This window comes from Gymnogyps californianus, chromosome 1 (assembly GCF_018139145.2).
Source record: "Gymnogyps californianus isolate 813 chromosome 1, ASM1813914v2, whole genome shotgun sequence".
NCBI lineage: Eukaryota > Metazoa > Chordata > Aves > Accipitriformes > Cathartidae > Gymnogyps > Gymnogyps californianus.
The window spans coordinates 32,214,183-32,357,871 of record NC_059471.1 but is presented as its reverse complement, the minus strand read 5'-3'; the positions used below and the strand labels follow the sequence as shown (position 1 = coordinate 32,357,871).

At 44.9% G+C, this 143,689-nt stretch overlaps 3 protein-coding genes across 5 annotated transcripts; 2 read left to right on the top strand and 1 right to left on the bottom strand.

The window, feature by feature from the left end:
• Window positions 1-73,555: 73,555 nt before the first annotated feature.
• Window positions 73,556-100,719, bottom strand: NUFIP1 (nuclear FMR1 interacting protein 1). Its single transcript, XM_050915176.1, has 11 exons — window positions 100,577-100,719; window positions 99,726-100,501; window positions 99,374-99,462; window positions 98,111-98,215; window positions 97,403-97,465; window positions 96,982-97,058; window positions 89,658-89,750; window positions 85,442-85,704; window positions 81,216-81,344; window positions 79,205-79,437; window positions 73,556-75,870 (listed from the first exon to the last, which is right to left on the bottom strand). The coding sequence occupies exons 1-11, from the start codon at window positions 100,717-100,719 to the stop codon at window positions 75,532-75,534; spliced, it is 2,310 nt and encodes a 769-aa protein (XP_050771133.1). The 3' UTR covers window positions 73,556-75,531.
• GPALPP1 (GPALPP motifs containing 1) lies at window positions 100,709-119,763 on the top strand. 3 transcript variants are annotated; one of them, XM_050915154.1, is made up of 9 exons: window positions 100,709-100,802; window positions 102,358-102,423; window positions 107,222-107,363; window positions 108,380-108,478; window positions 112,438-112,546; window positions 116,152-116,286; window positions 116,531-116,695; window positions 117,116-117,214; window positions 119,434-119,763. In XM_050915154.1, exons 1-9 carry the CDS (start codon window positions 100,718-100,720, stop codon window positions 119,650-119,652), a joined length of 1,119 nt encoding a protein of 372 aa, XP_050771111.1. In that variant the 5' UTR covers window positions 100,709-100,717; the 3' UTR covers window positions 119,653-119,763. The 3 variants fall into 3 exon arrangements, with proteins under 3 accessions (XP_050771111.1, XP_050771113.1, XP_050771112.1); XM_050915156.1 differs by lacking the exon at window positions 102,358-102,423 and having other exon boundaries at window positions 112,438-112,522; XM_050915155.1 differs by lacking the exon at window positions 102,358-102,423.
• Window positions 119,764-129,216: 9,453 nt separating this feature from the next.
• On the top strand, window positions 129,217-137,399 carry LOC127022322 (uncharacterized). Its single transcript, XM_050905843.1, has 2 exons — window positions 129,217-129,603; window positions 134,659-137,399. The coding sequence occupies exon 2, from the start codon at window positions 134,769-134,771 to the stop codon at window positions 136,659-136,661; it is 1,893 nt and encodes a 630-aa protein (XP_050761800.1). The 5' UTR covers window positions 129,217-129,603; window positions 134,659-134,768; the 3' UTR covers window positions 136,662-137,399.
• Window positions 137,400-143,689: the final 6,290 nt, after the last annotated feature.

Genomic DNA, 143,689 nt, shown 5'->3' with positions numbered 1-143,689 from the left:
ACAGACTGCCTCATCAGTGAGGTCACCATTGGTACTAAGTCAGGGGGAGCAGTCAATAAGCCCTCTCATAGAGCAAGGCCGTCATGCACAGGGACTTAGAGAGGCTGGAGAAGTGGTCCAACAGGAACATTATGAAGTTGAGCGCGGGAAATGCAAAGCCCTGCCCCTGAGGAGGAATAACCCTGTGCACCAGTGGAGGCTGGGGACAGCCAGCTGGAAAGCAGCTCTGCAGAGAAGGACCTGGGGGTCCTGGTGGCCAAGAAGGTGACCATGAGCCAGCAGTACCTCATGGCAGCAGAGGAGATCAGCATCACCCTGGGCTGCATGAGCAGGAGCGCAGCCAGCCCTCTTCCCTTTGTTCCTTGTGCTCCACGTTGGATTACCAGCCCCACTGTCCGTGAGCTGGTCTGCCGTACCCAAGCATATTACCCATTTACACCATCCATCGGGTGCTACTCTGGGTGTAGCAATTCCCTTTCAGTTTCGTCAGGTGCGGTCTCTGCTCAGGCTGGGATACTTCTTAACTCATCCCGGTAGGTAACGAGGAGAGCGAGCTGTGCAGCAGACTGCGCTTGCTCAGCCTGCAGATTCCTTTTGCACGAGCTAAGTTTGGGCACAGAGCTCTTAAATAAGCTCTTGAACTTTCCATTCCCTTTTTGGGCTAGATTATCCCAGAGGCTGAGGCAAATAACTACCTGCCTCCTCTCATCAGTGGGGGATGTTCAGCATCTTGCAGGCTTGGGTCCTTCAGATACACAGCTCTGGTGTGGAGAGCAGGCCTGTTTTCAGCTGTCATGGGAATTTTTGCCTATTGCTCATGTGTAAGACAGGAAAAAACCCTCTATTCATATCTACCGCCAATGGGATGTCACAAAAAATATCAGACTAATGAGGCACTTTATAACAAAACTCAGTCGAGACTTTTGTTATAGTCAAATCGGTCTCCATTTTAACAATTCCCTGTGGCTTGTACATGCTCGTGATTATCGTGGGCATGAGTGCGGTCACTGACTCCAAACACTGCCGTCCGTTTGCATACCCCAACTTGGAGGCATTCAGTCATAAACCCCGGATCTGCTGAGAATCTGCAAATGGGAGTTAGCAACCTCTCATGTGCAAATGCAGGGAAGTGGAAAGCATTCAAAACCACTTGAGTGTGCTTGCATAAACCTTTTATGGCACACACTAACAGTTTGCGATTAAGTGAAAGGAGGAAAAACTAGACTGACCCCATGATTCAATAGCAATGGCATTTTATAGAGTATAGGGGAACTTCAAAACTGACCTCAAGACGTGGGCGAGGAAGTCATTCACTTTTGTATGCACACTGGAGCATACATGATAAGATCCAGTCTGGCCAATTTAAGCACTTAGCTTGTACCTAGGTGTAAGGTGCATGGTTTCATCTGCTCAGATGTGCACTGTGGATGCCTAAGTCTGACTAGTTGTCTGGATTCATAGAGGAGAGCAATGAGCTTGTTCTAAGGTGCAGCTGCCTTTTTACTAAGAGAGATGTGTGAAACAGGTCAGGGGAATGGCTTCCTACAAGTGCCCATCCCTGCCCATTGACTATGAAGGGTGACTAGGTCTGGCTAGATGACCCACCTAGTAATAGATTCTATTAGGAGACGAAGAGAGATGAATCGTACCCTTGTCCCTTGAGGGTCCTCTAGTGTCACCCCTTAAAGGATTCCAGCAGGAGACCCTGTGTCCCAGCACAGAGGTCTACACTTAGGTGAGGTGTCTCTCTGGCTTGCCCTTCCTGGGGGTCTTCTCTCTCTGTTGACTTTGGAAGACACCTTCAGTGGGTGCTTGCAATATCAGCACAAGCTAAGGGCCTGAAGGAGGCAGGCTGCTTCCCAGCCACTGCCAGTCCAAAATGAAGCAGACAGGAGAGCTTCATCAGCCATTCAGAGGCTTAACTTGTATAAGGGATATGACCCAGGAAGAGAAGTTAAGAACCGGAGAAGGTCATAATTATAGCAGGAGTTATTGGAAAAGCACTCTGTCAACAGATGGCCCAGTCCTCTAGAGCATTTGCCGCACATGTAGCCCTTATTCAAGGGGTTAAGTGGTTTCTTCAACTGTGCGCATAGGACAGGGTTTGCTGGATTGGATCCCTTTTCATAGAAAGATTCGCTATGCTCAGCAGTTTATTACGGCATCCTCTTGAGTGCAAATCATACAGTAAAAGTTGCAAAAGTAGTTTCTACTATAAAGCCTGGCTTTCACGGCATGCCAAAAATGTTGCCTTTTCAGATGGGACGTTCCAAGGTTGATTGCAATCCAAAGGTCACTGCTGAAAAGTCAGAGCAAAAGGCTTTCGGTTAGTTGTGAGCTGTGATTGTCCCTGTATGTGCATGGAATTCACTCATTTTCAACTTCCTCTGCTGTCCTCTGAAGTATGTACCACAGACCAGTGTGGTAAAGCCATGATATGGGGTAATGTGAACCACCAGCATGAGTTAATGGATCGATCGTTGTGTTCTCGAAACCCTGTCACGTTTATAAGCATCGCTGTGAACCCACGACCAAACCTGAAACGGCAGGGAAATTAAAGTCTAGACATTTTTCAAATCTTTCCTGATAAGGCTGCGTATGAGACATTGGCTTGTCTGACAGCATGAACTTTAAGGGGACATTGCATACACAGTGTCTTTCAACATTGCATCCTTCCCATGGAAATCAGCAGTCATTCTAAAAAGACTTAAAAATGGCTTAAATGCTTTAAGCACCTAGAAGACTTAATAAGGATTTAAGTTGGCTTTAATGCTTACATTGTACTACCTTAAAGATTTAAGGCAGCTTAAATGCTTATGTGCCTTAAGAAGTTAGGGTAACAATCACTTTGTCTGCACAAAGCCCAAATAATCGGGATTTATTGGGTGAAACACTTCAGGGAGGTCTTCAAATCACCTCTTTTCTGAGATGTCTTCATTAAGGGTGGCCTGGCAGCACCTGCTTATATTTTTGCCTGTCTACCTAAATATCCACCGCTTTTGCCTGGCACCCAGCACCCAACACCTCAGTATTGAAGGTTTATCCCATCCAAGCATGTACACTGCTGTGGGCCTGAGAAAAGCTCTTACCTCCCTCTTGTTCCTGTGGGGAACTGAGGCACCGTCAGGCTGAGGGATTTGCCCAAGATGGCATAGGAAGCCTGATGAGAAGCAGAAACATGAACCCGGGTCTCCCACCCGCCAGGTCCCTGGGTGCTGGGTCTCTCTCCAGCCATGGCAGCTGGGCTGGCTTCCCTACACTGGTTTCTTTCCTTTTAAAGCATGACCCTTAACTCAGCTCCATGGGCACGGATGAAACTGCACCGATGGGAGTTTGGACTATTATTGTTCTACCTTGGGGCAATCCTACTTCTGTGGGACCCATCTATTTCCTTGTGGCCAAAACCCATTTGCACTTTAACCCCAGTCTCCCTCCCCTTTCTGCTTCATTATAGAGAAGCCATGAAGGCATTTTTTGCCATCTGGCTGGAGCATCTTCTGAGAAGCCTTCTCCCCTTCCCTCTGAGAAGCCAGCTCTCCCCAGGAACTATTCCTACTGCTGGAGTTTGGGACTGCAGTCTGGACATGGACCTGGACAACCAGCCCTGTTTGAGCAGGGGGCTTGGACTAGATGACCTCCAGAGTTCCCTTCCAACCACAACCATCCTGCGATACTGTGGTATGTATGTCCCACATGCCTCAACATCTGCTCCTCCGAGGATTTTGAAGTAATGACAGAGGAAGCTCATTTCTAGTGCCTAGTTTTACCAGTTGGCAGGAAAATTCCACAATACCTGTTGGATAATGATTGCAGTCGGCCTGGAGAGAAGAGCAAACAGCACGGGATGGGAATGCGGTGGGTCCAGGAGGCAGAGCTCTGCGAGTAATCACTGGCAATCGTCCCTGATTGCATGCACTTATTTGGAGTTACAAAGTCACTTCTTCCCCTCCTCTGACACGTTCTCTTGCTTGCTCTTCTTGGAAATATCTTTTATATAAAACAATAAGTGCAGCCCCACAGAGCAGGACCAGCTCTAGGCACAGGCAAAGTGGACGGATACCCACGGGGGAGGGCTGTCCTGAAGCAGGGAGGAGGGAAGGGGCTAGCTCAAGGTCTGTGACCCTGCTCTTCACTTTGCCTGTGCCAGAGCCCTGGCAACCAGAGAGACCGCTACTGATGCTGCTGAAGGAGAGGTTGGGGTGTAGCGATGAGCAGGGGCATAGCCTCTCTTGGCAGCAGAAGTTGTTCTGCTCAGCTCTCGTGTCCTATGGGCAGACATAGCAATCTATCTCAGCTCTCCATCCAGATTCATTCTTATTGTTTTTTTTCCCCTTGCCATGGCACAAGCCATTGTGTTCAGCCTTGGCCTGGCCTTTGTCTCTGATCTTTGGGGTAACAACATTCAATTTTGCATGTAGTGCTGCATAGCTTAACCTGGTACTGCCTCAGGTTGAAAATACAGGGCCAAATTCAGCTCTGATGCATGAGCGCTTTGCTCCCTATGTTGTTCCTCTGCAGCGTTTCTCCCTGAGGCCAGTGGAGCTATACCAGTCCAGCCAGGGGCACGTTCAATGCACTGAAGTTCATTCATTGGAAGTTTGCTCTTCATCCTTGCCAGTTCAAAGGCAGAGGGATGGGGACACCCTTGGGTCCACACAACCGATTAGCTATTGCCTGGCTGGCTGCTGAAACAGCACAGGACAGAAAGCTTCCCATGGGATTAGCCATGCATTCAGCGTGCCAGGAGCTCTCGCGGCTTTTAGGATGGGGAAAGCATCCTTACGGGCAGCGGGACTTTCACAAAGCACAGCCAGAGTGCCCCGGCAAGGATGTGACTTGCTCTCCGTAGCCACCCCAAGCAAGGGTTTGTCAATATTGCTAGGGGCAGAGCGAACCAATCCATTGCATTTGCGCTGAATTTGTTTTGCAAATGTTGTTTTGAATATGCTACCAAGAAATGGCCCTTTTCTGGCTTTTCTCCAGCGCCTGGGACACATCCCATTCCCCAGGCAGGCCACGAATGGAGAATTACGTGGAAAGCATCGGCATCGTGAATAGCCACAGCACAAATTCCTCGTGTCAGGTCTCTGTAACTTATGTCACCTTCGTGCCAAATGGCACCGGGAGCCACTTTTCTTCTGAGGGGTGGTTTCGAACGTAAGACAACCACTTTGGTATGTAAATGGGGTATTTACAAACTTTCCACACTTAATGTTATAGTTAATATTTAATAATGGTCATTAACTATAATAATTATTATGAAGATGTCTTCATCTTTTCTATTAGTACTTCGCTTTAAAGTTACCTACCACTCTGACGTGACTAACTTTTCCTGTCTTTTTTTTTAGTAAGCAGGTTTGGAGGAGCAAGAAAGTGGTGAGCGCAGACGTTTATACTAATGGCCTTATATTGTGTGTTTTAACATATGAGATAGACATCCACTGTGTGGGCTGGGTAACAGGTGATATACGTTCAAGCAAATATATACACACTGAAGAGGAATGTGGAAACTCTTCCAGGGTTTATTTAACACGATACAGAACTATGAGGTTACTACCCACCCAGAAAAACTAGAGAAACTAGCTCTGATCCTTTAGAAAAGAGCAGACGAAGGGGGCTTTGAGTGTTTTAGAAAATAATGACAAGAAGTGAGGGCTCTAAATAACCTATCACCTTCAAATGTTGCTGCTAAGCTGCATGAGTTGGGAGCCAGTTTCATTTTGAATAGTGCCTTTCATGCAAATCACATCTTTGTACGCTTCAAGGCTCTAATTAGAGTGTTATGACCAAGAGAAAAAGAAAAATCGGAGATATGAGCAAGTGTGGGTTTAGATAAGCTTTGAGTAAGATGGGAGAGGCAGTGAAGCAGAGAGCTAATGTCATCTCCCAGTAGGGGTCAAGAATTTAAGCTCAGCGTATGCAGGATGGGTGGGCCCAAAAGGAATGCCAGATGATTTAAAATAGCAGAAGGAGCTAATGTACAGGATGAGCTGCCATGGGGGAGAACATAAGCAGCTGGTAGAACGAGATTTTTTTACTGTCTTTTGTTCAAATGAGTTACAAAAGGCAGGGAAAAATACTCGGAGGTGAATGCAGAGGGGACACATTTGTGCGGACTTCTTAACTCGTTAGATGTTAGCCCATCGTTAGATGGGCTGTCTCCTGGAGCATGCTACCGTATGATTAGTTCTTGAATTAATTAGGAAAATAACAAGTGGCCCATCCTCCCTGTGGTCAGTGCTCTGAACCTCATTAGCACCAGCGCACAGCCCATTAGTGGAGGACTTGCAGCATCAAACCCTCCAAAGGCTTGCTGGTAAGCAGGATGAGATCTGGGAGCCTCTAGCAAGTGCAAGAGCTACAAGCATCCCAGGGGATAAATACTTACGCCTGCGAGGATCGGACAGCGTGGCGTACAGGAAGGACTTCATGGACCATCTAGGCCAATTGAGAATACCAACAAATTTTTGCCAGCTTGCTTTTTGTATCACGCTGGAGAGCACTGGCATTGCTTTGAACTATTTGGTGCTCATAGTCTCGGGATGTGTTGTTTCCCAAGGGCCAACAAGAGAGAACTTGCAAACTGCTGATAGCCAGGCAAAAAAAGCATGCAGTAACGTTTGGCTTTGCAGCTTATTTTCTTATGAAGGTGGTTTGGGGTTATATTCTCCCCCTGAATTTTCACACATAACTACATTAGTATAATCTGAGTCATGTCTGCGTATTTACAAAGGAACAGATCCCCAAGGAGTTTATGGATTTGTCATCCCTGTGCTGAATCTCTGAGAATGATCCTTCCAGACCATAATGAGATATTGTGCCTACTCACGGAGACAAAGCCTGTCCTTGGACGCCTGTCCAGCTTTTCCAAAGGAGTGAATAAGAGTCATGTGTACGTAACCCTTCTGCCAGGACTTGACGGGCAGTAGTGAGGGCTGGGTTCAAGTGTAAGGAAGGGCATCACTACAAACACTCTAGCTTGAGCTCAGAACCAGCAACCTGGGAAAAATAGGCTAAACTGTCTGATGGGCAGTCATTCTCAAAACATTCGCCAACAAGAGTCAGGTAGGTAACAAGAAATGCATTTATTAAAGGGAAAAGAGGAAATTTGAACAAGGTAGGTAAACAGCATCATAATAATGAATGCCTAAACTGTAACACTTTCACTTTCTCTTGCTTTGGGATATAACTGCTTGGCAGCTTTCCCGCTCCTGCATAAGCTTCACTGGTGGTTTCAGAGTTAGTCTTGCAGGGTAGCAAGGACTTACACAGCTGTGAGCCCGTGCTCTGCCCCTTGCTGCTGGCTGCTCCTACAAACACGCTACAGTATCTTCCCTTTGCAGCTCAGATGCTGAAAGCTGTGGGGTTATGCTGGGGGAGGCACTCATCCCAGGCTCTCTCTAAAAGATCTAGTTGGCCCGTGCTTGCACACATTATTGCAGTCACCAACTTTTCTGCATGCAATGCTATTTAAGCAGCACATGCAACATGAACACGTTGCAGCTCTGGCCACTGGGCTTCTCGTTTCACCTGGTAGCAACGGAGCCCCCCTGAGTTTGGGCCCTTTGGCCTGTGGGAATTCCTGGGGCTCCAGGGGGATGCACGGGGGGAGTGCTTTCGCTGGAGTCTCATCCATCAGGTTTGCATGTATTTTTCACTGTCTAAAGAGAAGCTTTTTAAAATGGGAATTTATTTGGCTTCCTGTAGCATGTGCACTGCATCTCCACCTGACTGCAGACATTTGCTAAGGACGTATGTCCCAGCCCACTAGTTAAATCAGTTGAGTTATTTGCTTCCAGAAATGTCTAATCCAAGAAGAAAGTGAAAGGATCCTGGAATCAGGTATATTTGGAGTACATCATTCATGGGATTTATTTTTTTTTCCACTAATCTTAGGCAATTACTGATTAGATCATGCCTCAAAGTGGGATGGCTCATAGACCATTTTTTTCTCTTGACATACCTGCTGGGCCTATTAGTCATGTAAATGCCAGCCGTTCCTGGAATCCAGCTGAATTATCACTTCCAGCGCTACCTTATGAAAATCATTCCCTTGCATGAAGCATTTGCTGTTAGTGTCATGAGAGAAACAAGAAGTCACACACCTGTAGACATGGCCCTGCACGCAGGCAGAATGAAAAAAACCACCTGCTCAGTTATGGCAATCGAGGTGCCCGTTGTTCTGAAAAAGCAACAGTTCTTTTGGGGATGTTTATACCCGTTGTCTTTCATTTTCATCTGATGTCACTTTGCTCTTGTGTTAAATAAAAGGAAATAATGTGTTCAGCTGAAATTCTCTGTGTTACTTCAGCTGACATGTTTTATATTATCTCAAGTCATTCTGTCAAGTTCCTTCATACCATCCATACCTTTGCCATCACTCTCACCTGAGACTTTTCATCTTTCAGTCTCTTCCACTCCTCAAATCTTTTTATTGCTCTTTCTATCCTCCTTCAGACTCTTTTGACCTCATCTCTGAAGTGCCTCGCAGGTTTTTCTAGTTTCAATTAACCTGAGCAAATTGATGTCTTCGGCATATTTCCTCTTCTCTTCCCCTCCTCCTGCTCTGCCCACTGGGACACCTCTAGCCACGTGCTGCCTTTGCCGTATTGCAAGCGAACTCTTGCTTTACACTCTTGTCGGCAATTTTTATCCATGACCGAATTTTACCCACGTGCCTGTGCAGTTTTCTGAGGAGCATTTTTAAAATGCTACTGAGAATGTAAGTCTGTTTTTGAGTCGGTTCTGCTGTTTGCTGCAGATGAGCTAAGAGATGATGGGAGAGGCACAGCCTGTCCTTGCAGAAGCCATGCTGGTCTGCTGCTGTCCTGCTATATTCACCAGGTTGTTTTAAAGTAGCGTTTCAGTTATCAGTTCAGCCAGTGCTTCCTGTTCCCGATTCAAGACTTCCTGGTCCACAGCTTTTATTTTCAAGACTGGTACAATCGCTGTGCTTTGGAGGGTCTTAGCAGTCCAGAGAAAAATATCCCAAATTCCTTTAGGATTTAGGGGGGATGTTTTTACTGGCAACTCAATCTTGTATCGGTTCCAGTCCTTGGTTTGATACACGGTGCAGGAAGGAGGAAAGAAAAGAGTAATGAGCCTCCAAAGTGTTCAAGCTTTCAGGTTGGGAAACAATATCTGAGGTCCTGCCTCAAAGGTCATCCCCAGGGAGCTCGGGGTCGTGATGGAGAGCGCTTCTGGAGGGAGAGGCGGCTGCCCAGAGGGCTTCTGCAGAAGCAGCACCTCCTGGTGATCGGAGCGTTCGGCTCCACCTAGGACCAACGAGGACGCTGGCCAACACAGAGGTGACAAGAGGACTGAAAAGGGTCACCAGGCTTTGCTGGAAAGATGGGCCACATATTTGCTTCACCCGATGCATTCCCTCTGCCATGGTCAATGACAAACTCTTACCAATTCCTCTTGTGTTGCTTCTTTCAGCCTACCAGTTTTATCTGCTTCTCCTGATGAATTTGCACATATTGAACTGGGCGGGGGATATACCTGCAACAGCCGGGAGCCCATGGTTGGAAAAACACTGCTTCATGGTTTCTCAGTGGGTGCGCACAAAGTATCTAACTTCAGGGGGGAAGGGACTCTTCAGTGTGGTTTGTGGTTGTGTACATAGGGACAAGGGGCACAAGCAAGAACATCTGTGTGATAGCTGGGATCTACCAACCAGAGACTCTCATGCAGGACGGTTTGTCCTGTGAAACGCTTTAGGACAGGGCACATTCCCACAGAACGCAGCAAAAGCCATCCAAGGACATTCCCGCTCTAACTTTTATCATTTCTATTCATATAAAAGTAGAGTCAAAGCCACAGATTTGCGATTGCCCACGGGTGTGCGCAGATGGTGTGATTGCCCTTGTGCTGGGGTAATGACAGAGGATTTAGCCCTTTTTTGTAAGCTCTCGTTAAAACCTAGCCCCATGTACACCTCCTGGTCACGTGGTTGTTGTAGTATAGGATGGTGTTTTTCTCATTTTCCCCTCTCTTGTGGACAGTCTCTTTCTCTGACATAGATACAGAGGACTGGTACAATGCATGCAAACTCCTCATTGCCGTAGTATTCAAAGGTTTTGGCTTTACTACATCTCAATAAACAACTAAAATGTTCCATCAGTCCAGTAGCATGGGGAGTGAGAACAATGTATGACCAGATAATTAAATGTCTTGTCTTTAAACAAGAAACAAAGTTGTTTTCAATAGAGGCTGCTAAACCAAGCGCCCTTGCTCATCTGACATGCTTTTGGGGCTGTATGTGGTATTCTGTGACAAGTGATTGTATGAGGATTTTGCTGGATGCAAACACTGAAAAAAAAACTTGTTTATTCTGCTGTTCTGGCTTTCTCATCCCAGATATGACTTTTCCAGTGCTGTTGAGAGCCTTAGAGACCATGGGTAACCCCATTCAGCTCTGCCCTGGGTCAGCACAAAGAAGAAACAATACACGGCAGCTCCGCATAGGCAGGGGTATGCCCTTGTCCTGTGTCCCACAGGGGAAGGAGAGGAGCCATTCTCCGTCTCCTCTAGGGAAAAAGGTGCTGTAGGCCACAGAGAAGCATCCCCTGGCCTGGCTTCACCCTATAGATCCTCCACTGGGCAACGCTGAATTGCTCAAGAACAGCCTCCAGGGCCAAATGCGAGATGCTGGAATTTGAGAATGACCTATGCACAAAAATCAAAACTCTTCCTCAGTTGGCCATTTACATTATGACCTACATGGTATCAAGCATTGCATTTTATTTTATTTTATTTTATTTTATTTTATTTTATAAATGTCATACAACAAAATTGGTCAAACCAGTAGCTAAAATAATTAACCTCAAGAAGGTAAACAGGATACAGAAGGAAGGAGAGAAAACGGCCAACTGTAAAGGACAGTTGTGTCTTACTAATCTACCATAATTCTTTGCACATCCCAACAAAAAAAAGCAGATGTACCATTTTGGCTTGGATATTTGTGAATGAACAGCACAAAACAAACCCAACCAAAACATAGAAGGGTTAAATAGTGAGGTAACAAAAATTGCTAATTATGCTTTACTTCCAGATGAGTGAAGGCTGTAGGGAATTATGCAGGGACTTAAGAACTGGCAGTCACCAGAGCAGCACAATGCTACATGAAGTCCCCAGATGCCAAATGCAGCCTGATGCGTGCTGAGAGGAATGCCACGAATACTCAGGCATACCTCACACAGGGTTTGACACACATCAAAACCAGTCTGAAAACAAAAGCAAAGGGACTCTCCTATTTTTCTTTCATGCTGCCTCAAAGCTTCCCATCAGCCACACAGCTGCCTCCTACAAACCGCTCCTGAAAAAAACTTTTGATTAATACAATTTTTTTAAAAGGCAGCAGAGAATAGTCTGCTCATACTGCTCTCCTTTGTGGTCCTGTGTCTGACTTCTTTGCTTGTTTTATACCGTGAGCTTGGTGGGTTTGCTCTATATGTCTGCAAAACCTGACTGCGTGCAGTCCTGCTCCTTTGGCCATGACTCCTGGCCAGCACAGTGATATGAATAAAGTTGCATGAAATTGAAGCACAACAACTTGAAAAGGGATTTGAGGATTTTTTTTTTTAAATATAATGTAGAATTAACTGACCACCTTGGACCACCATGCCGTAAGAAATCATTGAGATATAGATGGCCTTCAATAAGGATAAGGGGTTTAGAAATGAGAATCTGATATCCTTTCTTTCTTAAAAAATAACTTTTTATCTCATTTTTCCAATGTCACAAACCAATTGTGAAGGGAAAGATAAGGGAACGTCACATGAAATATTACTCCCTAATTGTCCGTTTAAATTTTTCTTGCATTTGCCTTTGAAATATTTGTCTCCAGTTACGCTCAGAAGTTGGACAGGAGGGTAGATGGATCCTGGCTCTATGTGAGATGACAATTCCTCTTATTCCCAGCAAAACCTGTTTGGCTGCATTCGCCAGTTACACCAGATACTTTATGATCCTCCTAAATTCCAAATTATTGAGCTGTTTTCCAGCTATTTGGGCCTGTTACACAACGGCGTTCCCAGGGAAATCCCGGGTTCAGAGCAGAGCCGCACCTGGAGCGGTCAAGAGACCGGCAGCTGCGGCTGGGAATTTGCTCCTGAGCTCCCACCTCCTTTCCAACCTCTCTGCAGCCTTATAAGCAGAGGGGGGAAAAAATCTCCGCTGGGATGCTGGATTCGCCGGCCGACTGACAGGCGTAATCTGGTGCACACCGCGGTCCCAGATTGAAGATCGCATGTGACCCCCGGCAGCCTTGGCATCTCCCGCCAGCTGCCTCCATGGGCAGAAGTGAGAATGTTAATAAACACCCAAATGAAAGGAAGTTGTTGGGTTGTAATTAACATATGCCATTAGTATCTGTCGCTTTGGCCAGCCGCAGCAGACAGGCTGAACCCATACATACAAATGAGTGTCTGCCTGAACTGCGGGGAGGGGAGGGAGAGATGATTTCATTGTGAGCGTCTGGTGCTGTCAGCAGCTTTAAATCACACGGGTACTTACTAACAAAAACAGTAACGACCATTGTGTCCTGGAACAATAATACGGCTTTTTAAACCTTGTTTTATTCAATAAACAGTTCTAAATATTTGCTCACCCTCTTCTTTTCACCAGAGACGCTTAATTTAAAAGATACTCCAAGGGGGAAAAATAAAGGTCTGGCCCACCAAAGGTATTTTCGGCGCGGTTCGTCTGCACCTACGGCCCTTTCACAACTCTTCCCAGCGCCGCTGCCAGCAGGACAGGTGACGGCGGCAGTCCCGTGGGAATCACATCAATCCGCTTCCGAAGAACGTCGTCAAGGGTTTCTGGAAGGTCGATAATGAGCCTGGAGCCACCCGCGCTGGCCGGGATCATTTCGCTGAAGCAGTGACGGTACTATTCTGTTTTCATTACCAATAATTACCTTCGTACGGCTGTGCACTGCCTACCTCACCAATTCCTCTCTCATAGGGGGCTGAAAGATTAAAATGCACAGGCAAGTCCCTGCCCATTGGCACTGCCGGGGTCCTCCCCGTTAATTGCTATCGCTCTCTCCTCACTCCAAAGAGATGTGTCAGGAACTGAAGGCTTAGCAGGTTTTATCCTTTCTAAAAATAAAGCCTCTGTGAATTCAAAAAATAATGATAATTTGTAACCCCCAAATATATTGCTGGAAGTTAATTGTAATTCTTTTTTCGCAGCCGTCTTAGTCCTACTCTAGGTTTTTAAATGTTTATTTACATAAGCGATTAGTTCAAGTACCATCGCTACCAAAACCAGTAGATCTAGGACTGCAAACGTGATTCTGCTGAATTGCTAAACTGCAGTGAAAAACAACAAAGTCAGAAACGCCTGGGCTGTGCTCCAAGACACGGGATTTATATGATCACATTCTGCATCTTGGTTCAAACTGACAGAGTATTTTCCTACTTTCTGTATTAAAAGAGCTTCAAAGGTCTCTGCAGGAGTTTCTCTTTGGAGGCATTTGAGATGGCAGATGATAATTAGATATTTCCATAGCGCAGAAATTATTTTCTTTGCATTTCCCAGTTTGCAGGCAGAGCTGTGATCAGCAACCCTGTCTGACTCAGCCTCTCATCTTCCTGCTTTTAAAACCCCACAATTCTCCTATTTATTGACTTTTTTTTTAAGAAGTCTTACTGCCTCTGAAAAAATCCTGTTCTGTTGTCCTGGCTTCCAGCTTTCTGCAGCAAAGCTGCCGCTGTCTCCAGCAGAATTTGTGTCTGAGGAGGCACTGCAGAAAACCCATAGGATTCGTCCTTGGTCAGCAGGTCCAGCTGGATGCAGCCAGTGCTCCCCGAAATGGCCTGGGAAAAGCTGTGGGACCATCTCCTTCAGCTGGCCCTGCTCCAGGGGAAAAGCCGAAGGCCAGATGGATGAGAGAGCTGGCAAAGGAGTTGTTTGGCTTGATGGTTTTCCCAAACTTCATAATAAAATCCGTAGAGGTGTTTGTGGCAATACATCCTCCCCTGCATGCAGAGACGGACCAGCCAGCTTGGATGCGCCCAGCGTCACTGGATGCACAGCAGGGCTGCAAAGCGGGGGGTCTGGTTTTCCAGCCTTTACACCTTCCATCTTAGCCCTGATGTAATTCCCCCATTTTCCTCCTGCTTTACATCACGGCGTGGGCAGGAGGCTAGTGCAGCCACCTTGCATCACTGGGACCATGCTGTGGTTGTCCTCACCACCCTTCACCGTACCTTCATCAGTCAGTGCTCTCTACTGGAAAGAAGACCCAGGCTGCCACCCTGGTTTCTCCAAGGACCCACCACCAGCTCCTGGCCCTGCCTGGGGCTAGAGAGAAGTGGGGGGGCTGCAGCCCACCCCGGGGGGATCAGAGGGCTGCAGCCTGTATGACGAGGCTTGCTTTGGTGCCACTGCACCACCACACTGCAAGATGGCACTGGAAGGATGTCTTCAGATGGGGACTTCAACATGCTGTCAGATTTTTGAGTGGAGAAATATCCCTGTAACGCCACGTCATGAAGCTGCTGCTTCTTGCCAAAAGACTGCAACAGCATTTATTCTACCTTCGAGATAGAGTGGGCTGGGGAAAAAGTACTGGATTGGGCACCTGCAGCTAGAGCCCAGCTCTTCTGAAGTCTTCAGCCAGCCTGGGAATAGATTTCAGAAGCCTTTTCTGACATCAAGAAAAAGAGGATAGTCTTGCACTGTGGGTATTTTCCCCTGAAGTCCCACCACCTGTAACAGGATTCCCAGGGAGAAAATTCAGCTGTTTTGAACCAAATTCCCAGATCAAGACCTAAATCTGAGGGAGCTTTATGGAAGCTGGTTTTATTGGTTTTATACACAAAAACTATTTTCTGGATGTTGCGAATTTTCTTCAATCTTTTGATGATGCTATTCTGACTCGGGAAGCTGTTCCACCCAGAAGCAGTTGTTCAGCTACACAGAGTTCAAAGGCACAAGAAGAAAAGGTTGCCAGTGAAAAGTTCCATTAGGAAGTAGATTTAATCTTAAAATATGTATATTCATCATTGCTTAATGTATTTAGTGCAGTGCCCAGGGCAACCCATTACGTGAGGTGGGGATACAGCTTCCGCCTCGTGCTTTTTGCTCTCCATGGGTGCAACTGCCATCAGTCTGAGCCGGGGCTGCCGCTGTCCTGCTACCCCCTCCATCCCCATGCTCCCATCTCCTCCATGGGCCAGCACCGACGCGTGCCTGGCCCCATGGTGTGCATCTTCAGCCCTTCCACCAGCAAGAAACATCCCTGCAAGTAATGGATAGTTGTTTTCTGCCGGTCTGGCTCAGTGGCTCGTCCCACCCCTGCGCTGCCAACGGAGCGGGGTCCAAAGTGCCATGGAGTCGCACCCTGGGCTTCACGTGGGACTCCTATGTGATGCCCTCGGCCCCTGTGGGCTTTTCTCATGCTCCAAGTTAAGCAATCTTGCGCGTGAGATTTGCAGTATCAGTCCTTACGTTTCCACCTGGTGGTTTCCACATATTCTGATTTCATGTGGTTTTTCGGGTTTTTGGGGAGCAGTTTGACCATGTTGAATGCAGCACCAGGGGGCAAGCAGCTCTGTTTGTTAGCCTCAGAAAGGCTTCAGTGTTTACTTTTATTTTGCATATTTTAAAGTATCATCTCAATGTGTTTCTCCATCCAAATTTTTGCCATAGCTGAAAATATACGTTTATAATCCCAAAGGTAATGAGTGACAAGCCCTAACACACTGGAAACTAAAACAGTCATGCTTTTCCTTAATATCAGCCATCTGCTAGAAACAGATGACAGGCAGGCACATGTCAGTTTTCTTGAGCTGATGCACCTGCACAAGGAAATGCCCACAAAGGCCCATTTGCTAATCTGGAGATAAAAACTTCTATCATCTCCTGTGTTTGGCACCTTTGTGAGAATGAAGCAGGAAGCGTCCCCATGAAAACCTCCCACCCCCTCTGCTCTGGGGCATTGCCCCCCAGGAGCCTCGCTGGACACCCTCCAGGAGCTGATGTCCCCAGCGCCTTCGGGGGGGGCAGCCACTGTTGGCACGAGCAGACTCCGAACACCAGAGAAGTCAGAGTGACAGCACCTTCCCCACGAGATGCCACCTCTACTGCACCACCAAGAGCTGCTGATCCGGTAGGCAGAGCCCAAAACAGGGCCAGACCTCGTGCAACAAGGAAACCAGGTTTTCTTCTGGAACTAATTTTTCTTGTTGTTGGTTTTTTGTTAAGTTTCTTTACATAGAAAAGGGGGACTTCAGGAAAAAGGGGGGTAAAAGTGCCCCTTATGCTTTTTAATTTCATTAGAGGAAACTAGAAGGTTATGGAGGCTGGTATAAGAAGCAGAGCAAGACAAAAATACAGCAGTTTTAGTATTAACATCTTTTCTTTATTAAGTTCTTTGTTGCTGTGAAGAAAAGCTGAGGTTCTTTGTGATTTGTTTGCATTTTTGTAAGACAATCATGTATCCAGTTTCCAGTCTCTAAGACTCACAAATTAAGTGCAAGTATCACAGCATGATGGATCCCATAAGGCATCATCTTCTGGAATCACAGGATTACATAAAAATATTACATTTGATTATTTGTAAAAATTTAAATTTTCCTTCCAAAGCTGTGACTCCCATATATATAGAGAGAAAAATAAAATATATTAACAGGGTTTTTTTAGAAAATGGGTACTTTTTAAAGCTCATTTCCTAATTTCAAAGGGATGTGACTCATGCTTTCTTGCACACTTGGATCTGACAGTACCGCTTGGTAGCACACAGACACGAGTGTGGCAGCTTGAAAACCCCAGTTCATGTAAGAGAAAACCAGTTTTAACAGATGCTTTCTTCCTCTGTGATCTGGTCATCTGCCATGTGAGATATCTGGACACATGAGTGTGTATCTTTAAAGATGACACAAACCTCTTCTCTCAGTGTCCATTAATCAATCTCTTCCCTTAAACGCAGCTTGCACATACATAGCCCTACAGCTCTAGGAGGCCCCATGTTTCTCCCAGCCTAACAGTGCGTTATGAGTAAATTCTTCCAAAGGGAAAGGTGAATTCTGTACCCAGTCTGAACTTTATTTAGGTTATTTGTGTGGAAAACCTTAATTTCTGGCTGCCATGTTGGAGAACCTCCAGACAACTTGGCTTCTTCCATAGCGTGCTTGTTGCTTTCAGAAACTTCACCTCCTTTTAGGATGTCACAGGCCGAGTGGTGGAAATTGCTGGTCACCTTTGAAAACGTGGCCCTTCAGCGTTGTCTGTGTGTGAGGATGACCAGGAGGGCAGCAAGCTGAGGGCCGCGGCCATCGGCAGCCAGAGGAAGGAGATTGCTGGTGGTTGCAGTGCTCCTGTGCTGCTGGAAGTTCTTCATCAGTTGAGCCTTCTGGGGAAAACAAGGGCAATCTAAATTTCTACTGTAGCAAAACAAGCAGGAAAAAAAAAGCCTACTTTTGAAGGTCCTTTTTATGCCTCATTAAAAAACTGAAAGAGAACCCAAGCGAGGTCTCACTGCTCAGTCCCTCTAATCTCCTTAACTTTGTCGTGAGTTTGTTTGGGTTTTTTCCCCTGGTTTGTGATGGTGATAAGTCCTGACAGCCATGAGACAACATTTCTGAGTCCCTGGCTTCACATTCAGCAGTAAGGGCTGAAGAGCAGGAGCTGTGCCTCCATCCAGGTTCACCGGGCTGGAGAATGACTTTCTGCTCCATGCATTTATCCATGTACTTAGCCAAATTCATTATTTTTCCGTGTGATCTCCAGCACGGGCTGCATCTCAAGTGGCTGCAACTCCATATCTGAACTTAGGCAAAAAGAGTAAATTCTTCTGGCATCATGTCGCAGCAGCTGCCGGTGCTCAACAGAAACGTAGAAGCCTCCAGTGGCCAGGCAGGAGAAGAGCTATAAATGTCATAGGTTGGCCACAATAATATTAAAGAACCATGCTCTCCCACAACCTTTTTAAGTATATATCATTCAAAATTTATTTGACCTTTCTGGCTGATTTTTTAATATATAGATCCAGTTTGACAGTTGTTTCTCCCTCACAATTTGGAATGCTTTGGCATCACAAAAGTGCATTTCTACTCAGAGACCAGATGTGTCCTCCAGCAACAATTACGTAGCACAGAGTAATAAACCTATTGTTTAGCCCAGTAAATCAAGCTGTTTAATCAGAGAAGCCAGATTGTTATTTTTTCACTGCACATTTATGATGCTTTGTTTGACTTCTTATATGTTCATGCATATATACATACATACACAAATATATATGTTTCAATGCTTCGAGCACTGTGATCTGCAGCACAAGCAAAGTGGAGCCCCCATGTTGGTGAGGGGCTGCTGATCCATCAGAAAAGTGTCCTTCTGAGCAAGGCCGGGTCCCGGGGCTGAAGTCTCGCTGAGCCGGGATCCCCAGGGGTGCAAGCTGATGCTCCGGCAGCGCTTCACCATCTCCCCGGCAGGAGCAGCGCTTCCCCTGGGACGTGCCACGTCAAGCAGCGGTCGACTCGGGGGACACGTGTGCTGCTGCTCTGAGCCACGGCTGCAAAGCAAATGTAGGCGTTGGGCAGGCAGGAGAGAAATTTAGGGGGTTTCCTGACCCCCAACCAAGACAGCTTGAAGGGCGGATGACCAGCCATCACTGGGCTTAGAAGGAAGTTTAGAGCAGCCAGAAAAGCCGATCCACAAATGTGAAACATTAATTAGCAGCCAGCACTGTTTTCCCGTTAAAGCTGGCAACTAGGCAAGGGGAGTGAAGCTGCTTTTCTGATGATCGTACACGACGACCTGCTCCTCCTTCCCCAAAGCACAGCGATAACCACTGAAAACCCTCCTCTCCCTCATCTGCATCCCGTCCCGCAGTGCTCTCCAGCACGCAAAGTTCCCTCGGGCACTGCCCCATCCCTCTTCCCAGCCCCACACCTTTGCAGTCGGGTCGGGTGAGCAGGGAAACATGGATTCACCCAAGCTTCCTCGTGCCATTGCAGCTTCCTCTGCTTTATGGCTTGCCTGAAGTTTCTTTGCAGAAACACACACCCTCCCCCCAGATATGAGAAGACGTATCATCCCCATTAAATGCATTTCCATAGGATTACGTCTCTCTGGGGCTGTCCTGGATGGGCAGCTCTTCATCTCGTAGGCTTCCAACACCAAGTTTAGCTCAGCTAAGCCTTTCCCTATATAAATAGACTGTTGGAAGATAAAACACATGCAGGGGCTGTATCCTGCCAATAAATCCTGGTTTCTGCTCCGAACATACACCTAGCCCTTTAGCAATTTGTCTTCCAACCATGATTTTGCACAACAGCCTTCATTCTTGCCTTGAAGCTGCCTGTTGCAATTTTATAATATACTGTGGGAATAGGATATATCTAGTTCTTCTTCTGGGACTTGGCACTGCAGAAGGCGTCTGTCCTCTGTTTTCTGGCTCCCTTTAATGCTACCTGACAGTAGGCAAATAGCACTTGATGTGCTACCCCTTGTCTGTGCCTGGCTATTTAAATTCTCATTTTCACCTCCTATAAGCTTTTTTCTGGAGTGAGCTGCACAGGTGAACTCACACTGGGCCCAGACAACCTACACTGGAAATAATGCAGGTTTTGGGTACACAGCTTTTTGGGCAAAAATTTTACAAAAAGCTAGTCCAGGCCATTTCCCCTACCAAAACTGCAGGCCTAGAGTAATTTCAGTTTCCGTGCTGCAGCCAGCTGCATTAAGTCATATCAAAAAAGCCTGATGAGCTCTTCCAAGAGGCAGCCACCAAAGCTTCCTTCTGCGTCAGCCTGGCTGTCCTCTGCCGTGGAGATAGGCAGTCCCAGCTCCGTGAGACCGAAAAAGTGTGTTAGGTTACTGCCAAAAAGGAGAGAGCGCTAAGAGTCAAGAGATTCAGGCTTGTTTCCCAGATTTGAAACAGTTGTCCTTTATGGCCTTGTGCAAAAAGGCCAACTTTTTTCTCCGCTTCCTCTGGGTCCTTATCAGGAAAACTGGAACAACATTTCCTTACTCCTTACGCCTGCTGGAGGAGTAAGTTTTACGGGGAAGGAGATGGGTCTTGCTACAAATGGGTACAGCACAACCAGGTCCTGATCTGGGGGGAGTGGGGGATGGCAGGATGATTTTCTGAATGCAAAGAGGCATAACCCAGCTGGATGTTTCTTTAACCTCCCCGATAGACTGTCAGAGGTTAGAAACAGCTACAGTTCCCTCAAGATCAACAGGGATCATATTCCCCACCGAAAAGCCGCCCTGGGGTCACCAGAAGTTTACAGCCCTCCGACATTAAGATGCTTTGGCTTCTGCGGTGAGGACAGGGTTTTATGGGAATAGAGTGTTTATGGGAGGAGGATGGCTTTCACCTGGCAAGTCAGGGAATCGGCGGCAAAGCTTACACATTTTTGCACCGTCTGTTTTGCCAGTCAGTGCTACAGCTCTCAAACCCTTGAGGAGAACCTCTTTTGGTTCCCAATTCTTTTTGATTTCTGCAATGCCCTTCAAGAAATTATTATAATGTAAATACCACTAGGTGATTTTCTTGCGTGGAGCCTTCCAAGGTCTTAGCACATGAATGAGTTTGGTTTCATGCTGGGAAACATGCGGCTCTTGCACCAGGTTGCATATTGCGCAGAAACATTGCCATGGGAGAAGGTTTTCTTTTTACCTAGGTATTTATGTCAGGGAATCCTTCCTTGGACCAGGTTTTGACTGGAGATTTTTGGAGGAAGCGACTGACCTGCATACCGCCAACCTGTGCTGGCAACGGTGGCATCTTGCTCCAAAAATCAGTCATCTCCATGTGTCTGGTGTCTCCACCACCTGTGAGCTGCAAGGCGCAAACTTCTGCTAGGGCTCAACAGAGCAACAACACAAACTGCTCAGAAAAAGCAGCACTTTAATTTCAAAGAGCCTTTTGGATGTCAGCGTCGTGCATGTCCCCAGTGAGAGACAAAACCATTCACGCTGATGTGCCAGTCAGGGCTGCAGCCAAGTGGACTTGAGAGCAGGAACAGCTGGATTTCAGTGGACTATTAAAGTGCTGCAGGCAAAAGCCATCATTGTGGACCTGCTCACATACCACAGACCTCTGGAGAGGATCATCTGCATAATTACAAGGATCACAGATCTTGCACTCCCCCTATCAATGAACATTTTCCTTTTGGGTACAGTACGTTCCTGCAGATTCCAACGATAAACTGCTCTAATGGTCTTTGCAGTCATCTGATTTAGCTACAGAAAAATGTCCTAGCGCTGAGCTGGAAATGCAGCTCCCCGCCACATGAATCTGCATGGGAACAGGGTGTGTGCAGCACGTTCCATCCATGGATAAGCTAATCCTTTCTGCTGATAAAAACTGCCAGCAAAACGTAGCCTGTAAAAGTAGTTACTGAGGTTGTTTATTTTTTAAAGGATGGATAAAATTTCAGAGCGATAAAATCATTTCCTTGAAATACTTTCATTCAAATAATTTACTTCCTTTTGAAAGGCTTAATCTTTCCTTTGCTGAACAACTTTTTTTTTTTTTTTTTTTTTTACTCCTGAGTGGGGGTGAGCAACAGCAGAGATGGCCCTGATCTGAATGGGGGGATGTGCAGCTACAAGACCATGTTTTGTGATAGGGGAGCACGTGCCATGCCAGCTGGAGCTAACGTGCGTGGAGGGGTGACGACTAACACCCCACGGGCCCCTCCAGTAAATGTCGCATTGTGCTGGTAAATGTCTCATTGTGTTAATTCACAGGAGCCCTGCAGACAACTACAATGAAAATTGTTGTGGAGTACTAGTGCTCAGGCTGTGTCCATGGCTTGGATGGTGTTGGTGGGCTACACCTTGCAGGGACGGAGCCGGTGAGAGGTGCAGCCAGGGCACCGCGTGCGCGTTGCGGCCAGCTCAAAGCTTCAGACTCAGGGATGGAGCTGGGGATTTAGTTTTCAGTGAAGGCTGAGCTTCTTTGATTAATTGCATGTAACTTTAGGCAAAACACCAAATAGCGCAAGATTTTCTGTAAAGCCACAAAAAGCTGGCAGTGCTGGAGAAGTGGTGAAAAATGAATTGTTTTTTCAAAAAGTCGCATAATTACTTTAGTAAGGTTGGGAGCCAAAGCCTGGAAAACTCTACAGAGCAAAAAATCAAAGCCACTGAAAAAAATAAAGGGTACATCTCTGGCTTAAGTGCTGGCCTGGACTTTGTAGGGTATTCTCTACCAATGCTGTGGAGTGCAAGCTGCCTTCTGGAAAGCGGGTTTGCGAACGGGAGAATTTAATCTGATGGCTATGGAAACCAGTGAAGTGCCGTGGGATCGGGCAGGGAGTCCAGTGCTGGTGGGCTTGTGCTTGCCCGCGGGATCTGAGAGCCCGCTGCCCCGAGGCTGTCATGCTGCTGACTTGGTAGAGAACAATAAGGGGAAGCATAAAATGTTACTCACAACACAGGTCAAAAGAAAAAGAAATGGCTGAACCTTCTTCCTGGGCTGGCTGACCCACGCTGCAGCCTGCAGCACGTGAGGATATCACATCCAGATGTCTTTGGCCATCAAACTTTTTACAGCTGGTTTGATGGGCAGTGCCTTTCAGTGGGTGTTTTAACTGACCCCTCTGCAGAGGGGCAAGGCAGAAGAAGAGGAGGGTGTTCAGCTCCTAAACAACAGCAGCGAGGGAACAATGATTCATCACGTTTGCTCTATAAGGGATTTTGTAGGTTTACCTGGCAGAAATGTGTCTGTGAATGTGAGTTTATATCATAGCCTGGCATAGATTTAATGGGGGACAAAAAGAGAAAGAGGGGATTAATGCCTCCTCTGCCCCTCCATATTAGCCACCAGATATTAACAACACCTATCGCTGTTCCTCTCTCAAGTAAAAGTAATGGCCATGTTATATACTCCTTCCCAGCTCCTTCAGATGACTGGAAGCGGCTTACATCTATTTTTGGGTTGTCTGCTAGCTCATTTCCTAGTACTCCCAAAGCACCCAGCAAGCAGAGCACTATACAGATCTAAAAGACAAAAAGATATACGAAAAATAGGTGAGGAAGCTGAATTACAGCAACAGAAAGTTAAAAGGATTTGGTGGAGCTGTCATCTGGCTAGTTTTCCACCAGTGTAATTCCACTGATGTAAACGGCAACTAACTCGCATAGGCAAAAATCCTAATTGGAGTTGGGTCCATTGCCGGAAGATATTGAAAGGATGGCACCTCCAGAAGCTGAGCAAATTGCATGTTTCCTGGAGAAAACTTCAATAGAGAAGGAGAAGCAAACACAACTAGAACTAAAGTAAATAAAAATGCAAACATTTCTGGACAGGGACTGATCTGAGATCAAATGAGAAAATCAAAGTGTACTGCCTGGGGCTCCTGGAGGGCCAGGTGATAGGTACTTACCCTGTATCCCACAGAGAAGACAGCACAGTAATTCCTGAAAAACAGGGGTTGTTCTTGAAATAACTGTGTTGTTGCAGCTTTGATGGTCTAAGGATGTAAATGAGGCAAAGCCTATGGGGAGAAGTAATACCTGTCAGTAGATCAGCTAAATACCATTGAGGGAAAACGGCACATAAGCCTCCTGTGGGTACCTTCTCCACCAGGCACTCATTGTGTAATATAAATTGGCTTAATATAAATTACATTAGGAGAACTAGGTATAAGTGCCTGACAGGATGATGGCAGGCAATTGGCTCTACGCAAAGGCAATAACAGCAGCGATTCAGTTGTAGCACTGACGATCTAAAGACGTGAGCCAGGCAAGGTTACAGGGAGAGGTAATATTGTGCAATCTATATATATAACTGCATTGTGCAGCCAGATACAGGATCTCTGGTCTATCATCTCCTGGGACAGAACCACGTAAAGGTTTGTTGTTTCTATTCCAAGACCTTCTAGAATAAATTACACTAGAAATGCAAAATGAAATCAATAATAATACAAATGGGTGGCTACAGTTTATGTGATTTCTATCTCAATTTTTCATCTTCAATAGCTTTTTAACAAAGCTTAGCATCAACTGTTCCAAGCACACTTAAAATAAGAATGGATCAATTTTCCCAACACTCCAGTAAAACAGATAAGCTGCCTTATGTGTTTTAGCAGATGAAAAACACTAAACCAATAAGTGAAGAGCTTTATCCGAAGGCTCAGGGCAAGCTTGTGGCAGAGCCTGAGACTACACCTGAGGCTTCCTAAGGTCCTACCTGCTATTTGGCCATTTGGCCTCTCTCTTCTCCAAAGACACTAACATAGGAATTTGCATAGGGTTTGAGATCTCCCACAGCACTCACAATTGGCCTAAGTGGTTTCCTATATAAAAACCCAAGTGAAAACTCTCTGTCTGTATTTCTGAAATTAGGAGCTCTGCAACAGAGAGATAATTAAACTAGCCTAGGGCATGGGAAATCCCTCCTCTCTGACTTCTGACGTGACCTGAGTAAGTTTGAGCCTTAGTCTCATTAACCACAGCTTTTGACCACTAAAATACTATAAAACCATGAAACAGGAATGTTATTAGAAGAAACCCAGGCAAAATTCAATGGTATATACTTTTTATACATACATACTGTATATACAATGAATATACTTTATATGGTGTGGTTACCTCAGCACATAATGAGGAGATGCTTAGCACCAAAACCTAACAAAAAGGGAAAATCTCTCCTTCTCAGATTTTGTTTTTGTGCTGGCATCACCTCATTCATTTAAGTTTTTCTCTTCCTCTCATTTCCCTGTACTCACCTTCCACCAGAATAGCTTGTTTGCGTGTGTGTCATTAACTGCAGTGTTTGCACAGTAGTTGCCGCCTTTGGATTTCTTACTTGCTTCAGTAATGTGAAGAAAATGCAACTTTGTGGCCTGTAGTGACAAAAAATTTCCAAAAGCCTCTGGATTTAATAAAAAAACCTACAAAAATCTTTCCCGGAACTCAAACCAATTTCTTCTGAGGGAGGTTTCTTTCCAAAAAAAAAAAAAAAAGCAGCTCCCACACCTACTGCAGACCAGATTCTCTGTTCACAGAGCTAGAAACCAGAAATCATTCCTAGTCAGCACAATTACAGCCGTGTAAAATTGCTGCTGCTGAGCAGGGTCACAGACCTCTCGGTTACAAGCTCACCTACGCAGATGACAGCTTGAGAAGAAGGGTTGGTTGCGGGGGAAGAGCTGGCTGCACTCCGAAACAGCAGCATTAGGGGGTTTTGACATGCAATATTTGCTGCTCTTTGTCACTGGGACTGAATTTTTTCTCTTTTTTCGCTATTCCATGATAAGCCAAAGATGCCAGCATGGTTGAGGGAGCCTGCCTGCATGAGCTGCAGCAGTGTTCAAGCAAAGGGCTAGAGCTTTGCTCACCAAATAGCTTCTAACCTGCTCCCAGCGAGTGAGATCTGTCTCTTTGAGCTCTTACAAAGCTAACGAGCCCTTTTCCCTCACATAAAGCAAAGAAAAGGCAGGAAGAAAATGGTAAAAGCACTGCTGAATTAGATAATCTACCTTTGGCAGTGGGCAGTGTCTGAGAATGGAGGATACCCTCTCTCAGCAAAGGAAAACCAAGAAAACTTCATTTGCAATGAGGGAATTGCATGTCGGCTCCTTGAAGCCATTGAACACAGAGCCTTCTGCCCAGCTTTACCCTTGCTAAAGGCAAAAGAAAGCCTCAGGGAAACCCCTGGAAGCCACCTCAGCCACGGGCAGAAGCTGACAATGCAGCAATGACTCTCAGAGTAATGACTGTGAGGAGAAGTACAGCAAAGCTTTTGCAAGCGAAGAGTAGAGTGGAAAGAGCAGCTGACTAGTAAACAAACAACCAAGAACCAACCAAATCCCTGAAAAAGGAAATGAAAAAACCCAAACAAGTCCTTGCGTTGGGTTTGTGTGGCGGGGTTGTGGTAGTGGGCAGGGGCTACAGGGGTGGTTCCTGTGAGAAGCTGCTAGAAGCTTCCCTGGCTCCAACTCGGACCCACCTCTGGCCAAGGCTGAGCCCATCAGCGACGGTGGTAGCACCTCTGGGATAGCATGTTTAAGAAGGGGAAAAAGACTGCTGAAAAACCTGCAGCGGAGAGAGGAGTGGGATGTGAGAGAAACAGCCATGCAGACACCGAGGTCAGTGCAGAAGGAGAGGGAGGAGGTGCACCGGAGCAGAGATTCCCCTGCAGCCCGTGGTGAGACGGCAGGCTGTCCCCCTGCAGCCCATGGAGGTTCACGGTGGAGCAGAGATTCCCCTGCAGCCCGTGGAGGACCCCACGCCGGAGCAGGTGGCTGGGTCCGGAGAAGGCCATGACTCTGTGGGAAAGCCCACGCTGGAGCAGTTCGTGGAGGACTGCAGCCCATGGAAAGGACTCGCGTTGGAGAAGCTCGTGGAGGACTGACCCCTGTGGGAGGGACCCCACGCTGGAGCAGGGGAAGAGTGTGAGGAGTCCTCCCCTCCCTGAGGAGGAAGGAGCGGCAGAGACAACATGTGATGGACTGACCGCAACCCCCATTCCCATCCCTCTGCGCTGCTGAAGGGGGAGGAGGTAGAGGAATCGGGAGCAAAGCTGAGCCCAGGAAGAAGGGAGGGGTGGGGGGAAGGTATGTTTTTAAGACACGGATCTATTTCTCATTATCCTCCTCTGATTTGGTTGTTAACAAATTAAATTGATTTCTTTCCCCCAAGTTGAGTCTGTTTTGCCTGTGACCATAGTTGGTGAGTGATCCCTCCCTGTCCAGGTCTCAACTCACGAGCTTTTTGTTATATTTTCTCCTCCCCATCCCACCGGGGGGGAGGAGTGAGCGTGCAGCCGCGTGGTGCTTTGTTGCTGGCTGGGCCTAAACCACAACAGTCCTGCTCACCTCCATGGCTAACTCCCACCGTCCTGTCTAGGTGCACCGGTTCGGTGCGCTGGGAAATGGACTCTTCCTTGGGCTTTGAGGACCCAAATGCTAAAAGCTAAGTGAGTACTAATTATCATCAGTAAAAGGTCTGTTCATCATTAAAAGCCAGTTTATTGGAGTCCAAGTAGAAGTGACAAGCAGCATTTCCTTTGCACCATGAAGGCACGAGGGAAAAATTATTGTTGCTTTGTATTTCTTTGTAAGTAGAGCCAAAGGGACTCAGAGGGAACCAGCACCCTGGTGTGCTACATGACAAAGACAGAAGCCAAGGGAGACTTCACCCAGCAATGTTAGGTACATGCATAAGCTCAGGACCCAAGAAGCCAAATAGCTCCTGAACAATGCAAGCAAAAAAGGGGACAGAGACACTAGTTTATGCCATTCTTATGGAAGTTATTCCTTACCTTATTAGGTCTGATTTTAAGTTGTACAGTTATGTACAAATATCCCACCTTTCCCCTCTGCCTTTGGCTCGCCTGTAGTGCAAACCCCAGAGCAGAGCAAAGCCAAGACTCGGAGACCACCAAATCTACTATGATGTGCCTTTTGAAGAATAACTTGGATAGTTCCCAGGAGCTGGAAGCAAGTGTACGAGGCAGATCTTGTCGCCAGTGCAAGACCAAAAACATTTCCCGCTGCACTGGAAGTTCAGGATCCTGAGGGAGAGAAGTTGAGACAACATCATACAATGCATTAGCTGAAAAGTGGGAGACCATGATTTGCAGGACAGTCCTTGCAGGGCAGACTAACCCAACCTTTGTCATGTTTAGAGCTGTTTTGAGACAATGTGCATTTTTTCTATCTGTGTGTACACCATCCTCAGTCAGACCGCACCGAAGAACTTGAATTCACGACTGAGTGGCCAGTGTGGCTTCTGGAGAAGTACACAGGCAGGATGTCAAAGCTGGATACATCTGCAAAAGGGGCAGCTGCAGAGCTTCCCGTGTCATCTTGTGACACCACCCATGTGCTGGATGGTGTTAATGGAGAGGAATGGCAAAGGCCCACTTAATCCCCACCAGTAAATCTGCTCCTGTAATGTTGCCAAGTCAAGGTCTCAGGCCAAGTGTTTGCTGCAGCAGTTCTGCCTTGTGCAGAGAGGCCCTTGGTGGGGTCACAGCCCAGACTGGCCTGCTCTCCTCCCATTTCTCCGCGGCATCTCCAGAGAAGTGGGAAAGAGGTGCTTGCCTTGCAGCGCAGAGGCCATGCCCAGGCTTGACAGAGATGTGAAAAACCCTAGCACTGCAGTCAGGCCAAGGGATTTCCTTCCAGAGGCCTCTCCAGGCACTTTCCCGCCCGCCGTCAGCAGAAGCATGGCAGAGCTTGCAGACACCCACCACCACAGCAAGCCAACACTGCACGCTAAGCACATTTGACATGGTAACTTAAAAAAAAAAACATTTAAACAAGTGATGCTATGAACTTTAATGAGCCTCAGAGCTGCAGTCAGTAGCCTTTTGTCTGTGACAGACAAAAAGGGGGAGGTATTGGTCTGCAAGGCTTGGCAATCAGAAAATAGTTTGTATTATGGGGAGCAAAGAGTGAAGAAACACTGGCTGTGAGAGAAGTAAAATGTGGTGCTCACCAAAAGGATGTAGGAAGTGACAGCCCTAATGGAACATCTGATGCACCTGAAAATCACAAGATGAGAGTACAATTTCAAGGCAAACAATTAATTTTGAGCAGCACCTGCTGCACAGAAGATGCTCACAGCACTTGAAGCAAAATCATGGGCTGAACATGCTTAAAAAATAAAACCCAGTCTGGTCAAAGGTAAGAGCAGTTATAAATAATACCAGTAGCAAGAGAACCGTATCAAACAGGATTTCGATTGTGCAGAGAGCAGCAGCAGTCGGTTGAACAGCTGAAAGGCAAAGAGGGCCAAAGACTGATGCTCAGTGACAGGGACTCGCTGGGGAAGCAAGGAGTTGTGTTATCTTTGGGGATTTAAGCAACCTGCAGTCTATGCCGCGCTGGTTTCGTGTGTGACCTTGAAGAAGTCATCCAGCGTGTTTCAGTGTCCTGACATAAAATAGTCTTTATGAGAGTGTGTCTGTGAAGATTTGTAGAGCACTTTGTGATGCTCGGATAGAAAGAGGCGCTTGCTTGTTGGGATTGAGAATTGGTTGGCGTCTGAGAGCATTTATGATCACCTGTATTTATAACCCCCCACCTGTAAGGAGAGCTGGAGCTTTCAGTGGCTCGGTCGGCAGTGGGACAGGCCCGGGAGCAGTGTGGCTCTTGTTGCTATCCCACCTTAGAAGTCAAACTAAAATCCAGTTTTTAATGAGTACTGTAACCTTGCATACCCATACCTGCAACTAAGCAGCTGCAGCAGTTGCCAACATGCACAGGCAAACAAGAAGTTTATCCTAGAGTCATATCTTTCTCAATGCTCCCTGTCTCTTAAGGGTCTGATGCCGTATCTGAAAAACCTCTGTGGCTCTCTCCGGATCTGGCTTGTTTGCATCCCAAAACCCCTTCGTTCCTTTGCCTCTGGTTCTGCATGGCTTATTGGAGGTGTGGGCTGCCTGTGTGCAGATAACCATAGGTACCCACAGTGCTCCTGACAGACTCTTTCCAACCACCATCAGAAGCCATCATCCTATGTTGTAGGCATGGACAATCCCACCTCCGCTCCACTCCTTGTGACCCAGTGCAGATCCTCCCAGGGAAGAGTTAAATGGGTCCTTTTGATTCCCTGAAACAGCCCATAAATGAGGCACAGACCAGTCCCCCCCATGTTAGCAGCCCTAACATGTTTGTCTAGAGAGGACCAAATGTGAGTCGAAAGTTTGAGCCTGACCCTCCTTCCTTTACCGTGCTGCCTCTGCACAGCTATTGCTCACTACATTAGAGAGATGCCTGCTCTTGGTGTTACCCCATTTCCTAATTGATCTAGATCCCAGCTGCAGATATTCCCATTTTTAGTTAATCCTTTTTGGTTTTAGGCAGCAAAAGGCATGGTGTGGTCGGAATAAAATGCACTGGATTTCCTCCCGCGCGCGATGCTCTCACAGTGGTGGCATTCCCTGCCAGAGGAAGCAGCCTGGCAAACCTCACAGCAGGGCATTACGGTAATCTAATCAGAAGGAGATAAGAGACTGGATGAGCTTTGCAGTGTCTGATATGGATAAACAGCAGACCAAAGCTTGTCAGCATTCGTGAGAGAATAAACCAAAGCGTTTAGATAGCAGCAAAAATGATCATCCAAACGATGAGAACTATTGAAACGAGATATAATTGGCAACTCACATTTTAAAAGCAAAACCAAACTCATTTCATCCATGTCTCTGTACTTACCCGCTTCCTTTGGCAAGAGAAAAGAAGCTTTAGTTCGATTAGCTGACTTGACTGCACACAACACCAAGCTAAGAGAACACTTCTCAGGGACTAATTTATTCCACAAATATAACATATTTTTCTGCTCACAGAATACCCACAAACACATTGCAGTTTCCTTACATATTTTTCTTTGAATTTTTTTTGGCACATTTTCATGAATTGTTTGCGAGTTCACTGTTTGCAGTATTTAATGCCTGGAATCCAAGTGGTTGGTTAGTGGCAGCTGGTCACATACATCACATGCTATTATTTCTGCTGGTCCCTGGCTGAGACTGTCGTTCATCAGGTCTGATTCAACGTCCTTTGATGCCAATGAGAGTCTCTCTCTTTGACTTCAGTGTGCTTGGGTCCAGCCCTTTGTTAGGGAAGGAACTGGAAGAAGCCACTGGGCTTTCAGTCTCTCAAGCTCGCTCAGATTTATCTGGGAACTCAGCAAACATTCATTCCTTCCCACACAGGCCTTTCTCAGTTCCACTCCTAAGAAAAACTGAAGTTTTCAAACATCTATTGGAGCCAACATTTTGTTTCCTTGCAACTTGTGTGGTTATTCAGACCAATGAAAAAAGGGCGTAAAATGGTGCCCTGCTTCACGATCCACACCGGTGCATTCAGCAAATGTCAGAGGAGTGAAGGATGAAGCTCATCACTTGGACGCAGGGTTTGCCTTCAATTTAATTTCAGCACTGTAGGACGGAAGCCCTGCCTGGACCTCGCCCCATGGAAGTCCACAATTTAGAAGTTCAAAACCCTTCTTTCTCACCAGGAGGCACAACCCCTGCCCCAAACACCTACATTTCTTCCAGTCCATCTCCCCAGGCTTATGGGCACCTGCCTCCAGGCACCTCCAAACCCATGTCCTAACAACGTCAGGCCATGACATGCCGCAGGAGGACTGTGGGGAGAAGTTGGCAAGCCTGCGTAAGTTGGGGTGCCTATTCTGATCTCTAGCACTCGTGGTGCCGTGAGGCAGCAGAAGAACCAGAAGGACTGACATGGAGATTTTTCTTTTCCTACTCCTCTAGGGCAGTGCTGTGCTGGCAGCTCATTTAACTTTAAGACTGTCTGCATGTAAAAACACAAATTGTCTTCTCTTCAAAATCTGGTTTAAAAATAGCACTATTTGAGGAGTATATAAATAAGTAATCATTTGGAACACAATATTAGAGCTCCCTTCTTTAATTAAATGGTTGCTTGATGCATTTCAAAGCTTTGTTCTGACTCAGTCTTCCTGCATCTCTGTACTTTTCCTGTTATGAACAAACCTCGGCTAACTGCACCATGAATTTTAAAGCAAACTAGATGGCGCAGAGTAATAGGACTATTAATATCCTAATTGCTGAGCTGTGCTTGGGACTAGCCCATTCTCATGCAGACGCAGGAAGAAATAACGTCTCAGACATGCTGTTAAGCACTAATGGCTTCAATGGCCATCACTGCCTCCATTTGACACCTGGCTTACAGGAGAACGCAGACAAAATATTCTAATGAGAGGGTACATATAATTTTCCTCTCAACCCACATAAAATTTGCTAGACACAACCAGGAATGTAATCCTGACTATTCAGACCAACCCCTCTTCTGGTCCTGAATGCCACTGGAGGATGAGTAGAAAGGCCATGTGTTTCCCTTTGTTGAAGTGCATTCTTCCTGTAATCCCTGGATTGGGTCAGACTTTTTTTTAGTATCACAGAAGCAGGGAATGGAAAAGACACGTGACATGAGGCCAACAGTTCACCCCATCCCCAAGCAGAATTATTGACTCTGTTTCATTTATTGACTCTGTTTCATCTACTCGGGCTTTGTCTTGTCCAGTTTTAAATTTTTGAAGTCACACAGCTTTTGCTCTTCTCCTGGGGTGCTATTAGAAAGCATATCTTAATAAAAGCTTCCTGATTTCAAGGTCTATAGCTTCCCTTTCTTAATTTCACCCAACTACTCATGCTGTAGTTGAGGATATCAAATGCTTTCCTTGGAGTTTTAGGGGACCACTGGCGAATGTTTAGCTCCTCTGCACATATTCAGCAGTTCTTTTTTTGCTTTCAGGTCCTTGTCACACTGGGAGTCAGATTTCCCCAGCACATCACTCCTCACTTCTCATGCAGGCTTGTGAGCAGCTGCCAAACAACAAGAAGCAGAGCACTTTTCTTTTTTTTTCCTGAATGACATGAGGGAAAGGACAGGAGGTCCTAGCTAGAAGGCGGCAAGGAAAATCACAGCCTTTGCCTCTGGCCGGTTTGCTTACACACTTGCTTTTTGGGAGGGAGAAAAGGAGAATAATTTATGTCCAAAGACGGCCGTTTCTCATCTGACATGCATGGACCTAAAACTTCCCTGGAGCCTTTCCCCAAAAGGCAGCTTAAACTGTGTGTGACATGGTCTTGGGTCCACACAATGGTATTAAAGGCAAATTTGGTGTCTAGAGCAGCCCTGGGAGGACATAGATAGTTATGTGGTGGAGCTGGGAAGGAGATGAGGCATGCTTCATGGGAGCTCACTCAGTGCAGTGTCTAACTTGCTATGGTATCGTATACGGAGCGGTACAACCTCCTAAGCCCTTTGGTGGCTCTCGCCCTTCATTGCTCCAGTTTCACTGAGCAGATGGTTTCTCCTTCTCCCCCACCTGAGACCAATGCCCACCAACAAGACAGATGCTGCTACGGCTCTAAACCAACAGCCACCACTTTAGCTTCAAAGGGATGGACTGGTCCTCACCCTGCACATTGACCCCAGAGGCTTGTATGGCAGCCTTTGGTCAAAGCTCGTATGGGACCAGCCCTATTCGGAGTGTGTTGCACACATGATCTCGTCACAATCCCATGAGAGGCTTTGGGGCTCAGCAATTGGTTTGTCTTGGGAGCTCTTGAAAGGCCAAGTTTTAGTAAGGTTTGAGTTAAGATTTGCTCAGATACCCTGCAGAGATGAGCTGCTTTTAAATCCCATGTTTAAATCCCCTTTGAATTTACAGATGACTGTTTTGAGTTGCCAGGCACCTTCTTTTTGTCCTCTAAGACATGACCTCTGCATTAGGATGACGCTCACACATTATACAAGTTTGCTGCTCCCTTTCGCATGTTTTCTTTTGAATTCCTTCTAAATATGCAGCGATATTCAACAGAAGAGCTGATGTTCAGAGTAAATATAGGTGTACATTTCTAAGTACACCTTGTAAAGCTATCTTGAGTTCTTTGTAATCTCACTCAATTTACTTGGCTGTTTTCACTGTTATAAACATAAATCTGCCTGATGCCAAGTTCAAGCGTTGATGAACAAGCGTTGGATGGAAAGCTGCTATGGGAGGGGGATCACACAGAGCTGCTTTTATATTTTCTCCAGCTCTTCTGGGCTTGGGAGGGGAGGAGTGACTGACCAGGCAGGAGCGATGTAGCATCAAAGCACACTGTGGGGCTGTGGCAGGACTGGGAAGGAGCTCAGGCGCAGAAGAGATGCAGCTCAGGAAAGGCAATTTTCAGAGGAAAAACGAGGTGGATTCATCTGAAAGCAATTTTTTCAATTAAAAAGAGGAAGCAGAGATACCGCGTCACTCACTTGGCTCCTTATTTTTAAGAGTGGAGTAACTTCACAGGAACATTTTCAACATCCAGAATCGGTTCTTCTTGATTACACAGGATCTTCTGTTAAGCTGCTTGAGGCTTGTGGGGTAACAGCGTTATTCAAAATAACAGTGGTCAGTCTTTTATCAATTAGGAGAACAATGGCAGAATCATCTTTCACTAATCCCTAATCCTCCCTACAACTGCTTGAGATCCCCATTCACAGAATCTTTGTTTTATTTACATGTTTGTTGGGATGGCAGCTGTGGGATTGGATCAAATGTCTTTCAGATTCTGGGACATTTTGAGCCTCATAATGGGAGGAAATGACAGACTTCAAAAAGAAATGTTTAGGGAACAGTGCAAGAAAAGTTCTGTTTAAAGTTAGAAATTTTATAATTGCAGTAATTATGAGATATAAATGAGGTATCAGCCATGCTCCACATGTGCGTGACTGTAAGGACTTCATGGGATTTATTCCCCTTCACAACAGACCAAAGTCTGGCCAGCTGATTGTTAAGCCTGTGGCCAAAGCTGGCAATGGGAGTTTTGGCATTGCCACCTTTGGTTTCCAGACCAGGTGTAAGGACTTTGTGTGACTGTCCTACGGAAAGCAGGATGATGCAAGCATTGAAATGTACAGGCAGTTCTTAATATGACAGGTGGGGTTTAGATACAAAGCTTGGAGCCACTTGCCAACTATCAGTTTCTCTCCTGTTGCATGTTGCAGTCCCCTGCCATGCAATGTCATGCCAAAGTGGTATTTGGCATTCTGGCTGGGTGCCATCCCGAGGATTGATGATCATCATTGCATACAGACCGAGTAACGAGGAGCAAAGACTTCTCCTGAGTGCATTTTGGAACAGTCTTCTTCCTTTACTGGTCATAACCAATTCTGCAGGTTGGCTGGTTTGGAAACAAAGTCATCAAAGACGACGGTTCTGGCATTGCCCCTTAGCAGCTCTTTCAGCATTTGCTCAGAGAGGCTCTTTTCAGCTATTCTTTTCCACCCTGACTGTTTTTCCAGACAGATCCCTACTGAGCCGATGTAGTCACACAGTAAACACTGCTAGAAGCAGGCCAACATATGGTATCACTTAGGTACAGAGCAGTCCCAGCACCATCGTAATGGTATTTCAGTATCTCTGGTTCCACTTCTAACCCCAATCAGTCAGTTCATTTGTGCACACAATGAGGGGGGAAAAAAGGTGTTAAAGAAACTTTTACAACCCATGGAAAGAGTTTTCATTTGATATCATGCTTCATGCCTTCAAGAGCAAGAGACCTAAGGTCAGGAGGAGAACAATGCCCAACAAGCAGTTGGCTCTGTAGTCATCTGATTGCTTTGCTACAGGCTAGAGCAGTGAGATGTTAAATAAAAATAGCTTTAAAGTCTTTAAAATTAGACTTCTATACGACCTTACCCAGCTTTGCTGACCTAACATAAGAAATGCGAGCCACTGCAGATACAAACAAATCCAGCAAACATGAGCCACCGGGACCTAATGGAAAACCACGAGTCCAACTGCGACTGCTTCTCAGTGTTTCAAGCAGCAGCTGAAGGTAGGACTGCAGGCAATGCAGCAGGAATCAGATGTGTAAAGGGGAAGGCAATTCTGGTGTTCAGCAAGAGTGAACTACTTGGGACCTTGTCAAGCTAGCTTGTCCCTGTTTGCCTGCAGGACTGGAGCAGTGTAAAGTTACTGAAGACCGCACAGGGAATCCAGATGTTTGGCGAAGGAAATTGATGGAAGCCTCCCGGAAAGTAATGCGAGGCTCCTGTCGCGAGGAGCACCTGGGTTTGTAGCAGCACAAGCCAGGTCAGCAGCAGTGGGTCGCAGACTGCCCGCACCAGCGTGGGGTGGCAGGGCAGGAGCAATGGCTGTATGAAGGGGAGGGTGAGAGTGTTATTTTGCCTCGTAAGTGAGGAGCATTACTGTGTTTGGCAACCCTGTACAAACCAGTTCTCTGCCTGCCAAGTTGCTGTTACCTAGCATGCGGTACCTGAAGTCTCAAGCTCTCTGTAAACTTTTAGTGGGCTCCTGGCAAAACATGGCTCTAAGCAATGGGGAAGTTTGAGGAGGCAGGTCTGGTCCTCCGGGTCAGAAATGTGAAGTCCCAGCTCTCAGGCTGAAGCTGCTATGCAGAAAGGGACTCGGGGCCTTGGAGGCAGGGGAAGAGGAGCAGAGGGTTATGGTTGGGTTCGGTTCCAGCTGAAGCCTTAATGCAGGCACAGACTGCAGCAGCTGGATCCCCTCTCAGCGATGGGCTACGAAGCCAAGGTAAGGCAGTTGGCCTCATTTATGACAGCAGTAGATACCGTCCCTCGCCAAAATGAGCATATGGGAATTGTGTAATAACGTACAAGATACACCACACAGAAAGGAGGATGTGCCTAAGCCACGTAGAAAAGAATCGAAAGATTGTTCTTGCAATTTAACGGTCCAAATGAGTACCTGTAGGCAGAAAATCCTTTGGAAAATCTTTTTTTAGAAAATCAGTTTTCTTCAACAGGAAATCTAAAGGTACTCAAGGAGCTCTGAGTCTCTCAACCTCAGCAACATGGTGTTCACATGTGCCCCAGCACACACTCGCAGAGGTATCACACACCAGATTTTCAGCTGTGGGTAACTAAAGATATAGAAGTGCAGCTATATTTGGAGCTATAAATGAGGCACCTCACAACTACTGAGCAGTACAGACTCCTCTTTCCTGCAAATTAAGCCACTTGTCTGCTTTAGGAGCATCAGCTTCCAACACCCACAATTAAACTGTGAAGTTTCTAAGGTTTGTTAGACATCCTTACACAGGGAGGCCAGCACAGCAGAATTCAGCAGGCCACCTCCTCTATAACAAGATCATTACTAATGAGAATGTGTCATCCTGCATTTCTGCAAATCAATTATCGTCTTGCTCTTTTTTGGGTCCTTAGCTTGAAGCAACTTGAAGTAATTGCAGTCTTCCAAAGATAGGTCTTCAATTCCTACTGAAAAAAAATCAAGCTCATTTTAAAAGCACCTTATACTGGACAACCAAAAATGGAGGCATTTTGAAAATGTTGGCTGTCATGAGGGAACGGTCTGGTTCATTTTCTCACTGGAGTGCCCTTGCATTGACTCAGTCCTCAAGCAATGAGAGGTGCTGGGACTGGTGAGCGGTTGCCTAAACACAAATAAGAGAGACATGGTGATCTCAAATAAGATATGAATATTGTAGGTTGACCTGTTACTGAGATGTTTACTGTATAGAATTTTTTGGGTTTTTTAACTTCAGGCCTTAAAGTATAAAATCAGCTCTTGAAGGCTTTTAAGAGACCACATGAAGACTGGAAGCTGCAGCCTGTGTCCTCACCACCTGAAGGGCTACTGGGGACTCTGGTTGAGCCCCAGTTCAGGTAGGAAAACAGCTGCTGTGGACCTGTTGGGGGAAAAACAAATGGACTTCAGCAGCTCATGGAGGTGCCTGAAGTTAGTCCTGCCTGAGCCATCTTCAGGCGGGTGCAACAGACAGTGTGGCCTGGTTTTGCAGACCTTTTTTTCTCTAAAAGCTCTGTTCCTGCCGTAGTAAAAAAAGTGCTGAGGTTGTCACTTTGATCATTAGTACACAGATTCACAAAAGGAAGGAAGGGCTGGCAGCAAAGCCACTTGGGTGCTCGCCGCAAGCCTGGGTGAGGACTGCGGTACTGGAGTCTCCGTGCAGACAAATGCGGTGATAGCCCCCAGAGGCAGTGAAGGCAGAAGGCTTTATACCCGAGTGCAGGTATCAGAGGCTGCAGAAGGGAGATGTAGCCCAGGGCTGCAAAAAAATGAAAATCAGACTCATTTTTAACAAGCAGTGCTATTTCTATATTGCACAAGAGCCGCACAAGTCACGCTGAGCCTTCTGTGATTGGTATGCATATCTTTAAACTAGTGTTTCAGGAGAGGGCAAGAGAGAGTCCCAGGACTGTGGGAGCCCTTCTACTTATAGCTATGAATTAATTCTAATTAGCCCTGGAAATGAGTCTCTGGCTCTTTGTTCTCTGAAATTGTGCTTTTCAGATGCAGGCTTCTCAATTAGCAGCTAATTATGATGGTCTTGCCTCCTTGCGGCTAGAGGGCGTATAAAAAACCACAGCCCCTGGCAGCTGTTGGAGATCTGCCTTCAGCTTGAGCAGCAGAATTATTAATATTGATTTCAAGGGTCTTTGGCTCTTGTCCGTAAATCCCGCACAGACCTGAAACAACGTTATTTGTAACACTACTGAGAATTATTTGATGCTGTGAGCTCTGGAAAATACATCACATTTCCAACCCTCACCAAATGTAGTGAAAGCAAAAATAGGCAAGCTATGTGTCCGATAATCTGTCCCTCCTCTCCTTTCCTGGAGGATGAGGAATCCAGATGCAAACCGCAGCACGTTTTGAGGAATAGCTAGGTGTTCCCACCTGTGTTTTGCTATCACTAACCTTTCTTCACAACTGTCATTGGACAATGGTGCTAGTAGATCTAAGTACCCTTAACCTAGGTCCAGATCTAGTATCCCTTATGCCAATGACCCCAATTAACCAGTTCCCCATAGGCCAGCTCCAGCTTTGTAGGCTATTGCAAGCCCAGCAAAGAACCTTTGTACCCCTGTGATAGGTAGGTTTGGCTCTGGAGTCACGGGCAGGGCAGACGGGATGGGGAGGAGATGCAGTTCATAAGAATATCAGACTTGCGCTACTGGGGCGAGACTGACGGCCCACCTCACCCCATATCCTGCCTCTGTTGATGGTGGTAGGACATGCTGAGTAGGGAGTTTAGTGAGTACAACCCTGCTTATTCCCTTTAGTGTCTCTTTACAGACCTGTTGTCCATTAATTTATCTAACCGCTCCTTGAACTAGCTGGTAGTACCTATACCCTTAGCCTTCTGCAGGAATAAATCCCAGAAGTTCGCTACTCATTGTGTAAGAAATAGGCTTTCTTTCATCTATTTTAAGATGCCCTCTTAGTTCAATCATCATTTTTCCAGTGTCGCTCCTCACTTTCAAGCTACATACAGTTCCTTCTGCATGCAGGGGAAGAAAATGGTTTGTTCTTTAATCTATCTGTCCGTACTAGGGTCTGTCTGTACAAAATGTATCATCTGCTGAAGGACATGACAGAATTGTACTAGCATGACAATTGTCAGCTACTTGTAGATGTACACTTGTTCTCAGATAACTGGAAATACAGTCTGCTCAGCAGTTCTCACGTTCTCCTTGTATGAGTTTCACTTCATATCTCCGTGGAGTAGTTATTGTCTGATATTTCCTTGGTAATACCGGAGGGGGATTAGCAGTACTGGAAGGACCCTGCCAGAGTACTGTTTTAAGATAAAATTTCTTTGCAGTGAAAAAACTAGACATAAGACAAAACCCAGCTCGAATCAGCCACAGACTTTCCCCCACTGCAGATCCACATCTGGATATGAACTTCATGCAGATGCTAATTATTTCCGTGCTGCAGTAGACAGACTCTCCAGACCCGGACTAAATTTCAACTCCAACTAAATCACATATCCTCAGTCTAGAGCGTGTATGTGGGAAAGCAAGGAAGCCTAGGACCAAATAGGTACATAATAGCACCTCCTTCCACATATATGAAACACAGCTATGAAAACTTGTTTCTACGTTGCAGGCACTTGAGAAATGCGGTGTATACATTACTACTGTGTCATTATAGCTCCTGGTATGTTGTAGTTTCTCTCCCAATGCAAAGATCTATGTCCTGAAGGGAAAACAATCGTCTTCAGACTAAATTAGATTACAAAACATTTATGCTATCAAATAATCTCTATGAAGATTTCTAGCATTTCTCTTTCCTACAGAAAACTGAAAGGATCACAGCAGCAAATGAATGTAGTTTGGCTGGTTTAGGCTGAACTGTGTGTAACTTGTCATCAGCTATGTATTTTGGATCAGATGGAGTGGTTGAAGATAGGAAAGTACAGGGAAAGGTTGTCCAGGGGGACTGGAGTTCGCACCACTGCAGGGCTTCAAAAACAGGTTAGACAAACATCAGTCAGAAAGGGTGGCGATGTATTTGATGCTGCCCTGAGCACGGAAAGGAACGAGAGAACTTCCTGAGGTCCTCTCTAGGCTAATTTACATGATTCTATAAAACAGCAACAAACAAATGAAGTAGAAGTCTCCGCTTCCATTTCACGTAGCACTTCTCAAGTATGTCTGCTAAGCAAATTTGCCAAGTCTGCTGCCTCCCTAAATGGCATGCTATAAGCAAAAGAATAAGTTGCTTTAAAAGGGACAACATACAGCATCCAGACAGAAATACTGCTGCAAACAAAAAACTTCCCTAAGATACGCAGAGCATGGAAGGGAGCATGAGGATATGAGTCAAAAAGAATAATGTACTGGAAAACACTAAAAAAACCAGGAGACACTTAAAGCAAGTGTGTGTACAGTTGCGAGAGAAATGTGTACAGTGCTCTGTAGCGTTCTTAATGCTACATTTTTTTAATTACCATATTACAAGCCTTCCCAGACAAAAAACACTGAGATCTTTCATAAAACTCAGTGTTACTACATTTCCAATACACTTGTGTGGAGCCACTTTCCTATTGACATAAGCCTGTGAATTAACATACTTTATATATTTATGTCTGTTTTCTGCTCCTCCTCCCTTGTCAAATCCCTTTTATTATTCCCAGATATAACAGTGCCAGCGTTACCGTTGAGCACTAAGTGCAAGTTTCCATCCCTTAGAAGTCACCCTCCATCAGCTGAGCTGTAATCATTGATATTACGCAAGCTTTCAGCCTGCCTCATCTGCAAAGTAAAACACAAGTATTTAAGTGAGCCCATTTCATCTGGCAATTGAGGCAGGCTAAGAGCACACACATGGTTAATTAGTATGGTTCAGCCAACAGGCAATAACTCATTAAGCTGCAGTAACTCGACTATGTTTGATCATGTGCTTTATGCCCCAAGGCACTTCATAAGTAAAGCAGTAAAGTCAACTTATCTACCATCTCAATTTCTCTCTCCCTCTCTCTTTTTTTCTAACCACAGAAAATCGTGGTTAAACCACAGAGGATAATTTCTGGACACAAAATAGTTCACCACCTTCCTCTTTTTGGCAGACTAACTGCGCTTGAAGATTGTTATTGTGTCTCCTTTCAGCCTTGCCTTCCCCAGGCTAAATACAGATGCTTTCTCTCTCCTCATAGGCTCTGTTTTATAGGCTCTCTGCAGCCTTGCTCTCCTCGGGACTGCAGCCACGTCTTTCCTGATGTGTAATGCCAGAAACCGGTCCCAATGATCCAGCTGAAGGGCTTATCCCTCTGTGCCTAACATGCGACATCCTTGTCTGTCTAACGCAGCCTGATGCTTCTTCCTTCCACAGCTGAGTCATTGCTCCATCATAACCTCCAGCTCCCTCATGGCAGAGCTGCTACCTGGCTGCTCTCTCCCACCGTGTGCCTGTGGAGCTGATTATTTCAACGTAGGTGCAGATTTGCGCTTGTCTTCACTAAATTGCATCCTGTTTATTTCCAGACCATTCCTCTAATTACTGAGATCTCCTGAGCGCTAATCCTCTCCTCCCTAGTGTCTCTTGCTCTTAGCTGAAACTCTAACAAAGGGGCTCTCTACTCCTTCATCCAAATTATTAATGAAAATACTGGATAGTCCTGAACCCAGGCCATATCTCTAGGGATCCAGCTCAATAAATCTTTCCAGTTTGACAGTGTTCACCTGGTAACTGCTCTCTGAGTACTCTCAGTAATTTCATCTGAACCGTTTCCCCTTGATTTTCTAAGAACACTGCTTCTCTAAAGGTGAGATATTGTAGCTACAGCTTCTCCCTATTATATGGGCAGCAAGAAAACCTATATTTTTAATAGTTAATGCTAAGACGACATGTAGAAGGGAAACTAACATCCATGTGTCAGACCTGACTTCAGCCGGCTTCTGTCTGTGGAGGATTAGGATGTGACCAAATGTCGCAGCCTGCCTATTTCAAACCCATTTCAGCATTCACCAAAAGCATCTGCTGATGGTCCTCGCTGCAAATAGGATGACGGTCAAAATGGATTTGGGAATAATTTAGTGTAACAGTTCCTAAATCATGGGCTTCCCAACTTCCATGAGATCTGAATCAGGCCCATATGAGTCCAAATTCAGTTTCCAACTCCAAATATAAGGGATGGGTTTCCACCCAGAAACCACGCAGAGCGATCTCCACTCCTGCATAGGTAAAAATTGCTGAGCTTCAAACTCAACATCAGAGTGGGCTGTTTGTTTTTATACAGGGGGAAGGAAGTCACCTATTTCATTCCCTTGTGCTCTAGTAATTTTGTGATTTGCATAATGAAATATAGGAAGATGGTGGGTAACAAATCCAGATATACAGAGAACTTCTTGTGCTTTTCACATCATCCTGGAGAACAAGAGCATGCAAGAAGGTAAAATAAAATATAACGCTAAACACCTGTTATATGGCACAGCATGGTAATAAAATATTGCTTACTTAAGCAAGAGCCTTTGAACTGCTCACTAGAGGGGCCCTTCCCTCTCCATTGGTTTTTATAGGCAGCCTAGGGAGATTATGTGCTTAAGTTAGTAATTTAAGTTTAAATACCTAGAACAAACATCGCAGACTCCCCTCCTCCCTCCCAGAATAAATACTTCATGATGACATAAGATCATTCTCTTTTTAAAAAAGAACTGGTACCGCAAGAAAAAATTGATGAGAAAAGATGAAGTATTTCACTCTTCAATGTGGTGGTTGTTTTTTTGTTCTTCTAATGTCAATTGTGCCTAATAACCGAACGGGAACCGATGCAAATTAAGTGAGGGCATTTCTGATCACTGGCCGAGCGCTCGCATTGTGCTAACGAGAAACTGAACTGTAAAATCAAGTCAAAATATTTTTTCCGCGGTTCCCAGTGGAAGTCAAAGCAAACGCACATTTGTACTTCCTCTTGCTCCGCAGGCGGCTTGGCGCCCCTTTCACTGACATCGAGTCCTGCCAGAAAAGCCTACCAGGTCTTTCAGGTTCCCACTGGCAGGAAAAGTACCACTCTCGTTGCACCAACATTTGGAAAACAGAGAATGTGCTGAGTCTCAATGTCCTTCAAGTCTCCATAAATCACTCATAGAAAAGAGCGGGGATTAGTTGGGCAGCACATTGTATGCCCAAAATCGGAGCTGAAGAAGGACCTCCAGAGTCGCTATAGAGGGATTTCATCACGAGGAAGGGAGGCTGAGCAAACAGCAAGGATGCCCTGTTACAACAACATCCTGTCCTTGCAAAGAGGAGAATGGCTTTTGAGGGAATGACAGAGCTTTGGATCTCAGCTCCCTGAGGCAAGTTCAGGCAAGTTCAGACTCATTGCTTTTGTGCGATGGAAGGTTTGGGTTTATTATTAGATCGAACTCAAAAGAGCCTTGCCAAGTTTGAAAGTTCATGATGTTTCAGGCAAAGAAAAGAAGTGTCTTACCTCTTAGAGAGGCTAGTCTCTCCATTATGAAACAGGCTAGGAGTTATTTAGCTCTTGTTCCCAACGATGAATGGAAGATGGCTGAAGAATAGTCTGCTGAAACCCGGAGGCAGATCTGCCCTTCACAGCTCGTGAGCGAGGGCACCGCGGCGTTTCTCCTTGGGGTGAAATTCCCATTTCCTGGGTTTGCTTTTTCTGCTGCGAATGAGATAAACATTGATACAGCGCAGAGCAAACAGAGTCCGCTGCAAGGCTCATCAAGGGATTACTGGCTACTCAAACAGAAGAAGATAAGGTGGGAATTAAATTCATATAACCTCAAGTTTTACCCCCTTGCTTACAGCTCTTTCTCACCCTCCTCAAACTCTGTCTTCATGCCAGCTGGGCATTTGCCTCTGTCTGAAGGCTGTCCCAGAGCCTTGCTGCTCTCAAGCCAGAGACATCCTCTAGTTTTCAGCCTTAGCTAATAGCAGACAGTTCAGACCCATTTGCTTTTGTGTCGACCATCTCCCCAGCTTAAAAAGGTTGTATCCCTCCTTTATGGTTACCTGCATTATTTCGATAAACAGCAGCCATAGCTCCTCTCAGCCTCAGTTTTGCTAAGGAAAGCAAGCTAAAGCTTTTTATTCACCCTTTATCAGTTAGGTAATTTTTTTCCTCTTAGCCCAGTTACATATCCTTATATACTGATTTCTGTAAAATTTCTCTCTCTTGAAAGTGAGTAATTGGAGTTGTATAAGTCAGGGCTTGCCAGCACCTTCGTTAGGGCTCAGTTTATCCTTCCTCCGTACTAGCTTTTGCACCTATTGGGGCTGCTTTGCGTTTTTCATAGCTGCCTCACATTTGTTCTCCATAGTCACCCATAGTCGAGTCCAGTGCTCCGGTCTCTCCAGGCCAGATGACTTTCAATGGACAAATTTCCCACAGCATAGCACAAAATTTCCTTTGTGCATCACTTTGCAGTTCTGTGTTACCCCATCTCATCTTGCACATATTACCCCACTCCTCATACTCAACCAGTTCTTCCCAAAAACTGCCCCGATCCTACTCTGTAGTGACAGTGCATTAAAGCTGGGTTCATCAGTATGCTCCCATTTGTCTGTGCCAAAAACAGTCATATAAGTATTTAAGAAAAGCAAACCCAAGACCCATCTGTAAGGCATGCCACTGGCAGGTTCCCTCTGGCTTGATGCTCCCCTAAAGTACAAAAGACGTTTCTCACTCTGAGCCAAACCTTTACCCATCTCATCATTCTTACACTAATGCCCATCCTCATTATCTTCCGTGATAATTTTCCAAGTATCTCTGCCTCAAAATCATCTGTTGAAATTCAGCTGTATTAGATCTACTTAATCTCTCGTGCCTAGAAAATCAATTATCTATCAGTTATCTACCCATCTCTTGGTTGTCTATCAGACTAGGCTGGCTTGAGCTACTCCTGCTTAACCTAGTCTGAATTTCACAGGTGGTGTTTTTCCCCTAAACACCCTTTTAATGTTTATTTGTCCTTCAAATTTTGTTCTAGGTCTTTGCTAACATCAAGACCACAGTTGTCAAGTGGCTAGGAATAATTTCCCATTTTCTGAATCTGGGTGAGCGCCTCTGACTGAGTAGGTTTACAGAAAAAGTAGTTACTGTTGGGTTAATGATTTCATGCAATCATCTGATGAATGAATCTTTAGGGGTCCTGGGATGGAGATGATCTTGTCTATGTGGTGAGGTGCATTGACCACACTGCTTTGTTTTAACCCACGGTGTGGCCCCTTGAATTTTCATGCCCTGATTCCCAACAGCTTCCCTGGTTTTACCCCAGGTATTTAACATGTGTTTATAGAAAACTGTATTATGGTGTTTTTTCAGCTTAATGCACTATCTGAACATCTCTTGTACTTGCCTCTTCCCTTACTGCCTCCTTACTCACTTCTTGTCTGCTTTCTGTTTATGCCACAGAAAGGACTTAGCTGCTTGCTGTCCTTGCAGGGTCTAACTCAGCTTGATTTACAGCAACTTCCTCTTTATATCAAACTACGGAGACCCCTTTGCTTTTCCCAGTTTGTTGTTGGTCCCTCTTCCTCCCCAGTGTCTCTCTGTCACTTATCCAAGTAGGTCTGGAGCCTTCCCTTGCAAAGTCCATCCAGTTCATTAAAGTGACACCCTGCCTTTGGTGTGTTTTGCTTTAGGAAAAGCAGTGTCAAACCCAGACCGGGGGCAGAGGAGAGTGTCCCAGCAGCTGAGCACATGGCAATTCCCCGGGTGGGGAGGTGCCACCTCTTCCTGAACAGCTCTGTGACACCCGTCCCAGCACGGGAGCCACCTGCACCTCCATGCTGCTCTGCTCCCCCAAATGTGCTCTTCTGGCTCTCCAGCGTCTCTGGCTCATCTTAATCACAGAGCGGCCCATGAGCAGGCATTAAAACAAAGTGTGGAACGTATCTCCCTGTTCAACACTTCCAGGTCTGGGGTTTGCTTGCCCAACAAGGTGCCTCATTCATTAAAATGGCTCTTCGTCCCCACAGCTCCCAGCTTTGGGTGAAGGAAGGGGGGCAGGTGTGTGTGACCAAAGCACAGAGAAGTGAAAGTCGCTTTTCCTCATTGCTTTGACAGAACTTACTGGTGATAGCGTAACTCCAAGAGAGGTGGCCGGAAACAAGGGTCAAGCTAAAGAAGACTGAAGAAGTTCATTCCTCCTCTTGCAAATTGGGATGTTCAGACCATCCAACAGAGCCTGACTCAAGGCTGTGCAATACCGTTTTGGAAAGATTTTTCTCATCTTGTGTGTATGGGAAGGTCAAACTTAAAATGCCTACCTCTAAATGGAGGTTAGATTGAATGAGGTCCGACGCAAATAATGCAAGATTTTACATAGGAAAGGTTGTGCCATTGCCATCAGCCCCCATTTATCTCAGCTGCAGCTACCCCTCCCTTTTTCAGTGGCTGCTCCTCCAAATTGCAAAACATAAATATTTTTTTTTCTGAGGACCCCTCTCCATCTACTGCCCTGGATTCGGGGAGTGCTCCTGCTTGGGTACTTGCTGCTTGGAGCATCCTTCCCGGTGGTGCTGTATCTGCGGCACCGTCGCACAATGGTGTCCTGCTCTGTGGGGCTGAGCAGCAACTGGGTCTCTGCTGGTGTCTCCTTTCCGGCACGCTAACTCGGAATGATGATGTGGCAGCAGCACTGATATTACATGCCAGACTAAATGAATAGGAAAGAAATATTTTCATTATTTTGAAATGCCAGATTGATTTCACATCCAGCTGGCACTACTTATATATCCTCCTTCCCCCCCCTCCTCTTTTTTTTTTTAAATACTGCCCTGATTTCACAGGCTGTGATTGTTTCTGCAGCCCCTTCTCAGGCCAGAGCTTTTGAGAGAAAAAAAAAACAAACACTGTTTGGGTTTTTTCCTGCACTGACATCATTAGCTGCCCATCACTTTCACAATGAATGTGCTAGTGCTGTCATAAGGCATATGCTGTCAGTGGGGTTTTCTTCCCACCCCTGCTCTTTAAACATAGCAGAAGTTCCCTTTTCTCTGTAATGAGAAGCTGAAAAAAAACCAGCCAGGACTGGCACTGGCACAGGCACCAGATACACCCCTACTCGATAAGAAGTGAGCAAACAGGCTCAGATAAGGCTCAAACCCTTGGGAACTGGGCCCTGGCCGTCCTTATTTGGTGCATCCGTCTGTCCCGTGTCCAAAACATTGTTGATTTTGTTTTTATTAGGCGATTATCTTGGCCCCGGCTCCTTCCTGTGAAATGCAGCGGGATCCACTGCCCGCGCCCTGCCAGCCTCCTGCCTGCGTCCCCCCATGAACAGGAGAGGCTGAGGGCGATGGAGAAGTGGTGGGGAAGCGGAGCGGGTCACTGGACACCGGGCCGGGGGCTACCAGGCCCTCGCCTTCCCCCGTGCCACCGTGCTGCCTACACCATACTTTGGGAGAGTTTATCTCATCTTGCCTTGAATACATCTACTGTTTGAATCATAATTACCTTGCTAGGCAAAGGACTCTCTTATCTGATGTCCTTTCTGGTGGGCATTTTTTTTCCAGCAACGTGAACTCAGATGGGCTTCTCTTAAGCATCAGTCATTTACTCCTTTCTGCCTGCGGTACCCAGCATTAGTAGTTGCTTTTTTCTTCCACCCAAGTGTTATCCGCCCAGTAGCTGTTTTCTTCCACCCCAGTGTACCAGTCGGGGGGAAAGACTGAATTTGTAACTAATATTTTGCAGCCTTTTGCACCTGCATGCCTTTTTATTCAAACAAGAAACTTCAAAATGTAAAAGCTATACAAAGGGCTGCAAATGAAAATGGAGTCAAGCCTTTCAAATCTTTGAAGGCAGATGATTTCGGATATGTGGACGACAGCCTTTAAAACGATCTGCTCTCGCATGTTTTTGAAAGGTATTCAACACCCATCCCAAAGCTATGCAAGCTGAAGTTTCATGAAAAGATGACTAGAGGAAAACAGAATAAGAACATGAACATGAAATATCTCTTCCTTCCCAAATAATTTCTGAGGTTTCAAGCTAATGCTATTAGAGCCCTCAAAAATGAGCAGAAATGCCCTAAAATTAATAGGAAACTTTATAACTAACCAATGAAGAGATTTCAAAGCCAAAGTAATCAGATTAAATACTCTGAATCCAGTTGGCATCCTCCCATATCACTCTATCATCAGCTGCAATCTTTTAATAGCACAAGCCATGAGGTACAAAAATAATGCACCACAACGGTATACAGTTCCCTGAAATACAATTGAACTTTCATTAGTCAAATTATCCCATAAGAATAATCACTTTTGGCTGAATACAGTCGTATTCTTTAGTCTTTTTGCATAAGCCTGATCTAAAATATTTGACACAGTTTAAAAAAAAAAGTAGAGTAAGAAAACCCCCAAATACAGTGGTTATGAAAATCAGACTTCCCTTGAGGATGTGAGAAGAGGAAGGGAAATTACCCAGAAAGGGTGTTTGGAAATTCAGCGCCCCCCTCCTTGGCATCAGATTGAGTGGCTTAAGCAACAGCAGAAGCAAAACTGTGGCTTGCTTGCATTTTTTTTTTTTTTCCTTTTTTTTGGATACAAACCAGTGCTGCTCGAAGGGAACGAGCGCTCCTACGTGCTGGTGTGCTGGAGCCTCTGACGTGAGAACAGAACTGTTTTCATAGTTAAGGCGTGATCTCTACGCGTCCCCCAGATTATAACCAGAAGGCTTACGCAGAGGCAAACATACCAAGAGGATGTTGCCTGGCTTGTCAAAACCCAGCGTTTGGCACAGCAGAAACCAGACCTTCCTCTGAAAACGCCAGCCCAGCCACAGGGTTTCCACTGCAGGAGTCGGCTCCCCTTGCACACATGTGGGAAGGGGCAGAGCTCAGTGCTCTGGGGGGGATTTCAGCTCCAGCCAGCCTCTTCCTCCTTCGTGGCTGCAGTAGATCCCAAGAAACTAGATTCACCCTGGAACTTAGCAGGTTTACTTATTTTTAGATGCCTTATGTAGTTTCAGCAGCAGCTGAACGCACCTGTCATGGCTGGAGTTGCACAGACCCTTTCATGGTATTGTTGCACTGATCTTCAGAGAAAAATACATAGGAATAAACACACCATGTTGTAGAATAAAATAAAAAAAATGTAAGAGCGCCTAGGCTTGGTGTGGGAAAACATCAGGAATGAAAAGCCAAAACACACTGGCTGAGTGCTGTAAAAGGAGCAACATGCTCATCGGAGCTGAGGAGCGATTTACTCATCTGGAGTATTTCCTATCACACTTAAGGACCTGAAACACATTCTTAGATCACCAATGAGGGAAACAGTGAAAGTAGTACCTATGGGAGGACTACTTTTTTTCCAGACCAAGCTGTTGGGGTTAAGAGCCCCTCAGTGTATCACAGCTGTGCTGGAGGCAGCCATGAGATTCCTCCTTGCCCACACACCCAAAAACATGCATGGATCCTCCATTTACAATAGTTATTCAGACATCTAGGTTTTTTTCTCTCTTGAGGCCCAGATCTGCCCTCCTTCGTGGACAACTGCAGTCCCTTAGAAATACACAACTACTGCGTGCAAGGTAGGCGAGCAAAGGTCTGAGCCTGAACGCAGAACCATGGCACTGGACACCCAAACCCTGATTAGACTGAACCAAAAGCTTCAGTTGCTGCCTAACCCCCGCGGCACCCAGCATCCCCCTGTTTGACTTCCAAGAAGCCTGGCATCCTCCTCTTGCACGCGATCCCGAGGAGCCTCGCAGTGAGCAGGTCAGGGTTTAGTTTTGCTTAAGGGGGAGGCAAATTCAGCTTTGCCACCAGCTTCCAGAGCTGCTCGAGCGTTTCCTATTGAACACTCCTATTCTACCCGCAAAATACTTACGGCACATTTCCGCATGGATAGGAAAGATAATTGCTTTAAATTAAATATCAAAGATCCCATTATTTTGCAACGCAGCGAAAATTCAAAATAGCCGGGACCTAAAGCACGTCTTTGCCCATGATACTCCTGGCAGAAGTTGAGTTGGCTCCATGGACTTCAGGACTTCAGGATTAACTCCGGTAGCTCACATTGCTCAACTTCATTTCCATGAACCCTCCTGGAACAAATCACACAGAATTTTGTAAGTGCTTGGGAGAAAACAAGATTAATAACAGCCAGCATGCATCAAACTGATCTAATTGTATCGAGTTATGTCAGACCAATCTAAATTTGTTTTCACGACAAGATAGTGGGAGAATCAGTAAATGTCACATATCTTGACTTTTCAAAGCTGGGAAAGTATGGTGTAGATTAAATTATTTGAGGTCGTTGCAAGAGTGGCTGGAAAATCATAGCTGGAGAGTAGTTCTCAGTGCCATAGTCACAGCTCACAGTCAGACTGAAAGGACATTCAGGCAGCAGTCTGTGTGCTCTGTCCCAAGCCTGATGGCACTCCACATTTTCAGTAACAACCTGGGAGTAGAAATGAAGGGACATTTGCTAGTGACGTGAAGCTGGAAGAAGTTGCATGTAAGTTAGTGCACAGATTAAGAATTTAAAAAAAAAAAAAATTGAAGAAATCCTCTACAAAACAGTATGACTCAGTTTTGAATAGTCAAATACAAAGTTCTGCATTGCACAGCAAAAAACCACTTCACAAAATCACACCAGGGATTTACCAGGTCAGGAGGAGTTTTGGGGAAGTGGGCTACAGGCTGAGCATAACTCAATGGTACCTTGTTGCTGTAAAAAAGGTAAGTCTTGTACTGGATATATAAACACAAGTGTCCCAATGTGAAAACACAAGATAATTCTGCTCTACTCTGCTTGATGATCTTCTCTCAAAGGCCTCAGTGGGGTTGAACTGCAGGATTTGGGCAACAGTACTTCAAACTCAAGCTGTATGGTGGGTGGACCAAGCAGGGAGAGGTCAGAGGAGGGCAGCCAGGTCTAGAACAAAATTACTTAATGGTAAAAGTGAGAAGTTAGACGTTGGGGCACAGAATGCTTTCTGAAACTGAAGATAAGGAAGCATTGGAGAAGATCGTCTGAGAAAGCTGTGGTTTCTCCGTCGCTGAAGGTCTCCACCATTGATGGGTGGGCAGACATCTGTCAGGAATGACATTGCCCTTGTACAGAAGATGGACCAGAGACCTTCCGCCTGCGGAGTGGGTGCATGCCCTGGGACAGACAGCATTTCAGAGAGATCAGGGCATGAAGCCAGACTCCTGGCACGAGGGGACCAGAATGCTAGCCTGAAAAATGTGGCGGAGGTGCTCCATCCCTAACTTCAGATCAGCATGTAGTTTGCTGCAGCTACGTACTAGATGCATAGCAGATGGACCACCTCCGAAAGATAATGTAGCTAATACCGGTGGAGAAGAAGGGATGTTAGCAGGAGAAAGAAAAGCAATAGGTAATCTCCAGGGAAGCAGATAATTCATTTACATCCCCTGGAATGTAAAGTTGGGGGGGATTGTAATGTACCATAAAACTGTATCGACAACAAGTCTGTAGTCCTTGCTATCCAGGAAAGCTGCAAGTTTAAGTTTGTGGATGTATTTAAGCCTCCCAGCTCTGAAGAAAGCTGTCTATTTCGCATCTGAAGAAGGATTTCTGAGCCTGAGTTCTTAATACTTTTTTGCAAATAAACCAGTTTGTCTTACAGAAGGTGCTGTCTAGTAAGGTGTCACCTTACTATCTTGCCTTGGAAAAGAGAAGTTTCTGTTTTATGCAATAATGTAGGGAATTATGGAAAATGGGCTGGAAGGGTCCTTTTGTCCATGGAAAGATTAAACATATTTATCTCATTTCTGGTGAATGCCCTTCTCAAATGGTCTTAAAAATCTGCAGCAATGGACATCCTGCAGATTTCCTAGGCACTCTGTTTGGATGCTTCATTATCCTTTCCTGCAGACAGCATTTCCTAACACCTAACCCATATTTCCACTGAGGTAGTTTAAGGCCATTACACGCTTTACACAAGACACTCCTGTGTACATACTTAATACACTATTGATTCTTTTTTTTGCAAAATCATAATGATACTGTCTTTACCAACTTGATTGGTCCTAAATTTAGTACTCCCTTTTGTCCCTTTCCATAAACATCTGCAAGGGCGCAGTGCAGCCAGGTCACCATGCAGCCACAGTGATGTAGCCTGTGAGCCTTCATAAAGTTAAATATATAGTGAGTTATTTCACCTCTTCATTGTCAGGCAAAAATGAAAGCCAAAGCAGACTCCAACTGCACATACCAACCATAGCAGAGAGAGCTGTCATCTCAGGCTTCATGCTCAGCTGATTGAAATGCTGATTGATGCACTTAAAATATACATATATCAATCATTGCTAAGGTTAAGAGCTCAAGGGGGGAAAAAAACAAAACAACAGGAAGTTTCTAAAAGAAGGAAAATATTTCTCTTCCCCTAAAAAACCAAAACACCCTCCCCCCCAACAAAAAAATCAAAACCCCCACCCAACCCAGAAACAAGCCCCGAGCAAGGCGTATTTTGGGTGTCCTGTATCCTCCACCACCTGGTGTTCCCAGGGAGCTATTGACTGTCAAGGACTTTGAGAGGTGACATGAACAGCAGCAGGGAAAGCTTCATTTCCACTGTCCTCCATCCATTCACGTGCACTGTCTATGTTACGGCTCAGGGGCTTATGCCAGCGCAGCCAATGCACAACCAGACAAGGAACATCAAGCAGTAGCTCCAATTGTAATTGTTTCCTTTTGAATTTCACTGCTTAGGAAGAATGTCAGCCTGGCAGCTTGGAGCCTGGCTGGTTCATTTACAGACCAAATGCACCAAGAGTTTGGTGACGCCAAATCTGGCAGTGCAGAGTCGGGTTGAGGTGCCCAGGCAGGGAGGGAGCAAGGGGTAATGTCTCTCCAGCCGAGTTACAGACCTTTTGGGCAGTGGTTCTCGCCATGAGAAGGTTTTAACCCTGCAGCTAATCACTGCATTTCACAACTGCTCAGCGCACGTCCAGGGGCAAGGTCTGCCAACCAGTGAAGATGGGATTGGCCATACATCTGGACTGGGGTTGGTCACCTGCAGCTCCCTCTGCACTCAGACAACATGGTCCGTGTTTCACAGCCCGTCCACTTCCATCCCTCCTGTTAGGCAGAGACGTTTGATGGCTCAGATTTCAGACCAGGTCCATCTCACCCCCAAACACGGCTCGGGGATCGCAGCTCACACAAGGTGGTGGTGGCCGGGCACGACTCCTGCCCTTGCAGGGAGCCCTGGTGAGACCTCCTCAAAATGACATGCACCATTGTGATCTTTGCAATTCAAGCTGCAACAGGTACAGAGGACAGAGATGGACAGAGCTGCAGAGAAACCCACATGGCTGCATCCAGATGTGTTTTTCACCCTGAAGGAAAAAATCAAGCTGGCTCCAGTTTGGAAGGTGAAAACCATGTGGTAGCTAGTTAAACAGCACATGTGATTAATAATTTACCCCAGCTATTTAGGACTTGAAGCCTTTACCCAGGTGACACCAGGAAGGAGTGAAAGGGAGCCGTGCAAGCCATGCATGCTGCACTGGGACCCACAGATGATGCTTTGCGTAGGTCAGAGGTGGAAATGATTTACAGCTCTTTCAAGCTGAAATACCACAAAGCTTGGAGGGAGTGGCAAACCTTGCTAGCTACCATCATTCATCTCTCCTGTCTCTTGCGTTAGCCTCTAATTTTAAAAGTCAGTTTCTTTTAAGAGCCATCATTAAGTTTTCAATCTCCAAACCTTTCAGTTTCTCTGGAGAAACAAATGAGGAAAAAGAACTTTTCAGAGCTCAGGAGGAAATAATGGGTTTAGTGTGATCGTTTCCTTCTAGAAGATGGGTTGGTAAAGGATGTCCAAGGGCAGACTCAAATCTGTGCATTTTGTGTTCAGCAGTATTGCCGGGGAATTTACACACCTGTCACCTAATTGCCACTTCCTTTGTAAAACAGAAATGACAAACCCAAGCCATTTGCTTTTATTGTCCTTTTTTTTTTTTTTTCCTTAATAGCAAAGTGCTTGCCACATTTTTGAAAAGAAATAGCAGATTTCCTCCGCGCTTTGGGATTCAGTGCAGGCTGCATGCTTCAAGGTGTAAGCAGAGTGGGTTTCCTTTGAGTCGTCGTGGTATCAGATGGTGCAATGTATTATTAAAATCCAATTTAAACTTCCTACTCTCAGGTGCCAGATGGCCAAATATGTTTGCAGTCCTGTAGTAGAGCTAAGATGGGCTTGTCACATGCTTCTGCCGTTGTCACATCTATCTAAATAGAAATTTCTATGCCACTTTGGTTTTTAAGTAGTTGGAAGCCTATTGATCATTTCAGCTCTAGCATGTCTAAGTGGTTTATGGGTCTCTGTCACAATGCACAGACATTCTTGAGACTGTAGAGATCCTGCTTAATTCTTGCAAAACTGAGGTCATCCTTAGCTGAGTGGTGGGAATACAACTGGGGCTGGACCTTAATATTTGTCTCCTGTTCCTCTGCCCTCGTTGCAAAGCCATGAGAAAACAAACAGAGAAGCAACACGCACAAAGAGACTACATTCCCAAGGCCTGACCAGACTTTGCAGCTCGAGACCGAACATGAGGTTGGGAGCAGCTTGTTAAACAATAAAAAGAGAGAGAAATCAAGGAGAGCAATTTCTTATATCTCCAGAGTTCAGGGGATTTCTGCCAGGAAAATTTTCTTATTTTTTTCATCTATATGTATTTCTCACTGGCGTTTTCTATGCTCCATTACGTCCCCCTTTGCTTTGTAATTGAGGATTTTAGAAGACAGAACAACTTTCGAGCTGGCACAGTAACAAAGACTAGAAAATTATATAGGACGTGGCTTGGATGGAATTTAGTCCAATGACATCATGGCTGCGTTACAACCCCTTCCAAAAAAAAGTGGTCTCCAGATCACCTATGGAGCAGGGTGTCCTCTCCGGCAAACTGTCCCATGGTTGTCCCTGGGACAAATGGGATGGGGCAGGCGCAGCTGCAACGTGACTACGGGGGAGGTGGGCACGTACCTACCTACAGTCCCATGGGCTGGAGCTCCTCCACTGTGCTCAACTGTATGCGTCTCCTCCGGGGAGGGATGCACTGCTGCTTTGGGCTCATAAAGAGCACCCAAGTGCTTCACCACCGAAGGCTCTGCACCTCTGAGGGTTGCCTGCGTCTTCCCCAGAGAAAGGATCCAAAAAAACCCGCCCCATGAGGATGTCTCATGGAGCCTCCTGCAGGCTTTCTCTATGTATTTCCTTCAGAAAAACAAAGATCAAGCCAGGTTTCTCATCTGTAATAAGGGGAAAGGAGATCCCCTGTGGGAGGGAGGAATAAGGAGAACCCCAATCATTACGCGGGTCATTGTATGGGGAATGGGAAGCACTCGAACTGTTTGGAGGCACAGTCTACCCCCCTCACGGCTAACTCCGTGTTTTCAGTAGCATGGCAACATGACTGAGCCATCCTTGAAGCTAATACCACATGGGGAGATTAACTGCAAGCAAGCAGGCAACAATAACGGGCTCATTGAAATGCAAGGAGAGCTCCGCTTCGACCATGTTGAAATAAGCCCTTCTCCAGTTCGAGCTTCTCTCCCCGCTGCTGGTGCAGGTGCCCTGCCCGCGTGGCACGGGCGAGTCCCTCCTTTACGTGGCGGTCATCACCAGCTCCGCGCCTCCGACAGTAGCGTGCCTGGGAGGTGTCGGAGAGTGATGTGAGACAGTGGGATGACGGCAGGGAAGTCCCCAACCCGGCACAAAGTTGGGGCAGGAAAAGGAGAGCGGGGAAGGGGTTGTGAAGCTGGGGGCAGGTGGCAAACTGGGATGCAATTCCCAGCAGGGCTTCCTGGAAGAGGCTGACCGACAGACTGCAGAGAGAGGATTTATCCCCTCCTCCTCCTCCCTGCAGGCCCCCAGAATAAGTTAAACAAGGCGTCAGATGTTTCTATTTTAAGAGCAACCAGAGAGGCTGGCAACCACAAAATGAAAAGGAGGGGAGGGCAGAAGTTGTCTAGTAAAATTAACAACACATTTCCCTCCCTGCCTTCCAGAGAGCGTGCCCCCTTCCAGCAAGCCGGGGTCTGCACAGCATAAATTATTCCTGTCTAAATTTGAGCCTGTGCTGTTGTTTCTGCCAAGTGTTTACTCTTGAATGCCGTATTTTTTCAGGCGCAGATGACACTCGGTGCCATGTGTCATCACAGTACGTGTCCTTGAAAAATATGCGCTGTGAAATTGCACCGACGTTCTCCAGGACGAGCTGCTCACGTGCGCAGAGAAAGCAGTCGGAAGGTCTTGGTCAAGAGACTACTCATCCGTCCCACCGTGGCAAAGCTGGACTATGGGCTGCGGAAGCTCTCCGCTGCCAAATGTCACCGAGTTCACAGATCATCACCGAACCGTGCGTGTGTTTGGCTTGCACAGATAAGACCTCTGGGCACCTCAGATATCTCTGCACTGTTGCTTCCCCCGTGAATGAGACCTGTCCTCCTCACTGCGGTGAGTAAAGCCACAACTTCATCATCCATCACAGGTTCCTTAACATCCAGAAGCTGCTTCAGGCTTGCTCCTCGCAGCACAGCGATCACACACCACTAGCAATCACCATAAGGGTAAAAGAGAGATGCTGGATAAATATTTGACAGCTATTTTCATTCTCCCAAACCCACATTCCTGCTAACCCCTTTTGGCCACATGCCACCTGCCAGCACCGAGACCAGAGCTCTTTCAAAAGGTTCATATTCAGTCATATTCAGATTGCTGAAAGCCCAGATCCATGCAGCGTGATCGACAAACCCAATCACTCAAATACTGTGCAGGTCTATTTTGGTTGTGCCAAGTAATAGACTTTTATGGCTGGGGATGCAGCAGCCGTATTCTGTCATCAAAACAAAGATCTCTGGGCTGGGCAAGCTCGCCTGGCTCCTAATCAGCTTTGGCCTTTACCCACTCATAGGTTTCTGTCCAATCTAAAGCACACAGATGAAAATAAACTGTACATTTAAAGAGAAGGCTTTGTACCTCCAATTATGGAAAAATGTTTTAAGTTACTGTCTTAAGCCCCAGCATATCAAGGTTAGAAATGTTTTTGTTTCATTGCTCTGACACCATATGGCCAAAGTCAACAAGAGGCTGATGTGAGTGTTTGATATATGGCAGCCCAGCATGATCTCATCTTTGGGAGGTCACGGGATTAGTGCATAAAACAGTCAGATATGATTAACATTAGGCACTATATCTGTGCGGAGATGTACGGGTCTGTTGCTGTGATGGAAAGCCAAAGTTGGATGAAGGTCAGACAGGTCATCGTGACTGTCCGGGCAGTCAAAACCTGTGACATCCTATCCCGTGTGATGCTACCAGTAGAGGAAAGCCACTTGTCCCAAAACGGCCCTCACTGCCGTCAGCGTTATTGTGCTTCGCAGCTTAGGTTCACCCAGCACACCTGTCTGCTCCAACATCATGCAGCAAATGGAGGAGGACATCTGTGCTGGGGAATTGGTTTCTGCCATCTTCTGCTATTTTTACATGGTGGCTGTGAAAGCTTCCAAAATGAGAAGCATTGCCACAATTAAACTGAATGCATTTAATAGCAAACTATATTGCAAATTGCAGAGCAAAGCCACTTCATATTTCCATGGGGCTTGCTAGAAAAATAGCTCCAATTAATGAGGCACATATTGTAGACTTGTTTATATTCAGCCAACTCTGTTCAAGCAACAAATTATCTGTGTGTGATTATGAGGCCAAATTCACCCCATAATTTTTCATTTAGCCTTATTTTACTGCCTGGCCTGTTCCACTGAGCTGAGGAGTTATTCGTGGAGCAAAACCTCCCTGTCCTCACTCCCAAGCTTCAGAGGCCTTTACAGGTGTTGCACGAAGTCACAACATCCCGTGCACAGCCACCACTTGGTAGTATCAGCTTCCAGGTTCAGAGTTAGCAGGCAGAGGGCTGGATCACCCTTCTGGCTTGGTTTGCTTCTCCCTGGCCTCAGTGACCAGAAACTAAGCAGAGAGGATATTCTGGAGTCAGCTTGGAGTGGTAAAATTCATTTCACAAGCGTGCACCAACCCCAGACAGAATTGGGGCCTCAGCGTTTGGAGGGAAAGAGCCTGATCTGCTTTACCACCTGCCCCATGGCGTTCGCAGGGAAGCACATCCCCGGTGTGCCCGCACAGGCCATCCAGGTCCCAGCACTGTAATTGAAACCATCTAATGCTGCAGCGCCCTGTCACAAAAAGCAGCAGAAGTTGCATTTCGTCACTAATCTTGTGGTTTTGCTCACAGCTACAAGTAGCGTTCCCAGTAAAACAGGCGCAGGCGAATTTTTGTGTGCTCTTCGTGCAGCCGCATGGGAGGGTCTCTGGGCAGAAGCCTTCCCAGGCTTGAGTATTTTGGGGTAATTCAGGCCTCGTAATGATGTTTCACTGCACGTTTTAGAACAAGCTGAGTCTCTGCCCCAGCCACTCATCGCCGTGGGCACGCTGGGATTTCCGTGCAAGCCATGATGGGGCAGGGATGAAGAGAGACAGAATAGCTGTATGTTACAATCCTGAATTAGGACAAATGTCCCCAGCCCTTATATAGTGCCTTCACTTGTGCCACATACATAAGCAGTACCAACCTCAAAACGTCAAGCTTCTCTTTTCCCTTCCCTAAGCTGCTGGATGAGGCGTCCCAGAGCAGCCCAGCAGCGGAGCCCCCCATCATGGCACCGACACCCGGCACACACCTTGGCGCTCAGTCCCAAGCATAGGGACACAGGAACCCTCATTTCCACAGTAACAATTGGACAGACTCGATGTATTTGTAGCCTCCCACAAATGTCCTGAAGAGGAAAAGATAACATAAAAGCGCCAACCAGAAAAACAAACAGAGAAAAGCAGCGCTGTGTCCATGTGGTTCCACTTGTTGCTCAGATGCCTTTTATTTTTGGTGCCTGTCCTAGCAATTTCCAAGAAATCTCCCCCTATCCTATTTCTATGGGGAGGTATAGCGTTACACTCCAACCCTTCCGGCACGAACATTTGAGGACAGAGTCAGGCCACGAGGTCAAGCCTGTATTTATACTACGAGACGTGAGCGGGGCCAGGTCACGGGAGCAGGCTGCACTTCCCTGAAAAACTAAAGCATACTCCAAGGGTCCCCGGGACAATCAGGAATTACCAGTACAGTCCTGTGGGGTTGGGTCTGCAGGTTTGCACCACGCAGAAGAACTGGACGGAGAGACGCATCGCCTCGCTGCCACCGGACACACCTCACCCCTTCCCTGAGCAAGCCAGCGCCTCTCGGTAGGGCTTGGCAGGGGATGGGCAAAACTGCCCAGCGCTAAATTCAGGTCAAATCTTGAGTCTCTGCTGTTTCACCTGGTTTGATTTTTAGTGGAAAGACCCTCATTTAATTATACCAATAAAAGCATGTCAGATAGTATTCATCATTGTTACTTCTACAGGATTAAAACATGGGTGCCTTTTGCTATTTCAGATTTTTCCTTATGTTAAAATTTGTATAGCTTATCCATTTCTCCTTGGCAATAAGGTCCAAGTAAGACAGAGGCAGACATTAGCAAGACATACCAGGAGCAAACTTACTCGGGATCATTCCGGTGGGCAAACTTCACCCAAGTGCCCCCTTTTTTTTTAATAAATATGTCGTAGAGACATTTTAATTTGTGAAAAAAAACACAGCCTCTTAGGTTCCGCTGGCCCTGTTCATTTCTCACATGGAGCCATAATCCTTTCCAGTGGTAACTAGTTGGGTTGTCACAAATAAAGGATTAAACCTTCAGGTGAGGCAGAGCTTCTTATGAGCTTACTGCTTAGCTATTATAGATCCTGTTCTCATGCAGAAATTACATGCACATGCGGATGTGTGCATTATTTAAGACAGCGCAGCAAGACTGCAGATGGATGGATCTTCTAGCTCAGGCAAACAGGAATACTAATTATTGTTCTTCCCATGCAGCCATCCAATGCTGAGGTGGGGAAAATGATGTATGGGGCATTATTTGATCTTTCAGATACACTTTTAAAACACACTATACAGCAGGGGAGCAAAAGTTATTATCAAGATGTGTTTCTTATAGTCAAGTGACCAACGCTGGGTTTGGGTTGATGTTTTGACAGGCTGCAGTTATCAACCCCACAGTCAGGTTATTCCATTTGGATATTTCTGACCTTGTGCTGAAATTTCAAGAAGAATGTGCACTTACGTTTTTAATGCGCATCCTGCTGACACACCACTTTTCCCTGTGGGAGAAGCGGTGCTTGAGGAGGGAAGAGTAAGAAAGAAGATAAGTAATTCCTCTCAGTTGGATAAACTCATTGATTTCATGTGCACAAGATTAAAAAAAAAAGGAAGTCATCATTGCATGGTGTTTATTATTTCAGTGTGTGGCAAAATGTCATTCTAAAAATAATATCAACCTACCATGGGAAGCCACATAATTTTTATCAGGCTAATTGATAAATCAGACCTCTATCTAATGTTTCTCTTCATAGAAAATTACAGCCTTGGAGAAGAACACATTATTGCAGAGAAAGTCAGAGTGAGCACTGAAGAGCTGACAGCCCTGGCTGGAGACAGAGGTTGCTTTTCATGGAGAACGCAATGTTTTACCAGTGCTAAACTGATTTGGACCATATGATAATCAAAGTAACAACATGTATGGAGCTTAATCTGCTCTATGACCCAAAGAGTTGCAAGAAGATTGCCTTTTCACTGCACTTATCATCGAAATGTGTAATATATTTAAAAACACAAACTTGGAGGAAGTCTCCAATGATCATGTGTTTTCCATCATTTCCCACCCCCGGAGAAGAAGGATCTGCCGCTATGACACCAGATGAAGCCATTCCTGGGACCTGTTGTCTAGCATCACCCGGGCAGAAAGCCCGCTGCGACAGCAAGCGCTTGGAGCGGCCGGTCTGTAACCGCTTCCAACAGCCTCGGTCATGGCTCCCGTCTTCCATTTCCTCTTCTCCAAAAGGGAAGCCAGACAGCTGTTTAGGAAGCTTTGGAAAAAAATCTTGTCAAGAATTTAAAAGAAGAAGGAGACAGTGTGAGAGTGTGTGTGTGTCTCCAGGTTCTGGCTGATCTCCAGCTGGCTGGTGGTATGGCGCTGGCTTTCTTCTTTGTTTCCAAGCTGCAAAATAACCATAAAAACAAAAACCTAAGAAGTAATGTATTAACGGCTTGCTTAATTTCACTTTTTCCATGTATTCCAGTACTCATGCAGCCCCAGAGATATTTCTCTATGTAACTATAAGTAAAGGAGTCTCTAACTGTGGAAGAGGACAGTAGAGCTGATGTGAGTTCACCAACAGTAAATAACACTCTGCTGTTTCACACCTATAGCTTGCAAAAAATAAAAAAGGAGATGTTTCAGTTCAGGGAGAATTAAGTGCTCTCTGAAATTTCCCCTGAGCACCTGAGAGCGTGATAAAATGCAAACAAGCATTTCCAGGAACACCTGAGAAGATGAGTACATGCTGCCTTGGATTCCCAAGGAAACTGCTGTTCCTTCATGGTGCTGGATGCTGCGCAGTGGCAGAAGAGCTGGATTTATACTGCTTCTGCTGACCACGGGATGGTCATCCTGAAGTCCAGGCCTGCTTTTTAGAAACTCTTTTCTTAAGAAAGCAAGTCCCAAGAAAGGCAATAGGGAATAGTTTTTGTTTTGCTTCATTGCTTAGCTGAATTCTGGTTAATATTTAAAAAAATCAATCCTGAATCACCCAAAATTAATGTTGTTATTCAGATCTTCATAAGCCAGCACAAATATTGCATCTTGCCCTTGACCTGTCACTTTGTAAATTCCCCATAAATTTACAAAACAAAATTAAATTTAATTTAGTTGAGGTCTTAGCTCTGTATCCAGCAGAACACATACAAGCATGCACACACCCTTTCCGTATCTGCGTTGCAAAATGCACACACCATTTTAAGTGACACGAGAAGTTAGTGACACTAACATCATTATGGTAGGCACTACAGACAAATATCTTTTAATGACGCTTTTATTTCTTCTGCTTGCAAATTATCACTTTTCGTGGTGCTTTCCCCAAATATTACTCATTTTCTGTCACTGAGCTGCAAGAAACCATTTGTCTTGTTTCAGAAGAAATCAGCAAAGAAAGATAGACAACCTAAATCCTGACTCTGGTCCTTCCGCAGAGAGGGGTCAGGTTAAGGAAGCAGCGTTTGACACAGCCTACCATCCAGCTGTATTTTATGCCCTGCTGGCTTTATTGGTCATGAAATGTCCGTGCAAAGCCAAAGGACCCTCCGAAACAATTTATTTGCTTTGCTGTGAGTTCTTTATTCTGCAGAAGACCAAATTAAGAGCAATGCTAGATAAACTACCCAGTCTTTCCCAAGACATACCACTAGCGTTTTCAGCTTCAGAGTCCACAAGAGCAGCATGATGCCCTTGCCTTTTAATTAGCTTAAGCCAGCGGGAGCGAAGATCTGAGCTCTTGGGCTGTACCAGAGAGACCAAGAGCTGAAGAGCTGAGGCAGAGCTGCTGCCAGCCGCCATACCCCCACCTCCCCATCAAGTCCCCATCAGCGTGAAAATGAATGTGTTTACTTCCCATCAGTGGGTGAAATCAGAGCCCTCGTGCAATTTCTCTCAACAATTACTTGATCACCCTATTTTTGTGCAGGTCTGATGATTGCAGTGCAGCGTCTCTTTCAGGGGATGGGTGAGAGCCTGGAAGGGATCAACCTACTCATTAAAAACAGAATGCGGCAGCTAGGAGAAGCGGTGCGTGTTTTGCAGAGTTTTTTATTCACGTGCTAAAATTGTTTCATATTAAACAAGCTAGGCTAATAGATGTGGCAAATTAAATGCTAAGTCAAGCCTGCCTTGGCCCGCTGCTGCAGTTGTTAATTTGAATTTTGAAGCCACCGGCTTGCTGGGCAGTATGAACACAGTTTGCTGGATGCTCTCATGGCTGGTGGTGCAATGTAAGCACAACGCTTGGAATACAATCCACCAGTGTCCCCACGCCAGATCCCATAACCTACTTCCTAGGCCTGCTGCCAGTGTTGTGCTATGAGTCACGAAGAGAAACAAACACAAGGAATGTCAAATTAAATAGGACGCAATGCTTTCGCAGCATTTAAAAGCGGAGCAATTGTGCTGCAGCATACAAACCTCCCTGGACTCTTCTTGGACTGCTTCTCATCTTGGTAATAAGAAACATCCCTTTAATTAGTTCCACCTAATGAAATTCATAAGCCAGGGAGTGGGAGTTTTGCTCCTGGATAGAAACTGAAAACTTCACTCGATCTGCCCATTTTCTGCAGCAGTCATTAGCAAATTTTATCGAATCTCTGCATTAAACAGTAACAACGATTGTTCGCCCAGAACACAAGTCCATTTATGAGCTGCAATACGACACATCTTGGAAACCCCAGACTGAAATGCACTTCTAAAAAAAAAAATTAGGACTGGCAAGAAAAAGTAGTTTCAAATTGTCAAGAATAAACAATAGAGAAACTTCTACCTGATCTTTCCGGCTGCTGAGATCAGAGAGGTTCCTTTACCTTTCTGGGTTTGGGCAAAATAATTTACAAAATTTATTCCATCTTTCCTTACAATGAAGGGGCATCCATTACCTCTCCAGCTGAAGCTCTGGGTGCTTCATGCTCCTTGCATCAGGGACAAGTAAAATAATTCTAGGAAGCCTCAAGATGTGCATTTGCTCCTACGGAAATATTGACCCACGAGGGTCTGTTTAAATCCATTTTGGTTACGTGTCTCTCAAGACAAAGCAATATCCATGGCAACACAAAATTTCACTGCAGAAGAGAGAGCACATCCAGAAAGAGTGTGTAATTGCTCTGTTTATCGATGACTAAAAGCCTGAAAGTAAAAAGTTTGAGCTCTCAGGTGCAACACCAGTGCTCTGCAGAACACCAGGGCCTTTTATCGGGACACTTCTGCAAATGTCTGTCGTAGAGGATGGCGAGGGAAATCGAAGCCTTGCCCGCTGTTTTCATTTCCAAACTCTTTTGCAAAGAGGCATGGCTTGCTGTGTGGTTGCGGTTGCCCTTTGAGAAGGTAACAGAGGAGGGTGAGAAGCAGGGAGCCGATGCTCAGCTACATTTGAAGACAGCAAAAGCACAAATGACCACTAAGACAAACTGTTAGGACGGTCAGGATTTTGGTATGAACTGTTTTCAGCACCTACCGGGGCCCCTCAGTGTATTTGCACGTTTTCCTCAAAGTGGCTGCTGACCAATATGTTCATCCTGTTATTCCACATCGAGTCCCATAATTACAGAGCCTGATTTACAGGGTTGGTTATAGCTGCTATTATGGGAAGCTACAACGCTGGACGCAGCTGCAGTGCTGATGGGGGAAGGAGGGAGGAAAATCGCCCGCTGCAGCTCTTGCATGAACGCTTGCCACACTGGGCAATGTTAACAGAGGGAAAGGAGGAGGAAGCCACAGCCCCCCTAGGTTGTTCCCAAGACTCCTTCCCACTTATAAAGCCATCTTTGATTTGGGCTGCGAGGAGTCATTTTCTAGTTTAGCACTCAGGGGTGAGTTTTTCTGAGTTTTTCAGAGCTTTCAGCAATAACTTGAACCAGCTCTGCTCTCAGGACCTGCTAGAGAAAGGTATTGGTGCAGAGTACGTCTTGCTGTGGTCCCACTGGAGCTAAAGGACTGCTTTGCAGGTTCAGTGCATTTTAACCCAGGAGTGTCTTACCCTGACCTGAATCCCCTTCCCCTCCAAACCTGGCTGCTCTGCTCTCCAACCTCTATGCTCCGGTCTCCACTCCGTTGAGATAAAAAGCTCCCACCAGCATTGCTCAAGGCCTCCAAGACAATTTCCTGAGCTGTTGGGATCCTTCTACCTGCAAACCAGACCCAGCACTCACTTTTAGCCTTCAAGATCTGTGGAGGGTGGGTGCGGGGTTGCCAGACACACAGACAGACACTGCTGCAGAGGGAGCACAAGAGAAACCCAAGGCAGTTTTCAAGCAGTGTTTTGGTGCCATGACCTGTCTGAACACTACACAGCCATTTGCAAATGATGTGATTGACTACAAGTTACGTCAACACCACCCCATCGGACCTTCTTGCCTACAGTGATGCTGACAGAACACCCGTCAGCTTCGTTTCTGAGACCCATAAATGCAAGAGCTATAAGGTCATCACCCTCACAGGCGAATGAAGGGACCATTGTTTTGAAAGCCAAAGTGGCTCTATTAGGAATTTGAGGTCAAGGAACTCAAAGGGGCACACACTGTCCCCTAAAGATGTATCCAGGATGAGCACACCTCCCAGAGAAAACACAAAGTGCGAGATCTTTACTTTGTCAGGGAGAAAGACCAGGGTAATGGTTTCTTTCAGGGGTTTGGCTTCTTGTACTGGGGCTTCCTGTCCCGAAGAGGAACAGGTCCTACTTCCGGAGGCCAAAGCTTATCCATTGAGGAGAGCAAGTTGTTTCAAGATTAATACTGAATTTAGCACCTCTAGTTGAGATCAGGAGGTGATTTTAGGGATTAGACTCACCTGAGTGAAAAAACCAGAGGCACTGCCTCCCCAACCCATGCATTTGCAAGTGCCCGCAACTCCCCCTCCCGTATCTACCTCACCCCACCACCATCCATCTGAGAAACCCCACCTCCGTTACTGCAGGGGTTTCCATTTCAGCTGCAATAGAGGGTGGCCTCTCGCTCTGCAGCAGCGGTGATATATTACCCACCCAGGCACTGACCAGGCTCCACGCATCAGCTTATCTGCCAAGGTCTACTCCCATGACCCTTTGTCCCCGTTAGCGTGCCGAATTTATGCTCCTTCTCTGATGTATTGCTACATGATGCTGAAGGCAATGATGAAGTTTTTTCCTGGTGGTGCAGTTAAAACCATTAAGAAAAAAAAAGAAGCCCATGAGCAAAACTGTCTCACCTTGCCGAGATCAGGTGGGATGCAACCTTACTCTCTCGTTTGGAACATAGCAAATATCAGTTGATCAAAATGGCTTCAGGTATAGCATTTTTAATACAGATTTGAAAGAGCTATAAGAAAACATTGGTGCTGTCTCGAGGGGATGCTGGCCTGAATTTAAAGAGACCTTCAAGTGATTGGAGCTCAACTACTCAGAGTGAAAATCTCTAATTCAGTGATTCTCAGTGAAAAGACACAACGCCAAGCTAGATTTTTATTATGGTTAACCCTTTTGATGCTTACTGCTGGAGTTATGGATTTAGATATGTATTTAGATACTGTCATTGGCTGCTGGTATAAACAGCACCTTCTTGAGTCCAGAAACCGATGGCTGGTTGCCCATCTGTCTCTTGGGTCTTTTCTCCCAAGAAATTGTGGGTATTTATAAGTCAGCACCCTCTCATTTGTTTGCCCTTAATAGGGCAATGCATTCCCAAAGCCATCTATCAGAGCTGGGCTGGCTACAGAGACTGAACCGTCTCCTTCTCCTCCCTCCCCTCCTCTCCCACATCATGCTCTATAATGCCTCCCTTAGTGGTGGCCAAGATCCTGCTGAAGCAGACCAAATTTCAGGCTACTCAGCAATCCCAGCTCTCAGCGGAGCACGAGATGCAGGCTGGAGAAGCCTTTTCTATCATTACTCCCTGGAGCCATTAACAGCCAAGAAGTGGTTTTGCTGGATCTCAGCTCCTCTCCAGTTACATCCCCACCACCCATGACCCTAAGCAGAAATCCCAGGCTTATAAAATTAAATAGGCCATTCCCACGAGCCACTCTGGGACTCCATGGTTGGATGGGATCAAGGGAAAGAGCAGAGGCACGTCTGCTCCCGGAGCAGCGCAGAATAAGCAGTGTACAAATGCAGGCTCCGAGATTCCGCAGCCCCGGTTTTCTCATAGCTGCAAGTCAAACCTGGCACAGATGTAGCACAGTAACCTATTGAAGCAGATCTTTTAGCTCACTACAGAGAAGTCTAGCAGACCATTAAAAATTAAGCTAAATATAGGCACACATCAAAAAACCCAGTAATTCTAAAGCTCTGAGCCTAATTCATCAGGGAGCAGAAAATCGTAACGCATGGGATGTTCTTCAGATGATGCAACTGCAGCTCTAGTGAGCCAGAAAGCTTTAACCAGATCTCCCCAGAACCACAGGGAGGAATGCTGTGCTTCTGCTCCACTGCCAAAAACCCCAGCCTCCTGCACGCCTGGTTATTTTCCACGCTCAGACATGCGCGAGCTCACACGGCAACCCAGGGATGTGCTACCCTTTACAGCCTCCTGCGGCTCGCTCCTGCTTTCAAGGCTTGCTTGGTAGCCCAGAGGACAGCACAGGTCATTATTTCCCTTGAGACCAGAGGTATTGGTGGCAATCGGTCACAAGCAGGACCGGCAGACGGGGACAACTTTTAAACAGCCGATGTCACTGGGACAACCTCCTGGTCCAACCCTGCGAAGCCACTGCTGTCGCTCCTGCTTTTGGCTCACACCTGGACAGTAGGGACACCCGACTAACAGCGCTGGGTGTCAAGTGCAAAGAAAACATCTTTTAATTGAGAGACGGCTGTTGCGCAGTGATCTAAGCACAAGGCTTGGCGGCAAGAGCTACGGACCTCCCCACCTACAGCCTTCAGATTTTACCAGGCTCTCAGGGAGGCAGAATGAATGAAGCAGACTGAGGAGAGACCCTACCAGATATAAAACAGGACCTTCACAGTGGTCCCATGAGGTTAAATTAGTTTGTGCGAAGACTTTGGGAACACAAGTAATCTTCTGGTTCAAACTCCCAACATTATGTGAAACACAGTCCTTTGATAAGGGCTGAATTACTCCAGGAAACTTCAAAGCCATCAAAGAACTTGTGCTCGGTGACGTTTGTGTGCAGCGCTGTGTGTGAGCTTTCTCTGCTTTTCCTAGTCACCGTGCAACAGTCAATTAAAAAGTGCTGCACTCTTTGTAGCCATCGCTGCAGTACGAGGTTTATTGTCCTATTTATCACTGTTGAACTGCCTCAGGCTGAATTATTTATAGCGCTGGAGAAGATGAATTAAGTGGTAAATTCAAAGTGGGTCACAGGGATGTTGCCTTGGCCTTGCGACCCCAACGTGTCAGTGGGCTGATGTCTTGGCCTCCTTGGCTTAACGGGATGGAGCATCATCATCCGCACTTGCACCGAAACCTTGGGCTGCCTGCACCCAGCCAGTGCTCCCCTCCCCTTGGGCCAGAGGGGTAGGAGGCAGGTACCGGCACCCTGCGTTATCCTCTGCAGGTGACTTGCCCCACCTTTTTAATCTGTGCATACTCTGGTATTTCAATTAAGGAGGTCATTGCAGCACCCTCAGCAAGAAACTCCACTACAGAGCTGCATTTCTAGCATGTGGCATGGCACGCCAGTACATCGCACGGCCGGTGGCCCGCTGCAGGGTGAGCCAAAACACCCCAAAAAATTCAGAAAGCGGCCCACCAGCCTGAGGTTTTTAGTTTTTAGTGTAGGAGCAGAACAGCTACTTAAGCATGGGGTTTTTAAAAGGAAATCCTGTGTGCATTTCCATTCCTAAATCCCCACTGAATCTCGTAATCCTCCACCGAGAACAGCCTGTGCTCCACACTGCCTGTAACTTCGACGATGACAATAATTCAGTTGTTTCCAAAAAAAGAGGAATCACTTTTCACATTACTGCTTTTCTTATGCCACGTCTGACTGCATAGCAGAGGCTCCAGCAAGATGCTTATGCCGGGGGTCCCCCGGATACTCTTCATGCCAGAAGGTGGGGAGCGCTCCCACAGGCAAAGGGGATGGGGTACCTGCCTGGCATGGCCCCAGAACCACCAATATGAGGATATTATTCTCATAAATATTGCAGATTTACATTATTTTACCAATATCTATGTTCAAATATAATGCCCAAGCATTTTTTAAATCCACTTTAAAAATAAATACATACGTGAAGTGAAACGCTGCTCCCTGCACACCACCCTTGTTCCTTGGAAAGCACCAGATGTGTTGATTCTGGTCATCCTGGGGTTTTCTCAGAAGGTGTCAGAGGAGCTCAGACACCAGCGATGAGCTCTGTGTGTCGATGGAGGTCCCGGGCTAACAGACACCAGGTTCTCAGAAAGGGTCATCTGAAACTGAGACGGAAAACGCGCTCCTGGCCATGAAACCAAAGGGCAATAAAAAAAGAATCTTCTTCCTGTGTTATTGGTATTTTCCCTCCAGACAAATTTCATCATCTCTTGTGAGAAAATCTGTATCAACAGTATCACCTAATAGCACAAAAGACAAGACAGGCACCAAAATTCAGAATGAATTGACTTTAATAGAAAGGTTGGGAAACAGCCTCCACTTTTGGAAAGCTGCAATAACATTTTGTCGCTATATGATGCAATCACCTTCCCTCCAACGTTGCCTGGTACAATACTGACATCTTGCCCTCAAAAGTCAAAATCTCTTGGCTAAGAGACCAAATGAAAATAAAGACAGTTTAGATTTAAGTACAGCAGGATGAAGAGTTTTAGCAACAGCGAACTTGCTGAGAAATGTGGTTTAAGTAATCCCACTGCTATTTTCAAATTCAGGTTGAATTTACTTAATAGCTCCAGCAAATGAGAGAGCGTGGACCAGACTCCCCAACCTGGGCAGAGGAGGAGGAGGAAGCAGACAGCTTTAATTAGCAGGCAAGTCAGCGAAAGCACTTGCTCAGGAGGGAATCATCCTGAGGATGAGGACCCCGACGTCTCCCTGCCCAGGAATACTCCAAGCAGTATACTGTTGTATATCCAAGAGTATCCAAGGATACTCTACAGCATCCTCTGGCTTTTTTCTTTTTTAATTCCATTTTGCAGAGGTCCAGCCTCCCAGGTGAGAGATGCAGCCCCTTGGCAAAGCAGCCTGGTTCTTCCTTTGCTGGGAGGGAAGCACTCTGGGCCAAGCAGAGTCACAGGGAGGCAGGAGATGGGGCCGGCCAGCCCCGCACGCCCCAAGGGTGCCGCTCCGAGAACCCCTCTCTTAGGAGCCTGGGGATGGGGGTCACCTTCTCCCACACTGAGAAGGATCTGTTCTGGCTTCCTCATTTATGTTAAAACGGAACCAAAATGCTTTTGTCCCAAGTGAAAAGAAAGGTTTCACCAATCTAAAATCAACATCCCAAAAATGTTATACTCTGGTCAGACATTAGAAACAAATCTCCTCTGAAATTATTACGAACCAGCGTATTTTGGGATGTTTCAGGCCGTCTCTGGAACTGAAAAAAAATCCTGCTTCCCCAGATCCATCTGTAAGTCAATCCAGTGGGAAATCTAGTTATTTTGCCCCAACCGTTTGCCGAGGAAGCAGAGTTTAAAAGGCACCTGGGTCTGAACAGACGCCCGCTGGTCACGAGAGCAGTGGATCAGCACAGACAAATATTGATGGTGGCAATTTTCTTTCAGCCTCCCCAAAGCCAAGGTTACACTTCCACTATTCAGGCAGATCACCTCGTGTTCAGAAAGTAAAGTGGTGAGACTGGAGTGGGGGAAGCAGGTTTAACAACTCGGTACCTGGCTTGCTGTGACGAACAGAAAACGAATTTGCTGGTTTGCTCCGACTGCATATTGCATTTGTTCCAACTTCTTGCCTCGTTTTCCGCAACAAGTACCCAGATCAGTGTCTTCATGATGATGTTAGTTTACCTTCAGCTGAAATCTGTACTGGATTTCCCCTCACCCGAAACAACTGCTCCTGTGACCACAGGGGTTTCAGTGCATCAGATATTCCTCAACACAAGCCTTATTTTACTGAGCTGGTATTGCTTTTATACAAAAGCCCATGCCCACAGAGTCTATACAGCTTCCTTTACATATACAACAAAGAAAAGGTGGAAAACTTACACCGTGCCAAGAAAGCTGTCTTACCAAATAAAAGCCGCTGCCTGAAGGGTATATTTAGAAATTAGAGGACAATTTAGGAAGACAGGCACACAACATAAGACAGAAGAGTATTGAAAACTAGGGAGAGTGGGAGTTTCTTTTAGGTATTGAGCACTCCCAGAAAGCATCAGCGAATACCCAGACTGACACAACTCTTTTTCACCTCACCAAGTAACAGCAAAACCCAACACTTATGCAGCATTTTTCATTCATCCATCTCAAATTGTGTTGCAAGGAGAGTTAAAGCACTGGATTTAGCATCCCTCTCTGCAAACTGATGCACGGAGCTGAAGCCCAAGGTCGTGCAAAGGCAAACACTAGGGACAAATGTAGGCCACGGAGTTGTGTCCGTTGTCGTGGATGCTGAGTTTGGACCTTCCTTTCAATCCTTGAAGCAGCCTGCCAGCCTTGTGCGGGCAGGGCAGCCTGCAGGGTTTGCCTGCTCTGTCATTTCAGTAGGGGCAGAGCTTCCAAAGCAGGTGTCTTGCACCAAGAAGTAACTTTGAGCAGCGCATCCACTTCAGCCCATGGAGTCCCAGTGCTGCTGAGGCTGGCGGGCACCTCTGGAGATCATCCAGTCCGACTCTTGCTCACAGCGGGGTCAGCCACAGCAGGATGCTCAGGGCTGCGTCCCGTTGGGTTTTGAATATCCCCAAGGATGGAGATGCCACAACCTCTCCAGGCAACCTGTGCCAGTATTTGACCTCCCTCACAGTAAAAATGTTTCTTCCTGTATTTAAAAGAAACTTCCTGTATTTTGGTTAGTGTCTGTAGTGGTTTAACCCCAGCCAGCAGCTAAGCACCAGGACAGTGTCCCTTGCCTCAAGTCCTGTCCCTGGGCACCACTGAGAAAAGGCTGGTTCTGTCTTCTTTACTTCCCCCATCAGGTATCTATCCACATGGATAAGATCCCCCTGAGCCTTCTCTTCTCCAGGCTCTCAGCCTCTCCCCATATCAAAGACGCTCCAGTCCCTTCATCATCTTTGTGGCCCTACACTGGACTTGCTCCAGTATGTCCATGTCTCTCCTGTACTGGGGAGCCCAGCACTGGACCCAGCACTCCAGATGCACCTCACCAGTGCTGAACAGAGAGAAAGGACCACCTCCCTCAACCTACTGGTGACTGATCACAACCCTTTGAAGCTGGCACTTCAGCTAGCGTTCAATCTACCTCATCATCCACCTACCTAGCCCATACTTCACCACTGAGGATTTTACGGGAGACAGTGTCAAAAGCCTTGCTAAAGCTACAAAAAGCAACATCCACTGCCCTCCCCTCAGCCACGAAGCAAGTAATCTCACTGTAGAAGACCATCCAGTCGATCAAGCATTTGTCCTTCATAAATCCATGCTGACTAAACCCAAACACCTCCTTGTTCTTACTATGTCTGGAAATGGTTTCCAAGCTCATCTGCTCCACGACCTCCCCTGGGGTCAAGGTGAAGGTGATGAGCCTGTAGGTCCCCAGATCCTCCTGAACTGATGTTTGCTTTCCTTCCAGTCCTCAGGAACTTTCTCCAATTGTCTTGTGCTTTTAAAGATATTGAAGAGTAGCCTCACGATGACATCAGTCCACAGTATGCCAGACTGCCACTTCTAGATAGCTTGGGGAATGCAGTATTCCAGCCCTGACTTCGGCCTTTGACAGAATGACCTGCCCAAAGAGTTTGTATTTGTTCCTCAACACTTTTTAAACATCTAAGATCTGCTAGGACTGTATGACAGTTATTCCTGAATAATGACTACACTGCATGACTTGGATGAGCGGTTACAGGAACGAGGGGAAGCAGAGGGACACCCAGTTGTAAGGAGATGACACAGAGAATCAGAGCGCTGACAGCAGGGACAGCATCTCCCTTCGGAGCAGGGCTGATCAAACCACACCATCTCCTGCGCTCTCAATGCAAGGATTGCAACATCAACGTGTAAAATCAGTTGCAAAAACCCTCACTGACCAAGAAATCATACAGATTAGGAATGCACACCACTTGTTTCCCTTACCCTCATCTCAGGAGCAGCTGTGCTGTAGGATAAGTGATTCTGTTCACAGCAAAGCCTAGATGGCCTAAGCTGCACCACCACAACTGAGTAAAGTCTGATTTTTTCTTTTTCCCCCTCAACTGTTCTAGCTCAGTAGGTGAGACGGATTTAAAACAAACAAAAAACCACCAAAGCCCAAGGGTACTGAATTTAAACTAGACACCCACAATTACATTTTCAGTAGCTAAGTTATAAAAGAAGAAAGATAAAAATAAAATTTCAGAAGTGTGAAGGTTGTCACTGGAATATTTTTATCTAAAGTGAGTCACAAAGCCTGAGAAGTAGGATTTTTCTTTTTCCTAATAACACTGCAAAAGAACTTAAAAAGAAAAATCAACACAAAACCACCACCCCACACCGAAACAATGAGAAAGTTAAAAGCTACACAAAGCTTAATCAAGACACTGGTTCCTGCAGCATGTCAGAAGCAACCGGTTCTTCTTACACAGACACAGAGAGGCATCCTATTAGAAAGGAGTAAACAAAACCCACTCCTCTTAACCCAGAACAGGAAAGCTGCAGGGACCGGAGAAGCCTGTAGGCATTTGACAGTACCAGAAAAGGTCATTATGGCAGCTTGCCTATCCACAGGCTGAAGCCAAAGTACTAAGACAGCACATTCTTGAATAGCAGGAACGGGTACGTGAAGCCTGAACACCGCCTGGAAGAACAGAGAGAGAGAAGTGGGGGAGAGGAAGGGACAGACTTTCCACTCGTTGACCAAGCCTACAATTCAGAGTTTAACATCACTGCAGTGTATGTCTCCATGTGTCTGCTATATGAGCTGGCAGAAACAGTTCGCTACGAGAACAGCAGCAATTCTGCATGTATGCAGTAAGTCCTAGGTTAAAACTCCCGATTTATACCATGCTGGCCTTGAACAGATTTCCCCCAAAAGAAACCCACCTCTTCCTATCTACATGAAATAGACTTTAAAAAGATTTTCTTCTGACAAAGCTTTTGGTTTTGTGTGAAAGTTTAATATTCTTAAGTCCATCATGACAACAGTATAAAGAATTCAGATTAAAGGGGTTTTTTTGTTTTTTGTTTTTTTTTTTTTTTTAACCACAAGGTCAGAGTGTACAGTCAAAGAAAGCTCTGCCATCAACTCGACAGGGACAGAAGCATGTTAAGCGTTGATTAAAGTGCAATTTAGTAGCAATCCTAAGACATCCATTTCTTTTCCTGCAGCTGTTATCCATGCTTTCAACAGCACCGGTACCACTCCACTCTGAAATCAGGTTCTGCCCGAGTGCCAGATCTCTGTGGCTTAGAGTTCTTTGCTGGTATTTTCATCGCAGTAAAACTGTAAGAGCCATAAGCAAGTCAGTGAGATTGAGATGGCTCGTGGGACCATCATGGGAAGAATGAATCATCTGCCTTGGAAATATAAATGTTTATGATCACTGCTTCTATTCTGCACATATATTCTTGAGACACGCAACTTTTACAAGGGTGTTGATATTTATATAATTCCATAAATTTAGACGGTGCATTACAAACACAATATGCAGTCGTAGCTATAAACAGCAAAGCAGTGGGACAGAATTTTCAACTATTTCTTGTTCTCTATGCACCACAAATGAGATGTATGGCACAAGTTAAGGAACTAGGGGAAAGAAAATACAGTTATTAGGCAACAAAAAAACCCCATGTGAGTCTCTGTATTTTAGATGGTGGAATGGAAGGCTAGACTTCTACCAAAGAACAAAAAAATAAAATCAGTCCCTGAGATTTAAATCCAACATTTAGCCATGACTAAAAGACGAAGAGCAGAGAAATATTCTGAAGTGGAGGTTTTGATAACAGATTATTTTCATGGCATGTTTTCAGCGTCAACGTGACAAACTAACACCTGCCCTTGACAAGAAGGATTCTGACAAACACATGCACAATGTAATCAAAAGACTAAACTTGTTTCTAAACCTTGGCTGATGCTTTTTTAGTGCTCACAACACTACGGATGTACGCACAAATCTATGAAAAAAGTCACTGGATGCTGTAGAAGCATCGTAACAATGTACCAAGGAAGACATTCTTCCAGAAGGCCAACTAATAAATTCCCAATGCATACGAAAAAGGGACAAACCAGTAACTCTTGGTAAGCTTTCTAAACTTTGACAATATTCTTAGTACTCAGAGTTTGCTTCAAGAGTTAGATTTGTCAGGCAATGACTATAACAGCAGTTAAGGCCTAAGGCTGAATATTGGGTACCCGAGGTCAACCAGCAACCTAGCACTGATGCAAGCAGTGAGCAGTTATTGTATCTTTATTTATTTTTTAAAAAAGGCTTCTTGCATCAGTGTGCACCCTCATTTCCGTTTCTCTGCTCAATTAACAAATTAGTTCAGAGAGGAGGAGACTCCTGGTGCAAGCAGTACTTTTAGAGCCAGGTCAGTTGTATCTTCCATTTCATTTTTTCATTTTATACTGGCTATATTACCTTTATATTGAATATATTATATCAAACAACAGCTTGCGGGGGGTGGGGGTGGGGTGTGAATATGCATTGAATTACCATTTCAAAAGTACACTGAAATACTTCTGGACACTCAGATACTTCCAGACACGCCAGACCATGATTTCACATGAGGAAGATCCATCCTACCATACTACCACTTGGCTCTGGTGATGGACTGACACACATTTTGTAACAAGGTAAAACATTCAGAGCTCTGAAGCTCAAAAGTGGGGATCTGCACCTACTCTAGAGAAGGCCATACTCTGCGCCACTGCTGCCTTCCTGCCATGGGGAAACGCAATTACTCAACGCGGATGCTGTTTTCACAAGGAAATGGCCACCTTGGGCAGAACCGATCAGAAAAGTGGTTTTAACAGCTCTCAGTATGTACTTTAATGATTATTTTGTTATACTGATGTCTTTCAAAAAGCATCAGTCACATAGAAAATGTGAGCCTTTGCTTTATTGTCCACAACAGACAACCTCTACAGTGCTTCTTCACACTGAATTGATGGGGTTTCCCACATGTCCTCATCCGCCAAGTGAACCATCTGTGAAGTCTGATCCACAGGTGCTTTCTCACCCTGGGCTATTAATAATGCATCTTCTTCCCCTCCTGCTAATTGAAGGTCAGAGCTACAAGAACAAGTAGATTCATCGAGTTTGTCCGTCAAAGACTCTGCTGTAGTTGTAGAGGACTGTTCAGTCTCTGTTTCAGCTTGTGGTTCTGTTTTAAAATGAAGTCCGAACAGGTTATTTCGGATGAGGTATCGAACACACTGCAAAATCACATTCCTTTCGTGTCGGATGTCCTGGGCCAGTAACTGGAAAGAAAGAAGAGAAGATGATGCACATTTCCCTCTATTTCTCTGTAGCTGATACAAGACTAGCAAGATGTATGGCCCTACTCAGTAATTTTGAACATCTCTGAATTTAAATAGTTGGCTCTCTCACACAAGTCCTGGACACACGGAGCAGGAGACTGCCTTACCAGACACAGCACAGGAAAGCCACGTATTCCCACATTCGGTGCCTTCCCACCAACTGACTGGGGCTTTGGCAGAGCCAGCGAGTGTGTTGGACAGCACTACCGCACAGCTTGCTGGGCTGGGCGATCTAAGGGCTTGCTGTCCCCTCCCTTGCGCCAGCTCGCGCTGATCAGACCCCACACTGCATCAGTTCAACTCACCAGACAGGAGAAAATGAGCCTGACAATTAGCAGCAAGTAGTGGGGTGTTCTGGGATTTTTTTTTTTATTATTCGGGGGTTTTTTTAGGGGCATGTGTGTCAAAAACTGAACGGGGTCAGCAAAAGGCCCAGCATAGCAGAGAAGAAGAGGTGGGACCAGGCATCCAGAGAGGAGGCAGCAGGGAGGGAGCTGCCCTTCTGGGCAGCAGCAGGCTGCTAGAGCAGCGCAGGTTGGTGGTCAAACACCACTTCTAGTGATAGAGGCTCACAATGGCCACAATTCACTATGGTACTGGCACATGACTGTACCACTGAAAAGGATGAAAAATACTCAGGTGCCCAAAGTGCACGTTTAAGCACCGCTCATTTAGCACCATTAATGCACTAAGGCAGGTAGAACAAGCTGACAAATCTGATGGTACCTTTGGATTAAGCTGTCCATCTCACTTTGCTCAGGTGGTAGAGAACGTCACTGAATATACCTAAATACTAGGAATTTCCCACCCAGTTATCTGACTGTAGACCCAGATGACGATGTTCTCATATCATGGACTCTAATACTAGGCCACACATTCCAGTACATCAGGATAGCAAGTCTATTAGCATCTTTTACGCTTTCCAGGTTATACTGTATCTGTGATTTAATATCCCATGCATTTTTTATTAGAAAATCCCTATGAGTAAAAGATATAAATACAAGGAAAGGGCATGTTTCATCAAGTACCAGACAGTGGATTTAAACAGCTGTAACTGGTTTGGGCTATAATCCACCAACCTAAGTCTAGTAGCTTAATTAAAGTGCTAGAGGCCTCCCTCATCTCCTTTAATCTCACTGAAGTTCATTTTGGTGTTTTAAAAAAAAAAAAAAAAAAATCAGCCAGAAGGCTGAAGGACCTTTTGTCATTGCAAGTGTCAGCAGAACTAGTACTCTGAACAAACAACAAGTTTAAAGCAAGTGGCTAAATCTGTAACTACCTGATCATTTGCAGATCTGTATTACACATTGCAGGAGATCTAGCTAAATTGGGCTTGTAATGTCACAGAGAAGCTTTTTTGTTGTTATAACGTTTCAACAGTGGTTTAACCAGCCACTTTAAAGTGTGCATATTTCTATTTAGACTAGTTACTAAGAGGTGTTACAAGCAGCTGACACCTAAAATGGGCCTTCAGAAACCTCTTGTCTGAACTAAGAGATGCACATTAGGGCAGAGAAGGGACAGCATAGTGATGTTCTCTTTGCTGGACTGGGAGAAACTGCTGAATTCCCAAATGGCCAAATAAAGGCACAGATGGGATGCACCATCGCCCTATCAAAGACTGTATCTTTGTATTATATTTGTTAATGCAGGGATGGGTATCAGTGGAGTGATGCAACACAAGCTTTTTATTTTGTCAGCATACAGACTAGCTAAACACACATTACTGTTTGCATGGCTACAATAAACACGTTTTAGTAGTGCCCAAGCTCACTGCCGAATCACTGCCAATAGACATCTGCAGCTATTCTCCTGCCTCCCCTTTTTTCTTTTTTAAAGCATCACTTCACTGATACAACATCCTTTTCTTAGCAATTCTACTTCCTCACTTTGGATAAGTTCTCAGCGGTGACTCACTGTAAAATTTCAACCTTGCTTCCTCAAGGTTTTTTTTATACACTGACCATTTCTGACAGCAGAAGCCTACCTGTGAATCTCAGGCACTCCTCTGTGATTCACCACCACAGTACAGATCCTTTAACAACAGTTTTGAGCAACATTAAAAGGCAAAAAACCCCACCAAAATGCAATTTTAAAAATGGACTATACTGGCAAGCTAAAATTCAGGCTTCCAATGTTCTGCCAGCTTCTCTCAGCATGTGGGACTTCATCTGACTCTTTTCCAGAGTCCTCACTGCTTTGATCACCAACAACTTTGAAGAGCAAGAGATAAGACAACTGCATGCTTAGGGAGCTACACAAAGGGCAAACATTTCCTTTTCAGTCACTAGGAGCTTTAATTCTTGGCAGCAAGGGTAGTATGTGCTAAAAGGACTATCAAGGGATTTCTCCCGCATCGGCAGCTTAGGATGTGCCTTATCAGGTATCCCCTGCCTAAACATCCTGTGCTGTTTCAGAGCCCTGATGTCAGTGGCACCCTGCTTTCTCCTCTGTTCTGCCCACAGCAAGTTCTCCCTTGATGGGGGAACTTTATGCTGGCTATTTACAGAATCACAAGGGTAGTCTACCTATCTGATACTGCTTTTGAGTACTAAATGCAATAAAAGCTTAAAAGTTTTGTTTATACTAAAGAAAGCCACCAAGCTTCCAAACAGGATGCTTTGCACTGTTACTGAGAACAGAATCATAACACCTTGGACTCACCCCTACAAACCTCTTTTTACCTTTCTGAGACACCAACCTACTCTTCAAGGTACCAGTGCTGTCACCTCCTCAGATTGATCTAAACATGCCTACAGAGAAGAAACCCATGCACGTGCAGGCTGCAGCTCAACACAACTCTACAGGTTAAGTCACCAACACCCTTATCAACAAGATCTCTTTGACTGCATCTGAAAAAATTGTGCGCTCCTCGGTCAGAGGAAGGCAGCTGAATAGCAAAGCCAGGAGCAAAGGGAGAAAGATCAGAATAAGGCTGATGGGATCACACACAAACAAAACCTACTGGATACTACCACAGGGAGGGGAGAGGGAGGAATAAAGGTTTTGTCCTTTGTGCAGCTCATTTTAGGTACATGATTAAGTTGTCATCTCGTGCTCACCAAAGTCAGTCATTACCTGAATGCACACGAGGGTATTTCTATTTGTCTATTTAAGCATTTACACCTTCTCTGAGTGAAATGCTCACTTCGCTATTTTTAAGAAAGGACCTTTGCTAACAGACTGCTCTAACTTCCCACAGGGAAGAGGAGAACTGCTCACAAATAGTACTAGTCTTGTACAGGAGGCATTATTTTAGCACTAAGACTGTTACCATTTCCAGCAGAGTTGGACGGCGCTTCGGAAGGAGAGGTAATGTTTTCTTGCCCCAGTTATCAGGCCCTCTGGGGGGACGTGCATTTGAATTTGAGCTTCTTAACGTCGTGCCTGCATATTCTGGACGTTTTTGATTCTGGTTTCGACTCCAAGGAACATAAGTAGTTTGAGGCGTATTTCTGAGAGCAGCCTGGTTTTTCTCAGCTTTTGTTGCAGTCTTGACAGGGATTTCTTAAAGAAAAAGAACACACTTTCATCTCAAACTTAAAAGCCTATTTAACATGCTTATATCCCCATGCACTGGCAGTTTGTTAGTACTATTCTTGCTCACATAACCTGATGTGAAGATGTTCAAGGTTTACTTGGAGGAAGGGAGGGTTTTGTTTGGTTTGGATTTGCGGTTTCTTTTAAAATACAAAGAATAATCTCTAAACATTCACAGAAAGGAAAACAAGATACTGAAATTCTGCAATACAAAAAGAAAAATAGAAGCAGTAAGAGCTGACCAAGATTTTCAAACCTCTGCCTTGTTACCACTTAGAAAGTACATTGCTTCCGCTTCACAATATAGCTTGCTGCAAATTTGGCTGCTGAGAAAATCATGATACAGTTAGGGCAGAGGATGCCCAAGTTCAATTCCCTGCCTGCCAGATGCTCTCTGTAACTTTAGGTAGGCCATCTAGGGCAAGTAATGCATAGTAACTACCTGCAAAAACAAGGACCAGCAGCAGTTCTCTACCATACACTGATGCATACACTCAGCGAAGCACACAATCCAAGTACTAGAGAGTTCAAGTCTTACTGCAACACCCAGCAGCCTTCTATGGAAAAAGTCCTTAAGGACATGGAAATTAGTTCATAGGGTGAGCAGAACAGCTTTTTCCTGGCACTATTCAAACATGATTTGAAGCGAGACTGAAGACAGGCTGCTTTTTTTTCCCCAACTAGGGGAAAAAAGGCTTGGGAAATTCGATGACACACACCCTAACCAAAGACATTCTATGCCCCCCCTTCAACCCAGGACATGCTGCTGAGAAAAGGCAAGCAAAGAGGGGGGAAAAACCCCACCCAGTCTTTCAGAAAACTGTTTGAGGCTTTCTAAAGTATGCTGCAGGACTATGGGGGAGGTGGGAGGGAAAGGCATTAGACGCGGTACAGGCCAAGTGGACAAGGCCATCCCCGTGCACCAGCTGTCTGCACAAATGCTGTGTTCTGTCTGGGTGCTTCTCAGAGACCGTGAGCTATCACCATACTGGGAACAAGCAATGGCTCACCCAGTAACCCCGTTTAGTGCTCAAAACTGGGAAGAGGGAGGAATGGGGAAACGAGGAGCAGAATAATGGCATATCCTTTTACTCCTCCCAGCCTGTCTTTATGCATGGCTTACACCAGTACTAGCATGCACTGTCACTGAAAGCAAACTGGAAAGGATCTGTACACAGACTGTGAAAACATCCCTGTGCACAACTTTTAACAAGCTTCTCTCTTTACTGGTATAAGCCTAAAAATCAACAGGTATAAGACAGCTCTGAATTACAGCACTGGTAGACAGGCCAGAAAGCAAAAGGCATTTCCATAGCCAAGTGTTTTGGAGATATAGCCACTGAACTGCCATTACTTTAACATCTTTGCTAAACATAAGCCACAGCTTACATGTTGTATTTTCTTCTGCAACACCTTTGATTTCTCTTGAAAGTTTTTTCTCAAGAAACTCTAAGTACTATATAGGTTCTGACTGATAAACCACAGCTTTCAGCCGTTGGGGACACAGCCGTAAAGAGCTACCACTGGGCTACTGCACTCATAAATGCTGTATTTATAAATACACAGGGGCTGGACAATGGGATGGGACATGGCAAAGGACCAAATACAGGAGAGGTGAAGCCCCCCACCCTTCCCAAAAAAGGGTGATTTGTGATCAGGTTTTATCATTGCTTGCAGTCCACACCAGCGCAGTGATGTAGGGTAGAAGGGGAGAGGAGAAGGGTAGAGGACGCGCTTCTACGCACCTTCGGGCTCACTGTCGGACGCGCTGCCATAGTTGGCTGACAACGAACTCAGGGCGGAGGTGACCTGTTTGGGAACAACAGTCAATCCCAGCCTCCCGTCTTCGGCTGCGGCTTCGTCCTTGTCGGATTCTGCAGGGAAAGAAAAGGCAAGAGGGATCTTTCCCAATACTCCTGCATGCCAACAGCCAGCCTTGCTGCTAAATCCCCATCTCACCACTACACAAGCTCGATGTTGGGCACCATTGCTCAACACTGTGGACTGATAGAAAAACCCCACATTTACCTACCCTCTACAGACATTCGGTGGCAAAGTCGTCTCACCGCTGGTTTACAGTCCTGCCAGCAAAGCTACAGAAGCAAAAAGGTTTCCTGAACAAGAGCTTGGGCTTTCTGGTTCTTTCTTCACATACCAAACATAATTATAGGTTTTATTATCAAGTGTAGGTAAAGAAAGAGAGAAAGAGAGGATTTCATAATACGTTTTGGAAGTCTTGCTGGATTTAGTCCTGCAGAGGCATGGGGTGGGGGAGAAGGATTCAAAAGCCAGTCAGGTACAGGGGGCAGGGGGGAAGGAGAATTAGGCTCATTCAAAGTGAGAATTTAAGAGCAAAGACATTTTTCGATAGTAAAAAAGTTCTTAAGGTACATTGAGAACCAAGGCTACAAATTAGATGATCGGTTTTCAGCAGTACCTCAGACTGTTCGATACTTAAATCCCTGCAGAGCATTATGGGCATGCACAAGTAAGCAAGGTATTACAGTCTCAAACTACCCCAAAACAGAATACCAGGAAGATAGGAGGCAAGTGGACCAAAAACGCTGAAATTGAGGATACTAGGAAAACAGAGCCCTACCACAAAAAGATTCCTAAAAGTAAATGTGCAAAATTGTGATGGCTTTAGTTTGAAACAAAGGATCTATATGCACTAAAATCTCAGAAAGACTCTCAGGTGAACAGTGCTAGAGTTAGCAGGAAAACCAGGAAATGCTTTTCAGTAACATGCCTGCATACGAATTTCATATATATATACACACACACACCCCCCGCACTACTAGAAACATTTTGAGAAACTAGCCTGTTGAGACTTCTAGAAAAAGACTGGCTGCAATCTTACTTTCACAAAGAGTTGCGCCCTCTCCCATCCCCTGTCTGTCTAAGCCTGCCCCACAGTAAAGCTGCCTCACACTTCTTAACAAGATTTTACTGAAATAAACACTTTTGAGATCTTTATTTTGAAATAACAAATGTTCTTCTATTCTCTTCTAATATATCATTAACAATTGGCAATCTGATTCACTGGAGCTCATGCTGTTCACTAAAACAACTTTTAGATAAATACAGAGGTATTTATCTAAACTACTTACCTGCCTCTTTTTACTTTGAGCTGTTTTTGAGAAAGGTTGATTCTCACTGATTTTGTAATCATGCCAATTTGCAATTACATTGGAAGCTCATGCTAAACACAGTGCATTTTTCTAATGGAGAATACACAGCACCTGCATATACTTAAGCAATTATAAAAATAGCATTTACTTCAAGTTACTTTGATTCATTGCTGCTTTTTTCTATCTCATCCAAAATGTTGAGTGCATACTGTGGTTGGGTACCTCTTCTTTTTATTTTCTTTGAATTTTAAAGAATTACTTTTAATTTGCTTTTTAGCAAATTAGGAAAACACATTTACTGGAATACATTTCCTCTTTGAGTAACACATTTGGAGCAAGTGTTATGCACTACTGAATACAACTGACTGTTTCTGGTCAGTAGATCCCTCAAAATTTTACACCTGACAGGCTCATCATCTTACCTTGTTTCTGCTTATAAAATCAAGAGGAAAAGTATGTTTTCTTATCTCCCATTCAATTTCTTAGCTTTGAAGGAACTAGCCACTAAACAGAACTTAAGTGAATGCATTATGCAAAAAATACATTCCCTTTAGAGAAGGGGCTGCTACTGTTAGAAAGGTTTAAATACTCCAACAAAATGTACCTATACAGTAAAATCACGGACTTCAGTTGTATGATTTTTTAAAAAATTCTACTTAGTTATATTGTGTTTGTTATTACCTGTTATGACTATATTTCTCAATACTACAAAAAACTGCTACTGGCTTTAATAATGTGTAATAAGCAAGTACCACATTCCTTTTCTACCCATTATAACAGAAGTTACTAGCCGTACTTTGGAATAATTAGACTTTTTATCATTAAGTAAAACACAGATGCTGCGGGGAAATACAGTTATATTGAAGCATACTTAAATTTCTCAACATGCAGAGATTAGTGGAATAAACAAATTGCATAGGGGTGCTGAGTTCTTGTTCCCACTAATTGAAGATTATGTTTTCAAGAGGAAAAACTCAGCATCAGATGTCTTTCCAGGGGATGCATTCTAGCCTTGTTGCTAAAACAGCTAGAGTATAAGTCAGTTTACATGCCATATTCTAAGAGTACTGCATCACTGATGGCTATATTATAAATAATTGTATGTGGAGAGTTTATATTGCTGCCAGCATGTGGAAACAAGACGTGCTCACCAAAAAAACCTAAGCAGCAATACTTCAGAGAACACACACATATGGAGAGTTATCGAGAGTAAGTTAGATAATACAGCAAAACCCAGAATTAAAAGAAAAACGCTGACATTTTAAGTAATTCACTTAACTCATATAAGGAAATCCATTTGTTTTCACATTCTAAATACTGTTATTTTCAAAACCACAAAGGGATATTTAATAGTCTTTAAAACATAATTTGACTGTTGAAGTACTTCATTCTTCTTCTGGCTTTATAAAGATTTATTTTACACGTTAGTTTAGCAACCTAAATTGGTACATGTCCTTTAGACTATTGTACAGTAGTTATGTCAGAATGTGTAATACTGCACACAAATTTTATGGCAGCACTTCCAAAACCCTGACTAGCAAGCAAAAGTTTTAGCATCTAAACTTAAAACAACTCAGATGCTATTTCTTTTCTTCTCCTTCCTGAAGTTAGTACAGCATCACTTCCCTATGGCCCAAACTACTTTCCCTTTGCTGCCTCTCCCAGCTAAGTGTTTTGGACAAAAAAAAGCATTCCTAATCAGGAGATTACAGATAAAATAAGATTATTATGGTAAAGTACTTGTTAAAACAAAGATAGAATTGAGGTGCTCCATTAAAAGCCCAGAAACCCTCTTCAGTTTGTTAGCTAAATATTGATTTAAAGCTAGTAATGTATTTTAAAACAAATAAAGCTAAGGTAAATAAGTATCCAGTGTGGTTATTTTTCAAATCCAAGACACACCTACATCCTGTCTCCCAACATCTTCTCCCCTTCAGATCAAGTATTTTTTGATGATACAGAATAAAATTTAATGCTTCCTAATTCTCACAGAAAAATCAGAAAGACGTAAAAGTACTCTGCTAGATTTTTCCTGCGTGTTTATATGTCAACTTGGCTTGCATGCAAACTTATGTAGAAGTGCTTAATGCTGGTAGTATCTTAAACATTCTTGTGTCAGCCTCTGCAAATCAGAATTTTTTTTCCTCCTCAATGACTTTGTATTTCAGCTTCTTTCCAAACTGTATCTCAGCCAAGTCTACTAGTTTTAGCTCCTCCTACCAGCACATGTGGACATGAATTCAGTCAGACACACACATGTATCTCAAAGACCTCTAGACTACTGAGATAGTTTCCTCCATAACAGGCCAAGCTTACTAGGGCAGAAGCTCCCCGAAATGCAAGACTTACCCCATTCTCTTTAGATAAAGCACTGACCCACTCTTTCACAATAATCACACTGGGAATTTTCTTAGAAGACCATGTCCTGAATCAGGATATCTCTCTATAGAAGTTTCCATTTAAAAGGAAGTTCTAAGTGCAAGTTTTAGGCACAGGGATGTTGGACTACCTTCAAGCTTATGACCCTGTTAGGCCTGGCACTATTCAAGCCACAATACAGCAATCCTGGGCTTTTTTGTTAGTAACAATGAGAAGATAAGTATGACAACAGGCTCCCCAGTATTCTTCTCCAAGAATAATGCAAAGCCTTCTGCATCAATCTTCTACTAAGAGAGAGTTTTCCCAGTTTAAACATGCACAGTTAGCCCTCTTTCAATCAAGGACAGAGTTTACATGTTTTTGGCAATCTCCAGCTCTCCCCAGAAGTTGCTAGTTACACAAAAGGTCAGTAATTGCTTCAGCAGTACTACTTAAAAGTTCTCCAAGTTCCTTCATCTTACCAACATCACTGTTTGCCAGAAGACTGAGAGGGTCCATGTCCTTCACGTATGGCTGAGCCGCCAAAGGACGCTGTTTTTCATGTTCCTTTTCACACATGCTGTTTTCTGGTCCATTGGCTTCATTTTGAGTTCTGTGTCCATTATAATCGCCACTATTTTTCCTAAATTTCTTCCAGAACGGGCGCCTTTGTCTTCTCCTCTGTCTTCCTTGCTGCCCAAGCCTCTCTTCATTTTCTGGAGGTTTCCACATCCCCTTCATTTTGCTGGAGAATAGAAACACAAACTCATTCATACAAATTACAAACTATGAGAATAAAATCAATTGACGTAACCAAACGGCTCAGGCCCACATTTAAGGTTCAGCAACACAGCGTGATGCCAGGACTTACTCCAGCTCAGCTAACATGTGGTGACAGACCGGACAGGCCGTCACAGCTCATCTCATTGGCAGGGCAATGTGACAAAGCTGGAACCTAAATGAAGACTTTGAAGTTCATGACTTTTATCTTTTAACAAGGCAAAGGGTACATGGGCTAAGCAAGTTCCTTGATCATCTACAGTGTGAGGACATAGCGTTTTCATTTCAGATTATGAAGTCAACAAATATTCCCTTCACTTAAGTAATTAAGTCATTCAAAACAGGGAGAACGTGGAATTAAAAGGGAAGCATCTACTATAAGCATACTTCCACTACTGAAGTCTCCTTTTTCCAGTTACAGCTCAGAGAAGGATCTTGCTGCACTAAATCCATTCAGCCATCTGACACCATCAGTCGCAATGACTGCCTACTCCCGCCTCCAACTAACATGCCATTCATCTTTTTCACTCAGATGGAAAAGGAATAAAAGAAACTTCTATCAGGACAATGGATTTTTAAAAACCTGAAACAAAGTAACAAGTCCTAAAATATGGGAAGAGCACAGCATGCTGGTTCCACTTATCTTCCATGGTTCCATAATCTTCAAGGTTATCCTATAAACACAAAACATGTTTATAGGAAGGTACCTGGAGAGCTTAGCAAACTCTCAAAGTCTAGATACAAGAATAGGTGTGACCTAGACAGAACAGCAAATATAGAAGGGACAACCTAAGCTTCCTGAAAATACTTATTTTCAAGCAACAGAAACTTAATTCAGCAAAACAAGACTGCAACTTAATCATCAGCACATTACAACCACAAAAGACATACAAGATCTATTGTCCTGAATGAGCTCCATGGTTCGTTCTGCTCAGTACTCTCTCCCCCAGCCTCACCTACAGCATGGCAGAGGTCCTGTTATCCCTAGTCAACTGTATCATACCATACTTGAGCAAGAGCTTCTTCCTGAAACTTCTCCCTGGGTCTAGAGTCATGCATCTGCAAGCGGAGTCTCACAGGTGTATTTCTAACCTGATACCTTGTCAGTGATAAGCAGCCAGTGGAACATGTGAGGAAAGAAAAAAAGAGCATAAAAGCAGGGAGAATGGTCACCTTTCTCCTCACCTACTTCGCCGTGGTGTACCACTTAGAGACCCTCTCTGACTAGAGGTGCTCCCAGGACACTGATGGTTTTGCGTCTCATGCTGTGGGATGCTGTGTGAATGTCTGGCATCCCCGAAATCTTGCAGTAAGGTGTTAATATTTTGTGAAAAAGGACTTCTTTTGGTTTGTCTTAATTCTGATGTCTAAAATAGTCATTTGGTACCCCTATCCTTCTTGAGTTACAAGAAACAGCGTATAACTGCATTCTATTCACCTCTTCCCATCTATGCAATTTTTCTAGACCTCCATCATACAGCCATTCCAAGCCACCCACTTCTTTGCTTGTACAGAAACGTTCCCATTACCAACATTCCTCTCTTCCATACCTTTCCAGCCTAATTAAGTCCTTCTTGAGAGGAAAACAGGGCCGCCATAGCATTCAAAATGGCTTTATATCACAACAAAACATATTTCATTTCATTCTCCAGTCACTTCACAACAATGTCTAACACTGATTGCTCAGCCCCGATAGCGTCATCCACCATAGTGCTCCTGTGGCACAAGAGGCAAGCCACCACCTGTGTGTGCATCAGTCTCTCATCCACAAAAGGAAGCTAATATTAGCTCCCATAATTCAACTCCACCTAGACAGAGAACTGCATTTCTGAATTCATACAACCAGGCTCTAAATTCAGCATGTTGCTGTATAACCTAGAAGATATTGAGCAAATATAGGCTCAATTAGAGGCGTTGTCCTTGACCAAGGGTTAAAAACAACATTCTGATTTCCCTGGGGCCTCAAACACCCAGAAAGAAACCCCAAGGTCACAAACACATCCCAACAAACATCAGCCTGGCATCTGCCTTCCCTTTGTTAAAGATATACTACTCTTCTCTTCCCGTTCAGAGGGGATAAAGAGCCATGCGCTATTAATCAGCTGTTGCAAGACACCAGACAGACTACCAAAGCGGTCCTTCTGCATCTCTAATCTCACACGCGGGGATGCTGAGAATTAGCAGTTGTAAAGCACTTCAGAGAACCACAAATGGAAAGCGTCGTAGAAGTGTTAAGTATCTAATCCTTTCTAAGTCTTACTTAGCTATTTGCTTTAACAGTACAGCTTGCAGAGAACAAGCTGTATTCTATTTTTGCCTCATGCATCAGTAAATTTGCCAAATAAGCACCAATTTCAGAATCTTCACTGTTGATATACAAAGCAGAAACAACAGCTTTTTGGACAGTTCATCAAGTCTATAGTGCTAGCAGCTCAGGGAAGGGAGGGGAAACAAGAAGAGATTTCTAGAATCAACCAGAGTTAAAGGTCACTAAGGAAAAGCAAACAACCTATAATTTTGAGGGCTTTTTTCCCAAACAATTTTCCAGATACAAAGTTCCGTATTATTACATTTGTTAGTAATTGCTGATGGACATTTAAGACTACATAATGCATCCGACTTACAGCCACAAGAGTTACCAAATAAACTTGTAGACACCAAACAGTTGTTACTGTGACAAGCAAAACTCATCTTTGCTCCTAAGAATCTGCAAACGTAATATTACATATGTTTGCGGCTTTAGTCTCAATGCCTAGGTTTGGTTCCTTGGGTCCAAAGCACTTCTGCAACATTATATCCTTTGAAGGAAGTTTTACTTCAGTCTTTTATAAACCTTTCCTTGCAAAGTCATGAAAGGCAACCAGTTGGAGGGAGTAGGCAAGCGCTGGGTCTTCTGAAGCACCTGCTGCACCAAGGTAATTTGCACTGTCACCATTTAACAAATTATACTAGCCTGACATGAACCCTATTCTGCACTAGTTCAACCGCTTTACCATGGTGCAAGTTTTATTTTGTTTGGTGTCATCCCCTATTAAAAAAAAAAAAAACAAACAAACAACTAGGCAAGCTCCAGCTTCACTTCCATGCAGCAGCAAATGGTATTTAGCAAGAGCCCCTTAGAATTGAGTCTGGTCCTGCCTTCCAGCTCAGTCATTCTGGTTTAAACAAGTGATATTCTAGGAGCGTGGATCGTTATAGCATTTTTTTAAAAAGCCTTCCCACAGGCCATAAAGTAGAGCTAATGAGGTTAGCTGATTCCACATAACACTGACACTGAGGGAAAGAGAAAAGAACAAAGACCACACTGGAAAGTAATTCACGATATAAGGGAGAGAACAGATAAAAATCCAAAAGGACTAAGTATTAGGCTCAGAACAAAGGTAGCAGATAGATAAGATAACAGAGGGTAGAAAAAAGAAGTAGCGCTACTTAAGCTATGAAAATAAAGTTAAATCTTCCTCTCCTCTTCCCTTGATTATTGATTTATCATCTGAAAGGAGAGAATAAGAAGCCAAATCCACTCATAAAATCTCTCTTGGCCATTTTCAGGCATTAAAGGATTAGACCATGCGGATTCATTATGTTGCATGACTTCCGTTCCCATTGTTTCTTTTTCAGAGACCAAGGTTACGCTGATCTAATGAATAGCCACTAGAATGTGGTTTTCTCAAACAAGCCAGAGTGCAGAATTCAGCAAGAACATCAGATTTCTAATACAATTATTGTTTAATTTAACTGAAGTGGACTATGAAGACAAAAGAACATCACATCTGCAGTTTGCCAAATGACCTGTCCTCTGTTAAAGGGCAGCTAGATTGTGTGTACAGTGGAAGCAGCAAGTGCTGGGAGACCACAGTAAGAGAGTGTAGATCTGAACTCATTAGGAGGAAAGTAACAAGCTTGTTTCAAAATGCTTACCCAAATTGTTGGGTAGTCAGCACTTCTCCCCTTTCTTCTTTCTGCATCTGCATCGCCTTCTTCCTTTCAATGTTTGCCAATGTAGGAAAATTTCTAGAAGAAAAAAAAATTCACTGACTCTTAAATGATTCACTGCACTTTGTCAATTCCCCCTTTACCAAACCAGCATCCTCTATAAACATAACAGATTTTTAAAACGTTTCATGGAAGTTTAACAGACTGTTTCCTCCTTAAAAAGGCATTGGTGAGGAAAAGAAACCTGAGTGCATTTATGCTTACATACCCAGATGCAAAAAAAAAAAAAATAAATCTACCAAATTCGCACAATTAGATTTACTAAATCATCAAACAAGCTACAGACAAACAGTTCAGTTACGCTTATGGACCCTCTTCCTGCTCCTACACATAACAGCAGGATTTAGTCCTGCAATTTTATTTTTATGGTGCTTCAATTGGAGTATTTGAATGACCTTAAAAGGTACAACACGCCTTTAGCAAACCAACTGCTGAGTTTTTGTAATGTCAAAAAAAAAGGTTATAAGAACAGCTTCTGGGTGCACAAGATTCCTTTAATGTGACAGCTCGGGAAAAGCACACAAGTTTCCTCTCGAGCAATATTCAGCATTGTGCTTGCACACTGACCTCTAGTTCACCAAAATTACTGCCCCTTTTTAATTCCACCTTCAAGAAAAATTGCTAAGTCATGCAGATCAAAACAAATCTACTGCTATAACCATCTCCCAAACCATCCCTCTCTTCCATTCCCCACCTCCCTCCCCATCCCTCCCTACGGACAAACGCCATGCTGGTTCTAACATGCAAAGCCTGCTGCAAATTACTGTCAAAGCCCAAAAATGGCTATGCTAGTTGCTCTGTAAACATTAGTTAGCTAAATCCCAGTGCTTTGAGATAAAGGTGGTAAATGAGAAACACACGTGCACCCCCACCAGCTTCTGGATAGAAACACAAAGTATAAATATTTGATGAGTCTACTAAAATGAAGTAACAAGAAACTTGGAACAGCTACTCACTATATATAGCTATCAAAAAGGACACGTATCTTTAATTATTTCATCTTATCACATGCATCTTCCCCATTTTACAACATGAATGTTAAGTGTCACATTGACGCAAGACAGTTTCAACCACATACCAAGGGAAAAAGGTGAGAAGCATTTCCTACGAGACACACCTAAACATGCTACAGAACTTGTCTCCTTTAAGAGGATTTGAACACGAGCTGTCGACGTCTATTTTCATTGGATTTCTCCCAGAAATCCACCACACAGCTCAAGCGAGCATAGGGATGTGATGTTTTATCTCTGCTCTTCCCTGTTAGCTACATTTGTTCATCCATGTTATAACAATCCCAGCACACAGCAAGCATGCAATGAATTATTTAATCTCAAGAGCTTCGCATTGACAAAGACCTCTATGCTTGGCACCTCTCCAGAGTTTTAGGATAAGGTGCCTTCCTTCACACAAGTAAGGCTCACAGGAGGAGACTGAGCTATAAAATAAATAGTTATGCTCAAAAGAGTCCCAAGCTTGTCTTAGAAATTTTTTTTTATTTAAAGACATAAGGGAAGACCCTTAATCCTGGAGGAAAGGAGTCTTCAAAGTGCTCCTGTAGTTATGCTGATTAAGGACATATTCAGACACGCTTTCACAACATGATTTGAGACATGACTGCCTCCCACTTTCATTCCTATGAGTTACCACTCCCTCCACCGAGCCACCATAATGGACTCCACGAATGCTTTCGGTTCGATTCATTGCCAAGACAGACAGATTTCTCCTAAACCACCCTTCCAGCTGACACAGGCAGTAACTAACAGCTAAAGAGAGATCAAGTTCTAAGTCTGAGTACACCTGCAAAAGCACATCTGGAGGCACCTACAGTGGCTGTGTTTATTTTCTCCAGCTTCTCAGAAGTTAAATAGCATTTTAGTCACTACCTTTACCTTGTGCAGGAAACATACTTATTTTGACAGCACACATGCAGTGTTTCATTTTCATTCACAATGAGCAAATGAGCATCTGCTAGTTTATTCTTCCATCTAAGGACTTGGTAGGCAGTAAGCTCTTAGACGTTCAAGTCCACAGGTCACCAGCCTCAGTACAAGGTAAACTGGGTTCACTCCTCCCCAGGTGCTCTGCTGTGTGACGACGAGGCTGGGCTAAGCCCACCAGCGGGTCCTGGTGGGACCTGGCCAAGTCAACCCCAGTTGTCCCTGCAAGGAGCAAGTGGACCAAAGAGGCATGGACCAAAGTTACCCACCCACCCCAATGTACCAGCCCCAGTACAACTCCACATCTCACCAGGTACCACAGCCCCAGCACAAAGAGGTCTGTGCACCTAGCATCAGCTAGATCTACCCATGGAGGCAGCAAAATTCAACCAGACCCTAAGCGGAGGCAGATGCCTACAATAGAAACATTATGGTCTTGAGGTACAACTTTATTGCAGACTTTGCAAACTTCACTATCTAAGGACAGCCACAAAGTACTCAAGAGAGGTCAAAAATCAAAGAGAGGAATTTAGGGGTTTTTGATACAGAGAATTCTTATTCAGGAAGGCTAAATTTAGGAGGACTGCTCCTGAACAGAGGTGTGACAATGCAGAAGGAAGAGCCTATACTGAATCTCTCCACATAAAAGGCCATGTGTTAAAATCCAACGAGCTGACTTGGGTTTGAATCCTTCTCAGAAGGCATGCTGTCCTCCTCCCCTAACAAAATGAGGTTCTTAAAATGTTACCTACAAACACCACTGAAGTAGAAGTAGCAGCCCAGCACTTAAGTCCTGCAAACAACTTGTCAGAGCTTGAATACAGACAGCTTCATCAGTCACCACAAAGGCTTTATGAACCTAAGCAACTTATTGTAAAAGAGGGAGTTAAACCAGGATGCGATGGTCTGGCACAGCAGATTTCATGAAGGAGTCAAGTACTGCCTGAGAAGGCAGCCCCATTTCATAGCAGCTGCAGTTTCCAACCATAGACACTTCTATAATCCAAACTGGTTTTCAGGCTGAGTATATTACATATACACCAACAAAGTCCAGAGACAGGGAATGGTGACACTGAGCATAATCACTAACATGTGTACCTTAGTGAATAGATTCCCCCCACCCCACCCCCCCCAATAAATGAGTGCACTAGCTGGAGTCATACATGTTTTATAGGCCAGCGTACTCTATCTTGCTCACACAAACATCAGAGTAAACTAGCTCTTAGCAAGCAGTGGAAAAACAGAGCGTTGCCAATGTCTAACAGAAAAGAGACCTGTTTCTATAGCAGTTTACACAATGCATTTCTGAGTCGAGAGCTATACAAGTTTATCACCTTTATAGGAACAGCACTGTGATCAAATCGCCTCAATAATTTCTTGAGCTGGTCTTGATTGCATATGCACAACCAACAGCAAAGGGGACACAGATAGCCCAAAGGGAAAAAAGATGGCCCAACAGAGAGCTGATAAAATCTTGGTCTAAGACTCCCAAGCATTTTATCAAGCATTGCATCTCTAGTGCGATTTTACCATATGAGTTAGCTGAGGCAGTTTTATTGCTAATCCATCCCCGCAGCTCAGAGTAAACTTCATTGTATCTAAGTTTACCTGGATCTATCAACACATTCCTTCTACTTTGCTTTGTCTTCTCTACTTCTACCAGGTGCTAAGAAATTATTTTCCTTATTACATATTTAACTACTATGAATGTAACACCAGGGAGTAGTCCAAGCTACTCTAGGATTATCATTATTCAACTAGAGAACCACTAATTAATTAAAAGTGGTGTGGTTGACAGTACTGGCCTTCATTCATTAAGCACATGCTCAGCCTATAAGATGTATTGCAAGGAAACACAGCAGTCAATCCCTAACTGAACAAAAAAACCCCAACAGATTAAAGAAAGGGGGGGAGGAGGGGGAGAATTTAGAAGCAACACAAGATCAAGAAAATCCTCCAATGTTATATTAGGTCCTAAGCAAAAGTAAGTTTAATGATTCGCTTTAACACCAGAGCAGCCTTGCCACATTCTTTCTAATAACCTTTGCTCAAGAAGAGTTGGTTAGAAACAGATGGGCTAGCAGGACCCAGACCTCACTTGGGATGACGGGTCGACAGCAATACCTCATTCTGACACATTAAGGAAACGCAAAATTCCCTTTAAGCTTGTGTTTAAGAAAAAATATGCTGAAAACAGCACATTTCTCAACACTTGGAAGAGACAGGACAAATCAAAACAAGAACTGTAATCACCAAAGTTGATGTCAGACTTCACAACCATCTGTCTGCAAAACATAGGGAAACCCTGAGATCCCGTGGAACTTCATCTCTATTGCTGTTCGCTTAATTAGATTGCCTGGCTCAGCAGGTTCAACAGGCCACAAACCATTAAAGAGTCCTTTAGGTAAGCAGAGACGTGAAGGCTGCAGCAATGAACAGGGCATTGTACAGAATCAGACAGGAAAACAGCATTCCAACCCAGCATACTTCATCCAGAGATACTTGCTCCTTACCAGCTCTCCCCTTTCTCTTCCCTCTACAGGAGTAAGGCTGCACTTTAAACACAGGCTCTTTCTAAAAGATTTTAAGCAGGATACACAACTGAGCAATACAGCAGCTAATTAAGAAGAAAAATCTCAACTCTAAGTAATTATTTATAACAGCTGAAAGAACAAGCAAGACAGGAATGTTAGGGATGCAGCATGGAAATACATGTTAAATCACTGCAACCTAATTAGAAACAAACTACTAATGACCTAAAAAGATTCATTCTTAGCTCTGACTGGAGCTTCTAGAAAGAAGAAGGCTTTTTCCTGTCACCATAAACCAAAAACTGCCTAATAGCTCAGACTCCCTCTGGTGTCCTTTTTTTCTGTACAATGCAATGTTTACTGTGAGTCAACAACAGACCTTCAGTACTAAACTGATGCTTTCCTGGCAACCCAATTAATGCTTCACAAAAGTTTCAGCTGGGTTTCTCTCTTTAGCTGTTAGTACAGCTTCCTTGCTGTATGAAGAGTAACAAAAGCCACCCAGGCATTCATTCTACACCCATCCACTACAGCTAAACAAGATGCCCACAGAAGGACTGAAGTACCAAAATGAGCCACAGCACTACTCCATCTAGTGGCCTTGGCTTAGAAGGTCCTAATCCCATATTGCCTTTTTTGGTTGGTGGTCGTGACTACAAGGCTTTATTTCCATTGATTTTACTGTGCTGCAGTGAACAAAGGCTTTCAGCAATGTTGTACCACAGCCAAATTATATTCATCTGTAAAAAACCCAACAGTATCCGCCATGAGATTCTTCAGAAACTCAGCAAAAACAATCTCGGGGAGAGTATCATCCTTACAATTAACTGTAGATAAATGTTGCTTTGACTTGCAGCACCCACTCCCCAAGCAAACAGTACCTAAAACATGATTGTACATTCAGTTCCTGCTTCCCTAATGTTCTAGTATACAGTGGAACATGTACTGACACACACGCCTGAAACATTGCAACACTTAAACCTTAGCATCAGCCACCAGACTGAACCCTCCCAAACACCTCTCAAAACAGAAAAGTGTTTGAAAAGTTGAAAATGAGTAGCAAAGAGTCTGCACACAAGTACTGATGTTTTTCCTTGGAGCTACTGTTAGAATATTAAGTGTAGGCCACCAGACAGGCAAATCTAAGGACATTTTGGGTTTTGCTAACCCTGGTAACACTTCATATTGTAAGTAATAAAGATGTGGTAAGTATCACTGTTGCGGGGAAAAAAAGGACAGCAATATGTAGACTGAAAGCAAATAAAAACCAAGCCCTCAAGTATCTTTTGAATAAAAGGAAACCATGGAACCAAAACTAATCTAACACTAAACTTGCACTTGCACAGATCTCAAGCAATTTTTGTCTGGTTAACTATGGCATTTTAAACACAGGAGAAAGGAAATTTTTGTTTCTGTATCAACAAGAGCTGTTTTTTAAAAAAAAAAAGGGAACCTACAGATTATCTTAATTTGTAAAAAATGAACAGCAGGTGCAATAGTTGACTGCTGTGTGTGCTGACATAGTGATAAGACTTCCCTTTGCCTTTCTGAAATTTGCAGAAAAAGGTGAAGCCATGTCCAAAGGTAAGTTAAAACTTGCAGGGATGAACTTACATGGGGAGAAATTTTGCTTCTCCATACAGCAAAAAGTGATGGGAGGCAATTAAAAAAAAAATCTCCTGCCATACATTCCACTCATTTTTCTTTTTTACAAAGCCACTGTGAAAAGCTTATTAAGGTAAGTCATGTTCAAAGCAAGAATGCATTAACATTGCTTTCCGACATAAATGCAAGCTGGATTCATTAGTAAGACTGCATCAGACAACTGGGTTTATTTTCATTTTAAAAAAAGCAGGTGACTAGTACTCTGCCCTAGCTCATCACCAGTGATCTTGAAATTAAATTTGTATCACTTCCCTCTCTGCACATAGGATTCTTGCTCACGGAAACAAAACCCGTGTACTGATCACTTGCAAGACTATATTCTAAGTCAAGAACAGAAGTGAGGAAAGCCTACAGCATCTTTCACCTGCTGGAAAACGGGTAGATTTTAATCTGTTCAACTGTGAGGGGAAAAAAAAAAATCAGCGGGATAAGGTCTGTGGAAGTACAGTGTGAATTTTTAAACACTTCAATGCTGGTCAACAGAAAAAAGTTATACCACCTCACATCACAGAATGAGAAATAATGAGAAATACTGCTTACATGGGAACTTCACCTTGCACCCTAGGTACAATGCAAGTTAGATTACCTGAGACAGCATCAGTCACGGATTCTGTTCTCTTTCAGTAGAAAAGTGTCAAGCAATGCAGAAAGTTCTTAAAAATTAGGAAAACTCCCTGTTGCAACAACTTAAGCTGTGGAAATCTGCACACAGCAGGATATATTACAATGATAGTCAGTACAATAGTTCCAGATTTCTTAGCTATTAAAAAACCACCAAGCAAACACACACATTTCTGACCTAAAACGTCTCAGTGATCAGGCTAAAAGGAGTAAGTCATTCACCTAACCTGGGGTACCAAATCAAACACCTGGGAAAGCTACTTCCTTCTCAGTTAGTGTCTTGCCTTCTATTATAATCATCCAAATGATTATAGTCTCTGCAGCTTGCACCCTCCTGGCTCAGGCATTCTGACACAGACCCCTACCGCAGGAGTTCTGCAGAGTCAAAGGAACAGCAGCAGCAAGCACGTGCTGCTACTGCCTTTCAGCTGTCATCTAATGATCACACAGGGAAAATACAGTAAAACACATTCGCAGGTCACAAGTCTTACTCACTTTTTTCTTTCTTCTCTCCATCTAGCGATCTCTTCTGGACTATCTAATTTTATTCTTTTAGCACCAGGTGCATGTGCCTAAGGAAAAAGTATTTCATAGGTGTTTAAAAGGGGAAGGAAAAAACCCACAAGAAAACAAACAAAAAAATAAAAGCATCATTCTGTCAACTATAGTAGTATCACACTGTTTTCATCTCCAAAAGTGGTGAGACTGCACACAGCGATTACAAAATTAATCCATTAAAAAAACCCAAACATACTACTCAACCTATTTTCATCCACAATATTGTCTTACAACAGATTCTACTCAGAGTTGATACGTTTTCCTTCCAGAAGAATGAAAGCAAGCCTCTGAAGAATGAGAAAAGGGACTACAGTAAAGATTGCATAGACTCATATTTTGGGCCCAGGGGGATACCTACGTTCTTCCAGTGTATCTGAACTATCTTCTCATGTGCGCTGAAACTGCAACCTTCTTCTGTGCACTGCAAGATAAGGGGGTGAACTTAAGACACACCAAGTTACGCAAACAAATTATAAACAAGCATTCCAGCACACTTCAAACAAACTCAGTGCCAGATGCCTGTACAGTTAGTTATAAAGAACTTCTAAGCTACCCTGTTTCAAACCAAACATGACTGTAAAAACTGTAAGAAGGGATAATGTACTTTTAAATTTCATCTGATTTTAGAATAACCAGTGAAGCCAACGTATCTGATAATTGGAGATAACGTGAAGTTAACCTAAGAGAGATTTGCAACACTCTCCAATTTCAAATTTTGATACTTCTGTGCATAAGGAGTGGATTTTTAAAATATGTTTTCCACATAAAGTCTTTTCACACAAAAATTTTACATGCTATACTGATGTCAATGAATTAATTCCTAGCACTGGGGTGACGTAGCAATATGTCACAAGAAAGACATTAAAATGACTTCAGCAATAAAACCAAAAATATAACTGAGACTTCCCCTACACACAGCATTCAGAAAAAAATCCCCTACTAACACTTTTTGTAGCTCTGGAATCTCTTTGCTAAGTCTTCCATTCAAAGAGTGACTACAGCTAACTACTTATCAGGCACAAAGTTAAAAATCAAAGTGTAAATAAAACAAGCCAAACTCATCAACCTGTTTATGTTGTGAAATATGTTCATCATACTTCTCCTGGTTTTTATAGCCACGGTCACAGGTATCACAATAATGAGAGAAAACTGGCTCTTTTTTCTTTTTGGTCTGCAAAAAAAAGAAGAAATCATCTCAAGATTGCAGTTACAAGATTACAAGGTATTCCTATTTTTAATGAGGTGTGAAACACTTTCACAAGCATTTTTTTTAATAAAGCCATCGATTAAAACATGTTTCAAAAGTTTCAAAGATAAGCTAACATGACATGAAAGTGAAGTTCAAGTCACTCATCCTCCAAACAAAGCGCCCTCCACTCAGCTCTTTCTGCTACCACCTTTCCATCAATTATCGCTTCTGCAAACATACCAGGCTGCCACAGATTTATCAAGGGCGGGGAGGAGAGCTAGGCTACAGCCCTGAGTCTCTTCCCCATCAAGTCAGACCATGCCTGTTCTCACATGACATCTAAGAGCTCAGAGGGCAGCAGAGATCCTTCTCCCACTACACACATCAGTGTGATCTGGCTGTCTGGTCCTTATAATATAACAGAGCGCTAATATAATTTAGGCACTTGGGCATCACCATGGTAAGGGCTTTTCTAAAGTAAACTTGTGTTAGAATTTGACTGAAATGTATCTTTCTTTCAATGGGCTCAAGATTTGCACACCGATTGTCATACGTTTGCTCTCTTCTAAGGGCAGGCATGTTAGACGAGACTATGGCGTCTCTGTAGTACCACGGGGCAAGCCCCACACGACTGCCACCATCACAGAAAGGTTTGGGTTGGAAGGGACCTTTAAAGGTCATCGAGTTCCAACCCCCCTGCCATGGGCAGGGACACCTTCCACTAGATCAGGTTGCTCAAAGCCCCATCCAACCTGACCTTGAACACTTCTAACGATGGGGCATCCACAACTTCTCTGGGCAACCTGTGCCAGTGTTTCACCACCCTCATTGTAAAGAATTTCTTCCTTATGTCCAATCTAAATCTACCCTCTTTCAGTTTAAAACCATTACCCCTTGTCCTATCGCAACAGGCCCTGCTAAAAAGTTTGTCCCCATCTTTCTTACAAGCCCCCTTTATATATTGAAAGACCTCAATTAGGTCTCCCTGGAGCCTTCTCTTCTCCAGGCTGAACAACCCCAATTCTCTCAGGCTTTCTTCACAGAACAGGTATTCCAGCTCTCTGACCGTTTTCGTGGCCCCCCTCTGGACCCGCTCCAACAGGTCCATGTCTTTCTTGTGCTGCAGACCCCAGTCCATACCTTTGGCTTGTTATTTTCTTCTGGAAAACGTTTACTAAACCCAGGTGCTTGATCGCCTTGCCATTTCTGGGAGAAATTGCCATTTCCACCTTCAAAAAAAAAAAAAAAGCCAGTTATATGTACAGCTGGGAAAACACACCCCTTCCTAAGTCGGTGGGCACACTGTGGCAGGGAAGGGCCTGGGGGAGAGAAGAGCTGGGGCTGCGTGACCAGCACGGACAGCAGGGCACATGCTTGGAGGGAGGGGGAGTCCTCCGCCCCCCAAGGGTTAGGGACAGCCCCAGGGTCCCTGCCAGTGAGGGATGGGAAGGAGTCCATGAGCCGGAGAGACGACTTCCCCCACGCCCCTCACCAGCGTGCGGGCCCTGAGGTCGCTCTCCATAGGCGGGCGGGTACCAGGCGGCGGGTGGCGTGTAGCTGTCAGGCGGAAGGTAGCCCTCGGTAGGCGGGCAGCTGTCGGCGGGTGGCGGGTAACTCTTGGTGGGCGGCGGGTAGTTGTTGGGCTGTGAGTAGCTCTCGGCAGGTGGCAGGTAGCTGTCGGGCTGTGAGTAGCTCTCAGGCTGTGTGTAGTTCTCAGCAGGTGGGTAGCCCTCGGGCTGCGAGTAGTTCTCAGGCTGTGTGTAGTTCTCAGCAGGTGCGTAGCCCTCGGGCTGGGAGTAGCTGTCGGCGGGCGGGTAGCTCTCGGCAGGCTGGGAGTAGCTGTCGGCAGGCTGCGAGTAGCTCTCGGCGGGCTGCGAGTAGGTCTTGGCAGGCGGGTAGCTGTCGGCGGGCTGCGAGTAGCTCTTGGGCTGCGAGTAGGTCTTGGCAGGCGGGTAGTTCTCGGCGGGCGGGTAGCTGTCGGGCTGCGAGTAGCCGTCGGCGGGCGTATAGCTGTTGGGCGGCGGGTAGCTGTCAGGAGGAGGGTAGCGCCCGGGCGGCGGGTAGGGCCCGGGGGGAGCCCAGAAGCTAGGCTCCCAGGGGGGCGGCGGGCAGAAAAAGGGTGGGGGGGGCCCGGGCGGGGGGAGCCCCGGCGGGGGCGGCGGCGGGTACCAGGCGAAGGGGTTCATGTCAGGCCCGAAGCGGCCGCCCGGGTGCAGCCCCTGCTCCGCGATGTGCTTCCACGACCACGTGGGGCCACACCAGCGGCCGCTACAAAATACGTCACTTCCGGGGCTGAGCCGCTCGCCCAGGGGTTAAACCCTCCTGACGAGCGCGGGCGATTACGTCACCCGGCAGCGCCGGAAGTGCGGAGGGGCGGGGAGCGGGGAAGAGGAGTGGGACGGGGGAGAAGGGACCGGGCTGCGCCCCTGAGCCGGGCGCGCGGCCTTGGCGCGCATGCGCGCTGCGCCGGCCCCCGCCCCCGCCATGGCCCGCGAGCTCATCGGCCCCGCGCTGCCGCCCGGCTTCCCGCGCTGCGCCGAGGCGGACCCGGATGAGGACTTCAGCCAGGGTAAGGCGCGAGGGGCGCCCCGCCCCCGGGCAACGGCTCCGGGCCGCCCGCCCGCCCTGTGCCGGGCCGCGCCGGGCCGCCGGGCGAGGGCTCGGGGGCGGCGGCTCCCCGTTCCACCGCGGAACACGCGAACGCGGGTGGCAGGTCCCCGGGGGGCCAGGGAGTGTCCCCCGTGTTTCGCCGCACCTCAGCGGGGCGCCCGGCGGCGGGGGACGAGCGCGGCCCCTCGGGGGCCTCGGTGCGTTCAGGTGCTGAAACGGGCGTGTGGTAGAGGAGCGCGGCCGCTCCTGAAGTCGGAGTAACGTGGCTCTGCAAGCGAGTGTTTCGCAGCTCGGTCTGCGCCAGTGTGGCGTCTCGATGACGCCGTTCACGGGTGTTTTTTATAGTGACTTTTTCAGGAAAGAAATCTCATGTGATAGGATGCTGCACGTATGAAACGGTCTAAAGCTTCTTTTTAAAAAATACTGCATTGATTTGTCTATTATTTTCCTGCTCAAGTCCCATATGCGCTTTTAGGCCTGTGTTCTTTGGTAGCTCCGAGTGTGAAGTTTGTGGGCAGAAAAAAAAAGGCGGTGGTTAGGTCTTTGCAGCATGCTTTCCTTTGTCAAACCAAAACGCTTCACGAAACTATTGTTTTTCGGTCAGCTTTCCTCGGGATGCAGAACGGACTTGTGATCAGTGAGGCTGTGGCCTCTCACCTGCCAGGGTCTCTGATGTTGAGAGCAGTCATGTCAGAAGTGGGATCTCTCCGAGAGCAGCTGACTGCCAGGCTGGCTCTCCTGCAGTGCAGCTCAGTTTCCCCCACTTAAACTCTTACATGTTCCGTATCAATAAGATCTCTGGAAGTAGCAGTTTGAGTGGTAGTACTCCCTGTCTTTAATCCAGGTTCAAGTCACTAGTATATATATTCAATTTCTGGCAGCGTTTCAGTGATCATTCAGTTATTCCAAACACAGCAGCTCTGATGGGAAAGGTTTGCTGTGCTCGTCTGCTCTTCTCATTTTTTAATCCAGAAGAGGGAGCAATGGGAAGAGAGAGCAAAGCTGCTGCCTTAGCTGACAGAATAGCAACATCAAGCTCCGGGTCCGTAGCTTGGCTTGGTACTGAAGTCCTGACTACGCGCTTGTTTGAGCTGATTCAGCCTTTCCTATTTATATTTGTGTTGATGGCTTATTCACTTTCTTTCTATCAACATACTGATACACGTTGCAAGTATCTATATTGTGTATGAATCCACTGAACAAGATAAGTTAAACTTATCATTAGGCCATGGTTTTGTGATACCAAGTGTTTTGGCAGTATCTAGTCTAGGTTATTCAGCCTGGTTTGTCCACTTTTTGTCCCAGTGTACATCAGCTCCATAGTAGTACAGTTACACTGGCAGATCTGCTTGGGGTTTTCTGTGTGAAATGGATGAAGGAATTTATTTGCCTTAAAAAAAAAAACAACAAAAAAAACCCAAAGCAAAAACCACCAAAACCCAACTATTGGGGGGTTGTTTGTTTGTTTTTGTAACTTTTATAAACTTTCCCTGACTAACAACAGCTTGGCACAACAACTAAGTGTACCTGCTCAACACACGAGGCATGCTGCTGCACTGCAGAGGAGCAAGAGAGAGCAAGTACTTTGGCGTAGCACGCTTTGTATGGAAATACAGCTGCAGCTGGAGCCCTGCACCTGGAGGTTCTGAGTGGCAAAATCGTGTGGTAGGGCTGTCACAAGCGTCTTCTGCGCTGTAACGCTTGCTGGGTCTTGAGACAGAAGGGGCCTAGAAGTTGTTCTGTAACTATTTCCTTGCGTATACTGGCTATTTTAAGAGATACTTCACCTTTTAAAGCTGAACAGCTTTTCCAGTATGTTTTCTTTCCTTGTGATCTCACTGATATTTGAGCTGCTCTTTGCTTTTTTTTAAGAACACTTGGGGTTTTATTCTACTTTCATAATTTCCACCTCCCAACAGCAACGATGTAGGACTTTGAGCAGCCATTCTGAGAATTCTGTCAAAAAGGTTTCATTCAGAACTACGATGTAAGAGAATAGAATAGACTATTTCAGTTGGAAGGGACTTACAATGATCATCTAGTCCAACTGCCTGACCACTTCAAGGCTGACCAAAAGTTAAAGCATGTTATTAAGGGCATTGTCCAAATGCCTCTTAAACACTGACAGGCTTGGGGCATCGACCACCTCTCTAGGAAGTCTCTTCCAGTGTTTGACCACCCTCTCGGTAAAGAAATGCTTCCTGATGTCCAGTCTAAATCTCCCCTGGTGCAGCCTTGAACCATTCCCACACATCCCGTCACTGGATACCAGGGAGAAGAGATCAGCGCCTCCCTCTCCCCTTCCCCTCCTCAGGAAGCTGTGGAGAGCAGTGAGGTCGCCCCTCAGCCTCCTTTTCTCCAAACTAGACAAGCCCAAAGTCCTCAGCTGCTCCTCACAGGACATGCCTTCCAGCCCTTTCACCAGCTTTGTTGCCCTGTTCTGGGCGCATTCAAGGACCTACACATCCTTGTTAAATTGTGGGGCCCAGAACTGCACACAGTATTCAAGGTGAGGCCGCACCAATGCTGAATACAGCGGGATAATCATCTCTTTTGACTGGCTGGTTATACTGTGTTTGATGCACCCCAAGATGTGGTTTGCCGTCTTGGCTGCCAGATAAGCAGTTGTCTTCCGTCTGCGATATGACATTGCCATTCTAGATGTAGTGAACAAAATAAATGTCTGTTGATCCATTCTTAAATTTGCATTTCTTTAATCTTTGTGTGGGTAACATAGAATCACAGAATGGTTTGGGTTGGAAGGGACCTTTAAAGATCATCTAGTTCCAACCCCTGACATAACAGCTCTGTTAATAGTTGTAACTTTTAGCATGCAAATTCTTGCCTTTTTTTTTTTTAAATGAAGAAAAACTGAAGATGTAGTAATTGTAGCTTGTGTAATCACATTGGTGTTAACGTGTGGTGTTTCACATTGTGAAACATGAGCAGAGTTGAAAGCTCGGTTGTTCATTTCCTTGTGCATCCCTGCCTCAGAAGATAAGGGAGTAACTAAGCTAAACTGCCAGTTGCTGCTCTGCCTGTAGGTCAGCACAGGGGGAGCCGAAATGGACTTTGCCAGGAGATACCAATGTCCATTGGTGTCAGAGAACTGATGCTACTCAAACCCTATGACCCTTGATCAGGACCAGGATGGGAGCAAACGGTAGTTGGACAGACTCAAAAGCTCGTCCCTGGTAAATTCTTTACCTTTCCCTCTTCAGCTTGTCACTGTCCAACCCATAGGACACACTCATCTCCTGATACTTCATCTCATGATGGTTCTTCGAAGCTGGCCTAAATGTGCTCCTGCTGGAAGAATCATACTTCCTTTGGCCCGCTCGTCCCTGCCTCTGTGCTGTCCTTGTACCAGCAGGAAAGAAATCTTAGGGAATGGCTAAAAATAACCAGAGATGCAGAAAGGGGTTTTGTCTATTTCAGCATTGAGGCCACATTTGTTAAAGTACAGGTGCATGGATGTGATATGTCTGAGTTGATCTATCACTGTTGCTGAAGGTGAAAGGCCCTACCCCTGTCTGTCCTTGAGAGGTTCCCAGTGCCTGTCTGATGGCATGGTAGATTGCTTAGAATTGCCAAATACAGCAGAAATTAACCTAGCAAAAACAAAACAAAAAATAGTTTTTCATTTCGCTTCTGAATTGAATTGACTTAATTTTCAGGCGGAGAGTCACCAGAGCCAGCTGAATGGAGAGGGCAAGTCCGAGCAACAATAGTAGGATGGCCACTTCTAGCAGCTGTGAAACATTCACTTCAGTCTGACTTGAGACGTATCCTTGGCTCTGTTTCTCTCCATCCCCAAAATTTTCTTTTCACACTTTCTTATCCCACTGTCCTGCTCTGAGTTGTTCTGAGTTCTGGTTACTTCCTCACTTTCCTGTTGCTCTACCATTGCTACGTCCATTTCTCTTCCTCACCTCATTGGTTTTAGTTTCCTGACACTGAGCTCTCCTCTGTTCCTCCTTTGATCTGTATCTTGCCACTTTTCCATGGCTTTCAGGGAATTTCATTCACAGACTTCTCATTAGATCTTGGCCTCCCTCCTTACCCTTTCCTTTCTTTGCTCCCAGAATCTATGCTGAGCAATTCCCATTCCTTCCTCTCTACTCTTTCCTGCGGCTCCCCACCCCACCCCGATCCATAGCTGTATCCTTGCCTGTGCTGATCATGAGTCTCAGTCAGTACCACGACCATATTGATTTTTAATCCCCATTCTCTCAAGTCTCTTTCTTCCTCCACTTCTTTCACCATGTCCAATGACACTTCCTTCCCCAGGCTTTAAATGCCGTTTTCCCTTCATGAACCAGTCTCTGTCTCTATTTTGTTTCTGGTTGTCCTGCTTAGGCTGCAGTTCCACGAAGAAACAGCTCTTTCAGGGGAGTGCTGGGTTTTGCAGTGTTATTTTTATGCCTCTTAAGTTCCCTGATCCAGTTTATTGCATAGCCCACGCAAACAGTTGTGCCGGCATAACAGAGAGGAATTGGGATAGAAAGCGTGTATGTTAGCCCTGATGTTGGACAACATGTCAGTGGGACCAGTCTCCTTCCTTAAATAGTTTTGGGGTTTACTAGCTCTTTCCAGCTCACAAAGCTGCTCCCAATTTCTCTCTTCCTCTGCGGTATCAGACTCATCAAACTGCATCTCATTGTGCTCCTTTCACTCCAAGTCCTTTCTCTTACCTGTCTGCATTCAGAGCAAATGAAGCTCTGCTTTCATGATAGCAGGGCACCAGGTGGTCAGAGAAAGCTGTTGTGTAGGTTTTGTCTGGTTTTTAAGTGCTTTTTACGCAGTGGTGTTTCTCATACCAAAATGGGAGACTTCTTGATAGCAGTCTTTATACGTATTTATCATTGATCTGTTGGTTCCCTCTCACCTTGAACTTACTTCACTGTTATAGGCTGGGGTGTTGTGGTTTTTTTCCTTCTTAGTGCTGAAATGGATTTGTGTGTCCTGGTTAAAGTCTTCCCCGTTAAAACAGAAAACAAAATAAGTGGCAGATCTGTCTGGATGCTTTGTAACTAGTAGACTGTCCTTGTTCCGTGTCTTGTGCTAAAGATGAGTAAAAGCTTTATGAAGCTCACTTGAAGGACTCAATTTCTGCCTAGCCTTTGTCAGCTAACAATGGAACCATAATCTGTATCAGGTTTTATTTTGCACCATCAAAAAGTCATAGTTCTTTAACTGGAGATGTAATTTCCTGGTACCCTTCATTTATGCGGTTTTATTGCACCTCATCTTTTCGTCTAACCCTTGACTATTCATAAAGCTAACAATGTCTTTTCCCCACCGAAACATCTTTCTGTCCTGTCAGTCTTGGACTCAATGCTTGAAATATTAAAAGGAGGAATACTGTCTGTGTCTCAGGATGCTAAGTAATCAGTAGGATCAAATCTCCGTTATATCAGATGGCTATTCATGCTGTGTGTGTAAACTGGTGCTGGCCCTGCATGCGCTGCCCTGGATCTGGGAAGGCCTCTTGGGACCGTTGCTGGTCTTCGCTTACTCTAGCTGCCTCTGTGTTGATTGAGCCTGTGAGGGTATCTGTGTTAAGTGTCTCGTTTGGGGGGCATTTGCTGTTAGGATCAGTGGCTAACCTACTTCTGGACCCAGTGTACATGGTGCTATATCCAAATAAGTCTATAAGGAACTGTGCCTGCTGGTGGGGACAGTGCCAGAAACAGCTCAGGCCTGTTAGCAGTGTTAGCATCTGAATTTTTCCTTTGCTGGGATATCCTGCCTCCTCATTACTCCAGAGGGTGAAGCGTTGACTGGAGCATGAGAGCTCCATCCACTGCCTTGGCTTTCTGACAGCGACGATTCTTTGAAGTCTGAATGCCTAAATCGTCCCTTTTTCAGCAGAGTACTTAAGTCTGTGCCTGCTGTTCATGCTTAGCTGAACTGGGAATAACCTTAATCGTTAAACCATTCCTAAAGCAGGCTGGCAATTAAATTCCACCAGTCTATGGTTTCCCATTCTGTGTATGTACAAATGATGTGATTCCTTACTAGTAAGCTTCAAATGCTTTATTAAGGTGGTAGTTTCTTTCAAATATACCAGTTTATACCGTATGCATTGCAAATCAGCTGTTAGATAAAACAGGGCTTTCTAGTCCTGTTCCAGAAGACACTCATGTAGTAATGGATTAGTAATGTACTAATTTAATTCAGGGCAGGTTGTTCATTGAAATATGGTGCTGAAAATAGTAACTTCTAGAAGTTTGTTGCAATATCTTCTCTAAATGCTAGACAGAGCAATGATTGAATAAACTTAATTCCAGGTAGACGAGTGTTTTGGGAATACCAATATAGATCATACTCATTTGAAATGTTTAATGAGTATCCCAAATAACTCTGAATGTTCAGTTGCAGGACCAGCACTGCCTCCAGGCTATAAAAGCAGCTGTAGCTCAGAAACTCCTGACAGTGATGACGACTCGGAATCTCTTCCTCTACCCAGAGACGCAAACAGAGATTCTGAAGAGGAGACAGGAGATCCAGCACCCAAGTGAGTATGTTCTTAGGTTATTTGTATATTTACATTGTATTGCAAATGAAATGTGCCTGCATAAATTATGAGAAAGGGACAGTATTATATAAAGAAAAAGGTAAACCCTGTACCTGTGTAAAACTTGATGACATGTTCTGCATGTTCTTTGTGGTCAAGAATGTTCAGCTGACCTGTTTGACACCCTATGGTGGAATTAAGTTATTTAGGGCAATCAGATCTCTGTATTTACATGTTTTATTTTAGTTCTGCAATTAAAGTAATAAAATCCTTAATGTTTTGCTTGTTTATACTAAGGACAGACACCACTTATCATGTATGTATTTGGTACTTGAGTTTTGCCCTGTTTCTGGTATACTACCTCTCATTGAGAGGTCATAAGAGCTATTTATGGGCATTAATTTAGGCATTCAATTAAGTCAACTCCAATAAAAAAACCCAAATTGTTTAGCAAATAACAGGAGTCTGCACATACTCTCATTTGGTGGGGTTGATCACTCACAATTGCTGTGTTAAGAACTTGTGTGTGTTTGTGCTAGGCCTTGTATAAGGGACTTGAAGGGCATTATGATCTTAATGAGTGTTAGAGTAATTATTACGCACTTTTTTTCTTTTTGTCTTATTCAACAGGTTTTCAGTTAATTAGAATTGAACTGGGAAAAATACTAGTCAAAATACAGACGGTGTATAAAAATGGAGAAAGAAATGTGCTGAATTTAAAATTACTTTGTGACTAGAAAATGGTATTTCAACATTATACTATTCTTCTTTCTACAGCAAAAGCATTCTTAATGTTTTTTTGAATGTCAGAGTGTTTTTGGAGTGAAGCTTATGCTCCCAATTTTTTAATTGCTTTAAATTATTTTGGATCCTTTTGCACTGTTTCCATGGTAACAGCAGGATATTTAGTACCTAAGACTGTCTGAAATAATTTTATGTATTTTTTTCCTTTTTAAAATGTAAATAATTGCTATGCATGCCAAGGTAATTATTAAGTGAAATCTTTGTATTTGCAGAAAGCCAAAAAGAATTCAGGAAGACGATGATGATGATGGTGGCTTTTTTGGGCCTGCTCTTCCTCCTGGATTTAAAAAACAGGATGATTCTCCAGAGAGGTAATTAAAATGGAATTATATTCAGACTCTTTTCCTTAACACAGTTATTTTAGATAAAATATTTTGTGGCACTATTACAGAACACTTCAGTTGTGCACTTCAGATTCAGATTATTAGAATTGCTTCCTCCACATTCTGAGAACAGGAACAGCATTCCCTTGAAACAGAACACACGGCCCTCCTAGTCCTGTTTGGAAGGTTGGAGAGAAAAAGAAAATTGTGAGTTATCTGAGTTATATTTTGAATGTCAAATTTCTTCCATTTCTTATAATAGGTCTCAGATCAGTGCAGAAAAAACAAGTGACAGGTACAAGGACCCGTAGTTCTGTAGCTCATTCTGGGCTGTGAGGGAGTAGGGCAGTTAGCTTTTGTGTGGTGCAATACAATGCAGATTATTGGAATTGTCATTTGGTAATGCACCAAGGATTATTGTTTATGTGTCTCCAGGTAGAAAACTAATCTGAACAGTGTAGGTTTCTAGAAAGTAAGCTGTCAGGTCTAAGCAAATAAGCATCATTTATAGCCTCTATCAGGAAGCTTTCTATTTGATTGCATGCAATTATAAAATACTTTCCGGAAAAAACTATTTATGGATTTTCTATGCAGAACTTAACCATGTCTCACAGCCTTCTAGTCTTTACATCAATCTGCACACTTCCTTCTGTAATTTGAAATGATAATCTGTAGTGAAATTGGTACTTCCAAGGGGATGCTTATTGATGAAAGGTACAAGAGAGTCCCTTGATCACTATTACCTTCCTCAGAGCAATAGGGAGCTGGTAGATAAATAAATAAATACCTACCTGTCAGGTATGAGTTTTCAGTTCTAGGAAAGTGACTTAATTTGTTGTTGAGCTGCGTATGTAGTATACCATCTTGATAGAAATTTCAAAGTTGAAATTTTTTTTAGTTTGGATAAATTTTTATGATGCTTGGCAGCAGTTAGGAAAACAAGAATTTATGTAACTAAGGTTATTTGGAACTATCCTCTTCGTATCTGTTTGGTTACACTTTGCTGTAATTGACGAAGTCTTTTGTAATTGTGGGTATCATGCTCAGTGGGCTCAGTGCTTTGATGGTCCCAAGAGCAACTAACATTTTTTCTTTTTCTTGGTTTCATATGCACAATGCATTATTTTAATTATAAAATTTAGGAAGTCACTAAAAATAATGTGATCTCTAATAAAGCAAATAAATGCTTGTAGCTTTTAATATCAGCAGAGGTAGCCTTCTTGCTTTCTTGATTTTTGACATGAATACTCCTGTGGTAAAATGTTATGTCAAAGTGTGCAAAGGAAAAGAGGAAGAAAAGAGGCAACTTGTAGCTTGAAGGTTAGAGATGAGCAGTAACACAGGTGGTCACCCATCGTATAATCTTAGTCTTTTGTATGTTCACCCAACTTTTATTTCTACTTAGCAGTTTATTTCCAAAATGCTGTATAACTTACATTTACATTCAGAGGGCAAGAGTCTGCTCTGTGTCTGTGAGTATGAGAAATTAAGCCGGTGAAAGGCACTTGCTAGTTTTGGGAGGGGGGGGGGGTTGTCCTAGTTCACCATACAACTGCACCTAGCACACACTGAGAAAGCAGATTGAGCGGAGCTGTTTTGCACCCAGCCTGATTCCCTGAATAGGTGGGAAAGGTGTGATGTGTGGGAAGAGCCTTGTCTATCTTCCACCCCCGTACACCTGGCAGTCTGGTTGTGCTGACACACTGAGGCACGTAAGCTGCACAGGGTGTAGACACAATGCTGTTAACTGTCTCCTCGCTGCATTGCCCCTACCATTGAGCAGATTGCCAGCTGACAATCTAGCTATGAATAATTGAAACAAATGGAGGCTGTTTGTTTCAATGTATGGACATAGGGTTTGTTAGCTCTGTGTGACATACTCATTCTTTTAGAAAAGCTTTTTTTCTGTTACATCTTTTCCAGACTTGTCAAAGCAACATATTCATGATTAGGAGAAGCTCACGTGGCAATTTGCAGCTTGTTAAAAATTGTTTGAATCATTCCAGCATAAAATATCTATATGAACAGATTTTCTTCAACTTTGGAAAGGATATTGCTGTTTATCAATGTTAGACAGAAGTGCAGCACTTACAAATATTCCCAAAGTATTCACACATTAAGGTAAAGAGCGTGGGTTATCTTAAAAAATTTTATGTTATACCTCAGAAGAATGCTGAAATGCCCATCTTGTAACATGCATTAGCAAGGACTCCAAGTTCAACAACAGGAAAGCGTTCTTTGCCATATATGAAATCCAGTATTCCTTAAATGAAAGCTTAATTCATGATAAGTTTGGGGTGGTTTTTTGAACGTGTATAGATAGGTACCTAAGTTGCCAACAGCAGCAAAATGTATTTAACAGAGTTTTGTTTAGATTCATTTCACCTGTTCAGAGAGCCTTTGGACATCCAGGAAACTGTCAAGAATCACGTCGGCTGTGTGCTGCTGAGGAAAGACCCGAGCAACAGGGTTATTCATGTGGGAAAAAATAAAAAGCATAGAAATGGAAAGCGTAGGAGGGATGAATATGGGAACCATTTTTCTGTTCCTTGGAAGAGCCTTTGAGCTGTGACAGAAACAAGGCAGAGTATTTGAGATCGGCTCTTTTTCACAAGTTGCACAGATACAGCCCACAACATAGATGTTCTTATATATTTTAGTAGATAGTTTGGTTTAACTGTCTCTCCATGCAAAATAAAGGTACTTGTATACTAAAATAATCTTTTATTTTGGCCGTATCTGTATAGGTTTAAATTCAATCTCTTTATATTGGGAATTAAAAATATGGTCTTAACAAGAAAGCAGTCAGAAAGGAACAGAGGAAAATAAAAGCTGTTTCTTTTCTGCAGCAGCTAGGTGGGGGTGGAACGTCAAATTTAACCCAGACCTCTTGCCTGGGTTTGAAACCTCATCAGTGCCCTTGTCCTGGCCTGAGCTCACATTTATTGCTTGTGTCTGTCTGTCTGTGGTTGGCTTTCTGGCAGGACTTTCTGCTTTTTATTTCCCCTTTTTAAATCCTGACAGTAATATCACTACAGCAGGGCTGTACTGATTAGATTATGTGGGGTTTAGTAGAAGACCGTAATTAGCATAATTCAGTTCATGGTGTGTTACATTTGATCACCCTAAAGTTCAGAAATTGAAGATCATAATAAACAAAGTCTCTGCTGATACATTGTGAGGATACTGTCACTTGGATGTTTCTTCAGGTGATAATTGTTTGGGGTTTTAATTAGCTTTTATTAGCTTTGAAGAATATGATGGTGGATTACAGAAGTCTTTTCAGTACTGCAAGCACAGTTTGTAGTATGCTTTGAACTGTTTTCATGATTGAAAAGAGATTCTCACCTTTCTATGTTCCTGGCGACAATTGAATTATACTGCTTGCAGAGCTGCTGTGTAAAAACAAATCAGTGAAGTTACCTGGGATCACAAAAATTTTCTTCTCTCGTCGCCACTCCAAGGGAAAATAAACTTAAAATCAGAGCAGTTCACTGCTTCTGTTTATTGAAGGACAGTGAAACTGTGGTGCAAGGCAAGAATTTCTCTTTTTTTGCTAGAGAAAAAGCGTATATTTGACCTCCCACCTTTCATTGGTCTTGAATCTGGTGAAGGAAGCTAGGGAAGAAAAAAGTGGATTTCCTTGACTACGTGCTGCAACTTTCTCGGTTTTCTTGCATCACAGCTATCTGCAGAGGTTCCCCTGGAAAACGGAGAAACTCTTCTTATTCAGTTATTTCTATGTTGTGCGCATAGGGGGCACACTTGGCATGGGGAGGAAGGAGAACCACACTTCTCATCAACATTTGATTTTTCTGTTAATCTATTACACTTTTTTTCCTGCAGCAAACAGTGGAAGGCTGTCATTTAATGTACTGTCCATGTTGGTTATGTTACTTCCTCCCCGCCCCCCGAAAACCAAGATTTTCTGGTTTTTTCCCCTCAAGGCCCATTATAGGTCCTGCATTGCCGCCTGGCTTTAGGAAACCTTCGCAGGACACCGGGAATAGCAGATGTTCCATAGGACCGTCTGTTTCATCAGAATTCCGTACCCAGGTTTGTGAAAACAGAAGCCTTTTGTTTTAGTACAAGCTATTTGAAATGCTTAAACAAGTAGGAGCCTGAAAAAGTCTACTAGACATACTTTTCAGCATGACAGTTTAATTTTAGACCAGAAAGTGTCTGGCATATTTTTGCCTGAGTCAAATAGTGAAGCATAAATAAGCCCTAAAAAAGAAAAAGGCTGGTCTGGTTTGTTGTGATTTTGCTGTTAGACAGATGATGCACTCACTGAACACAAGAGATCTAGGCATCCTAAACTGCAGCCACAGGAATTCTTCCTAATGTTTTCCCATTCTTTCTTTTGGTGTGACATCCTTCACAAGTGAACATCTTGGCAAAGTTCAAATTTTTAAAGACATTAAAGAAGTAATGCAACCTGTGAGAATGAAAATATTTACCTATAATTCAAGCTTGTACTCCTTTGCTGATGGGGGAGCAAAATGATTGAATAGTTCACATATCTTCACCTCCTTAAAAATGTTTAAGTGGATGCATTAAATAAGTTTTTCCAAAAGAATGCAATCAAGAATGACACTACAGTGTCACTAATTGTTCTTATCAATAGCAAGATGATACCTGTAACTGGGAGTAAGGTGGAGCAGGACAGTGACACTGACACAATTTTTTGGTTCGTGTTTTTCGACTGTTCTCATCAGGTTAGGTAAAAGCTAGGTAGAAGTCCTATAGTCTAATCCCTAGCCGCAAAATAATGCAGGAATAAGATGTGTGATAAAATACAGCTAGAAGTATGGGGAAGATTCAGCTCCCCAAACATGGGCCTCTAGTGCCATTCTGAGGGATCTGAACCATCTGCAGCGGGCTGGCAGACAGGGAGTAGCACCTTAGAGAAGCTTGCATCCTTCTTGAGCAGCAGCTCTTCAGCCAGGCAGGATACCCTAAGACATCAAAAATGGTGCTGGATACCAGTGTTTAGGCAATTGAATCTCTCTCATGCTATGATAAACTAAATATTAATTCCTTGTGAGAATTAACAGTTATTCTGTTTATTTCCAAAATACTTACATTTTTAAGTTTAATTCCCAGATACTATGGGACATGCTAGACATGCTAGGAAGGAATGAGGCAAAGGCTGCTCTGGAACTTCACTTTTTTGATTAGTAGTTGCAAAGTATATCATTCTCCAGCCTCCTACAGTGAGTGTTGTCATAATCCTTCGTGAAGAATGATTGTCTGACATTTTTAAGATACTCATCGTCTTATAAAGCCAAATAACGATTAAGCAATTTATCACAATGACAAATCTCTTGAGGCAGGGATGTCAAAACTGGTCTGCTTATATATTTTACAAACAAAAAAGTCTCTTTTCTCCTAAATAGATCTTCTAGCATCAGCATTGCTACAGCTATTACAGAACTTAGCTTATTTTATTTTTTCCTCTTCCTAACAATACTCTATCTTTTTTTTACCTTTGAATATGATGAGTAATTTTTTTTTGTTTTATTTTGTTTTATTGAATTATTTTGTATTCTAGTACATCTTTAGAGGCAGCTTATTCCATGCTGACTCTTCACTTTACATTGATTTCCCCTTCAAACTTGAAGGCAGTATTTTTTAATGTTTGTTTAATTTCATCTTGTTTGAGGCAGGTGGTAATGGAGTGAATTGAACTTAAGACTAATGAGAAAGGAAATGAGACATGCTTCTTCAATTAAAACTCAGCATGGAATTTGTCTTTCATCCTCAACTACTTTACAATACAATTTATTATGAAAGCCTTATATCTTTGCATTTTGTATTTGTTTGTACACAGAGAGAGGGAAGTGGTTTACTACCTTGTTTCTCAAGATGGTTATTCCTCTTCCCCACCAGCTCCTGCTTTAAAAAACTAGAGAGAAACAGAATGCAGTCACCCCATTCTCTAAAAGTTGAAGCAATATCACAGTGGTAGCTAATTAGTGAAAGCTTGACTGTGTAAATGTTTTTTGAGAAAAATGATGAGAGAAATTGGTGTTACCACCTAGCATTGATGGTGTTTATAAATGACCAGCTATTTCTCACCCTCCTCAGTCTGTCAGATCCATTTCATGCGACTGGTCATACAGCCATTAAGTTCGCTAAGCCTCTTCTTGCACCCTGTGATCCACAGCTGTACGTAGCTGTGTCTCTTGCTACCTGAAGCTTGCCTTCCCTGCTGTTTCATACCTTTGCTGACTCCTAAAGGCAGACAGGGCCAACTAGCTTGGCTAGCTTGGAGCAGTGTTGCTAAAGCACGCCAGTTTCTGTAGCAAATGGCACACATAGGAGTAAAGTGGCTTATTTCACGCCTGCTGTCTTCCTTAGCCCAAATCCCTCTACAGCAGTGGGATGCCAGCTATGAGCAGCCTGAAGTATTAGGCTTGAACTCAGTGTAGCAGGATACGTTTCCTGCTCTCCTCCTCCTTTCACTTGTCCTCCATTCCCCATGCTCCCGTTAGGTGACTCTTCTAGTGAGGTTCTGTACTCCGTTCTTGTATTCCCCACTGGGTCACCTCTGCCTCAGGCACCTTATTTTACACAGAAGGCTCCTGATACTGTTTTTCCACTGCTCATTGCTCTTGAGCCCTTATCTTCTCTGATGGTTTCATATCTTGGTTCTACAATGTCCACCTGGTAACCAAAGTTTGGCATGACAAAAACAAGCCATTCCCCCCCACCTTCTTCATCCTTCATTTGAAACTTCTTTGCCACCACCTTATGTTCTCAAGTAATGCTCTGCGCTTCCTGAGTATACAGCTTTGTCATCATCCTGCTCCCATTGCTTTATCACCCACATTCAGGCTGTAGCTAAATCTTTTCACTTTCATAGATATTGGGCACCTTAGCTTTGCTTCCAGGGCACCGTGGCGTCACCATTTTCTGTCTAGTTCTGCCTCCGTCCACATCTGTGCTGTTTTAACTTGGAGGGACCTGTGAGCTTCCTGTATGACCCCTGGCATCCACGAAGATTCTTGTTAACATCTAGTCCCTTTCAAACTTAGCTTTTTGAGCCGTTCTCCAAATAATTGCTTAGAATGCAATGTCAAAAGGGATCAAAGAAGTGAATGACAGAACCAAGAGATTAGACTGGCAGATGCTATACAGCTAGGGGTGTAGTACCATGCATGCCACTGTACCCTAGCTTGCATGTTAAACTTTCTAGCATCCTTACAGAATCTGAGCTCAAGACAGTTCTCCTTGCAGTGCGAAATTGCGATCCTTATTACAGAGGTGCATCCACATGTTGCTAGTGATGGTAAAGCCCAAAGTATCAAAGATATATGCTTGTGTGTTTCAGATTTACTTATGGCCACAGAGGCTACATGGCTGCATGCAGAGCAATGTAAAGTAGCAGGACTTTGTGTATTGCCACTGTGTTTACCAGCAGTTTTGCCTCGGACAAGAGATGTTGCTTTTGGAAACATGGAGACTAAGTATCCATGTTAAAGTGCTAGAACAGGTCTAATCTGGAGTTTTAATCCAGGCTTTTGTTGTCTGACTGGCAGATGCATTGCATTAGGTTTACATGCTCTTCTAGGCAAAATCATTCTAATCCTATGAAGCTAACATGTTTCTTGATGGTCTTAGCACTATGGTTGAGAGAAATGTTTTGTATTTGGAAGGTAACAGATAGTAGTGAGGAAGAAGACAATCTTATAGGCCCAATGCCTGCAAAAGGACCGGTGGAGTCTGATGTGACTAAAGAATTTGAACGCAGAGCTCAGAGAATGAAGGAAAAACTTACTTCAGCAGACAGCGTGAGTTAAATTTCTTAATTTCTAATATTTTGTTGCTGGAGTGTATTTGTGTTTTTCTTTGCCTGTTTCTGTGTGAACCGTTACAGTTCTGCTTGGGATGCTAAGTGTTTGCAATTGTTAAGACAAAGAAAAATCCATGATTGCTACTGGAAGCTAAGAGATTCAGACAGCAATTTTTGATTATGCTTTTTTTTACTCTTCCCCTGCCCTCTTCCCCTCCCACCCCCCCATTTCTTTTGTAAAGGATGAACCCAAGCAAGTTACCAGGGAATCGTGGATGACAGAGCTCCCACCTGAATTGAAAAGCTTTGGATTTGGCCCAAGAACATTCAAGAGAAGAGCTGATGACAAATCAGGCGATAGATCTATTTGGACAGATACTCCAGCTGACAGAGAGAGAAAAGCCAAGGTGAGCATTTATTCATTCATATAGACCTGCAGGCAGTATGTATATTGTTGATATTCTGTGAAAACAAAGTAAAGATACGCCGAGCTGTTCAATGAAATTTTTTTTCCAGATTTTTCTTTGTTATCAAAACTTGTTAATTCAGGCTTAAAGGCAGAGGCAAGGAAATAATGATTTCAAGTAACACTGATATTCATTTATTCCCTCTCCCTTCTGCAGTAGTCAGGTACTCTGTATCAGCTCATTGAATTTCTAATTACAGTGTGTCCAGTTTCTTCTTTTACCAAGCTGAGCAAAAAATATCTGGTGGCCTCTGTTGTAGCCTCTACTCTTCAGATTTAATTAAAGTAAATATAGATTTCCTTACTTTTTACTTCAGACATTCCGATTACTATAGTGTGTGATTTTGCTTCTACTCATCAGGAAAGAGAAGAGGCAAAAAAGTCAACCAGTAAGGATAACGAAGAAATTGTAATATCTGGGAGAGACAAGAGACTTGTCGAGCAGGTGACTTCATACAATGTAAGTGTAATAGCAAAATACTTCCTCTTCCTGCATTTCCTTTAATTCTTCACTCTTTTCTTCTGGTTCTCATTTCTAGTGCTGCTGGTTTCCATGGTGATGCCACTACAGTCGTCCCTTTTAGTGCCCAAACCTACTGCTGTTTAAATCATTAGAACATTTGCTGTTGACTTCAATAAGACCAGGACTGGGTCCTCAAGCTGCTGCTGAAAACAATGTGACAGAATTGGTGTTTGTGTATATTGCCTCAGTTTTAGGTGGTGTTTTCCTTAAATCATCCTCATGTCAGGACATGGTTGCTGGGAGTAGACAACCTTAATTCAAATATTAGCTTGCCTCACCAAATTACCAACATCCGAAGAATAAAGCAGTGGTAAAAGTTTAACTTACATTAACTGCTCATTACAACAGCATTATTACATGATGTTTTCCTCAATCTCTGCAGAAGCAGATAATTTTCACAGGCAGATGTTGTTGATTACTAGAAATCTGAACTCCATGTCAAATTCCCTCTCACTTTTCTGTCTGCCAACCCTGTCCACCAGAGTATAAGGACGGTTGCCTGCCTTACAGCTGTTCATTCCAGTTCTTCCCTGATTTATGGCCTGAAGTCTTACGGAAGGCAGACTGGTCTCTTGAGAGTATAATTAACTTGAGAATCGCAGCCTTGGCTTATATTACATGATTGAAGTTTATCTGGCGCTTTTAATAATTTATTTGTAGTTCATTAAATCACATGTCCCTCTTGACTTAGAGGCTTGCAAATCCAGAGCGATTAGCACACTGTCTTAAATTTCTTCTGTATTGTCTGTTTCTACTGTCATTATGAATCTAGTAGAATAATTTTCATGTAAAACTACGGGTTTTGGTCTGTACCATTGCCAGAATAAAACATATATAGGCCTGTACTGTTTCTAAGGTTAATGGAGTTCTCTCAAAAAAAAAAAAAAAAAAAAAAAAAAAATTGAAGAAAGCATCTTGTTTAAGAACAATGTTTCTTGGTCTGTTTGGTTGGGTTTTTTAAATCAGCTCTTTTCTGATTTTTCAGGTGGTGGTTGTTTTTTTTTTCTTTTAAAGTTTTTTCCTCTATTCCTTCCTATTTCTTTCTCCACAGACCTTTATCAAGGATATTTTCATAGAACAGGAGCTTTAATTCTTAAAATAGTTTCTTACAGTTAATTCTTTCAGTGCTGATGCCATATACATTCTCTGGTGAAATTCTGTCAACGCTGACGCAGTTACACCATGAATAAGTATCGTCCATTTTCTGTTTTCCACGAGAATAATTTCTTATGTCATGTATGAATTATTTTTTGTATGTGTAATGAAGTAAGTGTTTGCACAGGGAGTGAAAGAAAATGAACCTTCGGAATAAAAATCTCGTGTTCCTAGACATGGGAAAACAGAGCTGCTCATCTTTTGCTCTTTCTGATGAGAGAGTTGGTTTGGGCTGATCTTTTTGGCTGGTTTGTAATGATTTGAGAGTCTGAGAAATTGACTGCTTAAGGATACACAAATACACTTTACCTGAGTAAAGGAGGGGCCACATAGTCTTGTGAGAACTAATGCTGCTCCTGTGTGAAATCAGCAAAAGTTTCATGTTGTATTTGGGCTGGATCATGCTCTTTATTAAAGGCAACTAAAGTCCTTGACTTGACAAAACACGTGCTCTAGCTCAAACCTGTGACTTTGTCCTGTGGGCTTGCAACAGATGATTCAAATACTGAAAAGTTAAGAGCACACATTAAAAACACAATAGTGCATGAGAATAAGATTGAAAGGGTATCTAGCTTGTTCCTGCCTCTAGCAGTGACCAAAACGAGATGCTTAGGGGAAGTGTGTCAGAAACTGGGCCTGTACTTTGAGATATTTCTCTTGACGTGTTGCCTTCATTTGTCTCTGCTAATAATGGCAGAGCAACTTTCATATTTCTTTTGTGTTATTTTTGTAATTTATCTTCACTGTCTGTGGAGATTCAACAACATTATAGGTATCTTTAATGTCAGTGAATTATTGGTATTTTATTCAGTGTAGACAAGATTACACATGCTTTCTGCTCTGTGTATGCTAAATTCATCATTCTGTTGTCCAGTTACTAAGCTGTCTTCTTTTTCTGGAATTTTTAGCCTTCCTAATTCCAATCTTTCCATTTGGATTTTCTGTATGTTGTTGATATTCTATAATACTTTATTTCCTCTTCCTTCTTCCCATTTTTCCAGGAGTCAAAGAGGTCAGAATCTCTCATGGACATACATCAGAAAAAGCTAAAGAGCAAAGCGTCTGAAGAAAAGAACAAACCTCAAGAAAGAAGGCCATTTGACCGAGACCAGGATCTCAAAGTCAATCGATTTGATGAAGCACAAAAGAAAGCTCTTATAAGGAAATCCAGAGATCTGAATACTAAATTTGAGCACAGTAAAGGCAATATGTTTTTATAACATAAAAGCATGAAGCTTTTTTGAAGTCAATTAAACTTTGAATACTTAATTTTTTAAGTATTTTTCTGTAAATATTTGTATGCAAAATAAATATCCTGATGTTTAACTATTTTTCCTTGTCTGTAAATACTGTGTTAGGGAGGATCATCTGTACTAAAACTAACCTGGTAAAGGAATGTCCTGGTATAAAAAAAGATAATGTACATTTGCTACTTTAAAACATTGAGAGAGAGAGAGATACTTTTTGTTAGCATAAAAATAATTAATTAAAATAGGTATTATTTTAAGGAGCTCTAGATTTGATCTTGCAATGGAGTTGGCAGTTTCCTCCTTTCTCCTGCCATGCTTAAGATGCTCTTGCTGAGCCTGACCTGAAGGCCATGGAAAAATCCCCCTTAGGCTTGTGGGCAGGACATTGCTTGACTGGAGTTCCTGCTGGGGAGTATAAACTCAAATGGCAGATTTTATGTCTGCCCAGTGCTTTTGTTTCTATAATTCTGTGTCTGTACATAAATACAGGTTTATATGTATGCAGTATAATTTCTGTACTCTAGCAGGAAGAGCTAGTGGTAGCAGAAGTAATAAAACTTCAAGATTTGCAGATTTAATTATAAAATGGTAGTATACAAGAAGAGAAAATCTAATTTGAGTTTCAATTTGTAGGGCTTATCATCAGAAAATCCATCTTTTTTAAGCAAATACAATGTGAAAATCAAGCCGAAATAAAGCTTATTTTGTCAGTTAATTTGCAGAGCAGAACAGCTCTTTGGTATCAAAAAGGAAATAAATCTGACATTTAAAAAATCTACATCCATGCTTAGAGTTCTTTAGCTCTTCTGTGTGTGTGCGGAGCAGCTGAAGGGAGAGTTGTGTTACTTATTTAAAATTAGACTTGTACTTTCATCCTTTTCTCTTGAGTAATGTTTGGGATCCTTTTTGAGGAGTTACTGGAAGTATCTATAGATGAAAATAATTTTATATATGAGATGCTGGCAACTTGTTTGGAAGTGTGACGCGTTTTGCATATTAAATACCATGGGGTTCACTGTAATTTTAAAAAAGGCTACCGTGACAGACAGTGTCTGGGTTGGTTCATGTTAACAGGGCAGTGACCCAACAAGCCCTAGAAACGAATGGCTAAAAACTTTGTCTTATTTTATTGCACGTGTGCGTGAGCCCAAGGCACAGCCTCCACGTGCTGAGAAGTTGGAGAATTTTCAATGTCGCAAGTGAATGCTCACGTACAATATACTTAGATACTGTTTTGGTTTTTTTAATAGACAATTTATTTTGCCATCTGAAAAATCTGCTACCTTCAGGAGGAAGGTTTTGTATTGTGTTTGGTTTTTCTTTAATCAGTTTTTGAGTTTCTGAGCCTTTTCATTTTGAAGCGAGAGGAGGGTTTAAACAAGGGCTGTTTATTTTTCCTCCCCTAAAACAGACTTCTTTTAGTGCCTCGTGCTTTTTTGCTTCAGCAAGCAAGGCCTCACTAGGTTTCTACCTTCTGAGTTGTCTCCTTCCCCTTTTTGGGGAGCTCCTCTGCAGCTGGGGTTAAATAACATCTCTCTAGCAATTCAGCAAATGTAGATTTCTTAACTGGAAAGGCAGTATTAGGAATGTTTGGGGGTTTTTTAGGCAACTAAAGCAATGACAGGGTGAGCATCACGTGACTAGCTAAATCTTCATGGTTGACAAAAATGGTCCTCATGTCCAGTTTTGGAAACCCTACTGCCTTGAGAAATCAATTTATTATCAGGTGTTGCCTTATGCTGGAAGAGCTGATCTCGTGAGCACGTCGTGCAGTCCTCGCTCATTCAGACAAGTCTGTAGCAGGGACGAGGGCTGCTTGCGTTAAGATTTTGTTGTTATGTATGTGCTTCGTTTTCATTTTTGTTCTTTGGTCCTTCCTCTTCTAAACTGAGGACCGGTCATCAGATGTCGCAGATGGCCAGATCTTGCCATCCAGCTGTATCCCTGCTGTTTCCTTGCCACCCTCCCCGGCCCCATCGCCGTCTCCTGCCCTCTCCAAGGACACGTTTGAGTGGAGGCTCCGCGGTGTTGCTCAAGAGGAGAGCTCTTGTAACGGGAGTGCAGGCAGCCCCTTCACAGTCGTGCAGCGGTACGTTACACCTCCGTATGTGGGACGTGTGGTTCTAATTAGCGAAGCCTTGATGCGAATTGGGAATGTGTTTTCTCTCATCTGCGTCATCTTTCCCCCCCCCCCTCCGCTCTGAAGCAGCCTCTCAAAGACTCCATGAAATCCGTGTTACGAACTTGAGATAGGGGGAAAGTGGAATTGTTGAGAGTTCAAATTAAGCTTTTCATTACTTTGTGTAAATTGAGTGAACTTTTGAATTGCGTTAATACACAAACTAATTTCCTCTTACTGGTGCCAAACCATTCCCTCGAACACTCATTGGAACAAGCGGTAACTCAGTAAATTACAAGCTCTGTAAGCTTTTGTGGGAAAAGATGAGCTGTCCTCTACAGTTTGGACAAGCTGTAAAGCATTTCTGCAGAAATGTTAGTGGGTGATTTTTCAGAATCTCATTTGAAAAAAACAGAATTTATTTCACAGAAAATCCTCACCATAATTACTATGTAACCTTTCTGTTAACCGGCTCCCAACGCAGATTTAACGGATTCTATTGCTATTCTGCACTGCCAGCCTGCGTCGCAGCGTATCAACTCCAGGCACATCAGGGAACTCTGTTTTGTAAAAAAAATGTCAGGGAGGTTTTCCTGGACGTGAAAAGCCTAACAGCCTAGATTTTAAAGCGCTTGCCTTTGTTTTGTGCTGGCACAGACATCCTTTATTAAAACTGACGTTAAAAATTTCTGCTCAAGAGTAGGGTCCCCTCCTTCTGAAATGTCAAATAGGTGTGGAATTCATAGTAAAGTCAATAAAAAGAAGGCTTTTGTGGTAGGCATATGATAAATTGGATGTTTAAGAGGAATTTTAAGGAATATTATATGTTAATAACAAAAAAAAATAAAAAAACCCTGGTGAGTCTGCTGTTACCAAGGGACAATTAAAAGCAATAAAGACATTTCAAGAAAACTTACTGATTTCTTTGTATGTATCTTCAGGACAAAATATTGAGCTACCATGATGTCTGATCTGGAAAATTTTGTTAGAATACGGTATAGCAATGCTGTCACCTGAGGAAAACCTCTGCTTTTCTGATTTAAACACCTATTTATGGAGAGTTATTTTTTGCTTCTGCTGTTGCAGTCAGTGGATGCACTGTGCATGTTGGCTTTTCTGGATGAAGTGCGTTTCCCAAATAATAAAGAGCAATAGAAATGCATTTTGTTTAGGGCTTTGATGGTGTCATGTTGATAGCACAAAAGTGGCATTGTCGAAATAGCTTTCTTCTTGAAAGAAACATTGAGACGAAACATTGATATGTTTCTGTCCAGTAGGAAAGGGTTTTTTCCTCATAAAAGAAGTTTCAAAATGCTCCAGAGGGCTCCAGGAGTCCAGGGCTACTCATGCTTGGGGACTTGTTTTGTTTCTGAAATGTAAGCTTTGTTATTACTGTCCAGCCAGTTATAAATTGTATATTGATTTAAGAGTAATATAGCATTAAAAATCAGAATCTGTGAAAACTTTCTGTACATGCATCCTTAACTTCAGCCGCCCCCCACCTGTGTACAGTGCATATAGTTTCTAATTGCGTGATTACCTAATTCTCAAATAAAACACATGCATGTGATTTTCTGTCCTTATGAATTGTGTGCAGCGTTTTATATGCTGGGAAAAAAAAAGTTATGCGGCGTCTTTCAGCCAACAGCTTTAGATTTTTCTCATGTGCTCGCTAATGAAGATGGTGTCTCGTTACCTGAAGTCAGTGAGGAACGCAAGTGCGGGCCCCAGTTGTTGCGCACCTGTGAAACGCATCTTCCTGATGCTTCCAGCTCTGGCAGCGAAATGGGAAGTGGTGACCCTCAACAATAACTCGCCCAAATGTGGCATTTCTGTTCTTTTCGATCGTGACGTGAAGACTGAGGTATTACCTGTGCAGAGCTGATCTTTTCAGAGCAGCCACTTCTGGGTCCTCCCTCAGTGGCCGTCACCACAACAGGCAAAAGCCCTTTCTCCATCATCGCGTCTTCGTTCCTTGTGGTTCCGATCATTTGTTTTCTTACACTGGTCTTTAAACCAGTAATAAATCCCATTGCTCTTTGAAATTATACCCATTTTGAATCAGTGTGGCAAATTAAGCCTTATTTAAAAAAAAAAAAAAAGTCTTTCTTTCTTTTAGAGTGGGAACTTAAGGTCTCTAGGAGACAGCAGCACAGACTATCACTTCAGCAGGAGCAGCTGCAGCTGTGACTTCTTCCAAATAAGCAATCCAAACATAAATATTCAAAAATAATTCTCATAAGCAGACTTTAGAGGGAGAAAAAAAAAAAGAAGTGGCTGGCCCAAGCTCTCAGCTGCTTAACATTGCAATTTCTTGCTTCACTTCATAGGGTTGTAGCCACTTGTGCTTGCATGTGTACACCTGACCAGGAGTTTGACAACTTCCCGGCCTTGGGGCAAATTACATCTTCTCTCTGTCCTTTCCCGACTGTCTCTCTTGAGGAGCCTTGCTCCCGACGTTTGCCAGTACCTGAGCTGCGACAAAACATTTGGTGTACATCAACAAATACTTTTTGCTCCTGTGGTGGGTTGACCCTGGCTGGATGCCAGGTGCCCACCAAAGCTGCTCTGTCACTCCCCCTCCTCAGCTGGACAGGGAAGAGAAAATATAGTGAAAGGCTCATGGGTCAAGATAAGGACAGGGAGATCACTCAGCAATTACCGTCCCAGGCAAAACAGGCTTGACTTGGGAAAATTAATTCAATTTATTACCAGTCAAATCAGAGTAGGATAATGAGAAATAAAACCAAATCTTAAAACACCTTCCCCTCACCCCTCCTTTTTCTCCAGGCTTAACTTTACTCCCAAATTCTCCACCTCCCGCCCCCCCCCTCCCCCCCAAGCGGTACAGGGGGATGGGGAATGGGGGTTGCGGTCAGTTCATCACACGTTGTTTCTGCCGCTCCTTCCTCCTCAGGGGGAGGACTCCTCACACTCTTCCCCTGCTCCAGCGTGGGTCCCTCCCACGGGGTACAGTCCTTCAGGGACAGACTGCTCCAGCGTGGGTCCCCCACGGGGTTGCAAACCCAATACGTTAGTCTTCACTTGTGTGAGCCCTGGAAGAGCCACTGCAGCTCTCCCCATCTGTCCTCCTGGTGGCCTGGCTTTAAGAACCAGCCAGCTGCAGAGTTTTGTGGCTACTCCTTTATGTTTCCTATGATCTGTCCTTAGATCTTGCTGGCCTGTGCGGGGTTGCCACCCATCACCAGCTTCAGGTCAGGAAGGAATTTGCCTGAGCCTAGCCACGATGGGGAGAGGACAAGTGTTGAGTTATTACATCGGCCTTGGCTCACAGAAGAGAAGACCCTTTGCCTGCTGGAGCTTGATAGCAGGGTGTATGGTAGAGCAGCAGAGCTGTGACACTACCCTGAACCCAGCAGCCACCCTGGTTAAGTCCCTCAAGCCAGACTTCGGTTCAAACACAAGAAATCCTGGAGCACGAGAGCCCCAGGGGTACATGTTCACCTTTCTTAGTCTGAGCAGCAGCCCCGTCACTCAGCAGGACCCACCTCTGCGTTAGCCATACCCCTCCCTCAATGAACCTCTTGAAGACACCTCTCCTCTTTGATGTCTGGCCAGATGGCCCAGGGGGGCTCCCGCAGTCGTGCACTGTTGGGCTGGATCCTGCCTGGCTGCTTGGCTGAGATCTCTGTGGGCATTTACACCCCCTGACACCTGCCATCCCCTCAAGAAGAGAAGGGGTGCAGTCATGTGGCCAGCATCTGACAGTCTACCCAACATAGGTTGGCCTAAGTCCACCATGACTACTTCTTATTAATTTTTTAAGCATCTCTGAAGAAGCAGCCTCCAAAGTGAGTGCTCTGAAACTGGCTTCGAGCATGTTACAGAGCCACGCTGCTTTGGCTTGGGGTTTGGGGCTGAGGAGGGAATTAAAAGCCCTGTGAAGACACCTGGGTTGTCTCCCTAGTCAGGATGCAGGGAGCCACCTGAGCTCAAGTGTCCACCCAGCCAATGCTAAAACCGAACCATCCCCTCCCTCCCTGCAGCACATCGGCACTGGGGATGGGAGGACTTCCCTGCGGGGACCTGGGGGCCCTCTACCAAAATCACCCCCAGCAGTGTCCCCCCCGTTGGTCCCAGGGAGGTCCCATGTTGCTGCCTTACCAGCCACCACCCTTGAACTGCCACAGTGTGAGCTGCCCCACAGAGCCAACCTCCTTCTCCTCCTAATAATATTAGGAGATGCTGAAGACACAAACATGTAGTACCATAAACTCTGCCTTCAAAGGAAATCGTGGTGTGGCTGCTCTTTCTTGTCCGTGTTGGTTATAGATAAATCAGAAAACTGCACTGTTAGAACCATGTGGTTAGGACACCAGATTTCATTCCCATTAGACGTGTCTCTGCACGGCTTTCATTCCCATCACTGGCAACATACTTTAATTAAAGTTTTCCAGAGGTCACCTCCCCTGGAAGAGGCAAATAGCCAAAAAGAACTGGAGAAGTACAAGCGTGAAGGAGAAAACAGGCCAAGATGCCATTGCCTGCGGGACATTGAGGTAATCTGCTAATAGAGGCAAAGGGTGACGGACTCCCAGGTTGCCTGAGAGCAACCAGGATTAACTAACGCAGCAATTTGTGCTCTGCCGCTTTTTAACCCTCAGGTACCAAACGCTCTCATGAGTTTTCTCCTCTAACACGGAGCAAGGTCCTGGGAAGAGCATCCCCAGGAATCACAGTGTGAAAGGGATGGAGGGGCACACATACAAAGGAGCAAAGACACCGAGGTGCAGCTGGTGGCCGGTATTTGCAGTTCCTGGGGCCCTTCGCCATCACTGCTTTAGTCATGAGTAAATCAAGATTGTAGTTGTTGCTGAGATCGAGTTTCTCTCCACTTGCCACGGATTCTGGAGACCTGTGATTATACATATGGAGCTCAGTTTTCCTTTTAGAAAGCACTATGTTCATAGTCCTCAGGGTGGCTGGGCACAGCTGAGCTCAGCACTGCCTAACAGTCACGGAGCTGCAGCCCTGGAAGCAGTGTTCTTCTAGGCATTTATTTGCTATTAAGAGGCATACCCTTGGAAACTGAAGAGGCTTTCCTTTTTCTACACACTTGACAAAAAAAAAAAAAAGCTCCTGTTGTTGGAGATATGCGAGAAACAAAAACAAAGGATGCTGTTTAGTTAACGAGGCATGGCCTTGAGAAGAGAAACAAGATGACACCATAAGTCAGTGGGTAAAGACATACCAAGATAAGCACAGGGGCAATCAAAGAGCTACTTGAACTGCGAGTGAACTATCCTAATTAACATACTAGAAAACCCACCCTTGAGTAGGGAGAGCCCCCTACCAACAGAAGCCCCTTCCTCACAGAACATGCGCAGTAAAAAAGGAGGACACTGCGACTTTAAGTGGAGATGAGACTTGCGAGAACCAATAGGAACGAGAGTAACTAAGCAAAACTGTAAAAATACTGATAACTGTTGCTTGAAAGGTATAAAATGCTTTACGGTGTGTTAACCAGGTGTGCTAGCTTTGTGGAGTTACCACCTAGCACCCATCTCTGCACAGACATGAAATAAACAAATATCTCGGCTCTGTGTGTTAATCGGCTTTTTTGCACACCAGGTGAAAGAATCCTGATTTTTTGGGACAACACTGTAACCTACTCGCTCCCTCTTGGCAAGAAAACGTTTGTGAGGGCTTAACACGTCTCCCCATGAGCCGCAGTATGACAGCGCAGGCTGTGGTGCCAGGCCTCAGCTGAAGCTAAAAAGGCTGTTGCAGAACATAAAAATTGTGATTGTAATTCTCCCCAGCCTCTAAATGAAATGACAGCCTTTGGGACCACACTCAGGCTGCTGCTGCTCCAGACCTGCAGCTATTTGCAATTCTAAATAGCAACGCCCAACATTTTCTGTTTGAATATAACATATATGGTATATTCCATGGAATACATGCAGCTCTAATACCCCACAAAGTTTAAAACTCTTCCATAAAAGGTTGCTCCAGATATGTAAAAAATTTTCCTGTTTTCTCTTCTCTGCAATTTAGTCTAAAACTTATTTTACACGGGTCTCTAAGATTGCCTTGTAATGTCTTGTAAAGACTGTCTTTGGTGTAATGTCTTACAGAGCTTTGCAACATGCTTTCAACTTATAGAGCTTTCAACTTCATCTCCAGTGGTAAAGCACCGAAGATGGGTAGACTTTCTTTGGGTGGTATTTTCCAGCAACTAAAACTATCATATTGTTTCTAAAACAGGAGGATGGTATATGAAGGATATCCTGTGTCCCGCACTATTTTGAATTTGTTCATTACAAATCCAGCAGAAGAAATTCGAGAATCAAGGTTGGCCACCCCTCTGTCCCACAGTTAGTGGCAGAGGCCTTGGCAGCCCAGTGGACTGTTTGCTCCTGAGCCTTGTGGAAGCCCATGTGGTAACATCCCCTCCTGGTTCACTCCTTTGGTTAATATTGCCCTAGTGATGGCTGATCTTCATGAGGGAAAAAGCACGGCCTTCCTGTGTCTCTGTTCAAAATCTGTAGATCTGATTTTAACTTTTTTGTATTAGTGCAATCCATGTATTTTGTGGCAAACCTGTGTCCCCACTGGGCACTCAAGAGCCCAGAGCAAGAAAAGCTTAAGACCTTTGAAAGGAAAAATTCCCGTCTTTAAAGCTGTGATGAATTTAAAGGTTTTGGGGATTTCTGCAAAGCTTCAGATCTGTCCTGCTGTGCTGACAATTGCTTCTTCTGAGCAGGCTGCTCTCCCCGCCTGCCAGAGGAGGCTGCCAACCCATCTTCTTCCTCCCTGATGGCTGATCAGGTATATGGACATGTACATACACACACACACGCGCACGCAGCTGTCCTTGGACACACCATCCCATAGCTGGTCCCTGGCCCCCTGCTCTCACCGTTGCTGGTACCCGGACATGCAAGCCCCCAACTCGCAGCTCTGCTGCAGCTGCGGTATTCAGCCCTCTTCCCCTGCTCACCAACCAGTCCAGCATCATGTTTGCTGTGCTCACACATACTCACTCAGACCAGAGAGCACACTCTGGTTTTAACCAGATAAAAATAGGTTTTAATGAGAATACAGAACAGATCGCAGTGATCAAGTGCAGGCAGGGCTCAGGCAAGCGTACTGACCCGTCCTTTTTATCCTCTTTTTTCCCACACTTGCTTCTTCCCAATCCACCTCGATCCCTTCCTTTTCCCACTTTTAATCCATCCCCCAACATCCTGAACTGTCCTGCACATTCCCACAAGCCCCTTAAAAACATCCCAAAATAAGCTGCAGACAATGCCAAAAATGCTTTTCCTGCTGCATCCCATAATGAGTTTGTGAGGGACTGGAAGAGTTAATGTCTGTTAATGTCTCAAACATTGTAGATAAGTAAAACCCTGAGTTTTGGGAAGGTAAGTAAATCGCTTGCAGGTGTTGAGACATTCTTTAGTTATCTAAAGACATGTGGGGGTAGGGACAGCCAAATGTTCGGTAGAATAAACAACTGAGTAACGGCTAAAGAAAGGCGATTCCACAAGAACGTGAGTGGGACCTAGGTCACCTAGAGGGCAGCTGAGGAAGACTTCGGCCTTCATCCCAGCAACCCCCAGGAGGCAGATTACGACCACCTAGCAACTGCCGGCACAGGCGCACACACAACGCAAACGATACCAGCCGACACGGCAGCAGGGACTAGAGACTGTATAAAACAAGGGAACCCTTCTCCATTTTTTGCACGCGCCCATCACCGGAGGATTGCCACGCTCGTCGCCGACATCGCGGGAAGATTGCCACGCTCGTCGCCGACATCGCGGGATCCAAGGGTGGTGACTATCTCTTTTCTTTTCCCCCTCTTTCTTTTTTTTCCTTATTCCTCTCTTTTCTCTCTTCTTGTGAACGTTTTGCTGCAACCCACGCTGCCCACCGTTATGCCTTCCGCAGTTTGGATTGTTCGAATAAAGCGTTCAAAGTGATCGTTTGGTGTCGTTTCACCTTAATTTAGCCCGGGGGAATCCCAGAACCTCTACGGCCCTTTCGTCTGTCCGGTCCGGGTCGTAACAAATTTGGCGTAGTCGGCAGGATTCCCTCATTGGTGCTAAAGCGATCACTGGGACTCGGCTTTTACCAAAGCCCCTCTCTGAGAGGAGTCCTACACCAGGGGAGACAGTCCTCTGAGGACTAGTACGGGATCTGGTCCCTATAATTGTATACTCATAATGGCCTCCCTGGGAGGACCGATTGTAGATTGCACCCCTCTCCTGGAGAGGTTAGAGGGCTATAGCGCCTGACCTTCTCTCTCTGGTATGACTTGGGCCCACAATAATTGGCACGATCCACAAGCGGTAGCCGACAGAATTTCCACCTTGGCTAATGAACGAAAACTGAAACTAGGAAAGGGGAAGGCAGTAGTTTGTGCGGTTTTAGGAGCAGCTCTGGTGGCAGCACAACGGAATAAACACATGGCCCAACACGTGGAAGGGGAGACAATAAAATCCCTTCAAGATCTGGTGGGGGCTCTGCAGGAGCAATTAGGAAATGAGACAAGACATCTCTCTGATCAGCTTACCGCCGAGCGGGTGACTAACCAACGGCTACACACCGCTTTGACGGAAGCTTTGGAGCGGGAGCGAATATTGCGGGAACAATTAGATGAAATCCGCTCCCCAATTGTTGTAGAAAATTCGGATGCCGATTTTGACGAGGGGAAAAATCCAAAATCGTTATACCCTCTTAAAGACCTAGACCCTATGAAAGAAATATTTTCCCTCGGGGAGGGAGCTGTAATGCGACCTTTGATGAAAACTGAGACTGTGGATGGTGGTCAAGGAGGGGCCCAACAAGTTACCACTCGTATCATTCCCTATTCTCCCACTTAATTGGGTAAAATTCAGGAGAAATATTCCCGGGGACCCCGAGAAACTGAAACTAAGTATGTGTGGAGAGTGTCTCTTACCGGGGGTGACCGTATCTTGCTGAGTGAGGACGAGGCGAGAGGATATTGGGGTCCGGGAGTTTCTCTAACCACAAATGACAATAGAGAACCCTGGTCCCTGACCCAAGGAGTGGCATACTGGGCGGGTGGATTGGATCCCATGGAAAGGGGAGACCCCTTCTCGATTAAAACGCCTACGGCGGGGCACATTTTAGAGAGTGTACAGAAAACTGCGTGCCTCCAGTTGATGCATGACCGGTTATTGGTTCCGCAACAGCCCTCCCCCATGCAATATGTGGCAGACCCCGACAGGTTGCATCCCCTTATAAGAGGATTACCTGATGCTTTGAAATTATATGCGGTGCAACTACAAGATCGGTTGAGGGCGCCCCGACCCCAGAGGAGGGGAGGCCCCCCGGAGACGACATGGGGAGAGGTGGCACAAGAATTGATTAATTACGGGAGACGGATGGGATTTACCGGCCAGGGAGAGACAAAATCCAAGGCGGACCTTAGGAGGGTGGAAGGTAATGGGCGAATAAAAGCTGCACCCCTGAGGCCGACGCGGCCCCCTGATAGTAAAAGATATGTCTTATGGACAGAAGGCATCTCAAAGGGATCCCCAGGGAGGTGATGGATGGGTTACCCACCCCCAATCTGGAAAGTTTGGTGAAAAGCTGGGACAAAATAAAGGAATCCCCATCTCCCTCAAACCCCAAGGATTTTGTCCTCCCATCCCGGGAACCTGAAACAATAATCCCATCCGCCCCCCCCAGGAGACTGCATTGATCGATCTGAGCGTCCCGGAGTCGGGAAACCTCCTCCGCCGTCCCCAGTCGGTGAGCCGGGGGATGGCCAGTGGATCTATTTAAGGAGGCTCACAGAAAACGCCAAAGGGGACTTGTTAATTACCTTTCCCCTGGGTCCCTTTAAAACTCCAGTCACCTTTTTAGTAGATACCGGAGCCCAGATGTCGGCTCTCCGGGAGGACGTGGCTAACCGCTACGGGATAGTGGCGGATAAAAAGCGAATTTGGGTTACTGATGTGTTTGGAAATTCCAGACCCCAACCGACTGCTCGAGTAAAATGCTGGTTGCCTGGGGACGAATCCCCGATAGAGGTTTTGATGATATTGGGGAGGTTGCCGACGAACATCTTGGGACTTGATTTGCTCCGAGGGCGTGCTTGGGTGGACTCGAAGGGAAAAGAGTGGGTGTTTGGTTTACCGACAGTCACGGTGCGACTGCTACAATCCGCGCCGGAATTACCCCCGTCTAAGGTTGTGAATGTTAAACCCTATCCTCTCCCTCTAGGAGCTAGAGAAGGGATTGCTCCTGTGATTTCAGACCTGAAAGAAAAGGGAATAATTATCCCTGTACATTCCCCCTATAATTCTCCCGTTTGGCCTGTCCGCAAGCCAGGCGGCAGATGGCGGCTAACAGTCGATTATCGGCACCTAAACGCCAATACAGGCCCCTTAACCGCCGCGGTGCCAAACATAGCAGAACTGATTGCAACCATCCAAGAACAAGCACACCCGATTTTGGCAACCATTGATGTAAAAGATATGTTCTTTATGGTTCCCCTGCAGGACTCAAACAGAGAGCGTTTTGCTTTCACGTGGGAAGGTGTACAATACACCTTCACTCGCCTTCCCCAGGGCTATTGTCATTCACTGACTATTGCCCATTATGCTTTAGCACAGGAACTTGCCCAAATTACCCCCAGAGAAGGAGTCAAAATATATCAGTATATTGATGATGTGCTAATCGGTGGCCCTGATGTTTCCGTGGTAGGACGGACTCAGGAAGACATAATAACCCATTTGGAAAATTTAGGACTCCAGATTCCAACAGGGAAAATACAACTCCCGTCCCCTGAAGTGAAATTTCTAGGCATCTGGTGGAGGGGAGGAACAGTGTGCATTCCCTCAGAGACCTTAACTACCCTCCAGCAAGTGAAAGCGCCTGGTAACAAAAGGGAGCTTCAACACGCTTTAGGCCTACTGATATTCTGGAGAAAACATATTCCGGACTTTTCTATTATAGCTCGACCTTTATATGACCTGACGAGGAAAAGGACCTCTTGGGAGTGGACCCCTGTCCATGAGGAAGCCTTAAAACTATTGATCTTTGAGGCTGGGGTATACCAGGCTTTAGGGCCAATACACCCGACTGATCCACTCCATATTGAGTGGGGCTTTGCCATCCACGGCCTATCAATACACATGGCAGCGTGGACCTGAAGGACCAACTCGCCCTGTCGGGTTCTACTCGAAAAGCTTCAAAGATGCTGAAAAACGATATTCAATTTGGGAGAAGGGTCTTTTTGTAGTTAATCTAGCCCTACAGGAGGCTGAAAAAAATCACAAAGCAACAACCGATTATTTTGAGAGGGCCCTTTAAGGTCCTGAAGCCAGTGCTGGCTGGGACCCCACCCCCGGCAGGGGTTGCACAGCGAGAAACAGTCAGGAAACGGTATGCGCAGTTAGATCACTATTGTCATGCACGAAGGGTAGAAGAAGGGGCACCTAAGGTACTCCAAATACAGGAGTCACCTGATAGCCAATCCAACCAGGATACCCCTCCTTCCCTTATAAAACCAGCTCCTCCATTTGAACCTCATTTGAAAAATGTGTGGTTTACTGATGCGTCCTCAAAAAGGGAGGGAAAGGTGTGGAAATATCGGGCAGTAGCCTTACATGTTGATTCGGGGGAGCGGATTATAACGGAAGGGGAGGGAAGTGCTCAGGTGGGGGAGTTGGTGGCAGTGTGGAGTGCGATTAAAAGAGAAGCTGAGAACAAAGAATTGACTTTTATTTACACAGATTCATACGCTGTATTCAAAGGATGTACCGAGTGGCTCCCCTTCTGGGAACAGAATCAATGGGAAGTTAATCGCGTACCCGTGTGGCAGAGGGAAAAGTGGGAGGAAATATTAGAGGTTGCTAAACAGGGGACTTTCTTGGTGGGATGGGTAGCCGCACACCAGAGGGGGGATCACCCAGCCCATATTTGGAACAATCAGGTAGATTCGCTGACACGTTTAGCTCCAATGGCAGTGGAAGCCGAAGAAAAAGAGTGGGAGCGCCTGCTGGAGTGGTTACACGTGAGACGCGGTCATTCAGGAGTAAAAGACCTTTTCAGGGAGGCTGGTAGCAGAGGCTGGCCAGTAACTCGGGAACTGTGTAACACGATCATTTCTGCTTGCAGTCAGTGCCGCACTCGATTAGAGCGGCATCCCTTGCAAGGACCCCCTCTCCACTTACGGGATGGAAAGGGCCTCTGGGAAACTTGGCAAGTAGATTACATAGGTCCTTTCAAAAAATCAGAGGGAAAACAGTATATTTTGGTTGGGGTAGAAGTCGTCTCCAGCCTTGTTCAAGCCGAAGCAGTGGCACGAGCTACCGGGGAAAATACGGTAAAAGTGTTAAAGCGATGGTTCAGTTACCTACCCAAACCCAAATCTATCCAATCTGACAATGGCAGCCACTTTACTGCCGGGGTGGTCCAAGAATGGGCAAAGGATGAAGGAGTTCAATGGACATTCCATACCCCTTACTATCCCCAGGCTAACGGGACAGTAGAAAGAACGAATGGGTTATTAAAACATGCTCTCAAGCTGCACAGTGCTGGGTGGCCCGCATGGCTCCCGGACGCTGTGGCAAAGGTTAACAACAGGTGGGGAAAGAACGGATGTCCCAAACTCACTGCTTTCTGTCCGAAACCCCCTTCTTCACTGCCGGGAAAAAGGGAAGAAGAAGACCCAGAAAAACCCCTCCATTATCCGGGACAGCCAGTTTTGGCTGATCTGCCAACTATAGGGGAAGTACCCCTCACTCTAAAAACCCCACTGAATCTTTACACATGGGTGGCTACTGACGCCCACGGGAAAGACCATCGCATTCATACCCGATGATAATCCCGTCTTTCTAATATATGTATTACAGGTTGACAGAAGCCCATCGTGGGACTTAGGGTTTCAGTTGTTCAGCGGGTCATTCTTTGCATTGTTTGCCTGATCCTGTTAGGCCCGTTGCTGTTCTTTATTAGGGAAAAGATGGTGTGGGGAAAGTTTATATTCTTACTTTGTGAATGTATAATCTTGTCTCAATCAACGGGGAATCTGAATAACCAACCCAACCTGGCATGGGAATTGATTACTGGTTTCGTCCGAATCTGGAATCGGACAGACCAAGGGTTTTGCGTGGACCTCCCTACGTCCGCGTCAGAGGGTCTCAAATTTGCCGTTATTTGGTTAAATCTCTCACGAGTGTTAAATTCAAAATTAGAAATGTTAAACCAAAAGTGTATTCAGAATACTCTCTGGAAGGGACAATGTTTGTGGGGAATTGACTACACACCTCCTCTGGGGTGGGAAGCTGACTACATGCCCTCTCCAGTAGCCTATAGGTTTCCAGTTAACACGACCTGGAGGGATATGTGGAAGGCTACATGCTGGAAGCAACAGCTCTGCACAGGAACTACGAGTGCTACCCTTGCAACCCGAGAGGGTTGGACAGCATGTCCCCAGGAAGTGCAACTCCCTTGCATGTCTGTACTGAATTCGAAGTGGTGTCCCCGGGAGGAGGAGATCCCTTGTAATCTGGTACATTGGTGGGACCCTCCCCCTCACGGTGAACCCCTACAACATGAATATAATGTTCCGCTATCCCCAGGTTGGTGTATTCAAATTCCTCGCAGATGGGGTGGCTATGCCCACCAGAATCGTTCTCGTTATGAATATGCTTGGTCCCTTAAGCATGCTTTACGTGATCCAGACAATATAATTGATGCACGGGAAATAGATCCCCTACCCTATAAGAACACCCCCTTAATGACCTGTTCACGGACCATTGATTGTGAATCGTTAACATGGGACCCTATAGAAACATGGTATGTCTCAGAATTGCGAACTTTCATTCGGGATATGTGTACTTGTTGGGGTTTTCCGGTACCAGGATTTAAACCTAGAGACCCCAGGTGTAAAGGGCCCATTACCAGTCGAAAAACTGCATTAAAATGTGGAGTCACACTTACCCACGAAACCAAGTGGAACCTTGTGTGGAAAGGAGGAATCGGAGTAACTAAATCCTATGACCCATTAACGTGCTCCACTATGAGATATCCATCCCCTCAGGGCACCTTTTGGGCATGTTCGAATGGGAAAATGTACTCCCACCTGCATGTACACGAAATGGCAGGTTTATGCTGTACCATCGGCGTTCCAACAATGTGCCCTTCTAGAGTGTTCAATTTCTCAGTGCCCCATTACAACAGAAGGCGCCGGGAAAGTGATGGACCCGAGACGCGACCTGAGTGGGCAGTGCATGGAGTTCAGGTGCCTGATTATTACACCTGGGGCATGACAACATCTCTAATGTTGGAGAATATATTTACCCTTAAAAGGCACCAATTCGTTTTAGAAAATCTGACCTGGCAAGTACACGTCCTAAGCAATTGGACCCGTTATGCTTTCGGGGAAACAAATTTACAGGTTCAACAAGTGTCTAAAATGGCTTTGCAAAACAGATTAGCTTTAGATATGTTATTGTTAAAGGAGCAAGGTGTATGTGGAATGTTAAATCTCACCGATGGAGAATGTTGTCTCACCATACACAACGCAACCACCACCATAGAAGAAGCGCGAGAGAAGATGAGAGAGGTAACAGAGAAAACCGGAGAACTTTTTCAAGCGATGCAGCCCAAGGATCGGTTTAACAGCTGGGATCCGAAAACTTGGCTCACCTCTCTTGCAGGCTCACTGGGACTTACAGGTTGGGGAAAATGGCTTGTAAACATTGGCCTCATGATACTGTGTGGATTTTTATTTTTGATAATTGGCCTTGCAATAGGCAGATGTATGATCTCTCGCTTGCTATCCTCCATTACATCTATTCGTCATGTACGGATCACAACGGTCGAGGAAGACCTCAGGGAAAGTGACTTTTGAATATTGTTGTAATGTTAGGGCTGTGGGTTCCTGCTTTGCCTATTCTTGTTACTCTTACCTTGTGTTTCCTCCTCTTGCTGTCTGTGAAGTCGCCACCCTGGATGAGGATTGTATGGACAATGTTTGAGCCACGGGGTGGTGTGAGGGACTGGAAGAGTTAATGTCTGTTAATGTCTCAAACATTGTAGATAAGTAAAACCCTGAGTTTCGGGAAGGTAAGTAAATCGCTTGCAAGTGTTGAGACATTCTTTAGTTATCTAAAGACATGTGGGGGTAGGGACAGCCAAATGTTCGGTAGAATAAACAACTGAGTAACGGCTAAAGAAAGGCAATTCCACAAGAACATGAGTGGGACCTAGGTCACCTAGAGGGCAGCTGAGGAAGACTTCGGCCTTCATCCCAGCAACCCCCAGGAGGCAGATTACGACCACCTAGCAACTGCCGGCACAGGCGCACCCACAACGCAAACGATACCAGCCGACACGGCAGCAGGGACTAGAGACTGTATAAAACAAGGGAACCCTTCTCCATTTTTTGCGCGCGCCCATCACCGGAGGATTGCCGCGCTCGTCGCCGACATCGCGGGAAGATTGCCACGCTCGTCGCCGACATCGCGGGATCCAAGGGTGGTGACTATCTCTTTTCTTTTCCCCCTCTTTCTTTTTTTCCTTATTCCTCTCTTTTCTCTCTTCTTGTGAACGTTTTGCTGCAACCCACGCTGCCCACCGTTATGCCTTCCGCAGTTTGGATAGTTCAAATAAAGCGTTCAAAGTGATCGTTTGGTGTTGTTTCACCTTAATTTAGCCCAGGGGAATCCCAGAACCTCTACGGCCCTCTGGTCTGTCCGGTCCGGGTCGTAACAGAGTTTTATACCCATCATCTTGTCCTAAATACCTTTAGGTGTTTCTCCATGACCCACAAGAAGGACATGCGCATGCTCTGCAGGGGCTCACGCATCATGTTGTGCTTCTCGTCAGAGCTCTACTGCTGCTGGATCTCTCTTCTCCCACATGAAATCCTCCAGCAAAGGAGGTTTTCTGGGGATAGGGTTGCCCACAGACACAAGAAAGATGTTAGGTATGGGATCTCCTGAATGCCATTCATCATTCAGAAGGGGACTCCTATGGTGTAATTTTAAGGAGCTAAATATAAGTTTGGGAGTGGGGTCTCCAGGACCCCAATAGAGGCTGGTGTTGGAAAAGGAGCCAGACTCCTTGTAAGAAACAGTTTTCATAGGAGAGTACAGAGGGTGGTGTTTCCCCTCCTGGCTCTTCCAGGCACCCTGGCACCCCTTCTCCTCCTGGCACCCCACGTGTGCCATTACTGTGGTTTTGAGTTGTGCTTCTTCCACTTCCGCCTGCCTTTCCCCTCCTCCCATTGCACAGTGCACAAGGGACTCATGGATGACACACTGGCCTCGTGGGCCCTTCAGGCAGGCACAGCTGACAAGAAGGACACAATGGGGTCAAATGAGTCAGCCATATGCTAAGCCACGGGAGCATGAGCTGCTGCCTTCCCGCTGCCTGTTGTGGCAGTGGGCAGGCTGGCCCCATCTCACCGGCAGCCAGGGACAGCCGCTGCGCGGCGCTTGGCAAGCGCGATGGGGACCGGGTCCACTCCACCTCGCACAGGCTGATCTGACCATGCTAAATGCAGGAGGCCTGGCGAGCATCTACCCTGAGGCCATGGAAGACTAGTAATCTTTTCCACTGCTTGGGGTTTGCTTTTTTCTGTTCAGCTGCTTTCTACCTCTCCTGTCAGGGCAATGAAGGTTTCGCCTTACCTAGAGGGACGTCTGCGCTGTGTGAAAGCAAGCAAGCCCACCTCTCACTGCAGCTTCCTGGTGCGGTGCCCCTCGGCGTCTGATGCCCCCGGAGCACCAGGAGATGGTAAGTCAAAGCGGTTGGTTCCTATCCTGGGAGAAAAGGCACGATGGAAAAACAGCAACTTCAGGAAAAGGAGACCGGCTGGCTGCTGGTGTGCACAAAGCCCGCAGCCTGGGGGAAACTGTCTAGAAACCATCAAGGGCTTGCTGCAGTTTCCAAGGTAACTTCCATCTTCTGCGACCCAGGTGAGGCTCAGCCTTTATAAGCACGTGGGCAGAATACAAACAGCAGGTCTGAGGTGGAAAACAAAATGCCATGTGTTACCCCAGCTGCTCTGCTAGCAGCTGCTCACCTTCCACCCCTCCACATCTGCCCACCAAGGCAAAGTGCCAGGAACGAGGAATTCAGCCAGCACAGCTGAACCTTCACGACTCACTTGCTGTCAAAGGGAAGCCAGGTAATTAAAAATTACCGTAGGTGGCTTTCCAGCTGGAGTCATGACTCGAGAGCCCAGGGAACCCGTTAATGCACAGCACATGGCTCTGATCTTCCCTGTGTGCTCACCTGAGTGCATACACAAGTCCACCAGCTGGCACGGGCACCAGCTGGGCTCAGCTGTTGCTTCAAGGCCGTCCTGGGGTCTTCTGGGGAAATAAAGGAGTCAAGGCTTCCCAGACTTCATCTCCGTGACAACTACAGAAGAGCTGGGCTGCTGTCACAGGAGAACCAGGTAGCTATTCACGTGTGGGGTCACACGGGTCAGGTGCTGTTCACCTCCAGACTGCCTGCTACAAAAGCCACTGCATTTTAATTGCCTCTTCAAAACCCATGTGAGAGAGGAAAACAAGAGCAGTGAGAGGATGCACTCACAGTCACGTACTGAATGCAATACTTTAATTCTTTGATGTACACATTATTGTCCACAAAGTTTCCAAGAGCAGAGAAACCAAGGCCATCACCAACGGCTTCACGCAGTTCTTCCTGTTGCTACCATGCTGTACACAGGCAGGGAGCCCACCCCAAAAATGCCAGCTTCCCGCAGAGCTCGCGGATGCATGCCCAGGTCGTGGCACTGCTGCTGCCCCTGGTCCAGCATCTTCTCTCCATCACCTTCATGCAACCCAGGCCTCGGCTGGGAAAGGGACGCAGGTGCCGGGCTGAGCCTGTTAGGGCAGAAGCTAGCACAAGACCACCATTGCAGTGCTGAGGGTTATGGGTGATGCTCTTGAGGAGGTTTCTGCACAGTACTGATGCTCTGGCAGGAACCAGTGCATGGCCAGGAACCAGAAGGGGACCTGGCAATGACACCTGCTGCAAACGTTGTCTGGAAAACTTGGCATCAAGAGGCCCTCCTTTCCAGGTATTTGCAGCTTTCCTGAAAGATTCTGTCAGCTGGCATTATGTACCCCAGGTGTCAGCTCTGATCCACACACAAGACTCCATGTCACTTCTCTTTTTCAAGTATTTGGTCAGGGGGCTGGAGCACCTCTCTTATGAAGACAGGCTGAGAGAGTTGGGGTTGTTCAGCCTGGAGAAGAGAAGGCTCCGGGGAGACCTGATTGCAGCCTTCCAGTACCTAAAGGGGGCCTACAAGAGCGACTTTTTACAAGGGCATGTCGTGATAGGACAAGGGGTAATGGCTTTAAACTGGAAGAGGGTAGATTTAGATTAGATGTCAGAAAGAAGTTCTTCACTGTGAGCATGGTGAGGCACTGAAATAGGTTGCCCAGAGAGGTTGTGGATGCCCCATCCCTGGAAGTGTTCAAGGCCAGGTTGGATGGGACTTTGAGCAATCTGGTCTAGTGGAAAGTATCCTTGCCCATGGCAGCGGGGTTGGAACTAGATGATCTTTAAGGTCCCTTCCAACCCAAACCATTCTACGATTCTATGACTTCAGAGCACAAACTCCGGTTGCACTGCCGATATTGAAGAATTCCTAGCTCTGTGTTGCTGAGAAGCTCTGGTTTGGAATATGGACTTAAATTTGGGAGAGACAAATTTGGGAGTCTCACTAGCATCAGGAACATTTTTTTATTTTTTACCAAATCTACCCCCATCTACAAGCCTTCAACCCTCTCAGGTCACAAATGCTGAGAAGAGACTGATTGGAGCTTGAGGAGCAGCTACCTGAGACCTGCTCTGGTGATGCTGTACCCCCAGGCAAGGGGGCCGGCTGAGATCTCCTTCCCCAAGCAGGAAGGAGCTGCAGCAATGCCAGGCTGAGCAGATCCGTGAGCAGGGAGCCTGTCCACCCCACAGGACCAGTCTTCTCCCTCTATGTAGCTGGGCTGGCCTGCAGGAACCTCGTGGCCTCCTCTCTTGAAGAACACGGAGAGATGCGCTTTGCCTTGTCCGTTCCTGGGATGAAATGACGTCTCACCATCAGCTGAATCAACCAGTGAAATTTCTGTCCCATCCCCATGTGTTGAATCCTGCTCGTCACAGTCCTGGAAAACTGAGGGTGGAAGGAGCTGCCTGGCCACCAGTTGGTTGTGCTCTTCACTAGCACTGGGAGATGGGCACAGCCCAACAGGCTGATACCTCCTGGGACTTGGACCTCAGGCTTCCTCCTTCAACACCTCCTGTATCCCTGCTGTCCTAAGGAGGAAACATTGCCTGATAGTGGACTTGGAACCTCTTGGCTGGCTTTAGGCACACAGAAAAGGCAGGGACACCCACCAGCATCCGAACATCAACAGCGAGTGAGATGAGACATGATGCAAGCAGCTGAGGCATCATCCTATTTTGGCTGCTGCACACCCCTCAATTAGCAGCTGAGCAGTTTTGGTTGCAAAGTCACATTAAAAACTCTTCACAGGGAGGAATTCTTGGTTTAGCAGCTAAGCTGAGACAGTGAAGATCTGCCAAATGCTTGGGAGTTTGAAATGCAATAGGCACAACTTTGCAAAGGCAAAAGAAAGCTTTTTTCTCAGCCTGTCAAAAGATACAATCTTCAACTCTTCATACGAGTCAGCTGGGATGAAGTGCTTCCAACAGGCAACATTTCTTACAGTGTAGTCATTCCACCTGTGATCACCCAGCCCTGATTCTCAAAGAAAACCTACAAAACCTTCCCTAGGTAAATCTGGGAACTGTATCTCATGACTTTTCTGAATACTAACATTTTAGAGCACATTACCATCCTCCTCTTTTCACCATTCCCACTAATCTCTCAGTGCTTTACATTGTGCTACTATTATTTTACAAATTACCTGCCTCTCTTTTCCCCTTAGGAGATAACCACCAATATCCTCTTTATATTCCACGGGTGCTGTCAGATGTCTAGCTCAGACACAGGTCTAATTAAACCCAGAACAATGGCTCCCCATGTGCAGTTAGGTTTGAAATTCACTGCGTCTTTCCTGAGGAGCGTACATGCCCCAAACCTTATCTGCTTTCTCCAGCTATATTAGCTGGCTTCATAAAAGCTATTACACCTACCTAAAAATCTTTATCTTTAAACCTTTGGCTCTAACAATACTGCCATGCCAGAAGGCTGCATACGCTGGAAATAGGAGGGGCAGTGCGCAACTGGGTCTGGTTTATAAAAAATAGAGGTGTAACATTATGACATGCTTCACAGAACATCTTAAATTCTGTTTCGCAGAACACGGTGGGGTTTGAGCACTAGTTTAAAATCAGTGTTCATCTTTGACTAGCAACATTGATCCATGGCTACAAGCCCCGGTGCAGCTCAGCCTCACCTTTGCTCCTTCAGCCGCTGCCTGGAAGAAACACCTCTTTACTTCTTTCTTCAGGAGGCTCCTCTCTGGAAGGGAAGCAGCATCTGAGCTGCCCTTTCACTGAGCCTCAGTTTCCCATCTGTAGAATAAGAAGCTAACAGTCTCCCTCAGTCCTGGGAAGACAGGTTCAGGCTTAGCCGCTCCAGCCTGCTGTCACCCCCACTGCTTGTCCATCGCTGCTTGTGTTTGCTCCTGACCATGGCCGGTCTCTCTGCAGGGAGCCACCCGCACTGCTCTCCTCCAGGGGTTTGTACAGCATCTGACTGTCAACTTACTGCATGAGTAGGACAGTGTGTCCTACCAATACCTCCCAGGGCACCTGCATAATATCCCTATTGTGCATTTCCACAGTGGGAGAGGACCTGAATCTCTTCTCCTTGAAGCCAGGTATCCTCACTGGCAGCTTCTGAAGATGGCTTACCCAATGTTTGTGAAGCCCTCACACACTACAGCAGTGGCTGCTGCAGAAGATCCCATGGAGAAGGAGCACTGCTTATGGAAGGCAGCATGCAGGGCAGAGGATGTGGGACTCCCCACAGTGTGGGCTAAGCCAACGCTGTAGCAATGCCCCCATGGGAAGCGCTGACAACATGGGACTGGGCTGTGCAGAAGAGCGAGGAGCTCTGGGACCAGCGGGTACCCAGCCTGCAGGGTGACCTACTGAAGGAGTATCACCGCAATATGTATTTATCCCATTCAGAGAACCGACAGATGAGGTAAAGCTTGACTGTGGCCAAGTATTTAATAAAGCATGGAGACCAGCTGAGGCTTTTCTCATACCTGGAGTTAGCAAGGGCCGGGTTTACACTGCTCTCTCTCTCACTGGATCTCTAGCAGGATCTCTTTCCTCAATTGGATCTCCAATTTCCATATATTTATGGCAGTGTAGTATCTTTGAGATTTGGTTGACACTGGTGGATGGTTTCAAAAGCTAGAGAGGGGACAACTGTCAAGCAGACATACACCTACACAGACAGCATGACCACAAGGGCCTCCTTCCCGTAGGAAAACACGCTAAATGCTATGTAATCATGACATTCAAGGCTCTATTATAATGCAGAAACATAGATGTACAGAAATAATACTGTGTGGGCAGCCTAAATTTTGGCCTTTTTCAACCTTTGGCTACATGATTTTGCAATTTTAATGACTCTTTCAAGGAAGCGTTTTTATATGCAACGCAGTACCTTGTGTGATGGCACATTAACTTGGATGGAGTGTGCTTAGGTGGAGGAAGATGCCTTTTAATTTTGTGTTGATTTTCACCTTTTTTACATTCTTCCCACACATACTCTCCCCCACTAAGAGTAGATTCATGAACACGTGCACAAATACGCAGAGGATCAGCAATGCAAAAGCCATCCACATCTTTGTCCCCATGCCACAGATGATGGAAGGCCAGTGAGTCTGATCCTTCAGCCTTGCACAGACAGGCTTATTGAACCTGACAGCATCACTT

What these genes read in the sequence shown, in the direction of transcription:
- NUFIP1 (XM_050915176.1), bottom strand. Translation starts at nt 100,719, where the DNA reads ATGGCGGGGGCGGGGGCCGGCGCAGCGCGCATGCGCGCCAAGGCCGCG. An exon ending in TTCAGATACACTGGAAGAAC is followed by an intron (nt 97,059 to 97,402) that starts GTAGGTATCCCC and finishes CTTTTTCCTTAG; the next exon opens with GCACATGCACCTGGTGCTAA. An exon ending in GTCCGACAGTGAGCCCGAAG is followed by an intron (nt 79,438 to 81,215) that starts GTGCGTAGAAGC and finishes TTTTTCTTTAAG; the next exon opens with AAATCCCTGTCAAGACTGCA.
- GPALPP1 (XM_050915154.1), top strand. Translation starts at nt 100,718, where the DNA reads ATGGCCCGCGAGCTCATCGGCCCCGCGCTGCCGCCCGGCTTCCCGCGC. An exon ending in ACAGGAGATCCAGCACCCAA is followed by an intron (nt 107,364 to 108,379) that starts GTGAGTATGTTC and finishes TTGTATTTGCAG; the next exon opens with AAAGCCAAAAAGAATTCAGG. An exon ending in CATCAGAATTCCGTACCCAG is followed by an intron (nt 112,547 to 116,151) that starts GTTTGTGAAAAC and finishes TGTATTTGGAAG; the next exon opens with GTAACAGATAGTAGTGAGGA.
- LOC127022322 (XM_050905843.1), top strand. Translation starts at nt 134,769, where the DNA reads ATGGTGTGGGGAAAGTTTATATTCTTACTTTGTGAATGTATAATCTTG.